General features: G+C 38.6%; 2 protein-coding genes and 1 non-coding gene across 24 annotated transcripts; 1 reads left to right on the top strand and 2 right to left on the bottom strand.

Moving 5' to 3' along the window:
- The first annotated feature begins 27,938 nt into the window (after positions 1-27,938).
- On the top strand, positions 27,939-28,045 carry LOC114675152 (U6 spliceosomal RNA). The gene has a single exon (XR_003726249.1). It is a non-coding gene; the product is annotated as a U6 spliceosomal RNA (small nuclear RNA).
- Positions 28,046-47,995: 19,950 nt separating this feature from the next.
- Positions 47,996-110,377, bottom strand: GPRASP1 (G protein-coupled receptor associated sorting protein 1). Of its 13 annotated transcripts, none has more exons than XM_077989232.1 (7): positions 54,879-55,098; positions 54,737-54,783; positions 54,202-54,292; positions 53,845-53,945; positions 53,566-53,633; positions 53,165-53,242; positions 47,996-52,890 (listed from the first exon to the last, which is right to left on the bottom strand). In XM_077989232.1, the coding sequence occupies exon 7, from the start codon at positions 52,554-52,556 to the stop codon at positions 48,369-48,371; it is 4,188 nt and encodes a 1,395-aa protein (XP_077845358.1). In that variant the 5' UTR covers positions 52,557-52,890; positions 53,165-53,242; positions 53,566-53,633; positions 53,845-53,945; positions 54,202-54,292; positions 54,737-54,783; positions 54,879-55,098; the 3' UTR covers positions 47,996-48,368. The 13 variants fall into 13 exon arrangements, with proteins under 13 accessions (XP_077845358.1, XP_077845357.1, XP_077845356.1 ...); XM_077989231.1 differs by having other exon boundaries at positions 53,845-53,908; XM_077989230.1 differs by lacking the exon at positions 53,845-53,945 and having other exon boundaries at positions 54,202-54,331.
- On the bottom strand, positions 108,095-112,733 carry ARMCX5 (armadillo repeat containing X-linked 5). Of its 10 annotated transcripts, none has more exons than XM_077987360.1 (5): positions 112,662-112,733; positions 112,401-112,542; positions 111,231-111,343; positions 110,748-110,793; positions 108,095-110,377 (listed from the first exon to the last, which is right to left on the bottom strand). In XM_077987360.1, the coding sequence occupies exon 5, from the start codon at positions 110,110-110,112 to the stop codon at positions 108,436-108,438; it is 1,677 nt and encodes a 558-aa protein (XP_077843486.1). In that variant the 5' UTR covers positions 110,113-110,377; positions 110,748-110,793; positions 111,231-111,343; positions 112,401-112,542; positions 112,662-112,733; the 3' UTR covers positions 108,095-108,435.
- Between the last annotated feature and the right edge of the window lie 24,212 nt (positions 112,734-136,945).

Below are 136,945 nucleotides of genomic sequence, written 5' to 3'. Positions count from 1 at the left end.
GGTCTGCACCAGACTCATTTCTTTTTGCCACACCGCTCTTTCTCATTTCAAATAGTGGCTCACGTTGGCATTGCACTGTCCCCACAGTTGCCCCCAAAAGAGGACCTCTCCCTGTCAGGACCCGCAGGAGGTCATAACAGTCCTCTCTCTTTGATGGCACCAGGTAGGGATGGTCCTGGCTCCTCTTCGGTTCCCTGTCAAGTCTTCTCTTGCCATGACATTTGACAGTGTGGAAATGTGGCTGGTATTCGCACCAGCTTGGATCTCAGCCACCTGCCACAACTACCTGCTGTTTCAGCAGTCATTCTCTGGAGAGGATCCCACCATGCACCCCCCTCCCCGAGACAAAGCAACCTGGCTCCTTTTGAATCGCCCCCACATTCATCCTTTAATCTTGAGCCCCTCCTTTCCCTGCTTCCTGCATAGGACAGACAATGTGGTTAAATACGAAGTTGATGTTGTTACTGCTGTCCATTTGAAAACTCATTTAGATGCTACCATCATTGTGTTTGGCAGGTAATGGTCCCCTAAAGATGTCCATGTCCTGTTCTCCAGAACCTGTACCATTTTATATTACCTGGCAAAGGATCATTAAGATTGCTAATCGGCTGAATTTAATTTAAGATTATGCTGGATTATCTTGGCCAATGTAATTGCAAGGGTACTTTAGATGTGGAAGAGGGAGGCAGGGACTCAATATCAGATTGAAGCACCATGAGAAAGTCTACACTGGCCATTGTTGGCTTTGAAGATGGAAGGAAGCCAAGAATCAAGAAATACAGGCTGTCTCCAGAACCTGGAAAAGACAAACAGATTCTTCCCTAGAAATCCCAGAGGGATAGCTGCTCTGGCAACATCTTGATTTTAGTGTGATGAAACCCTTTGCAGATTTCCAGCCTCCAGGACTGTAAGATAATAATAAATTTGTATTATTTTAAGCCTTTCTGTATGTGGTAACTAGTTAAAGCAGCAGTATGAACCTAATACATTCACCATCCTGACGAAGTCTATTCCCCTTGACTTTCTTTACCCGTGGATCAGTCTCTGGGAAGATCTACTTTGGAGCTCATGCCTCACCACTACAAACATCAATTCCCTCTTCTTTGCTTCCTAAAGGAGAGTGATTTTTTAAATGTCCCTTATAGGTAATCTTGGAGAAACTTCCGTTTTGCTGAAACCACTGATACTTCCCAGGTAGAAAAGGGAACCCTATTCTCCTCCTCCTCCTCCTCCTCCCTTCTTCCTTCTTCCTTCCTTTCTTTCTTTCTTCTTCTTCTTCCCCTTCTTCCCCTTCTTCTCCTTCTTCTCCTTCTGCTTCTTCTTCCTTTGTTGTTGTTGTTTTTGAGAGGGAGTATCACTCTTGTTGTCCAGGTGCTGGGATTACAGGTGTGAGCCACTGTGCCTGGCCTGATACAACTTATTACTACACTATTATCTAAATTATAAACTCTTCACACTCTGCTAGTTGGTTCCAAAAGTTCCTTCATAGTCATTTTCTTTCCTGGCACAGAATCAAATATGTGTGTACGCACTGAATGTGGTGTGTCTCTTTAGTTTACTTTAATTTGAAATAGTTTTTCAGCCTTTCTTTGCTGATTTCCCCCCAAGTTCTAGTTTATTTTATGTACACTCTCTTAGAAACCTTTGCCTACAGTCCCAGACATGAAGAAATTCTTTTTTTTTTTTTCTATAAGCTTTGTGGCTTAACTTCTATAGTTAAATCTATGATCTGTCTCAAATTTATTTTTTGTGTGTTGTGTGAGGCAGGAGTCAAGGTTCATTTTCTTCCATATATATATCCAGTAGTCCAAGCATCATTTGTTAAAAAGACTTTCCCCAGTTGGACTGCTTGGTTCCTTTGTAGAAAAATCTAAAAATTTTATAAGTGTTGGCCAATTCCTAGGCTATTCCATTGATCTATTTATTGACCCTTACGCCAGTGCCAAACATTCTTAATTTTTGTAGCTTCCTGGCAAGTATTGGAGTCAGGTAAATACATCCTCCAACAGTGTTCTTCCTTTTCAATATTTATTGAAGAAGTTCCCTTCTTTCATTTTTCTTTCTCCTTAGTTTTCTGACTTTTTTTTCCATAATGGATAGGTGCTGAAATTTGTCAAAATTTTTTGCATCTATTGAAATGATCATATCAGTTTTCTTCTTCATTCTGGTAATTACCTTGATTTTCAAATGTTAAGCCAACCCATAATCGTGCAACAAATCCCATTGTTCATAATCTATATTTTTATATTTTATTATATATTTTTGGATTCAAGTGTTTGATAGTCACTTGATGACTATTGTGGGTAGTGGGGCAATTCTGGACACCACAAATATAGAATATTTTCATCATCATAGAAAGTTCTATTGGACATCTCTACAGTGATCTATTTCTAAATAATTTCATATTATTCCTTCACATGTAAAATCCTTCATGAGTCATCAATATCTATAGGATATATGCGTTTTTGTCCAGCCTCAGTATACCTCTTGATCTCATTTTCTTATTATGTTCCCACACTTTCTTTCTTCTCTTGTCAATTTAGTTGCAGAATGCTTATGGTTTCATCGTGCTAGCTTTCATGTTAATCCTCTCTGGAATGCTGTAACACTTCTCACTTTTATTGTACACACAGTAGTTTGGTCTAGTCCTTTTTGGTTGTCATCAAGTCCTTTTTTTCTCTTACTCTCTTACCCCAATAGGTTAAGGAGTTAGCCAAAGTCTTGTTATAAAAAATGCACACACCATTTTCTAAGCAAAAGGCTTTCTGTGCGAGTGTAGTTTGACGATATAGAGTACAGTGAAGTTTTAGGCATAAACACATCAAAGCCTTCAGCAAGTTGAACTTTTGGATCTGAGATAGGTAATTCAAGAACAATGCTAAATCCTAGAATGTAGTTCTCCTTAGTGAAGGTGTGCTCGGCTGCTTGGAGAACAAACCGTTCAGAGGCCCCTCCTGACTTCTTCTCTATTTAAAACTCATGAGCTTCTGTTTCACAATGAGAGGTTCAATGGTCTTTGGGGGCACTTTTTTCATTTCTCATGCGTGAAATACTAGTTTGTTCAGAGCATATAAGGGCAATTTTGAAGGATTTTCTATGTAGACAATAATGTCATTTGTGGGCCAGGTGCGGTGGTAATCCCAGCACTTTGGGAGGTGGGAGGATCACTTGAGGCCAAGAAGTTCGAGACAAGCCTGGCCAATATGGTGAAACACCATCTCTACTAAAAATACAGAGCTAGACTCTGTCTCAAAATAATAATAATAATAATAATAATAATAATAATAATAATGTCATTTGTGAACAAAGATAAGTTTATTTCTTCCTTCCACATCTGTGTACCTTTTGAGTTCATTGTTTTACTGCATTAGCTAGGACTTCCAGTACAATGTTGAATAGGATTAGTGAGAAGGGACATCCTTGGTTTGTTCCTGATCTTTGCAGGGAAGCATCTAGTTTCTTACCCTTATGATGTTAGCTGTAAAGTTGTTGTAGATGTTCTTTATTAAGTATAAAGAGATCTCTCTGTCTTACTCAGTTCAGGTTGCTATAACAAAATGCCATATACTGAGTGGCTTAAATAATAGACATTCATTTCTCACAGCCGTGAAGGCTAGAAAGTCTAAGATGAAGGTGCCAGCAGATTTGGTTGCTGGTGAGGTCTCACTTCCTAGCTTGTTTTCCTAGCTTTTGTTTTCATTGAGTTTTTCCATTGATTTCCTATTCATTCGTTCATTCACCTTCTCATTGTGTTCTCACATGGTTATTCCTCAGTGTGTGCATGTGGGGGGGGTGTGGGGAGAGAGACAGAGAGATCAAGCTCTCTGGTGTCTCTTTATAAGAGCACTGATCCCATTTTGAGAGTTCCATCTTCATCAGATAATCTAAACCTGATTAACTGCAAAAGGTCCCACCTCCATATGCCATCACTTTGGTTGTTGGAACTTCAATATACACATTTGGTGTGGGACATACACATTTAGCCCATAGCACCTCTATCCCTAGTTTTCCCAGAGTTTCTCTTTTTAAAATCATGAATGGTTGTTAGATTTTGCCAAATACTTTTGCTGCTCTATTGATGTAATAATGTCATTTTTCCTCTTTAGCCTTTTGATGTGATGGATTATATTAATTGATTTTTGAATGTTGAAACATTCTTGCATACCTGGAATAAATTCTACTAGGTTGTGGCATATAATTCTTTTTATACATTGTTGGATTTGATGGGCTAATATTTGTGAAGAATTTTTACATTTATCTGTGTAAGGGATATTGGTCTGTTTTACTTTCTTGTAACTTTTTTACCTGGTCTTGGTATTAGGGTAATGCTGACATCATAGCATTTTTTAAGAAAGTATTCCCTTGGGTTCTATTTTCTATGAGAGACTGTATGGAATTACTATAATTTCTTCCTTATATGTTTGGTAGAATTCACCAGTGAACCCATCTGGGCCTGGTGCTTTCTCATTTGGAAGTGTATTATGCATTGATTGAGTTTCTTTTTTTTTAAATTAAATTTTATTTTAAGTTCCAGGATACATGTGTAGGATGTGCAAGATTTTAACATAGGTAAACTTGTGCCATGGTGGTTTGCCGTATCTATCAACCCATCACCTAAGTATTAAACCTCACATGCATTAGCTATTTATCCTCATGCTCTCCCTCCTCCCACCCCCTTCAACAGGCCCCAGTGTGTGTTGTTCTCCTTCCCGTGTTGATGTGTTCTCACTGTTCAGCTCCCACTTATAAGTGAGAACATGCAGCGTTTGGTTTTCTGTTCCTGTGTTAGTTTGCTGAGGATAATGGCTTCCACCTCCATCCATGTCCGTGCAAAGGACATGATCTCATTCCTTTTTATGGCTGCATAGTATTCCATGGTGTATATGTACCACATTTTCTTTATCCAGTTTATCACTGATGGGTTTTTGGGTTGATTACATGTCTTTGCTATGATACCATTTCTTTAATGGTTACAGGCTTAGGCAGATTATCTATTTCTCCCTGGATTTGTTTTGGTAGATTGTGTTTTTCAAGGCATAGTTCTATTCCAGCTAGGCTATCAAAGTTTTGGACAAAGTTGTTCATAATATTCTTTTATTATCTTTTTAATGTCAACAGGAGAGTAGTGATAGGCCTTCCTTTATTTCTGATATTAACAATTTGTGCCTTGTCTCTTTTTTTCTTAGTCTGGCTAGAGACTTATAAATGTTTTTAATCTTTTCAAAGAATCAGCTTTTGTTTTCATTGAGTTTTTCCATTGATTTCCTATTTTCAATATCATTGATTTCTGCCTAGATTTTATATTTTATTTTGATTACTTTGAATTTAATTTCCTCTTCTTTGTATAGTTTCCTAAGATAGAAGCTTAGATTACTGATTATAGATCTTTCTTCTTTTCTAATATATTCATTACATGCTATAAACTTCTTTTTACGCACTGTGTTGCTACATCCCACAACTTTGATAAGTTGTATTTTTTTTTTTTTTTTTTTTTTTTGAGACGGAGTCTTGCTCTGTCACCCAGGCTGGAGTGCAGTGGCCGGATCTCAGCTCACTGCAAGCTCCGCCTCCCGGGTTTACGCCGTTCTCCTGCCTCAGCCTCCCGAGTAGCTGGGACTACAGGCGCCCGCCACCTCGCCCGGCTAGTTTTTTTGTATTTTTTAGTAGAGACGGGGTTTCACCGTGTTAGCCGGGATCGTCTCTCGATCTCCTGGCCTCGTGATCCGCCCGTCTCGGCCTCCCAAAGTGCTGGGATTACAGGCTTGAGCCACCGCGCCCGGCCGATAAGTTGTATTTTTGTAATTATTTTAGGTTATTAAAAAATTTCCCTTGAGCAAAGTACTTTTATAACAGAGTATTTCTAATTCATTCCTCCAATCCTTTATACCATTGTTGTCATTCATTACACTAATCTGTAAGTTGTAATGATCACATACATTGTTGCTAACATTATTATTTTGGACAAACTGTTTTCTGTTAAATCAATTAATAAGAAAAATACAAGATTTAATTTTACCCTCACTTATTCCTTATCTAACATGCTTCCTTTCTTTACATAAATCTGAATTTCTGACCTGCATAATTTTCCTTCTCTCTGAAGATTGTCTACTGATATCTTTACAAGCCAGGTCTATTGGGAACAAATTTTCTCAATTTTTATTTGTCTGAGAATATCCAGAATGTCTTCTTTAGATGAGAAGGGTAATTTCATAGAATTCTGTGTTGTTGTTCTTTTCCTTCAACACTTTAAATATGTTACTCCACTCTCTTCTTGCTTCTATGGTTTCTGAAAAAAATCTGAATGCAATTTTTATCCCTGCTTCTTTGTAGGTAATTGTTTTCTCTGGCTTTTAAAATATCTTCTAGTTGTCTTTGATTTTCTGCAGATTGAATATAATATTACTGTAGATGTTCTGATTTTTATCCTGCTCCATGTTCTCTGAGTTTCCTAGATCTGTGGATTGGTATATTCTGAATTCTGAAAAATTCTTAGCCATTATGACATCAAATATCTCTGTTCCTTTCTCTTTTCTTTCTGTTATTCCTATCACATGTAAGTTACATGTTTTGTAATTGTCCCACAGTTCTTGTTCCATCTTTCTCCTGTTTTATCTCTTTGCATTCTGTTTTGGAAGTTTCAATTGGCATTTCTTCAAGCTCACTGATTCTATTCCCAGCCATGTCCAGTTTATTGAGAAATCCATGAAAGGCACTCTTCATTTCTCTTTCTTTATTTCTGGCAGTTTCCTTTTGTTTCTTTCTTAGACTTTCAATTTCTGTGCTTACAGTAACCATCTGTTCATGCATGTTGTCTGCATTTTCCATTAGGGCACTTAGCATATTAATCATAGTTGTTTTAAATTCCTAGTCAGATAATTCCAAAGTCTCTGCCATATCCCAAACTAATTCTGATGCTTACTCTAGCTCTTGATTCCTTGGTATTTTTCTGTTATACTTGTATTTTCTTGTTGAAAGATCAATATGATGTACTGGGTAAAAGAAAATGAGGTAAGTAGGCCTTTAGTCTGGCTAGTAGTTGGGCTGTGTTTATTGTTTGCTATAGCTTAATTTTCTTCTGATGTCCTTGCTTTAGTATCCCCTGCTATCTTTGGGTTTCTCTAGAGACTTCTTAAATACGGTCTCATAAATACAGTTTCTTCTGTCTTAATATCCTGCTATAATACAGTAGCCTTACCGATGTAGTAGAAATGGAGGTGGGCAGCAGGGGGAGAGAAGTATTTCCAGGTCCTATTATTAGGTTTCAGTGTTTTTGTGAGCTTTTGCCCATTTTGTGACATTCACAATGCTTCTCATTTTTTTTTTTTTAAACCTTAAGTGAGACAGGAAGTGTAGAAGGGGCTAGAATTTGATATTTTCCTTTGGCCTGTGACCTTATAAGTGTTTCTTAACTTTTTTCCTCCCAAAGTGAGACAAGAATGCTAGGTGGAGTTGGAATTGGTGAAATGCCTGAGCCCAGGTGGGAGAAGGCTCCAGTAGTTTGTCTCTCTTAAGAGTAGTCAGTTGTATGGAGAATGCTCTGGGTGTACTTCAATGGTTGTATTTCCTCTCCCTCTGCCAGATTCACAAGGGGATAATTCTTGGTTCTTCACCACAAGAACTGAGTTGAGTTTCCTGAAAGTTAAATCCATAAAAAGCCTCTATAAGACTATGACTCCCAGAATTTCTCACTCTCCTGCTGCTCCACAGTCAGTGTCAAGAAGTTCATCAACTTAACATTTAAGTATCCCTACCAGTTTATGGCTCTAGTAAATTCTATTCCATGTAAGCCAATTTCAGCTTTGACTCTGAATGTACTGTTTCTCCAGATTTTATGGTATTGGTTCGGCCTATGACCTTAGTTCTCTGAAAGGTCCAAAAAAAAAAAAAAAAAAAGCCATTTGTTTTCAGTTTATTCGGGTTTTTCTTATTTAAATTTGGGAGTGATGACTTCTAAGCTCTTTATATATTGCAGCTGACACTAAAATTTTTGACTTTTTAGCTATGCTACTTAAAGAAGTCTTGACAGTTATTTTTCACAAGTCTCTCAAGGCCATTTAAACTCTATTCCTCTTCGATGTTCAGGTACTTGAATTGATCACTGGATAAGCGTTTCTGTGCCACTACAGAGAAAGTGACAGAAGGTGATTGTAATTTTTTAAATACAACTAAGAGTTCTTTAACAGAGATTGTTTGAGCCAGGAATTCTAATTCTAGAATTTTTCCCTAAGGAAATACCTTAAGGATGTGCAAATCAATTTAGCTACAAGAATATTAATCCTATGCTATTCCTTCATCTATGGGCTAACTTTAGAAAAGAAAAACACCTTGGAGAGAGTGCGCTCAAAGTGTAGATAAAACAGAAAAACAGAATTGATCCGAGCATCAGCAAACACAAGCACCTATATAATCTTCAGATTTTCAATATCTTTTCTCAATATCCTAGAATTAACCCAGGTAATCTTACTGGGTGAAACAGGGCAAGAACTATAACTGGGCTGACACAAAAAATACACGAGTGAAATGTATCATTTAGTACTAGAAATTTCCCACAGAGACATTCCTTACAGAATTGTTTAAAATAGGGAAAAATAGATATAACCTAAATATATGAGTATAGGGGATTTGTTAATTTATGACAAACTCATGAGATGCAATAGATGTGTTAATTAGCTTGATTTAGTCACTCCACAATGTATCTATATATCAAAATGTCATGTTGGACATCATACATATGTACAATTTTAATTTCTCAATGAAAAAAAGAATATTTTTAAATGAAACTGTCTGTTTCAGAAACACCTTGTCAGCAGTGGGAATTATCCAACTTTTATTTTTGTTCTTATGAAAGGTAAAAAATGGAATACTATTATTTTAATGTGTTCTACAATTGTGAGGGAGTCTATCAATAATGATGTGCTACATTACATTGCCGTAACAGATGACCCCCAAATCTGGGCAACTTAAAATAACCAAAATACCCAGAACTTTGGGAGGCTGAGGTAGGCAAATAGCTTGAGGCCAGGAGTTTGAGACCAGCCTGGCCAAAATGGCTAAACCCCATCTCTACTAAAAATACAAAAATTTGCCAGGAATGGTTGTACACACATATAATCCCAGCTACTCGAGTGGCTGAGGCAAGAGAATCACTTGAACTCAGGATGTAGAGGTTGCAGTGAGCCAAGATTGTGCCACTGCATGCCAGCCTGGACAACAGAGTGAGACTCTGTCTCAAAAAAAAATCACAAAAATATATTTGTTGTTCATATTACATGTCTAACACCTCTGTTGGGAGCTTTACTCATGAGGATTAAATGGAACAGTTATGATCTGAAACATTGCTGGTTACCATGACATAGGAAGAGACCGATCATGACAAATCTCACAGCGGCTCTTAAAAGTTTCCTCCCAGAACTGACAAAAATCTTTTTGAATATTGCATTGACCAAAGCAAGTTACATGGCCATTGTTGTGTTCAAAAGGTGTGGGGAAGTGCAAGGCTAAGTGTCTGAAAATTGGACTGTGGGAAATCTTGGTTAGCAACAGTAATAATTAACAAAAGTCCCAAATCTATTTGCTGAGTACTACAGACCTTTTTTCTTTCCTGTGAACTACTTATTTAAAGCTTTCCATTGGGATATTCACTCCACTGATTTATAGTATGCTTTTGTTAACTCACAAAATGAGCCTGTAGATTGCCATATCTGCTGTAACTAGTGTTTCCAGTATATGCTGTTTTTTGACTTGTTTATATTATTATTATTATTATATATTTAGTTTTTTTGAGACGGAGTCTCGCTCTGCTGCCCAGGCTGGAGTGCAGTGGCACGATCTCGGCTCACTGCAAGTTCTGCCTCCTGGGTTCACGCCATTCTCCTGCCTCAGCCTCCCGAGTAGCTAGGACTACAGGCGTCCGCCACCACACCCAGCTAATTTTTTTGTATTTTTAGTAGAGACAGGGTTTCACCGTGTTAGCCAGGATGGTGTCGATCTCCTGACTTCATGATCCGCCAGCCTTGGCCTCCCAAAGTGCTGGGATTACAAGCGTGAGCTACTGCGCCCGGCCTGTTTATAATATTTTAAAACAGCTTTATTAAAATACAATTCATATACAATTCACCAATTCAAAATGTACAATTCAAAGACTTTAATACACTTAGAGTTGTGCATTCATCACCAAAATCAATTTTGTAACATCTTTAAGCCCAAGAAGATACTCTCTGTCCCTTAGTTGTCAGATTGCATTGCCCTAACCCCCAAACCAGAGGCAACAATTCATTTTTCTGTCTCTATAAATTTGTCTATTTTGGATTTTTCATATAAATGGAATCATTTAGTATGTAGTTGTTATTTGTATTATTATTATTTTTTCTAATTTGGTCTTGAGGTCTCTGTCTGGAGAGTGGCTATGAATTCTAGCCCTGTGCTGAATGGGGCTCTAAGGAAGGTGGTCTTCAATGTTGACAGTGTGCTTTTCAAGGGATACTTTGTCCTGGCAGACAGCCTAATGCCTAAGTGTCCAACCTGTGACCAGGTGTCCCTCTCATTGAAAACTTGTTTGTACTGGCAGATACCCTTGTGGCTCTTGTTTGACCTGTGTCCAGTTTATCCCTGCTAATATAGTCACTTGCAAGGAGAGCCCTGACCAGGATAGTTAGGTTTGGTTGTGTAAGTCAAATGAGGCACAGAGAAGACAGCACAACAAAACATATGAAATACAAAATATTTTTATTACTCAGATCTACAAGAGAAGAGGGTTGCCCACAAGGGCTGATGAGAAGTCTGCAGACAGCAGGATGCGCAACCAGTGGGTGTTGAGTGGTTCAGACCTGTAGGCTGGGCCTTTATTGTGATCAAAAGCATTACCCAAATATGTTTCCTATGAGGAGTTCAAACTGGCGAGTTTGAAGCAAGTAGGGATGAGTTCCAGGAGTTCACACCATCACTGAGAGGTGATCACTGTGGCATATTTGCATTGTCCATGTTGGGTGTGAGGGTCAGTGGGGCAAGTCAAGTAGGTTATATCTCTCCGTCCCAGAGGGTGGTGGATATCTGGTTGTGTAAGGCAGATATATGGATTGACCACATTGAGAAAGTGTGAGGAAGTGGAGAATTAGGTGATTAGGCCCTGCCTCTGGTATGAGAAAGTTAGAAAGTTAACTCTGTATCTAGGGTGGATGCCGGAGCAACATGAAATTATAGGAATTGACTACAATGGTTCTTTGTGATTTCTTTCACTTAGCATAAGGCTCTTCCCTGTTGTAGCATTTATTAGTACTTTATTGCTTCTTACTGTGGAAAATTATTCCATTGTATGAATATACCACATTTTATTTATCTATTTACCAGCTGATGGAAACTGGGGTTGTTGCTATGTATTGTCTATTATGAATAATGTTGCTATGAACATATGTGTACAACATTTTATGTGGACATATGTTTTCATTTCTCTTGGATATATGTCTAGGAGTGAAACTGCTAGAATATAAGGTCATTTTTTGAAAAACTGCCAGACTGCTTTCCAAAACAACTGCACAATTTTACATTCCCACCAGCAGTGTATGAGGATTCTCATATTGCCATATCCTTACCAACACATTTTATTACCTGTCTTTTAATTATTTTCATCTGAATGGGTATGGAAATGTTTGGGGGTTTTGATTTGCATTTCAGTGATAGCTCATGATGTTGAGCATTGTTTCATGTGCTTACTTGCAATTTTCATATTTTCTTTCTTTTTTTTTTACCAAAATATGTTTATTATTTTGGTGTACCTGAGAAACAGTTCCATTTAGAATTGCTTTGGTGTCTTCATGATGTTACAGCTTTTTAATGTATAAATATGCCAATACATTGTAATGTGTGTGTGTGTATTTGCCTGTATATTATATTTAACATATTTCTTATGAGTGAGCATTTAGGTTGCTTTTATTTATTTATTTATTTATTTTTATTTTTTTTTAATTTATTTTTTTATTATACTTTAAGTTCTAGGGTACATGTGGATAACGTGCAGGTTTGTTACATATGTATACCTGTGCCATGTTGGCGTGCTGCACCCATCAACTCGTCAGCACCCATCAACTCGTCATTTACATCAGGTATAACTCCCAATGCAATCCCTCCCCCCGCCTCCCTCCCCAATTTTTATATTTTCTTTGGAGAAATATTTATCCAGATCTTTTGACCATTTTTATATTGGGTTGTCTTTTTACTTTTGAGTTGAAACAGTTTTTATTCATTCTAGATTGAAGTTCTTTGCTAAGTATATGATTTGAAATATTGTCTCCCATTCTCTGGGTTGAGTTTTCACTTATGTCCTTTGAAGCACAAAAGTTTTTAATTTCGATGATGTACAGTTTGCCTATTTTTCCCTTTGTTCTTTGTGCTTTGGTGTCATATGTAAGACACCAAATGTTACAAAGGTCCATAGTCACAAAGATTTATACCATGTGTTTTCTTCTAAGGGTTTTATAGATTTAGCTCTTACATTTAGGTTTTTGAACAATTTCTAGTTCATTTTTTCTAGTTCAATTTCTAGTTCAATTTTCTAGTTCGTTTTTTCTAGTTCAATTTCTAGTTCAACTTGAACAATTTCTAGTTCATTTTTATATACGGTGTGAGGCAAGGATTAAAAGTCATTATTTTGCAGGTGCCTGTCCAATTGTCCCAACACCATTTGTTGAAAAGACAATTCTGACCCTATTGTATAGCTCTCATGCTCTTGTCAAACTCAATACATGTGAGGATTTATTTCTGGACTCTCAATACTTTTTCATTCATATTTATGTTTACCCTTATGTCAGTACCACATAGTCTGGATTACTGCAGTTTCATGGTAAGCATTGAAATAAAATAGTGTGAGTCCTTCAACTTTGTTCTTTTATTATTTTGGATACTGTGGATCACTTGCATATAAATTTTGAGAGCAGCTTCTGAATTTCTATAAAAAGGCAGCTAAATTTGGTAAGGATTACATTGAGTCTATAGATCAATTTAGCTGGTATCAATATTTTAATAATATTAAGTCTCACAATCCATAAACATGGGATGTCTTTCCATTTATTTAGGTCTTCAATTCTTTTCAACAATTTTTAGAGTTTTCACTGAACAAATATTACACTTTTTTGGTAAAACTCCTTAGTTTTAAAAATTATTTTGATGCACTTGCAGTTATAAAAATGTCATTTTTTGATCATTACTACTGTATAGAAATACAATATGTTTTTGCATATTGATATTTTATCATGCAACTCTACTGAAGTTCATTGAACAGGTTTTAGTGGATCTCCTAGGATTTTCTATATGCAAGATTAATTCATCTGTAAATGTTTATATTATGAATCATGTTAACATTATCAGTTAACTTTATCAATTTTTATGTCCCGCTTATTTCTATCTAACCTAGAATATAATAGGTTAGATAGAAGTATTAATTATTAATAAAACATAAATAAAAACCACAGTGAGATATCACTTCACACCTAATAGGATGCTAGAATATAAATTTAATTTATAAATATAAAATATATAATAAAATATACATAAATTTATTTTATATAAATATATAATAAAATATATAAAATAAAATGTAAAATATAAATTAATTTATATATGATTTTTTAAAGTCTCTAATATATTTTCTTAGTACTTTTATGATTTCGAGATTTGTGTTTAAATCTTTGAATCAATTGGAGTTGGTGAGGATGTGGAGAAATTTTGGAACCCCTGTGCATTGCTGATGACAATGTAAAATCAAGAAAGGATTCCAGCAAAACGGGTGGGGAAAATCATGACCTGGGTGGTCTCTCTTCTCAATTGTCGAGTTTAACATAGGTACTCTGGTTGATATACTGCTGTTAAATTGGAGTGTTTGTGAGAGGGGGAGGGCCTGAAGCTTCCTAGTCTGCCATCTTGCTAATGTCATTCCACTGTTGAGATTTTGTATCTTCTTTAGTCAGCTCCATCTCCTTTTCTGTTATTGTCACAAATTATAACTTTATACATTGCATGTCCAAAACATACATTAAATATTGATTTTTATGCATTTGTCTTTCAGGTCATACAAAAAATAAAAAAGTGGAGCTACAATCCAAAATTCTAACAGTACTGGCTTTTGTCATTACTTACATATTTATATTTGCTAGAGATCTTTATCTCTTCATATAGCTGTGAGTTATTGTCTAGTTTCTTTTTGTTTAAATCTACATGGCTCTCTTTAGAATTTCTTGCTTGGCATATCTAGTGAAAATGAACTCCCTCAGATTTTGTTTATCTGAGAATGTCTTAATTTATCCCCATTAAAAAATATTTTTTGGTGAACATGGAATTCTCAGTTGACTCTTCCCCCAGCACTTTGATGATATAAACCTGACACATTCTGGCCTCCAGGTTTCTGATACCAAATTGGCTGACAGTCTTAATCACTTGTATATGATCAGTCACTGCTGACAGGTCTTAATCGCTTGTATATGATCAGTCACTGCTCTCTTTCTGCTTTTAAGATTCACTCTTTGTCTTTCAATAATTTTATTATAATGTGTTTTAGCATATGTCACTTTGTTTTGTCCTGTTTGTAGTTAATTGAGCTTCTTGGATTTTTACATTCATCTGTTTTATCAAACTTGGAAAGTTGTTAGCCATTATTACTTTTTGAATGATCTCTCTGCCCCTTTCTCTCTGTCTTCTCTTCCTAATATTCCCATAATGTGTAAGTTGGCCTGTTGTTCTGCTGGATCATGTCCCACAGGTCCCTTAGGCTCTGTTCACTTTTCTTCATTTTTTTCCCTTTCTGTTCCTCAGACTCAATAATTTAAAGGGTTCTATCTTCTAGCTCTCTGAATCTTTATTCCACTTGCTGAAATCAGCTTTTGCCCTAATTTTGAGTTATTGTACCTTTCAACTCCAGAATTTCCTTTGGGGTCTTTATTCATAATTTCTGTATCTTTATTGGTACTGCCATTTTGTACATACACAATTTTCCTGTCTTTATTCATGTCTTCCTTTAGCTCTCTGAGCATATTTAAGACCATTGTTTTAACATCTCTGTCTAGTAAGTCTGGCATCTGTGCTTTCTCAGGCATTTTTTTTATTTATCATTTTGTTTCTTTTAATACGCTATACTTTTATGTTTCTTTTCATGCCTTGTGGCCTTTTGTTAAAGAGTGCACATTTGAATCTTATAATGTGGTAACTCTGGAAATTGAATTGTGTATCCCCTTCCCTAAGGTTTTCTGGGGTTTTAAAAATTGTTGTAACATGTCTCTATGCCAGAAATCAGCATGGGCTAGAAGCTTAAGGTCTTCTCAGGTCTTTTCTGGGACCGTATCTTTCCTTGGGTATACACAGTGCCTTTCTAAATTACCCTGTATATGCAGTTGTTTTTGAATGTCCAAAAAAAAAAAAAAAAAAAAAAAAAAGATGATGAGGCTCCCTTAAATCCTCTGGAAGCTACTTGAGCTGGTGAGGGGTAAAACAATGGTTGCCAGGTTTATTTACCTGCACATCAGTAATCAGAAGCAGTTATCCATAACAGAACACAAACCACTGATATTTGGAGGACAATACCCTTATTATGCACTGTGGCTCCAACAAGCCATGCCAGAGACACAGGTTGCAGTCCCTACACTGACACAGGGCTTGGAAGGGGGCTGGAGTAAGAGTAGCTCCTATTGCACTGACGGCTAAAAAGGACTGATAATAACTACAATTTACCAGCAAAGTTTTCCCCTTGGAAGCTAAAAGAGTTCAAGTAGAATCGAGATTTCCAAAACAGGCCGGGCGCGGTGGCTCAAGCCTGTAATCCCAGCACTTTGGGAGGCCGAGACGGGCGGATCACAAGGTCGGGAGATCGAGACCAGCCTGGCTAATACGGTGAAACCCCGTCTCTACTAAAAAAATACAAAAAACTAGCCGGGTGAGGTGGCGGGCGCCTGTAGTCCCAGCTACTCGGGAGGCTGAGGCAGGAGAATGGTGTAGACCCGGGAGGCGGAGCTTGCAGTGAGCTGAGATGCGGCCACTGCACTCCAGCCTGGGCGACAGAGCGAGACTCTGTCTCAAAAAAAAAAAAAAAAAAAAAAGATTTCCAAAACAGTCACGTCAGACAGTTTCTGGTTTCTAGAAGTACAATTGTTGTCTCTGTGGAGAGATGAATTCCTAACACTTCCTACTCCACCATTTTTCCTGTCATCACTCTCCAAATACCATTTTTTGAACAATCCATCTTTTGCCCACAGTTATGCCATCTTTATAATATATTAAATATCTCTATCTATTTTGGTGAGTTAATGTATTCTAGTCTGTTTCATTGTTCTATTTTTAATTCATCACCAAGTTAATTACTGTAGCTTCATGATAAACAGTTACATATTTAAAGTCTGATGTCATATTTTGATCTCTTTAAGGTAGTGCTACACTGGAAGAAGAATGAAACAATAAAAGACAGTAGTGAAATCCATGATCCCTTCTAATTTTCATGGCCACTACCAAATTGTGTCTGTGTATTTTATCACTTTAATCCAGTTGTCTAGCATGGTGCTGATCACATAATTACTACTCAGTAGGAAGATAAAGATTCCTGGGCTTTATCTTTCAAATAGCAGCTCTTCATGCATGAAGTGGTTTTATTTCAATCTCATTTTTTTCATTTTTTAAAAAATTATAAACATTTTAGACCATACATAAAATAGAAAGACTAACACCTATATACCCACCTGGATTCATTTGTTACTATTTTGAGATATATATATCTATATCTGTATCTTGCTATTCATCATTTTTATATTTTTTGTCTAAACACTTCAAAGTAAATTACATGTAAGCCCTAAATAATTTGTTTTGCATCTTCAAAATATAATAGTCTCTGAAATAACTAAATATCATTATAACCCCCTTAATAAGTTTAACTATAATTCCTTACATTTGGAATACACTCCATATTTAAGTTTTTCAAATTGCTCCAAAATGTGGCTCATAGCTCCTTTACAATGTTCCAATCACGGATAACACATTCTATTAGCTATTAGATATTGATATATTTCTTTCTTTAGCTGCCTGGATGAGTAGGAAGTTATTGATATATTTCTTAACTCTTAATCTACAACAGTTATTCCCTTCAACTTTTTTTTGTGACACTGACTTTTTAAAGTTACCAGGTGGATTGTTTTGTATAATGTCCCACACTCAGGATTTGTCTGATTGAATATTTATAATTTGTTTCACCTGTTACTCCTTGCTGTCTATTTCCTATTACCTAAGAGTTAGCTTTGAAGGCTAGATTCATGTTAACCATTTTCCCCCTCTTCTTCTCTGGAGGTAGGATTCTAGATTGACAGGTTTGTTTCTTTTATATTGAGTACTTAATTTGGTTGTTTTCTGGTTTTCACTACTACTATTGATTATCAGCTGCATGTAAAATTGGTATTACTTTGAAGGCAATTAATTTTTCTCTAACTCCTATTAATATCCTGTGTATGACTTTACTGTACACAATTTTACTATGATGTGTTAAGGGTATGTATCTTTTTATTAAGTTGCTTGAGATTCACTGGGGTTTTTGAATATGTGGTTCTTTCATCAGTTCTAAAAATCCTCAACCATTGTCTTTTCAAATGGTGCCTCTGCCTCATGCTCTCTTTCCCTTCTACTTGAAATATTTTGTACCTTAATGCTAACTGCAGAAAAAATTTCAATTCTAAATTCCACTTAAACTCCTCTTTATTTGGTTTTAATATTCTTTATGTTTCCCATTTCAATTAGTATATCATTTTTCTTTGCATAATGTTTATTTATATTTACTTTTCTAATATATTTGGAATTTTTGTTGGTACTTTGTTAATAATTTTAATGCTTTTTCACTTAGGAGCCTATTACAATATTTTATATTACATGTTATAAAAATTCCAAAATATGAGGTTCCTGGGAATTTTGATTCTTCAGGAACTTGTTCCTATAATTTAATTTACTCTAGTGTGTTTTGTGATTTTTAACTGTGAGGTACTTATTTTCCTTTAAATTTCAACTGTAGGAATTCTTTATGTCCTAAGGGGAAGCTAGGTAATTCCAGGGATTTGCTTGTTTCCGTAATGTACCTAGGCTCACTACTTGTTTGGGACCTTAAAATTATCTATTTAATATTCATTTGACCAGTCAATTAATGTGAAATAGAACTTCATCTCTGTGTGTGGGTAGGCTTATGTTTAAAATTTCTCAAGTGAGTGACATCATTGAAAACGGCAGAGGAGGAAACTCCAAAACTGCATTCATCCATTAAAGAAAAAATGGTCAGAATCAAATATTTTGGCAGATAAATTATAATTTAAGAATTATAACAATAAAGGGAACATTTAATTTTAAAAAGGTACTAAATTTCAGTGGGAGAGCATTATGGCATTTTAACTTATTGTCTACCATCCTACACTACCTAGCTGGTAGGCAGCCATAGGAGCAGCTGCTTGTGTTCCTGGTGTGGCTTGCTAGGAACCAGAGAGGCAATTTGGACGTTGCTCTCCATAAATGTGGTTTTGTGTTTTGATCTGTCTGAAAGCTCCCAGAGGGGTTAGCTCAGAGTTGTAGTTTTTTTTTTGTTTGTTTGTTTTGTTTTTTCTTGCCAGCCTTTTAACTTTTATTGAAAGCATTTAAAGGCAAACATACAGGCTGCAGCCTCCTAGGACAAGAAATAATAGAAAGAACAAGGCACAGACAGACCAAAAATCCTGGGGGAAAATGCTAGTGAAGGAGATATGTGGGGAGTAAGGGCTTTTAAAAGCCCCTGTATATAAAAAGGAAACAGAAAGCTATGCGAGAGATACATGCTCAGAAAACACTGGAGAAAATCCCGAAGATTTCGCTTCTACCTGACCTTTACTTTAGGCTCTAGCAAGCAGGAAGTGAAGGTCTATGCAGAGATGTAAATGGCCAAGCCGAAAGAGTGCACCAATACAGAGCCAATCTACAAAGATTGTAAGATAACTAAAAACATTTTTTTTAACTTTAGATATTTTAAAAAATATGTTTAATCACTAACTGACCACCGAGATAACAGAACAGAGATTTCAGGGACCAAAAATGACAAAGAATATAGTATTTAAAAATAGATCAGAAAAATCACTAAACAAACAAAAAATCACAACCTACAACAAATAGCAACAAAAAACCCCAAGGAGGAGAGATAACCTGATTTATAAAGTTACCACATTGTAATAATATAAATGTCCAGTTTTCAACAACAAATAAAGAGGCACAAAAAAAGTAAGAAAGTGTGGTTCATTCACAGAAAGAAAAAAAATTAATAGTTATAGTCCCTGAGTAAGCCTAGACAGGGAGCGGGTGAGTGAGTTCCTGTTCTACTAGATCCCAGGAGAACTGGTTGTTAAAAAGAGCCTGGAACCTCCCTTTCTCTCTTACTTCTTCTCTCACCATGTGATCTCTATACACCCTGGTTCCCCTTCACGTCTTCCATGAGTAGAAGCAGTCTGAGGCCATCACCAGAAGTAAATGCTGGTGCTGTGCTTTTTGTACAGCCTGCAGGACCATGAGTCAAATAAACCTCTTTCCTTTATAAATAACTCAGCCTTAAGCATTTCTTTGTCACAACATAAAATGGACTAGACAGATGAGAAAACATTTAGGGGAGCCCAGGAATCTGGCTGAAAGGTTGGAGCTCCCTGATGCAGAAAAACAAAACAAAACAAAACAAAACAAAACAAAAACAACCCAGGAATAGATGTATTGAAGGGGATAAGTAGGACAATTTCATATACCCATGTCACCCTCCACTGCCCACCTGCCCAGGGTGGCAGAGCTCAGGGCCAAAAGAGACCTTCTCAGAAACTGACAGTGGATCCTATGAACTGGCTTGTGTATTCCACCAAAAGTTCCACTCATGAACCTCATAGGATGTTTCACCTGTGGACCTCCCAACTAGCTGACATACACCCTTATTAGTCCACATGCTCCTTCCCCAAGAGCTGAGACCCTGCATTCACCCACAGATAGTGTGCATAAGCCTCAATAGACAGCACACAGATATGACCAGCCACTGCAACTCTGCTAGATTTGGAGAAAATGCTCAATCTTGACACTTCAAGGCACTGCCATAGAGAAAATAATCAGGAGGCTTTCAGCAGCTGGCATGACATTGTGAAATCAACAGAAGGTGCACAATTCCAAGACTTCACCCTCACAGGGAACAAGAAGACTGGAGCAAATAGATCGATACAAAATATCTGAGAGATCCCCCAAAATCTCGAATCAGACTCACTTGTGAAGATCTTTACTTCCAGGAGGTTACTGTTTCTTCAAATGTGAAGACAGAGACATAAGGCTTCAAGGAACATGAAGAATCAAGGACACATGAGACACCAAAGGAACAAAATAAAGCTCCAATGGTCGATGCCAAAGAAATGAAAATCAATGAACTTCTTGATAAGAATTCATAATAATTATCTTAGAAAAGTTCAGTGAGCTACAAGATAACACAGATAAACAACTAAATGAAATTTTAAAAACACATGAACAGAATGAGAAATTTAACAAAGAGATAGAAGCTATAAAAAAGAACCAACCAAATTCTGGAGCTGAACAATAACTGAACTGAACACTTCAACAGATAGCTCAACAACATGCTTAATCATGCAGGAAAAAAGTCAGTAAACTTAAAGACAGATCGTTTAAAATTATCCAGTACACAGAATGAAAAGAAAAAAGAATGGAAAAGTGTGAAGAATGCTTACAGGACTATGGAAGACCACCAAGTGAACCAATAGATGCATTATGAAAGTCCAAGGAGCAGAAAAAGAGAAAGGGAGAGAAATCCTATTTAAATAAATGATGACAGAAAACTTCTCAAATCTGGAGAGAGAAATTAATATCCAAATCCATGAAGCCCAAAGAACTCAAAACAGATTGAACATAAAAAGGTATTCACTGAGACACATTATGAAAAGTCAATAACAAGGAGAATTTTGTAAGCACCAAGAGAAAAGCAACTCACCACATAAAGGGAATCCCCATAATATTACAAGGGATTTCTTAGAAGAAACCCTGCAGACCAGGAGAGAGTGGGATAATACATTCAAAGTGTTGAAAGGAAAGAAAACCAAAACACTACCAACCAAGAATGTTTTGTCCAGCAAGTTGTCCTTCAGAAATGAAAATAAATAAATAAATAAATAAATAAATAAATAAAAATGTTCCCAGACAAAAAAAGCTGAGGGAGTTTATCACCAATAGGCCTTCCTTACCAAATGCTAAAGGGAATTCTTCAAGTTTACAAACAAAAGGATGATAAATAGCAACATTAAAACATATGAAAGTATAAAACTCACCAGTAAAAATAAGTATATAGTTGAATTCAGAATAGTATAATACTGTAATGACGTTATATAAATCACTTTCAACTCTAGTATAAAGTTAAAAGACAAAAGCATTAAAAATAACTCTAGCCATAATAATTTTTTAATGAACACACAATACAGAATGGTGTAAACTGTGACATCAATAACTTAAAATGTGGCAGTGCAGAAGTAAAATTGTAGTTATTGTCTCTGATTAAACTTAAGTTGTTATCAGCTAGAATCAATAATAATATTTATATCAGCAATATAAAACTAGAAATCAGTAATGGGGAATCTTGGAAAAGTCACAAATACATGGAAGTTAAACAGCATTCCCCTGAAAAACCAATAAATCAAAGATTAAATAAAAAAGGAAATGAAAATTATCTTGAGAGAAACAAAAATGAAAATATCATATACCAAACTTACAGTATACATCAAAAGCCATTATAACAGAGAAGTCTATAGCAATAAATGCCTACATTAAGAAAAACAAAAGATTTGAAATAAACAACCTAACTTTATAACTCACAGAGAAAAAGAAGAAAAAATTAAGCCTAAGGTGATTAGAAAAAAAGAAAATAATCAATATAAGAGCAGAAATAAATGAAATAGACACTAGAAAAACAATTGAAATGACCAAATAACTAAGAGTTGGTTTCTCAAAAAGATAAATCAAATTGACAAATGTTTAGCTAGACTAGAAAAAAAGAGAGTAGACTCAAAAAAATCAGAAATGAAGGAAAAGACATTACAGCTGATAGCACATAAATGCAATGGATCAGGACAGACTACTTTCAATAATTATATGACAACAAATCAGACAACCTAGAACAAATAAATAAATTCCTAAACATATATAACCTACAAAGACTGAAAAAATGCATATGCAGAAAACCTGAACAGACTAATAACAAGTAAGGATATTGAATTAGTAATCAAAAACCTCCTAACAAGGAAAAACCCAGGCCTTGATGGCTTCACTGGTGAATTATACCAGATATAAAGAAGCAATTATAACAATTGTATGAAACTTTTCCAAACAATTAAAGAAGCAATAATACCAATCATATGAAACTTTTTCAAACAATTAAAGAGAAGGGAACACTTCCAAACTCATTGCATGAGGCCAGCACTACCCTGATACCAATACAAGACAGAAGATTAGAAGTCAATATCCCTAATGTATACAGACATAAAAATCCTCAACAAAATATGAGTAAAACAAATTCAACAACACATTAAAAGGAGCATTTGCCATGATAAAATTGGATTTATCCCTGGGATACAAGGATAGTTTGCCATATGCAAATCAATAAATGTGATATACCACATTAACAAAATGACAGATAAAAATCATATGATCAGCTCAATAAATGCAGAAAATGCATCTGGAAAAATTTAACATTTTTTCATGATTAAAACTCTCATCAAATTAGGCATACATGCAAATTACCTCAATATATTGCAGACCATATATGACAAACCTGCAGCTAACATCATACCAAATGGTGAAATTTTCCTCTAAGATTAGGAATAAGACAAGGATATTTACTCTCACCACTTCTACTCAACATGGTATTGGAAGTCCTAGCAAGAACAATTAGGCAGAGAAAAAAAATGAAATACATCTAAATATGAAAGGAAGCAGTGAAATCATCTTTGTTTTCTGATGACATGATCATATATATATATATTTCCATAGATTCCACTAAAAAAATCTGTTAGAACCAGTAAATGAATTCAGTATAATTGCAGGATACAAAATCAAAATACAAACATCGGTTGCATTTCTACACCCTAACAATGACCTATCCTAAAAATAAATAAAACAATCATATTTACAATAGTATTAAAAAGAATAAAATACTTAGAAATAATTATAACCAAGCAAGTAAATTCTGTACACTGAACAGTATAAAACATTGTAAAAAGAAACTGAAAAAGACACAAATAAATGGTAAGATATCTCATGTTAATAAATTTGGAAAATTAATGTTATTAAAAATGTCCTTATTATCCAAAGTGATCTATAGATTGACAACAATCTACCAAAATTCCAATGGTATTTTTCCCCACAGAAATAGAAAAACAATCCTAAAATTCATATGGGACCCCCAGAAGATTCTAAATAGCTAAAGCAGTCTTGAGGAAGAAGAATGAAGTTAGAGGCATAGGATTTCCTGATTTCAAATTACATTGAAAAACTGTAGTAATCCAAATAGTATGTTATTGCATAAAAACAGACATACAGACCAATGTAACAGAATAAACAGCCTGGAAATCAATCCAAGCATTTAAGTCAACTAGTTTTTGATAAATGTGCCAAGAATATGTAATGGAGAAAAGATGTCTCTTCAATAAACAGGGCTGAGAAAACTGAGTATCTACATGTAAAAGAATGAAATTGGACCCATATATTGCACTCTACATAAAAATCAAGTAAAATCGGATTAAAGACTTAAATGTAAGACCTGACACTATAAAACTCCTAAAAGAAAGCATAAGGAAAAAGCTCCTTGACATTGTTCTTGGCAATAGTTTCTTTTGGATTTGATTCCAAAGGCACAGGCAACAAAAGTAAAAATAAAATTTAAAAAAAGTGTGATTTCATCAAACTAAAAAGCTCCTAAACAGCAAAAGAAACAATCAACAAAATGAAAAGGCGACCTACAAGATGAGAGAAAATCTTAGCAAACTATATATCTAATAAAGGGTTAATCTCCAAAATATACAAGAAACTCCTCTAACTCAATGACAAAACAACCCCAAATATTAAAATTGGCAAAGGACCTGAATAGAGTTTTCTCCAAGGAAAACATACAAATGGCCAACAGGTATATGAAAAGGTGCTCAGTATCACCAATCATAAGATAAATGCAAATCAAAACCACAGTTAGATACAACCTCACACCTGGTAGGATGACTATTATTTTAAAAGCCAAATGATAATAAGTCCTGGCAAGGATGTGAAAAAAAGGGTACCCTTGTACACTATTGGTGGAAATGTAAATTGGCATAGCCATTATGGAAAGCAGCATGGAAGTTCCTTCAAAAATTGAAACAGAACTATCATATGACCTAGTTACCCTATACCTGGTTATTTTTCTAAAGGAATTGAAATCAGGATCTTGAAGAGATACCTTCAGTTTCGTGTTCATTGCCAAGACACAGAAACAATCTAAATGTCTGTCAGTGGATGAATGGATAAAGAAAATGTGGCCGGGTGCGGTGGCTCATGCCTGTAATCCCAGCACTTTGGGAGGCTGAGGCGGGCAGATCACGAGGTCAGGAGATCCAGACCATCCTGGCTAACACGGTGAAACCCCGTCTCTACTAAAAATACAAAAAATTAGCCGGGCATGGTGGCGGGTGCCTGTAGTCCCAGCTACTCGGGAGGCTGAGGCAGGAGAATGGCGTGAACTTGGGAGGCAGAGCTTGCAGTGAGCCGAGATTGCACCACTGCACTCCAGCCTGGGAGACACAGCGAGACTCCGTCTCAAAAAAAAACAAAAAAACAAAAAAAAAACCAAAAAAGAAAAGAAAAGAAAATGTCACACACACACACACACACACACACACACACACACACACAGAGGAATATTATTTAGCCTAAAAAAAGAGAAAAATCCTATCGGTCGTGACAACATGAATGGACCTGTAGTGAAATAAGCCAGACACAAAAAGACAAATATCGTATGATCTCACTTATATGAGGAATCTAAAATAGTCAACCTCATAGATGTGGAGAGTAAAATGATGGTTGATGGGGTCTGGGGGAGGAAAAAATGGGAAGGTGATGGTCAAAGGGCACAAAGTTTCAGTATACAATATAAATAAATTCTGGAGACTTACTTATGATATTATGATATAAGCAATATATATTTGGTCTCTACCTCAGGTTCTTGGCACAGAGCTCCTAAAACCCTTGTAATTTCCTGAGAAGCAGCAGGCTAGGTGTATCTTTTGATCTAATATTTGGTCTTTGACCCCAATTCCTGACATGGAGTTCCTAATCCCTTGGAATTTCCTGGGTGATAGGAGTGTCTTTTATTCTAATGAAGCAACTCTTTGTGGGCTCCTGGATGGGGGCTGGTCAGCAGAAAGATCAAGCTGTGATTAGAAGCTTGGAACTTTCAGCTCTACTCCTCTCCATCCTCTGGGAAGTGGAAAGGGGCTGGAGATTGAGTTAATAATCATGTGTGCCTGTGTGATGAAGCCTCCATAAAAATCCCTGAACTACAGAGTTAGGAGAGCTTCTGGGCTGGTGAACACATCCACATGTCAGGAAGGTGGCACACCCCAACTACATGGGGACAGAAACTCCTTCACTCAGGAACCTTCCAGTCCACACCCTATGTATGTCTTCATCTTGATATTCAACTATACCCTTTGTCATATCCTTTATTAATATAATAAACCAGTAAATGTAAGTGTTTTCTTAAATTCTGTGAGCCACGCTAACAAATTAATGGTACTTGAGGATGGGGTCATGAAAAACCCTGATTATTAGCTGGTAGGTCAGAAGCACTTGTAAAACAATCTGGAGCTTTCAACTGGCATTAGAAGTGGGGGGCCATCTTGTGGGACTGAGCCCTTAACCTGTAGGATTTGACTCTAATTCCAGGTAGAGAGTGTCATAATTGAATTGAATTATAAGACACTCTGTTGGTGTCTGTTGCAGAAAAGTTTGGTGTTTAGGGAAAAAAGCCACACATTTTGGCCACAAAAGTGTTCTGTGTTGTGTTGAGTGGAGCATGTGAGAGAAGGAAGAACATCTTGTTTTTTTTTTTTCCTACCAAATATACTAATAAACAGCATAATATTGATAGGTAACAATAATGTATTATATGCCTAAACTTTGCTAAGACAGTAGATATGTTAAGTGTTCTTAACACACACACACACACACACACACACACACAATGATAATAAAGGGGATGGGAGGACTCTTTGGAAAGTGATGGATATATTTATGCCCTTATCATTAACATTAAATGTACAGAGCTTTTTTATATGTGAATCATATATCAATTAAATAGTTTTAAAATGAAATAAAATGTGGGGACATTACTAGCGACCTTACAGAAATATGAAGTAGTATAAAACATATGATGGACAATTGTCTACCGCATATTAGATAACCTAGATAAAATGGACAACTTCCTAGAAACACAAAAACTGCCCAAATGACTCAAGAAGTACAAAATCTGATGAGATATAGGTAAAGAGAATGAATCAGTAACCAAAATCCTCCTAGCAAAGAAAAGTCCAGGATCAAATGGCTTTGGTAGTGAATTGTACCAAACATTTAAAAGTAATTAACACAAAGCCGGGTGCAGTGGCTCACGCCTGTAATCCCAACACTTTGGGAGGCTGAGGTGAGCGGGATCACCTGAGGTCAGGAGTTCGAGATCAGCCCGGCCAACATGGTGAAACCCCATCTCTACTAAAGATACAAAAATTGCCAGGCATGGTGGTGCATGCCTGTAATCCCGGCTACTTGGGAGGCTGAGGCAGGAGAATAGCTTGAACCCGGGAGGCAGAGGTTGCAATGAGCTGAGATTGCGCCACTGCACTCCAGCCTGGGTGACAGAGCGAGACTCTGTCTCAAAATAAATAAATAAATAAATAAATAAATAAATAAATAACACAAATACATCTTGAAGTATTCCAAAAATGAGAAGATGATGCGACATTTCCTAACTCATTCTATGAAGACATCCTTAAACTGATATCACAGCCAGACAAAAATATCACAAGAAAACTATAGATCAACATCACTTATGAATATAGATGTAAAAATTCTCAAAAATATCAACAACTATCAAACTGAATCTAACAGCATATTAAAATATTATACTCCATGACCAAGTGGAATTTATTCCAGGAATACATATTTAGTTCATTATATGAAAATCAACATAATACATCACATTAAGAGAATGAAGGAAAAACATCACGTTCTTACAAATTGATACAGAAAAGGCCTTTGACAAATTCCAATTCCCTACCATGATAAAAACACTCACCAAACCAAGAATAAAGGAGAACTTCCTTCACATGATAAAAGGCATTTACAAAAAATTTATAGCTAGCATCATACTTAAGGATGAAAGACTTTCTCCTATAATCAAAAACAAGACAAGGATGCCTACTTTTACTGCATCAATTCAACATGGTACTGGAAGTCTAGCCAGATAATTAGGCAAGCCAAAAGAATAAAGGCATATAAATTGGAAAGGAAAAAGTGAAACTCTCTCTCATCATTAATGACACGATGCTAGACATAGAAAATCCCAAGATCCACAAGAAACTTACTAGAACTAATAAACCAGTTCAACCACCTGTGGCAAACTGCTTATTACCATTCCACAAAGACATAAGAAGCTTGCATCATAATGTCAATGTGCTCGCTGCTACTTTCATTAAAAAAACCTGCTATGAAAACAATATGTAATTTGTTGTCAATTTAAATAAATTCTGGCATAGATTCCTTTTCTTTTAACTTCAGATTAGCACTTTGAGTAGCATCATTCAGGATTGATCATATGCTCCAACTTTATAACTAAATTTTACACATTTAAATTAATATGAAAAATGATTGTGCTCACTTTGGCAGCACATATACTAAAATTGGAACGATATAGAGAAGATTAGCATGGCCCCTGTGGAAAGATAACATACAAATTCATGAAGCATTCTGTATTTTTAATTAAAAGACACAGAATGTCAAGGTGGATAAACAGTCAAGACCCATCTCACATGCAAAGACACACATAGGCTCATGAAAGCAGAAAGAAGGCAGGGTTGCAATCCTAGCTTCTGACAAAACAGACTTTAAACCAACAAAGATCAAAAAAGACAAAGAAGGCATTACACAATAGTAAAAGGTTCAATTCAACAAGGAGAGCTAACTGTCCTAAATATATATGCACTGAATACAGGAGCACCCAGATTCATAAAAAGAAGTTCTTAGAGATCTACAAAGAGACTTAGACCCCCACACAATAACAGTAGAAGACTGTAACACCCCACTATCAATATTAGACAGATTGTCAAGACAGAAAACTAACAAGGATATTCAGGACTTGAACTCAGCTCTGGACCAAATGGACCTGACACATATCTACAGAGCACTCCATGCAAAAACAACAGAATATACATTTTTCTTGGTACCACGTAGCACTTACTCTAAAATCGATCACGTAATTGGAAGTAAAACACTCCCCAACAAATTGCAAAAGAACTGAAATCATAACAGTCTCTCAGACCACAGTACAATCAAATTAGAACTCAAGATTAAGAAACTCACTCAAAACCACACAACTACATGGAAGCTGAACAACCTACTCCTGAATGACTCCTGGGTAAATAACGAAATTAAGGCAGAAATCAAGAAGTTCTTTGAAACTAATGAGAGCAAAAAGGCAAAGTACCAGAATCTCTGGGACGCAGCAAAAGCAGCGTTAAAAGGGAAATTTATAGCACTAAATGTGCACATCGAAGAGCTACAAATATCTCAAATTAACACCCTAACAACACAACTAAAAGAACTAGAGAACCAAGAGCAAAAAAAACCCCAGAGCTGGCAGAAGACAAGAAATAACCAAGATCAGAGTTGAACTGAAGGAGATACAGACATGAAAAACCCTTCAAAAAGTCCATGAATCCAGGAGCTGGTTTTCTGAAAATAATAATAATAATAATAATAATAATAATAATAACAACAACAAAATACATAGACCACTAACTAGACTAATAAAGAAGAAAATACAGAATAATCAAATAGACACAATAAAAAATGATAGAGAATATCACCAATGACCCCACAGAAATACAAAAAACTACCAGAGGATACTATAAACACCTCGATCCAAATGAACTAGAAAATCTAGAAGAAATGGATAAATTCCTGGACACATAGACCCTCAAGACTGAAACAGGAAGAAGTTGAATCCCTGAATAGACCAATAACAAGTTCTGAAATTGAGGCAGGAATAAATAGCCTACCAACCAAAAAAAGCCCAGGACTCGACAAATTTACAACTGAATTCACCCAGAGGTACAAAGAGGAGCTGGGACCACTTCTTCTGAAACTATTCCAAACAATTGAAAAGAAGGGACTCCTCCCTAACCCACTTTATGAGGCCAGCATCATCCTGATACCCAAAACCTGGCAGAGATACAACAAAAACAAAAAAACTTCAGGCCAATATCCCTGATGAACATCGATGCAAAAATCCTCAGTAAAATACTGGCAAACAGAATCTAGCAGCACATCAAAAAGCTTATCCACCACGATCAAGTTGGCTTCATCCCTGGGATGCAAGTCTGGTTCAGCATATGAAATCAAATTAACGTATTTTATCACATAAACAGAACCAATGACAAAAACCACAAGATTATCTCAATAGATGCAGAAAAGGCCTCCGATAAAATTCAACATCCCTTCGAGTTAAAAACTCTCAACAGACTAGATATTGAAGGAATATACCTCAAAATAATAAGAGCCACTTACGGCCGGGCGTGGTTGCTCACAACTGTAATCCCAGCACTTTGGAAGGCTGAGGCAGGTGGATCACCGGAGGTCAGGAGTTCGAAACCAGCCTGGCCAACATGGCAAAATTCCATCACTACTAAAAATACAAAAATTGGCCTGGCATGGTGGCAGGTGCCTGTAGTCCCAGCTACTTGGGAGGCTGAGGGAAGAGAATCGCTTGAACCTTGCAGGCAGAGGTTGCAGAGAGCCAAGACTGTGCCACTGCACTCCAGCCTGGGTGATAAAACAAGACTCCATCTCAAAAAAAAAAAAAAAAAAAAAAAAAAAAAAAGGGGAAAAAAGAAAGAAGAGCCATTTATGACAAACTCATAGCCAATATCATACTGAATGGGCAAAAGCTGGGAGCATTTCCCTGAAAACCAGCACAAGACAAGAATACACTCTCTCTCCCCTTCCATTTAACATAGTATTAGAAGTTCTGGTCAGGGTAATTGGTCAAGAGAAAGAAGTAAAGGGTATTCAAATAGGAGGAGAGGAAGTCAAATTGTCTCTGTTTGCAGATGACATGATCGTATATCCAGAAAACCTAGATATAGGTTTTTCATGTTTGTTGGCTGCATAAATGTCTTCTTTTGAGAAGTGTCTGTTCATGTCCTTTGCCCACTTTTTAATGGGGTTGTTTGGGGTTTTTTGCTAAATTTGTTTAAGTTCCTTGCAGATTCTGGATATTAGACTTTTGTCAGATGAATAGATTTCAAAAAATTTCTCCCATCCTGTACGTTGTCTGTTGACTCTGATTATAGTTTCTTCTGCTGTGCAGAAACTCTTTAGTTTAATTAGATCCCATTTGTCAATTTTTGCTTTTGTTGCAATAACTTTTGACATTTTTGTCATGAAATCTTTGCCTGTCCCTACGTTTTGAGTGGTATTACCCAGATTTTCTTCTGGGTTTTTATGGTTTGGGGTTTTACCTTTAAGTCTTTAATCCATCTTAAGTTAATTTTTGTATATGATGTAAGGAAGGGGTCCAATTTCAGTTTTCTGCATATGACTAGACAGTTTTTACAGCACCATTTATTAAATAGGCAATCCTTTCCCTGTTGCTTGCTTTTGTCAGATTTGTCGAAGATCAGATGGTTGTAGATGTGCAGTCTGATTTGTGATATCTCTATTCTGTTCCATTGATCTATGAGTCTGTGTTTGTACCGGTACCATGCTGTTTTGATTACCGCAGCCTTGTAGTATAGTTTGAAGTAGTGTGATGACTCCACCTTTTTTCTTTTTGCTTAGGATTGTCTTGGCTATACTGGCTCTTTTTGGTTCCATATGAATTCTAATGTAGTTTTTGCTAATTCTGTGAAGAATATCAATGGTAGTTTAATAGGAATAGCATTGAATCTATAAATTGCTTTGGGCAGTGTGGCCATTTTCATGATATTAATTCTTCCTATCCATGAGCATGGGATGTTTTTCTATTTATTTGTGTCCTCTCTTGACTTTTTTGAGCAGTGGTTTGTAGTTTTCCTTGAAGAGGTCCTTCATTTCCCTTGTTAGCTGTATTCCTAGGTATTTTATTCTCTTTGTAGCCATTGTGAATGGCAACTCATTCATGATTTGGCTTTCTGCTTGTCTGTTGTTGATGTATAGGAATGCTTGTGATTTTTGCACATTGATTTTGTATCCTGACTTTGCTGAAGTTGCTTCCCAGCTTAAGAAGATTTTGGGATGAGGTGATGGGGTTTTCTAGATATAGGATCATGTCATCTGCAAACAGAGACAATTTGACTTCCTCTCCTCCTATTTGAATACCCTTTATTTCTTTCTCTTGACCAATTACCCTGACCAGAACTTCTAATACTATGTTAAATAGAAGGGGAGAGAAAGTGTATTCTTGTCTTGTGCTGGTTTTCAAGGGAAATGCTCCCAGCTTTTGCCCATTCAGTATGATATTGGCTATGAGTTTGTCATAAATGGCTCTTCTTTCTTTTTTTTGTCTTTCTTTTTTTTTTTTTTGAGATGGAGTCTTGTTCTGTCACCCAGGCTGGAGTGCAGTGACACAGTCTCGGCTTACTGCAACCTCTGCCTCCAAGGTTCAAGCGATTATCTTCCCTCAGCCTCCCAAATAGCTAGGACTACAGGCACCTGCCACCATGCCAGGCCATTTTTTGTATTTTTAGTAGCAATGGAATTTTGCCATGTTGGGCAGGCTGGTTTTGAACTCCTGACCTCACGTGATCATTACAGAAATGCAAATCAAAACCACATTAAGATACATCTGATACCAATCAGAATAGTGATTATTAAAGAGTCAAGAAACAACAGATGCTGACGAGGCTGTGGAGAAATAGGAACACTTTTACACTGTTGGTGGGAATGCAAATTAGTTCAATCATTGTGAAAGACAGTGTGGCAATTCCTCAATGACCTAGAACCAGAAATACCATTTGACTCAGCAATCCCATTACTGGGTATATACCCAAAGGAATATAAATCATTCTATTATAAAGATACATGTACATGTATGTTCATTGCAGCACTATTCACAATAGCAAAGATGTGGAATCAACCCAAATGCCCATCAATGATAGACTGGATAAAGAAAACGTGGTACCATATATACCATGGAATACTATGCAACCATAAAAAGGAATGAGATCATGTCCTTTCAGGGACATGGATGGAGCTGGAAGTCATTATCTTCAGCAAACTAATGCAGGAACAGAAAACTCAACACTGCATGTTCTCACTTATAAGTGGGAGCTGAACAATGAGAACACATGGACAGAGGGAGGGGAACAACATACACTGGGGCCTGTCGGGGGAGGGCAGGGGAGGCAAGAGCATTAGGGAGAAGAGCTATTGCATGCCAGGCTTAATACCTAGGTGATGAGTTGACAGGTGTGGCAAATCGCCATGGCACACATTTACCTATATAAAAAAACTTTACGTTATGTACATGTATCCTGGAACTTAAAATTAAATTTAAAAATTTATTAACTTCTCAATAAAAATGAATTACTTGCTCTTGTGATTTTAATTTTAGTTTTCTCTAGGTCTGTATAAAGTGAGTGAATCCACTAAATGCTAGTATTCTAGTTCCTGTGCTGTTACTGTTTCTCCTTATAATTTAATAAACTGATATTTTGAATCCTGTAAACCTTGTAAACTTCCTAAACATGAGCTTTTCCCACACAGATGGATTTTATTTTTCTGTTAATAAGGTTATTGAGCTTCTGAACTGGTATGATCTATGGCCAGATATTGTGTACTTCTTTTAATGCCATCAAGGTACTGAGTGTTATTATGGATGGCTTCTTGACGACATCCAGTAGACCTTACAACAGAGAGACACATCTGTTGGCCTGACCAACAGCCTTTTCCGTTTTGAAACTCCAAGAAAATTTCAAGGGAATTTTAGAAGAATATTAGTGTCCTTCACCACTAATCAATCTTATTGAAGGAATATGAAAATAAAATTAATTGGAGATGAAATTAACTAGAGAGCCTAACCATGTATGTGAGTTATGGATATAACATCTCACATAAGCCTCAATGCTTATTATAAACTGCAGTAAGTGAACTGTTATGTTTCTAACACCAGAGAGCAGTTACCTCAGAAACACATATGAAAATGACATCATCAATATCAAAAGAGACATGAGAAATTGTTGGAGTAGGGGCATATTATTGAATAAACGATACTGGTATTATGTAGAAAAAAATCCATTTCTATTTTACTCTTCCATTTTCCATTTACCAGCCAAAATTCATTCTAGGTAAATAAGTATTTATTTCTCCTTCCACTCCATTTAAAACACTCACTAAGGCATCTAATCTTCCTGGGATTTGTTCATGTGTATTGGAATTTAACTTGTTTTCCCAAACGACTAGCTAATTATTCCAACACCATTCACTAAACATGCAAAAAAAAAAAAAAAAAAAAAAAAAAGTTAACATAACAGGCCTGAGATTGCTCTCCTTAGAAACTCCTGCTTGCCAGGATGGCCCTGGAGTGTGGGAACTAGGACTAAGGGAGAATTCCCATCATTCCTAGAGCTGATAAGAATGGCTCACTGTACATAAACTTTTTGTGCAAACAATGTGGTTCATGCAAAATACTTTCTTTCCTTCTTGGATTCTGGAATTTCGGTCTGTGCTGGGCAAAGGGCAGACACATGAAAAGCCCCCAATAAAAATCTTGGGCATTGAGTCTCTAATGTTGTGTTTGGTAGACAAAACATTTCATACATGTTGTCACAATTAATTGTTGGAGGAATTGAGCATATCCCGTGTGACCATACACAGCAAGAGGACTCTTGGAAGCTTGAGCCTATTTTCTTCTAGATTTTGCTCCATGCTTTTTCCCCCTTTGCTGGTTTGGTTTTGTATCCTTTCACTGTAATAAATCACAGCTGTGAGTACAACTATATACCAAGTCCTGTGTGTCCTGCTAGCAAATCATAGAACATGTGGATGGTTGTGAGGACCAACAGCAGACAGAATATTTCACTTTTTTCCATGAATCTGAACTGTCGTCTTAGTATAAAAGTCTATATATGGGCTCTCTGTGTCCCATTTATCTTTTCCTGAGTCAGTTCTACTATTTTAATAACCGTAGGTTAACTAAAAAAATTTTAGATTCCTGCCCAACCTCCAAATTACTTTTCTTTCAAAATTCCTGGACTGTTCATAGGTTTGTATGTGCACAGAAATTTATAAGGATTTGTTGAACCTCTGAAAACCTCTAAACCAAGGACCTCTAAAGGCAAATGGGGAAAACCTAAAAATACTCCACTCATAAGAAAGAAAATAAAACTAGCTAATAAACATCTGAAAATATGTTTAACCTCTTTACTAACATCAAAACAACAGTGCAATACTACATTATCTAATTCCATTAGTAAATGACTTAAAAATTAAAAATATATGCCACTAAGGTCATAAACACATAAAAACAGTATGTTCTAAGCTTACCATCTCTTTCTAAGACAAACTGTCTAGTGTACAGTCCCATCTCAAAGGAAGTATTTACTTGATTCTGAAGCAAGGTGTTTCCACTAACCTGAACCAGCATTCAACACTTGGGCCAGGGATAAACAAAGATACACAGAGAAGGAAGGATCAGGAATGTTAGTGGCAGAATATGAAGATTATCTGAATGGCTGTCCAATCAAACAGTACAAGTTAACCACTGGAGTGAAGGTATAAACACATTAGGTTAGGAAGTGGGCTCAAAAGAAGGTAAAAGTTCACGGAGTTGGTGAGAGGGATCAGGAGTGTCACCATGAAGGGGGTGGATGGCCTTCTAGAAAATATTTGAAGGATGGACAGGCTTTTGATGGACAGACATTATAGGGGGCTGAGGATAACTGGAGGGAAGGGACAAAGTAAGAAAGGTAGCTTCTCCAGGTACAACAAACTGTGTGAATAAGCTACAGTGCAGATAATGAGTGTGAAGAGCTTATTTTAATCTGTAAAGAATATATGATGTATGTGCCACCCTAAAAGGCATTGGGTACAAATGTTTCAGAGATAAGTTTTAAGGTGTCTTTAAGGTACAGACAATCTCTATCTTATACAAACAGTTCCTGAGACTAGAAAAGGAACAAAAGCTATCTAAACTGATTTATTGAGTTCAACATAACAAAACCATAATGAGAAAACTAAAGAATAAAAATAAAATTATAAGGCAATTTCAATCATAAACAATAACGAAAAATTGTCAAGGTGAACCCCACAGTATATTAACAAACAATGATAATAACAAAAATATTGTGATAGAACTCCAATGAGATAGGCATATCCACAATTGTAAATAGGAATATGCATACTTACAGTCAAAGATTTCAGCAACACTGTTTCAATAACAAAAAATAGAGACAACATAAGTAAAGATGTACAATAGAAGACATAAAATTATTAACTGGAGAAGGGCCCAAGATGGCCGAGTATAAACAGCTCTGGTCGGCAGCTCCCACTGAGACAAACACAAAAGGCAGGTGATTTCTGCATTTCCATCTGAGGTACACAGATTTTCTCTGGGTCATTGGGACTGACTAGGTGGATGGCATCACCTATGGAGAACAAAGAAATGCACGGTGGGGCGACAGTTCACCTGGGAGCTCCTTCCCTCAGCCAAGGGAGGTGGTGAGGGACTGTGCTACCTGCCCAGGGTTCTACACTTTTCCCACGGATTTTTGCAATCTGTAGATCAGAAGATTCCTTTGTGTGCTTACACCACCAGGGCCTTGGGTCCCAAGCACAAAACTGGGCAGACCTACGGCAGCTGCACTAGTCAGCAGCGGTTGGGGCAGGCACTGAGCTGTAGGAGTTTTTACATACTCTGGTGGCTCCCAGAACTCCACGGTGGCAGGAGAGCCATCCACTCCCATGGAAAGGGGGCTGAAGTCAGGGAGCCAAGTAGTCTTGCTCAGTAGGTCCCACAAACACAGAATCCCATAAGCTAAGACCCACTGGCTTGGAATCCCCGCTGGACAGCACAACAGCCTGGAGTCTGTGAAAGATGACTGAGTTCCCGGGGGGATGGGCAACCACCATTACTGTGGCTCTAGTTGGCAGTTTTCCACTGCCAGTGCTAGAGAAGCTGGGTGGTTTGGACTGGGTGATATTCCCCACAACACAGCACAGCAGCTATGGAAGATCTTGGCCAGACTGCTTCTTTAAGTGGCACCTGTATCCATCCCTCCTCATTCGGCAAGGCCTACCTACAGGAATTCCTGCAACTCTAACCAAGGTCTTACAGACAGGACTCTCATCTCCCTGGGAAAGAGCACCTTCAGAGAGGGGTGGCCATGGTCTCAGGTTCAGCAGACTTAATCTTTCCTGCCTGCTGGCTCTGAAGAGTCCAGGTGATGTGGACAAGGGGGATTCCCCAAGCACAGCACGCCAGCTCCACTAAGGGGCAGCCAGACTGCTTCCCCCTGATCCCATGCCTCCTGACTGGGTGAGACCTCCCAACAGGGGTAGCCAGACACCTCATACAGGAGAGTTCTGGCTGGCATCAGGTCGGTATCCCTCTGGGACAAAACTTCCAGAGGAAGGGGCAGGCAGCAATCTCTGCTGTTCTGCATGCTCCACTGGTGATACCCAGGCGAACAAGGTCTGGAGTGGACCCTCAGCAAACTGCAGTAGACCTGCAGAAGAGGGACCTGATTGCTGGAAGAAAAACAAACAAACAGAAGGCAACAACAACAAAAACATCAACAAAAAAAGACCCCACAAAAACCCCACACAAAGGTCAACAGCTTCAAAGAGCAAAGGTAGATAAATCCATGAAGATGAGGAAAAACCAATGCAAAATGCTGAAAATTCCAAAAGGTAGAATGCCTCTTCTCCTCCAAATGATTGCAACACCTCTCTAGCAAGTGCACAGAACTGGGCTGAAGCTGAGATGGATGAACTGACAGAAGTAGGCTTCAGAATGTGGGTAATAACAAACTTCATTGAGCTAAAGGATTATGTTCTAACCCAATTCAAAGAAGCTAAGAACAATGATAAAAGATTACAGGAGCTGTTAACTAGAATAATCAGTTTAGAGAGAAACATAAATGACCTAATGAAGTTGAGAAACACAGCATGAGAACTTCAAGCAACACACAAGCATCAAACGCCAAACTGATCAAGTGGAAGAAAGAATATCAGAGCTTGAAGACTATCTTGCTGAAATGAGACAGACAGACAAGATTAGAGAAAACAGTAGGAAAAGGAACAAACAAAACCTCCGAGAACTATGGGATTATGTAAAAAGACCAAACCTATAACTGATTGGAGTACCTGAAAGAGACAGAGAGAATAGAATCAAGTTGGAAAACACACTTCAGGATAACATTCAGGAGAACTTCCCCAAACTAGCAAGACAGGCCAACATTCAAATTCAGAAAATCCAGAGAACCCCAATAAGATACTCCACAAGAAGATCAACCCCAAGACACATAGTCATCAGATTCTTCAAGGTCAAAATGAAAGAAAAATGTTAAGGGCAGCCAGAGAGAAAGACCAGGCTACCTACAAAGGGAAGCTCATCAGACCAACAGCAGATATCAGTGGAAAACCTACAAGCCAGAAGACATTGGGGGCCAATAGTCAACATTCTTAAAGAAAAAAATTTTCCAACCCAGAATTTTATATCCAGTCAAATTAAGCTACATAAGCGAAGGAAAATAAAATCCTTTTCAGACAAGCAAATGCTGAGGGATTTTGTCACCACCAGGCCTGCCTTGAAAGAGCTCCTGAAGGAATCACTAAACTTGGAAAGGAAAAACCATTACCAGCCACTACAGAAACACACTGAAGTACCAACGACACTATGAAGCAACTACAGTAACACGTCTGCAAAATTAATCAACCAGCATCATAACAGGATCAAATTCATACATAATATTACCCTTAAATGTAAATGGGGTAAACGCCCCAATTAAAAGACACAGAACGGCAAGCTGGATAAAAAGAGAAGATGCATCAGTATGCTGTATTCAAGAGAAACATCTCATGTGCAAAGACACACAGGCTCGAAATAATGGGATGGAGGAAATTATACCAAACAAATGGAAAGCAGTAAAAAGCAGGGGTGGGAACCCTAGTTTCTGACAAAATAGACTTTAAACCAACAAAGGTCAACAATGACAAAGAAGGGTATTACATAATAGTAAATGGTTCAATTCAACAAGAAGAGCTAGCTATCCTAAATATATATGAACCCAATACAGGAGCACCCAGATTCATAAAACAAGTTCTTAAAGACCCGCAAAGAGACTTAGACCCCCACGAAATAACAGTGGAAGACTGTAATACCCTGCTGTCAGTATAAGACAGATCATTGAGACAGAAAATTAACAAAGATATTCAGGACTTAGACTTAGTTCTGGACCAAGTGGACCTGATAGGTATCTACAGAACTCTCCACCCAAAAACAACAGAAAATACATTTTTTTAGCAGCACACGGCACTTACTCTAAAATTGATCACATGATTGGAAGTACACTTCTCAGCAAATGCAAAACAACTGAAATCATAACAGTCTCTCAGAGCACTCAAGATTAAGAGTTGAGTGAATTGAAACCCACTCAAAACCACACAACTACATGGAAACTGAACAACCTGCTCCTGAAAGACTCCTGGGTAAATAATGAAATTAAGGCAGAAATCAAGAAGTTCTTTGAAACTAATGAGAACAAAGGGACAATGTACCAGAATCTGAGATGCAGTGTTAAGAGGAAAATGTATAACACTGAATGCCCACATCAAAAAGCTAGAAAGATTTCAAATCGACACCCTAACATCACAACAAAAAGGCTAGAGAATCAAGAGTCAACAAACCTCAGAGCTAGCAGAAGACAGGAAATAACCAAGATGAGAGCAAAACTGAAGGAGATAGAGACATGAAAATCCCTTCAAAAATTCAATGAATCTGGGCGCAGTGGCTCACACCTGTAATCCCAGCACTTTGGGAGGCCGAGGCAGGTGGATCACGAGGTCAGGAGATCGAGATCATCCTGGCTAACTCGGTGAAACTCCGTGTCTACTAAAAAAATACAAAAAATTAGCCGGGCGTGGTGGTGGGCACCTGTAGTCCCAGTTACTCGGGAGGCTGAGGCAGGAGGATGGAATGAACCCAGGAGGCGGAGCTTGCAGTGAGCCGAGAGCTCACCAGGGCACTCCAGCCTGGGCAACAGAGCGAGATTCTGTCTCAAAAAAAAAAAAAAAATCAATGAATCCAGGAGTTGGTTTTTAATATATATATATTTAAAAGTCAATAAAATAGACCACTAGCTAGACTAATAAAGAAAAGAGAAAAGATTCAAATAAACACAATCAGAAATGATAAGGGGGATACCACCACTGACCCCACAGAAATACAAACAAAAAACAAAAAACAAAAAAAAACCCACCAGAGAATACTATAAACACCTCTATGCAAATAAACCAGAAAATCTAGAAGAAATGGATAAATTCCTGGAGATATATACCCTCCCAAGACTGAACCAGCAAGAGGTTGAATCCCTGAGCAGACCAATAACAATTTCTGAAATTGAGGTAGTAATAAACAGCCTACCAACCAAAAAAATTTCAGGACCAGATGGATTTATAGCTGAATTCTACCAGAGGTACAAAGGGGAGCTGGTACTATTTCTTCCGAAACTATTCCAAACAATTGAAAAGGAGGGACTCCTCCCTAATTCATGTTATGAGGCCAGCATCATCCTGATACCAAAACCTGGCAGAGATGCAACAAGAAAAGAAAACTTTAGGCCAATATTCCCGATGAACATAGATGCAAAAATCCTCAATAAAATACTAGCAAACCGAATCCATACACAAATCAATAAATGTAATTCATCACATAAACAGAACTAAAGGGAAAAAAAGCACATGATTATCTCAATAGATGCAGAAAAGGCCTTCGATAAAATTCAACACCCCTTCATGTTAAAAACTCTCAACAAACTAGGTATTGAAGGAACACACCTCAAAATAATAAGAGCCATTTATGACAAACACATAGCCAATATCATACTGAATGGACAAAAGCTGGAAGCATTTCTCTTGAAAACCAGAACAAGACAAGAATACCCTCACTCACCACTTCCATTCCACATAGTATTAGAAGTTCTGGCCAGGGCAATCAGGCAAGAGAAAGTAATAAAGCGTATTCAAATAGGAAGAGAGGAAGTCGAATTGTCCTTGTATGCAGATAACATGATCCTATACCTAGAAAACCCCATCAATACAGCCCAAAATCTTCTTAAGCTGATAAGCACCTTCAGAAAGTCTCAGGATAAAAAATCAATGTGCAGAAATCACAAGCATTCATATATACCAACAACAAACAAGCAGAGAGCCAAATCATGAATGAATTCCCATTTTCAATTGCCACAAAGAGAAGAAAATACTTAGGAATACAGCTAACAAGGGAAGTGAAGGACCTCTTTGAGGAGAACTACAAACTACTGCTCAAGGAAATCAGAGAGGAAATGAGTAGATGGAAAAACATTCTATGCTCAAGGATAGGAAGAATCAATATTGTGAAAATGGCCATACTGCCCAAAGCAATTTATAGATTCAGTGCTATTCCCATTAAACTACCATTGACATTCTTCACAGAATTAGGAGAAATAATTTTAAAATTCATATGGAACTGAAAAAGAGCTTGTATAGCTGGGAAAGTCCTAAGTAAAAAGAACAAAGCCAGAGGCATCATGCTACCTGACTTCAAACTATACTATAAGGCTACAGTAACCAAAACAGCATGATACTGGCACAAAAACAGGCACATAGACCAATAGAACAGAATACAGAACTCAGAAATAAAACTGCACATCTACAACCATCTGATCTTTGACAAACCTGACAAAAACAAGCAATGGGGAAAGGATTCCCCATTTAACAAATGGTGCTGGCAGAACTGGCTAGCCATATGCCAAAAATTGAAAATGGACCCCTTCCTTACACCATATACAAAAATTAACTCAAAATGGATTAAATACTTAAATGTAAAACCCAAAACTATAAAAACCCTAGAAGAAGAAAATCTGGGCAATACCATTCAGGACATAGGGACGGGCAAAGATTTCATGACAAAAATGTCAAAAGCAACTGCAACAAAAGCAAAAGTTGACAAATGGGATCTAATAAAACTAAAGAGCTTCTGCACAGCAAAATAAACTATCATCAGAATGAACAGACAACCTACAGAATGGGAGGAAATTTTTGCAGTCCATTCATCTGACAAAGGTCTAATATCCAGAATCGATAAGAAACTAAAATTTACAAGAAAAAACTAAACAACCCCATTAAAAAGTGGGCAAAGGAAATGAACAGACAATTTTCAAAAGAAGACACAAATGTGGCCAAAAAACATATGAAAAAAAAGCTCAACATCACTGATCATTAGAGAAATGCAAATCAAAATCACAATGAGATACCATCTTACACCAGTCAGATTGACTATTATTAACAAGTCAAGAAACAACAGATCCTGGTGAGACTGCAGAAGAATAGGAATGCTTTTACATTGTTGTTGGGAATGTAAATTCATTCAAGCATTGTGGAAGATAGGGTGGCGATTCCCCAAATACCTAGAATCAGAAATACCATTTGACCCAACGATCCCATTATTAGGTGTATACCCAAAGGAATATAAATCATTCTATTATAAAGATGCATGCACACATATGTTCACTGCAGCAATATTCACAATAGCAAAGATGTGGAATCAACCCAAATGCCCATCAGTGATGGACTGGGTAAAGAAAATTTGGTACATGTACACCATGGAATACTATGCAGCCATAAAAAAGGAATGAGATCATGTCCTTTGCAGGGACATGGATGAAGCAGGAAGCCATTATCCTCAGGAAACTAATGCAGAGAGATAAAACCCAACACTGCATGTTCTCACTTATAAGTAGGAGCTGAACAATGAGAACACATGGACACAGAGGGGGGAACAACACACACTGGGGCCTTTTGGGGGAGGGCAGCAAGCAGGCAGACCATTAGAAAAATGAGTTAATGCATGCCAGGCTTAATGGCTAGGTGATGGGTTGATAGATGCAGCAAACCACCATGGCACACATTTACCTATGTAACAAACCTGCACATCCTGCACATGAACCCTGGAACTTAAAAAATAAAATAAAATAAAATAATTCTGAACCAACTGGGCCTTACTGACATTTATAGAACAATTCACACAATAACAGAAGAATACACATTCTCTTCAAGTACACATAGAATATTTATCAAGATAGACCATATTCTGGACCATAAATGAAGTCTCAATAAATTAAAAGGATTCAAGTTACAAGAAGTATATTCTCTGGTTACAATGTAATTAAATTAGAAATCAATAACTGGAAAATCCCCAAATACTTGAGAACTACACAGCATACATCTAAATAACTAACTCTTGGATCAAAGAACAAACTCAAAGAGAAATCAGTAAGTAATTTCAAACTGAAGAAAAATGAAAACGCAACACATCAAAATTGTGAGATATAGCTAAAGTAGTATTAGAGGGGAATTTACAGTACTAAAATGCCTATATTAGAAGAGAAGAAAGGTCTCAAATCAATGGCCTCAGTTTCTACTTTAAGTGACCAGAAAAAGTAGAGTGGCTTAAACACCAAGTAAACAAAAGAAATAATAAATATAAAGAGAGAAACAAAGGAAATAGAAAACGGTGAAACAATAAAGAAAATCATAAGACTAAATGCTAGTTCATTGAGATGGTCAATAAAATTGATAACCCTCTAGGCAGAAAAATTTTTAAAAAGAGAGAGGAGTAGACACAATTGGTAACATCAGGAATGAGAGAGGTTAAGTCATCAGATACTCTACAAATGTCAAAAGAATAATAAGAAACTGATTAACATGGCTGCGGTAAACCAGTTACTCACATATATTGCTGGTGGCAGTAAATACTTACAGTACCCCTTTGGAGGGAAATTTGAGAATACCTAATGAAACTACACACATGCACTTACTATTTGACCTACCAGCACCAGACCTAGGAATCTGTGAAGATACACATCCAAACATACACAAATACTGTATATTTTCACAAGGTTATTCCTTCTAGTATTATTTGTAACAGCTTAATATTAGAAACAAATGTCCACTCATAGGAAAGTGAGTAAATAAATTATGGTAGTGACACGATAAAGCACAATGCAGCTGTAAAAAATAATGTGGAAGACATTTATGACTTGGCTTCAAATCTGTAAAATGCAAAAAATATAGAGGTTAATAGGACTAATATAATTTATTTTTTCTAATATATTGTCCTAAAAGATTTTGGTATCATGTGGTTATCTCATAGATCTGAGCTATGACCAAAAGGGTTCAACACCAACTAGGAGGTGTCACCAAGAATAGGTGCAAATTACCAAGTCTAAAGCATTGGCCATAAAACTGAAACAAGGAAGAGAGCAAAGGGTCTACAGAGGGGAATCTGTAAGACAGTCTCTGTAGGTGGTTCTCAGAAAGACCCTTTCCCTGACTTTAGGAGGAGAGGGCATCAGATGGAGCAGCAACCCTTGTCATTAGATGAAAGGGAACTGTTGGCCGGGCGTGGTGGCTCAAGCCTGTAATCCTAGCACTTTGGGAGGCCGAGACGGGCGGATCACGAGGTCAGGAGATCGAGACCATCCTGGCTAAAACGGTGAAACCCCGTCTCTACTAAAAAATACAAAAAACTAGCCGGGTGAGGCGGCGGGCGCCTGTAGTCCCAGCTACTCGGGAGGCTGAGGCAGGAGAATGGCCTGAACCCGGGAGGCGGAGCTTGCAGTGAGCTGAGATCCGGCCACTGCGCTCCAGCCTGGGGGACAGAGCAAGACTCCGTCTCAAAAAAAAAAAAAAAAAAAAAAAGAAAGGGAACTGTTGAGAGCACAGTTTGAGACTGGCTCCTTTCAGGACCTCATATCCAGGGCAGATCCTCAGGATGCTGCTGCCTGAGGTTGAGATCCAGAAATTGACCTGGGGTTTGAGGATGCTGCTACCTGAGGTTGAGATCCAGAAGTTGACTTGGAGGTTCAGAAACATAGAGTATCCCAACGAAAATTCCTACATGAAGAACCGAAAGCATTTAGGTTACCTCCTCTTGAGTCTCTGTTTCCTCCTTTCTTCCCTAGAGCTGAAAATTGAGGTTCATTCCTCCCTTGGATTCCCAGCCACCTAGAGCCTTGGAGTTTCAAAAGGCGGATGTCCATGTTCCCCCTCCCCACCTAAGACATGATTAGAGGGTTGGAACTTTCAGCCTCACCCCTTGACCTCCAAGGAGAGGATAGGGGCTGAAGATTGAGCTAATCACCAACGGTCAGTGATTTCATCAATCATATCTATGTAATGAAACCTCTACAAAAACCCTAACTGTCTGAGATTTTCCAGGTTGGTGAACTCATTCATATTCTGGGAAGGTGGTGTACACCAAATCCACATGGATGGCAGCTTCTGCATTTGGGACCCTTCTGGACCTTGCCATAATGTACCTCTTCATCTGACTTTTAATTTATATTCTTTATAATGAACCAATAATAGGAAGTAGTGTGTCCCTGAGTTCAGTGGGCCCCAATAGCAAATTATTGAACCTGAGGAGGGGGTTGTGGGAACTCCCAACTGGGAGCTAAGTCAGACAGAAGTGTGGGTAACGTGGAGATCCATTACTTGTGATTGCTGTCTGAAGTGGGGGAGGGCAGTCTTATGGGAATAAGCCCTTAACCAGAGAAGTCTGCACTAACTCTGGGTAGTGTCAGAATTGAATTAAACTGTAGGATACCTAACTGGTGTCCTCAAAGAATAGGAGAATTGCTTGGTGTGAAAAATCCACATATTCTGTGCCAGAAGTATTGTGGGTAGAGGAACCACTTTCTTTCACTTGGTACCCAGTGGATGCATGGGGCAGGAGGAAAGGAGGATACTCAATGTGAAAGAGGACAAGGACTTACCATGGGGTTGCTACCTGTGATGGGACCAAAGAAACACATCCTAAGGAATGAGCAGAGATCACAACACAAGAGGGCAAAGGGTATGCAGAGGGGAACTTAGGAGACTATCCATGAAGCAGTTTCTGTAGGTGCTCCCCAGAAAGACCCTCCTCTGAGGCCCAACACAGCAGGGAGAGAGAGTGTCACATGGAGCAGCAACCCACTTTGTGTCCCTCAATGGGAATGAGATTCTGCTGCATGGGGCTGAGATCCAGGAATCCCGTTGGGGGTCGAGAAGCTTGGAGTATCCTAATGAGAAATCCTAGGTGAAGGGCCCACAGCATCTAGGTTTCCTCTCCTCGAGTCTATGCCTTCTCCTCCTTTTCCTAGAACTGCCAGGATTGAGGTTCATTCCTCTCTTGCATCCCCAGTCAGCTGGAGCCTTGCAGTAAAAGGCAGATGTATGTGTTCCCTTCTCCTGCCCTCCTCCACCCTCTGCCAGTTTTAAGCTGGTATTAGCCATCCCCACTGCCTGAATACTGCCAGTAAGCAGACAGACAGACAGACAGACAGACAGAGAGCAGAGTGCCTACTTGGTGGGAGGAAGACGGCAGTAGCAAAGCCGATGGTTCCCATCCCCACCCTTACCTTTCCTGATCCAGTACCACAGGTGTTCACGAATTGTCACTTCACCATTTCCCCTCTCTGGGCTCCCCTGAAGCCAACTCCATCCGTATGCCCACCTCCCCCACCCGCACATAGAAACACCGGGCGCTGGGCTGGGAGCCCTGGGATGTTCAAAAGGCAGGAGGTAGCCGGCAGATCCGAGGCATTACCTGCACCCGCATCTAGTCTCAGTCACCGCCTCTCAGGGATGGCATGTGCCGTCCTTGCACCCACCTCCTCCAATAGCAACAGCTGCTTCTCTTCACGAACGCCTTGGGCAGGTAGAGTCTCTGTTTCTTGAGCTCCTGGACAAAAGACAGACTGTCTAAGACGCTCGCGGTTGGCCGAGGGATAGTTTCCTCTACCAAAAAATACTGTAATTCTGGTCGCCTGAGAAATTAGTTTTCAGGCCGATGAAGCATGGCGAGACACCTACCTACCTTAACATCCCGCCGTTCCCCCCAGCCTTCCGCTCTGCGGAGCACAAGTGTCGTCCGCCTTTCCTGTACTTTCTGGGTGTAAGAAAACACTCTTCTAGGCCAGCCCAACCCAGAGCCTGGTCACATGACCCACCGTCAGCCCCTCCCCCCCGACCCCCCGCCCGCCGCCCCACCCCTCCACGTGACTGCGTAGTCAGCTAGTTCGCCACAGCCCTGGATGACAGTCAGAAGACAGCCTCCGGGGTGCTTGCTAGAAGACCCTGAAGCTCCTGGCCCAGACAGCTGGAAGGAAGGCCGGGCTTTGCTCTGGAGGACTAGCGAGGAACATTCGATGAAGATTTGGGAGATGAAGTGATTTGTAATATTTTGTATACGACTCGAGCGACATACTAAAACACACGCAAGATCTGTCTTGAAAAACGCTAGTAAGCAAAGCAAACATTCAAACTCCAATTTGCACCACCAGGATGATCCCTGTTAAAACTTTTGATTTGTGAAGGGAGGCAAAACTGCCACTTTGCCCTACTTTTGTAAACCTTAGCAAACTAACATCATATTGAAATTTAATTTATATCATTTATAATGAACCAGAAATAGTAATAAGAAATGAGATCAGGTGGTAAAAAGCACTTTGCATCCTGAGGCAAACCAAATGTAAAAAGGTCACTGTATCTAGTTTTTTGGGTTTTTTTTTCCTGAGAAAATAAAACTTTGCATATTTCCTGTTATCCTAGACTCTCTCCCCAAACCGACTTTATTCCTGTCTCTTGCTACTGTCTGAAGATACATGTTCCAACCTTTTTAAATGTAAAAATATATGTGGGATGAACTCAGGAACTTTGGTAATTTTACAATTTGGTCCTTTAAATAATTTTTATTTTTTGACAAGCCAGTTCTTCTGAAATTGTAGTCTCTCTTCTTCATTCCTTTGATACATTTTATATCATTGTAGAATTCTATTATTAAATAATATTCACTTCACATGAGTTTGGTCAGTTCACATTTATTTTTCAAATGGGATCATACTTTCCATGTATGACACCAGTGTTCTCTATTATATGAAATATCAAAAGTGTCAGGGCTTTTGCTAATTTAAAACCCTATACATAATCATGTTTACTGGCTGTATGATGTTGCCTTAGCACTTACCATGGTACCATCATGATTAAATCGTCTTCCTGACTCAATCAAATCCCTATGCTTTCCTGTCTTACTATTTTGCCCTTTAGGTAGTATGGAAGCAGCAGCTGTGCTCTGAGCTGTAAAATGCAAATTCTCAGCTCTTTAAAACTTATGTCATCCTCTACGTTGTTTAATATATTCCCCTCACTCACTCTAGGCAAACAGGATACCTCACTCCCATAGGAAAATTTTTCCCAACTCCATGCTTTTTTTTTTTTTACACCACCAACCTCTTTCCCAAACTTCAGAGTCCAACCGAAGTAGCTACTTTTTCTCTGAAGTATGCCCTACATAGCAGTCCCTGGTAATTTTTGTGTTGAAATCTGAGAAAAAACTTTTGAAAGGAACATATTATTCATATATTAATTATCTCTATGTGTATTCATGTGTTATCATTGGGTCGGTATTTAAGTTCGAGAAGAAGGGTGATTTCTGCCAACTTTAACATATAACTTTATTGAAACACAAACAACACTCAAATATATATATACATACACACACACACACATACAGTAGAACGACAATCAGAAGGGTGGCTTATTTATGATGGCTCAGTTCACTATAAGCTCAAATACCGAACATCACAATCTGGACAAGACAAATATCAACAAAATGTGTTTTCAGCTCTAATATTCAGTTGGCATCAGAAAAATGCTCCAGCTTACAGACAGAGTTGGACAAAGTTAGTGTCAGCACTAAAGATATATGTTGCAACACAGAACCAACTGTTAAAGCCAAAGCATTACTCAAAGATCATAACTCAGGAACATAAGGACAATCTGAGGTCAGTAATTAAACATTACTAATTTTCTTGGTCCCCTTCAGGGTCATTTTGATTGTCTGTTTTGCCTTGCAGTTCCTTAGCAAATTTCTCAACTTTGTGGAATGCAGAAATAAGCGGCTCAAGATTGAAATCATCATCAGTGAACACTGTTTCTTTTTTGATATTGTTACCAATATTCTCAAATATTGCAAGAACAATTTGAATATTGTCATTTGTCTCTTCCCTGTTAAAAAGACCCATAAATTCTGACACTGCTTCAGCACTGAGTAGTTCTTTTGTCATTAAAAGATTTTCAGACAAATTCAGTAGCATTTTCAAAATATGAAACCTTGTTTTGGTATTGCCTGTAGCTAATAAGGAGAGAAACCCAGACATATAATTGGCAACCAGTGTGTGATAGTCAGTAGTAATAGTAAGATGTCTAATCATCCTTATTCCAGACAGCTGTTCTGGGGAATCCAAGCTATAAGCAAGGGTTTCCTCACACACTTTACATATGTATGTCTGAATCATGTTTAGATTCGGATAAGGTGGGGCCATGCGAATCATATTTTCCAAAAACCTTGTTCTAACTCGGGAGGATGGATAATTAAGCAAGGTTTCAATAAGTGAGACAACACCTGAATCTCGAATGAAATCTCGGGTAAATTGAGAAGCACTTCTTATACCCATTGCAATTTTAGATATTTCATGAATAAAAGGATCCCGAATTTTTTCCATTAATAAAAGAAGTTCTTCAAACTCTTCAGAACCAATTTTCAGCTCACATTGTATGCAGCTACAGGACCAACTCTCAGGCTCTGCACTCTCTTTGGCCCTAAGATGCTCTCGAATTTCCTGGACTGACCGGTAGGAAGGATCATACTGAAATGGGAACTCAGGATCAGGCTGATCAGGCTGAAGCAAAGATTCCTGATCTTCCCCTTCTGGGCTAAGTACCACGTTCCTGGGTTTGCCCCCAAACATTTCACAGAATAAAGATGCTGCCTCTTTTGGAAATCTAAAGGGGCTTATAGATGGGAAGCCGACCCTACCCCATGGACCAGGCTTGAACTGAACAGTAACCTCCTCCCAACTCTGAGGCCTGCGTGAAGGATCAGGCTCCTGTTCAACCGAACACGTAGACCTGCAAATGGCCCTGAACACGGGGCTAGGATTTGATCCAAAATGGGCCTCATCTCCTGCCCAGAACCAGGACCCCACTATGGCCTCATCTTCATCAGCTAATGTCCTGGACTCACAGTTGCTTCCATTGTCAGTCCTGTTATCCACCTCATCTTCAGCCTCAAACCAAGACCCAACAATGGCCCCTTCCTCATTTTCTGGCTTAGATTCACAGGTGGCCACAGTTCCAGTTTCCTTAGTGGCTTTGTCTCCAGACCAGAACCAGGACTCAATAATCATCTCTTCATCATCCTCTGACTTGGATACACAGCATGGTCCTGCTTCTTCACTGACTTCTTTTCCAGCCCAGAACCAGGACCCAAAAATGGTTTCCTCTTCAGTCTCTGACTCCATCTCCTCTACTGCCTGAGATCCAGCCTCTATACTGGTTTCTTCTTCAGGCCAGAACCAGGACCCAACAGTGATTTCTTCCTTCTCAGTCCCTGGCTTTGACTCAAAGCCGACTCCTGCCACTGCCTCCAGACTGGCCTCTTCTTCCCAGAACCAGGACCCAATAATGACTTCTTCCTCTTCAGCTTTAGGACTGGATTTGCTGCAAGACCCAGCCTCTCTTCTAATGGTCTCTTCTCTGGCCCCAAACCAGGAACCAACAATACCTTCTTTCTCAGCTACTAGCCTGTCCTCTTCTCTAACCTCAGCAGCTGGCTCTAGTCTGTCCTCTTCTCCAGCCCAGAACCAAGAACCAATAATGTCCCCCTCCTCAGCTTCTGGCCTGGACTCTTCTCTGTCAGTAGCCTCTGAAATGGCTTCATCTTTCCAGAACCAGGAATTGATCATGGTCTCCTCTTCAGTCAATAACTTGGCCTCTTCTCCAGTTCCATCTATATTACTCTCTTCTGTAGCCCATAACCAGGACCCTATAATGGCCTCTGGCTTTGTGTATTTTCTGGACCAGAACCATGAATTGACAATGTCCTCTTCCTCCTCTGGCCTAGTCTTCCAAATTCCTCCACAGGTAGGATACATACAGGGTTCTTTTTCTGCCCAGAAGCAAGACCTATTATTGGTCTCCTCAGCCCCTGCCATAAATCTGCATCTGACATCAGTCCCATGCTTCATACTGACCTTTTCTTTGGCCCCAAAACATGGTATCATGGCCTCTTCCTTGTCTTCCAGGCTAGACTTGCTGTTGACATCACCCTCCACACAAGCTTCTACTCTGGTCCAAAACCAGGACCCAATAATGGGCCCCTCCTCCTCAGCCCCTTGCATGGTGCCACAGCTAGCTTCAGCCCTACAATCCATATAGGTGTGGTTTTCAGCCCAAAACCAGGACCCGAATATTGTCTCTTCTTCAGCTCCTGGCCTGGCCTCTTCTCCAATCCCAGCCTCTATATCAACTTGTTCTCCAGACCAAAACCAGGGACCAATGACCTCTTCTTCCTCAGACCTTGACCTGGACTCACAGCTGACCCCAAAACCAGATTCCACACTGGCTGCATCAGTGACCCAGAACCAAGACCCAAAAATGGTCTCTTCCTCAGCCTCTTGGTTGACCTCTTCACCAGCCCAGAACCAGGAACCAATAATGACCTGTTCATCATCAGCTGCTAGTATACATTCAGAGGTGGCCTCAGCCCCAGTTTTCATACTGGTCTTTTCCCCAGTCCCAAATAAGGAATCACCAATAGGCTCTCCATCAGTCCTCGGTCTGGATTTACTGCTAGCCCCAGTCCCCATACTGGCCTCTTCTTCAGTCCAGAACCAACTCCCAATTATGGACTCATCCTCTACTTGTAGACTGGACTCGATGCTGGCTTCATCTGCCATGCTGGACTCATCTGTAGCCCAGAACCAGGTCCCAATGAGGGCTTCCTCCTCTGACCTGGCTTCTTGCTTGGCCCTGGCTCGGGCCTTCGTTTTAGCCTCTTCCTTTGCCATTGCTCTGGCCCTAGCCTCTTTCTTGATCATGGGCCTTGAAAAGGTATTAGCATTTTCTTCAGGCCAGAAACAGGACTCTCTTTTAATTACATCTATAGACCCAGGCATGAAATCAATGCAAGCTTCTCGTTTGGCCCTATGCCTGGCCCTGTTATTGGTCTCCTTCCCGGCTCTCATTTTGCACCTGAATTTGGCCTCCTCTCCAGCCCCAAACCAAGATTCCAAATGGTCTTCATGCTCAGACCCAGAACTGGATTCAACATAGACTTCTTTCTTAGCCCTAAACCTGGACCTGCTATTGGGATCTTCCCTGGGCCCAGACCAGGTGTTGGTTTTATCTCTGGCCCAGAACCAGGGTGTCTTTACAGACTCATCCTCAGAACCAGAACTAGATGAAATATAGAGCTCCTGGTTAGTTTGGGACCTAGACATGGTATTAGCCTCTTGATTGGCCATGTGCCTGGATCTGGCACTGTCTTTTACCCTATTCCCAGGATGAAATTTTGCAGTGACCTCATCTCCACTCCAGAACAAGGAACTCACAGAAGATTTGTCTACCCATTTGAAATCAGAATTAGGAGAGACTTCTTGTTTGGAGGTAGGCCTAGGACAGCACCAGGACCCCATATTGGTCTCCTCCTTTGACCTAAAGAAAGGTTGGAATCCTGCTTGGTAATGGGCCTTCCTTCCAGGAAAGCTCTCAGTGTCTGTATTAACCAGTTCTCTATCCTCAGACAGGTACTTTGTTTTAGCAACCAACACAGAATCAGTACTGACAAGTGGACAGGCTATGATATTGGTCTGGGAGTTTCTCTCTGTCTTAGACAATCTTTCAGGACCAAACCTGGGCTGAGCCCACATCTGGGCTTCTTCCTTAAATCGTGAAACAGGTATTGCCTTGGCCTTACTCTTAGGACGTGCCCCACCCACTGCACTTGTCTCAACTTTGGTGCTTGCTCCAGGTATAACCTTGGACTTATCCTTGGGCCTTGCCCCAGGCATTATCTGGGCCTGGGTCCTAACCTTGGGTCTGACAACCAGAGGGACATCATTTTCTATCTCAGCCCCACCTACAACCTCTTCCCCAGGCTTCTTTTCAGGCTTGACCTGGGCACCAGACTCAATCTCTGCCCCAGTCATGGTACAAGTTACAAAGAAAGTCCAGTAATATACTCCTCCCCCAGTCTAAACTTCAACCACAGATCTGTCACAGGTTTGTTTCTTCACACTCTGATCTTTAGGTGATTGAGGATATAAGCTTGGAAACAAGAGTTACAGTCAATATCCAGTCCAGTAGTCACTCAGCCTCCTTCCCAAACACAGTCTCAGTCAATAATTCAATAATACAGATAGTGTGTAGAACAGGCACAACCAAGCTTGAGGAAGACAGATATTTCCTGGATGGGTGCAGACCCGTTGAGGGTGGTTGTCAGCAGCAACTGCACCACCAGCAGAGCAGCCACTGGAGGTGGATCTAGGGAGAGAGAATGAAATGGGGCTTTGAGTCTCTTCCAATTGTGTCACCCCATGTGCAGTGAGACTGATGTTGAATGCTAGGTGGGACAGCTGGGCTTTGAGAAAGTCTCTCTGGACCAGCTGCCTGCTACAAAACAGGTCCAACAACGGTGGGAAAGTGTGTTGGCAATGGGAGGGGCTGAGAAGCCCCCAGATTGGACCCTAATCACTCCTGGACCCATGCTGGTCTCCACCACCCCCCCCCCCAAAAGTATACCCGCTCTCATACCAACCTTCACTGATGTGGTGCAGTTTCCCCCTCCTTTTCTTGTTCAAGTGGTGTCAAGCCCCACAGCTGACAGAAGGGGGTCCTACAGACAAGTAAACATACAGGAGAGAATGGAGAATGGTAGATAGGCAGGCACTCTGGCCCCTGTGAAAAATATCTCTCTTCCCATTCAAGGGTTCAATGTATCTATTGTTTCCTGAGTCCTGGTCCCTGCTCTCAGGTCTTTTCTGAGTCACAACCCAACCTACACCTATCTCGTGTCTCCTGCAAGAAATAAAAAGGATGCTGACGCTGTGCAAATCCAGCAGAGTAGAAGTGAGTCTGCACCCACTGGGCTCAAAGCCACCTGCCATGCTCTCTTTCTCCAACTGTCCCCTGAACTGACCCCTCCCCCTTCTCACCAACCTCCAGAGCTGTGAGCCAGTCTCCTCCTCCTTGCCTTTCTTGCAGAACTGGCCAGCCTTAAAGCAGGCCTATGGACAAACAGATGAAAAAGGAAGACAGTCAGGAAATGAGGGGTGGCAGTAGAGCCCTTGGTAGAGAAACCAACGCCAAGGATAAGAATCCCCATATTATTGATATCTGTCTTTCAACATTCGGGGTTTTGCTGGTGGAATATTCTCATTTTGTTTAGGCCCTGCTTCAAGGTTCTAGAGATAAGAACTCCTTCTCCTGACGTCATACTCTTCTCATTACTTCCTTCTCCAATTCTGAGGATTCACCACTAGGTGCGCCATATCCCCTTGCTCTGCGCAGCATAAAATGGGGGAAGGGCGCCGCATATTCTAGAAAACAGGTTGTGAATTGGTACTTGTCAGTATGTCTCCCTCATCATCCCTACCTCCAAAGCTCACCCTTCAAGTCCCCAGTTTAGGACTGTGGGGGAGGCAGGCAGGAATGAAAGGTGGGGGAAGCGCCTGGAACACCATCAGAGAGGGGAAGATTAGGAGGTGCTCCTGGATGCCTGACCTGCTCTGGTCGCAGTCCCCGACCCCGATTCGGTTCTCCAGTGTTTGGCGCCCACCCCACATCCCCACACACCTCCAGAAATCCAGGCAATACTCGTGCTCCTCCTTTATCTCAAGCCTCTCCTTTACAGATGCTCACTGTGTCCTGTCAGAATACGCCAGACCTACCGCGCAGACAGAAGACTTTGACCTCAACCTGGAGCCTGTGGGAAGGGACAGCACCCAGGATACGCGGCCCCACAGGCCCCTTTCCCGAATCAGGGCCTGGAGCAGCGAACGCGGCCCACCTCCCGTAGGCTGGGCACAGAGCTGGGACGCCGGCCACGAGGGCCTCCCCAGGCGCCCCCACAATTGCCTCCCCGGGCGTCCCCCACAACGGCTCCCGTTTGGCCATTTCTCCCGAAGGAGCCTCCCCCACAGCCCTCTCTAGGTATAGAAACCGTCGAGGGCGGCGCGCGGGCGCCTGCAAAGCTGGCCGGGAAGCGGTCAGCGCGGTTCTCCTCCAGACGATCTGACAGCTCCTCTGGAGCCAGCCCCTCAGCCCTTGGCCCGGCCTGGCCCGCACCAGTCAGGGCCTCCCCATAGCAGGGATCTCGAGCACTGCGCACCTCTCTCCGGCGCCCGGCTCCGACTGGATCGTCTCCTCCTTGCCAGGCTGTCAGGGTCGGGGGCGGGGGCAGGTTGCCAGCCTATCCACCCTGGCGGACCACCCCCACACCACGGCCCCCCACCTCACGCACCCCAACTTGCCTTCAGAGGCCCAGAGCCCAGGTCGTCGGCCTCCCCCTCCTCTCTTCAGCTCTCCTCTGGCGGCTCCTCAGCTGGATTCCCACCGCTTTCCCAGCGATCCGAATGGCAAAAACGAGTCCCGCCCCCCACGCCTCTGCACCAAACTGGGCAGGGGCTGCGCAGGATGCGGCAAGAACCGCTCGCCGCAAGGGTGTCGGGAAGGGGGGCGGAAGGATACGGCGCGAAAGTGCTCGACGCCCCCTCACAGAACCACCTTAGTTCCAACCCAGAGGTGGGCGGGGCCACGACGAGCCCCAGCCTGGCCCTGCGGATTGGCACCAGGGTGCCTCAGGAGGCCCCCGCGGACCCTAACGTGGCGACCACCACCACATTTCTGGCGCTGCTATAATATATGGCACGGGCGGGCGGCTGCGGGCCCGGGCAGGGGACAGGATCGCGAGGTCGGGAAGAGCTGCGCTGGAGGGAGCAGCGGATGGATACCAAACCGCTCCTTGGTGTGTCTGCACCCCCGCCCCAACCGCCCTCCTACAAGGACTGCTGGGTGTTTGCCCTCTCCCTAGTCTGCTCACCCTCCTTCCTGGATGCTAATGGGAGAGGGGGTGTCAGTACTGCAGTGTGGGAGGGGAGAGGCGATTTCAGGCCAGACAGACCCGGGGCTCTAGGGTGGTCGTTCTGTGCGTTTCTTTCTCAGCTTCATGGAGTCACGCAGGGGAGGAAGGTACACCTGCTCTTAAGTGAACTCCGGGGCAGGGGGCTCCCATCAAGGCCTCACCACTGCCTCTCTTCTAAAAGAAGGTAGACCTAGACCTCTGACCCTAGGAAACCAACCACTCGTCTGCACCAGACTCATTTCTTTCTGCCACATCGCTTTTTCTCATTTCAAATGGTGGCTCACGTTGGCATTGCACTGTCTCCACAGTTGCCCCCGAAAGAGGGCCTTTCCCTGTCAGGACCCGCAGGAGGTCATAACAGTCCTTTCTCTTTGATGGCACCAGGTAGGGATGGTCCTGGCTCCTCTTCGGTTCCCTGTCAAGTCTTCTCTTGCCATGATACTTGGCACTGTGGAAACGTGGCTGGTATTCGAACCAGCTTGGATCTCAGCCACCTTCCACAACTACCTATTGTTTAAGCAGTCATTCTCAGGAGAGGATCTCACTGTGCACCCCCCTCCCTGAGACAAAGCAACCTGGCTCCTTTTAAATCCTCTTCTTTCACCCCCACATCCGTCCTCTACTCTTGAGCCCCTCCTTTCCCTGCTTCCTGCATGGGACAGACAGAGCAATGTGGTTAAACACCAAGTCGATGTTGTTACTGCTGTCCATTTGAAAACTCATTTAGACGCTACCCTCATTGTGTTTGGCAGGTAATGGTCCCCTAAAGATGTCCACGTCCTGTTCTCCAGAACATGTACCATTTTCTATTACCTGACCGAGGATCATTAAGATTGCTATTCAGCTGAGTTTAATTTAAGATTATGCTGGATTGGCCAATGTAATTGAAAGGGTACTTTAGATGTGGAAGGCAGGGACTCCATGTTAGATTGAAGCAGCATGAGAAAGTCTACACTAGTCATTGTTGGCTTTGAAGATGGAAGGAAGCCAAGATCCAAGAAATACAGGCTGTCTCCAGAACCTGGAAAAGACAAAGAAACAGATTCTTCCCTAGAAATCCCAGAGCGATAGCTCCTCTGGCAACATCCTGATTTTAATGTGCTGAAGCCCTTTGCAGATTTCCAACCTCCAGGACTATAAGACAATAATAAATTGGTATTATTTTAAGCCATTCCATGTATGGTAACTGGTTACAGGGTAGCAGCCCAAGACCTATCTAGTTTAACTTTTATATAACAAAGTTGTGCATTGTCTTTCAGTTGCCAGGGACCCTCAGATCATGTTAGGTGAGCATCCCCAGATGAACCAAGCATGCAATCAGAGGGAGAATGTTAGTGTTTGGAATTAGGAGCAGGGCTGAATTAAGAAATGGACACTGCATGGCAGGAACCAGTCAGATCATGCCTCTCAGCATCACCTCATTGTAAGATCAAAAGCCACCAGGATATACCCTTAATACCCTATGTTTATGAAAACCTTTAAGGCCGGGCACTATGGCTCACGCCTGTAATCTCAGCACTTTGGGAGGCCGAGGTGGACGGATCACAAGATCAGGAGATTGAGATCACGGTGAAACCCCGTCTCGACTAAAAAATACAAAAAAATTAGCCGGGTGCAGTGGTGGACGCCTATAGTCCCAGCTACTCGGGAGGCTGAGGCAGAAGAATAGCGTGAACCTGGGAGGCGGAGCTTGCAGTGAGCCGAGATCGAGATCATGCCACTGCACTCCAGCCTGGGCGACAGAGGGAGGCTTCCTCTCACAAAAAAAAAAAAAAAAAGAAAGAAAGAAAGAGAGAGAGAGAGAGAGAGAGAGAGAAAGAAAGAAAGAAAGAGAAAGAAAGAAAGAAAGAAAGAAAGAAAGAAAGAAAGAAAGAAAGAAAGAGAGAGAGAGAGAGAGAGAAAGAAAGAAAGAAAGAAAACCTGACCCAGCCCCCATCTCAGGGAGACACTGTTTTGGGAAGTATCCCTAGTGTTCTCATTACTTTGTTACAAGTAATAAATCCCCTTACTAAATCCTTGCTGTGGTCATGGGGTTGATGTCAAATGACTGAACCTACCCACTGTGTTGGTTGGTAACAACAGCAGGAGTAGGAACAGAATACACTCACCATCCTGATGAATTCTATTCCCATTGCCTTTCTTTACCTGTGCTTCAGTCTCTGAGAAATACTTTAGAGCTCATCTCACCAATACAGCCACCAATCCCCTTCACTGTTTTATAAGTATGTACAAAATCACACTTGTGCAAGCTTCTGTGGTAATTCTGGAGGTGCTAGGATCTTTATTCCAAGATATTTACTGACAGATGAATGGTTCTACCAAAAGCTGACAAATTTTACTGTGTGAAACTTTAAAATGTGTGTTGGACAATTTGTTGTCAGTACTCTTAGAAAACATCGTCTTGTATTGGTTAGTATGTATTGAAGTGATAAAGGCCCTACTTTAAGCTTTTCATGTGTTAGCTTTGTATGGGTATGTATCAAATAGATTATTATTTTTAAAACCTTTGAGCAAATAAAAGATTGAAATAAGATATTCTGACTGCTAAGCACTATTTATTTCCTTCTATAATTGATTCCAGTTCAATAAATTCCAACAGTCATCTTTCTACTCCTCAGTGCCTACACTAGCACCTGTGTAACCCTGACTTACCTCTGAAATCTAAATGTCAGAGCCAAATAATCTATAAGCATTAAGTCCATGATACAGATGCAGCTGTGCTCACTCATCATACTCACTGTTTTCTTCCAAATCCCACCCACCACCCTCACGCATGCTCATGAACTTGCACACCAGCCTATTACTTGCCTGTTCTCCTCTTGTCTGTCTCAATCACCATGGTCACGGACTTGTTTTTGCCTATTTAGTTTTACTTGCCTCTATACCATCCTTTATGGGCCTCAAGCAAAGCTTCCTTCTGAGACTTCTCTTTTGGCCAAGGCTGAGCCAAACCCTGTGTTTTCTTATAATGTATCTCCTTCTATCCCAAAGTTTCAAAGGTTGTACACAGAAATTAAAGTCCCCTGTAGTCAGGAATAACTAGGCTGAGGTGGGTCTGGTGAACTATATGGTGAAATTGGCCCAACAGATGTCTATTTTCAGTGTAGCCTGAAAATGCTATGGGAAAGATCTCAGCCTGCCTCTACTACCTGAGACAGGGTACATTTGCAGAACTGGTGGGGAGGCCTGACCGAAGAATATTTTCAGGTCATATTTGGGATGGGGTCTACTTCAAGAGAATTAATCTTGAAGAAAAACCAAGTCAGGCACAAGGACCCTAGCCCATGAACAATGCCTTGCCATTAGGGAAGTATAGCTATTCTAATAGCAACGCTGAAATTATTATAGAACTCCTATTTGTGCCTGTTCCAACAGAAACCCTCAACTGTATATCTATCATAGCAAAGGCAGGTTTATACATATCCGGGAAATAACTGTCTTTTAGTAAACTCTATAACGCTCCAGTGTGCAGATCCCATTAATAAAGCATAAACTAAAGAGAGGAAAATATCCTCCCAACATGGATTTAAACTTTTGACTACTACTCAGCTCTGATATCATGAAAAACCTGTGTATAGGCGGAGTTAGGAAAATTAGAACAGTTAGAGGACCTTAAGTGCCTGGCAATACAGCTTAGAATGGCAGCAACAACTGGAAGAATCACAGGAAAACCCCAAAAATTCAGGACATGGGAAATACCCCTTGAGGATTTTTAGAACTATAGGAGCTGGCAAGGAGAGCTAATTAGCTTTACAAGGAGAAGAAAACCTGAATTTCCACAATGCCAATAAATATTAGAAATTAATGGAATGTCAAGTTGCTTTCTATAATAGAAAAAATAATGAGAAATCTACACTACCTTTTGTTGTTGTTTCTCATTAACTAACCATCACTTCCTGCCTCATCATGATAAGGCCTCATCACAGCCTGCATCTAGCCAGCAAATGAGAAAAAGGAGAATAGAAGTAGTTCATTTCCTTCTTAAAATCCATGGTGAAGAAATGCTCACATCATTTCCACTCACATTCCATTGATGGGACTTGATATGGTTTGACTGTGTCCCCACCCAAATCTCCACTCGAATTGTACCTCCCAGAATTCCCACGTGTTGTGGAAGGGACCTAGTGGGAGGTAATTGAATCATGGGGGCTGGTCTCTCCCATGCTATTCTCATGATAGTGAATAAGTCTCACAAAATCTGATGGGTTTATCAGGGGTTTCTATTTGTGCTTCTTCCTTATTTTTATATTGTCACTGCCATGTTAGAAGTGCCTTTTACCTCCTGCCATGATTCTGAGGCCTCCCCAGTCATGTGGAACTGTAAGTCCAATTAAACCTCTTTTTCTTCCCAGTCTCGGATATGCATTTATCAGCAGCGCGAAAACAAACTAATACAGTAAATTGGTACCAGTAGAGTGGAGTGTTGCTCAAAAGACACCCCAAAATGTCAAACTGACTTTGAAACTGGGTAACAGGCAGAGGTTGGAACAGGGCTCAGAAGAAGACAGGAAAATGTGGGAAAGTTTGGAACTTCCTAGAGACTTGTTGAATGGCTTTGCCCAAAACGTTGATAGCGATATGGACAATAAAATTCAGGCAGAGATGGTCTCAGATGGAGATGAGGGACTTGTTGGGAACTGGAGCAAAGGTGACTCTTGTTATGTTTTGGCAAAGAGACTGGCAGCATTTTGCCCCTGCCATAGAGATCTGTGGAACTTTGAACTTCAGAGAGATAATTTAAGGTATCTGGTGGATTAAATTTCTAAGCAGCAAAGCATTCAAGAGGTAACTTGGGTGCTGTTAAAGGCATTCAGTTTTATAAGAGAAGCAGAGCATAAAAGTTTGGAAAGTTTGCAGCCTGACTATGTAATAAGAAATAAAAACCCATTTTCTGGGGAGAAATTCAAGCCGGCTGCAGAAATCTGCATAAGTAGCAAGGAGCCTAATGTTAATCCCCAAGACCAAGGGGAAAATGTCTCCAGGCCATGTCAGAGAACTTCCCGGCAGTCCCTCCAATCACAGGCCCGGAGGCCCAGGAGGAAAAAACTGTTCTTGTGGGCTGGGCACAGGGTTCCCATGCTGTATACAGCCTGGGCACTTGGTGCCCTGTGTCCCAGCTGCTCCAGCTGTGGTCAAAAGGGGCCAACATACAGCTTGGGCTGTGGCTTCAGAGGGTGGAAGCCCCAAGCCTTGGCAGTTTCCACATGGTGTTGAGCATGCAGGTGTACAGAAGTCAAGAACTGAGGTTTGGGAATCTCTGCCTAGATTTCAGAATGTAAGAAATGCCTGGATGCCCAGGTAAAAGTTTGCTACAGGGGTGGGGCCCTTATTGAGAACCTCTGCTAGGGCAGTGCAGAAGGGAAATGTGGGGTCAGAACACTCACACAGAGTCCCTACTTAGGCACCACCTAGTGGAGCTGTGAGAAGACGCCACCATCCTCCAGACCCCAGAATGGTAGATCCACTGACAGCTTGCACCGTGTACATGGAAAAGCCACAAACAATGCCAACCCATGAAAGCAGCTAGGAGGGAGGCTGTACCCTGCAAAGCCACAGGGCAGAGCTGCCCAAGACTGTGGGAACCCACTTCTTGCATCAGCATGACCTGGATGTGAGACCTAGAGTTGAAGGAGATCATTTTGAAGCTTTAAAATTTGACTGCCCCACTGGATTTCGGACTTGCATGGGCCCTGTAACCCCTTCTTTTTGGCCAATTTCTCCCATTTGGAATGGTTGTACTTACCCCACTACCTGCACCCCCATTGTATCCAGGAAGAAACTAGACTGGTTTTGATTTTACAAGCTCATAGGCAGAAAGGACTCGCCTTGTCTCACGAGACTTTGGACTGTGGACTTTTGGGCTGATGCTGAAATGAGTTAAGACTTTGGGGGATTGTTGGGAAGCCATAATTGGTTTTAAAATGTGAGGACATGAGATTTGGAGGGGCCAGGGGCAGAATGATATGTTTTGGCCTTGTCCCCACCAAAATCTCAACTCAAATTGTATCTCCCAGAATTCCCATGTGTTGTGGTTAGGACCCAGGAGGAGGTAATTGAATCAGGGGGGTGGTCTCTCCTGTGCTAGTCTTGTGATAGTGAATAAGACTCATGAAATCTTACGGGCTTATCAGGGGTTTCTGATGATTTTGTTTCTTCCTCATTTTTCTCTTGCTGCCGCCATGTAAGAAGTGCCTTTTACCTCCTGCCATAATTCTGAGGCCTCCCGAGCCATGTGGAACTGTAAGTCCAATTAAACCTCTTTTTGTTCCCAGTTTTGGATACATCTTTATCAGCAGCGTGAAAACAAACTAATAAGGGACTCAATCACCATTTATTAAAAATCTTGTCCTTTTTCTACATGTGGTGATGGTAATGAGAGAACTGGATATCCACAGATAAAAGAATAAAGTTGTTTCAGCAAACTAAAAATAGAGGAGAACTTCCTCAACTTGATACAGGACATTTACCAAAAACCTACAGCTAATATCATACTTAATGGTGAGAAACTTGGTTTATCAGTAAGATCAGGAATGAGGCAGATATTTTCCCTTTCACCACTGCTTTTCTACGTCATAATGGAAATCCTAGCTAATGCAGTAAAGACAAGAAAAAGAAATTAAAGTTATACTGACTGGAAGAAAGAAAACTGTTTTCATGTGCAGGTGAAATGATTGTGTATGTACGAAATATGAAAGAAGTGACAACAACAAAAAAACTTCTGGAACTGATAAGTAATTATGGCAAGGTTGCAGGATACAAGATTAATATATTTTTAAAATGACTTTCCTAAATACAAGCAATGAAAAGGTAGAATTTGTAATTTAAAAATGATAACATTTACATTAGCACCTAAAAATGAAACACTTAGGTATAAATCTAGCAGAATATGCACAATATCTATAGGAGTGAAACTATGAAACACTGATGAAGGAAATAAAATAACTAAATAAATGCAGAGATATTCCATGTACATGGATAGGAGAATTCAATATTGTCAAGATATTAATTCTTCCAAATTTGATCTAGAAATTCAGTGCAATCCCAACCAAAATTGCAGCAAGTTATTTTGTAGCTACCGACAAACTGATTCTAAAGTTTATATGGAGAGGCAAAAGGCCCATAATAGCTGACACACTCTTGGAGAAGAACAAAGTTGGACCAACACTACTCAACTTTAAAAATTACTATAAAGCTATAGTAATCAAAACAGTGTGTTATCAACAAAAGGACAGGCAAATAAATGCAACAGAACAGAGAGCCCAGAAATAGACCCATGTAAATATGGCCAACTGATCTTTAACAAAGGAGCAAAGGCAATACAATAGAGAAAAGAGAGTCTTTTCAATAAATTATGCTGAAACAACTGAACACCCACGTGCAAAAAAAATCTAGACACAGACTACACATTTCACAAAAATTAACTCAAAATGGATAACAGAACTAAAAGTAAAATGCAAAATACAGCTCCTAGATGGTTACATTTTCTAAAAGTCTAGATTACCTTGTATATGGTGATAATTCTCTAAATATAATACCAAAGGTATGATTCATGAAATAAGGTATTGGTTAGCGGGACTTCATTAAAAGTAAAAACTTCTACTCTGAGAAAGACACTGTTAAGGTAATGAGAAGATAAGCCACAAACCAGGACAAAATATTTGCAAAAGACATATGTGATAAACAACTGTTATCTATAATATACGAAGAACTCCTAAAACCAAACAATAAGAAAACTAACAACAAGATTAAAAAATGGGCTAATGACCTTAACAGACACCTCACCTAAGAAGATATACAGATGGCAAATAAACATATGAAAAGATGCTCCACATTATACATCATCGGGAAAATGCAAATTAAAACAACTGTGAGATACCATTATACACTTAATACAATAGTCAACACGTAGGACACCGACACCACTAAGTGCTGGAAAGGAGGTAGAGCAACAGAAACTTATTTAGTGCTGGTAGGAATGCAACATGATATAGCCACTTCAGAAGATGGTCATGGTTTCTTAGAAAACTAAATATATTCTTAGCAAATAATACAGAAATGGAACTCCTTGGTATTCACGCAAGTGAGCTGAAAATGTATGTCCACACAAAAACTTGCACATGGATGTTTCTAGCGGCTTTATTTATAATTGCCAATAATTGGAAGTAACCAAGATGTCCTCTACTAGATTAATAGATAAACTGCGGTATATCCAGACAATTGAATATCATCCACCACTAAAAATAAATGAGCTATCAAGCCATGAAAAGATCTGGATGAAACTTAAATTCATACTACTAAGTAAAAAAAAAAACCTTTGTAAGAAGGCTACATACTGTTCATCTTGCAGTTCCAGTGGATACAATATTTTTCTTCCTATCTATTTTGGGGACTTGGTTAGTCTATTCAGGTATCATACCATGGAAGGGAGAAGATTTTACTGCATATAACTTACATGATTATGTAATATGATGAATATTTGGCTGAAATAAAAAATATGAAGCTAGACTCCTTTTCATACTGTATGTAATATTTAATTCCAAATAGATTAAAGACAAAATATAAGAGCTAAAATTATCACACTCTTAGAATAGTGATATGGTTTGGCTGTGTCCCCACCCAAAATCTCATCGTGAATTGTAAGCTGTGTAATCCCCATAATCCTCATGTGTCAAGGGCAGGACCAGGTGGTGGTAATTAGATCACGAGGGCAGCTTCCCCCATGCTGTTCTCGTGATAATGAGTGAGCCTCACAAGATCTGGTGGTTTTATAAGTGTCTGGCATTTACCCTGCTTGCACTAACTCCGTACTGCCACCCTGTGAAGAAGATGCCTGCTTCTCCTTTGCCTTCTGCCATGATTGTAAGTTTCCTGAGGCCTCCTCAGCAGCGGGAAACTGTAAGTCAATTAAACCTCTTTCCTTTATAAATTAACCAGTCTTGGGTGTTTCTTCATAGCAGTGTGAGAGCGGACTAATTCAAATACATAGGGGTAAACCTTCATGACCTTAGATTTGGCAATGGTTTCTTGGATATAATATCAAAAGCAAGATTAAGAAAAGAAAGAAAAAAAACAGATTAAATGGACTTCATCAAAAAATTTCACCCATGGCTAAAACACCAAAATCAACAGCAACAAAAGCCAAAATTGACAAATGGGATCTAATTAAACCAAAGAGCTTCTGCACAGCAAAAGAAACTACCATCAGAGTGAACAGGCAGCCTACAGAATGGGAGAAAATTTTTGCAATCTATCCATCTGAAAAAGGGCTAATATCCAGAACCTACAAAGAACTTAAACAAACTTACAAGAACAAAAACAACCCCATCAAAAAGTGGGCGAAGGATATGAACAGACACTTCTCAAAAGAAGACATTTATGTGGCCAACAAACATAAGAAAGCATGAAAAAAAAGCTCATCATCACTGGTCATTAGAGATATGCAAATCAAAACCACAATGAGATACCATCTCACGCCAGTTACAATGGCAATCATTAAAAAGTCAGGAAACAACAGATGCTGGAAAGGATGTGGAGAAATAGGAACGCTTTTACACTGCTGGTGGGAGTGTAAATTAGTTCAACCATTGTGGAAGATAGTGTGGCGATTCCTCAAGGATCTAGAACTAGAAATACCATTTGACCCAGCAATCCCATTACTGAGTATATACCCAAAGGATTATAAATAATTCTACTATAAAGACACATGCACACGTATGTTTATTGTGGCACCATTCACAATAGCAAAGACTTGTAACCAACCCAAATGCCCATCAATGATTGACTGGATAAAGAAAATTTGGCACATATACACCATGGAATACTATGCAGCCATAAAAAAGGATGAGTTCATGTCCTTTCCAGGGACATGGATGAAGCTGGAAACCATCATTCTCAGCAAACTAACACAGGAACAGAAAACCAAACACTGCATGTTCTCACTCAAGTGGGAGTTGAACAATGGGAACACATGGACACAGGGAGGGGAACGTCACACACTGGGGCCTGTCAGGGGGTGCGGGGCTAGGGGAGGGATAGCATTAGGAGAAATGCCTAATGTAGATGACAGGTTGATGGGTGCAGCAAACCACCATGGCACGTGTATACCTATGTAACAAACCTGAATGCTCTGCACATGTATCCCAGAACTTAAAGTATAATAATAATAAAAATAAGAAAATGGAAATTGATTTTAAAAAACATTTACAATGTGCATCAAAAGACAACAGTAAGAAAATTAACAGAATGGGAGAAAACATTTGCAAATAATTTATCTGATGAGGGTTTAATATTCAGAAAATATAAAGAACTCCTACAACTCAACAGCAAAAAGAGACAACCCAACCTAAAATGGGCAAAAACTTGAATAAATATTTTCCCAAAATGACATAAAAATGGTCAATATGCACGTGAAAGGATTCTCAACATCATTAATCATTAGGGAAATGCAAATCAAAACCAAACTGAAACACTGCTTTACACCTCCTATGATTAGTATAATTTTAAAAAACAGAAAAACAAGCATTGGTGAGAATATGGAGAAACTGGAACTCTACTGGAAATGTATAACTGTGCAGTCATTGTGGAAAAGGTTTGGCAGTTCCTCAAAAAGCTAAATAGAATTACCATATGATCTTGCCATTCTTCACCTAGATAATATATCCAAGAAAAAAGAAAAGAGGTATTTAAACAAAAACTTGTACTCAAGTGTTCATAATATTAATAGCCCTATTCACAAAAGACAAATGACTTAAATCTATCCAAATATCCATCAAGTGATGAACAGACACACAAAATGTGATACATACACATAATAACATTTTCAGCCAGAAAAAGAATGAAGTTCAGATACATGCTACAACATGAATGAACCTTGAAAACATTATGCAAAGTAAAAGAAACCAGACACAAAAAGACAACTATTGTATTATTTCACTCATTTGATATAGCTAGAATAGGCAAATTAATAGAGATAGAAAGTAGAAGTTACCAAGTGCTCCGAGGAGAGGAAAATACTTAATTATTAAAAAGTTTCTATTTAGAATGATGTATTCATTTCCTTGGGCTGCTGTAACACAAACTGAATGGCTTAAACAACAGACATTTATTTTTGCACAGTTCCATAGGGTAGAAGTCTGAGATCAAGGTGTCTGCAGGCCCACGCTCCCTCTGAAGGCACATGAGAAGGATTTGTGTCAGGCCTTTCTCCTAGCTTCTGGTGGTTTGTTTGCAATCTTTAGTGTTCTTTGACTTCTTTGTATCACTCTGATCTTTTTCTTCATCTTCACTTGGCACTCTCCCTGTGTGCTTGCCTCTGTGTCCAAATTTCCCCTTTTTATAAGGCCACTAACCATATTGGATTAGGATTCCAGCCTAATTATCTCATGTTAATTTGAATACTTTTATAAAGATCCTATATCCAAATAAGGTCACATTAATATTAAGGGATAGGATTCCAACATATCTTTTGTAGGGGCACAACTCAAACTATAAGAGGTGATAAAAAGTTTTAGAAGAAGATAGTGGTGACAGATGTACAACAGTGTGAATGTAATTAATGACACTCAATTGTCCACTTAAAATGGTTAAAATGGCAAATTTTGTGTTATATTTTACCCTAATTAACAAAAGATACCACACATTCTCCTCTCTCCTCAAACAATAATCACCTCCTACATATTACTCGCTTTGAGTTGATGACTTTGGTACTTATTTCATTGAAAAAAATAGCAATTAGAAGGTAACTTTTATAAACTCCTATCACTATATCTATTATACCACTTGCATCTATGCACATAAATTCTGCCTTTTCTGCTATTCTATGAATGAATTGCCCAGGCTCTTATCTAAAGCCAGCTTCTCTATTTGCTTACCAGATGATATCCCATCTCCTCTATTCAAGGTCATTGTTCCAGCAATTTTCTTCTCTCTTCTGTCATAAAAATTTCCCTCTCAATTTCTGTTGTCCAGTTCTACATGAAGCTTGGAAGTCACCACTCTATCCTAACAAGTAAAAAGTTGAACAAACTGAAAAATCAACCATTATTCCTAGATCTGTAAGAGAAGTGAGAACACAAGGCAAACCTCTGTCCCAAAAATTGGAAGAGAAAGTCATAGATGGAGAGAATCACAACATACTTTAACAGAAACCTCTTTGGGAACCAGTGCTAGGGTAGGAAAATCTGAACTGTAATTCACAAATTGCTGAAGGCTAGGTGTGTACAAATCTGAGAGTTAAAAATTCCAGGAAGATCCACCAATGGGGGATCCCATGCTTTTGTGACTTCAAGACTAACTGCAAAGCTATAGTAATCAAAGACAGTATGGTACCAGTGAAAGGAAGGACAACAGATAGAGAGCAATGCAACAGAACAGAGAGCCCAGAAATAGATCCATATAAATATAGTCAACTGATCTTTGACAAAGGAGCAAAGGCAATACAATGGAGAAAGGACATCTTTCTGATAAATTATGCTGGAACAACTGGACATACACATGCAAAAAAATTAATCTAGATACATACCTTATACCTTTCAAAAATTAACTAAAAACAGATCACAGTCTTAAATATAAAGTATATCTCCTAGAAAATCACATAAGAAAATATCTGGATGACCCTGGTTTGGTGATGACATAGACACACTACTAAAGGCAATGATCCATGAAAAAAGATGGGTGTATGAAGGGTGAAGAAGAGAGGTTATTTAATGGGTACAAACATACAGTTAGATAGAAGGAATAAGTTCTAATGTTCAATAGCATAATAGGGTGACTATAGTTAACAACTATATATTATATATGTCAAAAAAGCTAGAAAAGAGAACTTGAAATGTTTCCAATGCATAGAAATGACAAATACTAGAGGCGATGGATACCCTAAATACCTTGACTTGATAATTACACATTCTATGCATGTAACAAAACATTACATGTACCCCATAATATGTAAAAATACTATGTATTACTAAAAAACATAAAAAGCAAGGTTTTTTTTTTAAATAAAGAATTAATAAGCTGTACTTCATTACAATTAAACATTTCTGGTCTGCAAAACATGCTGTCAAGAGGCTGAGGCCACAGACTGGAGAAAATGCTTACAAAAGACATATCTGGTTAAAGTATTGTTAACCAAAACATACAAATAACTCTTAAAATCAACAATAAGAAAACAAACACCACAATTTAAAAACAGGCCAGCTATCTTAACAGATATACCTTAACAGATATATCCTCACCTAAGAAGATAAACAGATGGCATATGAACATATGAAAAGACATTCCACATCATATATCATTAGGTAAATGCTAATTATAAAAACAATGAGATACCAATACACAACTATTAGGATGGCCAAAATCCAAACACTTACGGTGCCAAATACTGGTGAGGATATGAGGCAACAGGAAGTGTCATTCATTGCTGGTGGAATACAAAATTGTAGAGCTAATTTGGAGGGCAATTTAGCAGTTTCTTACAAAATTAAATGTACTTAGCATACAATTCAGTAATTGCTCTCCTTGGTATTTACCCAGATAAATTGAAAACACATCCACACCAAAACCTGCACGTTGATGTGTCTAGCAGCTTTATTCATAATTGTCAAACATGGAGACATCAAAGATGTCCTTCAGTAGGTGAATGGATAAATATACTGCGGTACATCCAGACAATGGAATATTATGCAGCACTCAAAAGAAATGAGCAACCAAGCCATGAAAACACATGGAAGAAATTTTGATGCATATTAGTAAGTGAAATAAACCAGTCTAAAAAGGCTACATACTGTTTTATTCCAACTATATGATGTAAAAGCAAAACTATGGAAAGAGTAAAAGGATCAGTGGTTGCCAAGATTAGTGGGGAGGGAGGAATGAATAGGCTGAGCACAGAGGATTTTTGGGCTAGTGAAAATACTCTGTATTATAATATAATGATAGATACATGACATTATATATTTTTCCAAATCCATAGAACATACAACACCAAGAGCGAACCCTAATGTGAACAGTGGAGTTTGGGTGATAATGATGTGTCAATGTAGGTTCATCAATTTTAGCACATGGAACCACTGCTGTGGGGAATGTTGGCAATGGGTGAGACTATGCATGGTTGGGGGCAGGAAATACATGGGATAGCTTTGTTCCTTCCTCCCATTTTTTTTGTGAACCTTAAACTGCTCTTTAAAAACAGTCTACACAAATTTTCCTCTCTCCTGGAATATTCTCATCAGCATGAAAATATGCTGTACTATTCCCTATCTTGAAAAACAAGATTCTCCCTGTACCTATATCATTCCAGAGCTAATGCCCCAATTCTCTGATATGTTTTGCTGTAGAACCCCTCAAAATAGTTGTCAATTGTTACCAGACACTGTCTCCTCTTTTTCCCTTCAAACCACTGCAGTCTTTTATCCTACAATCCAATGAAGTTGGATTCATTGGATTCATTTTATCCTACAATCCAGTGAAGTTGAATGCTCCACTGAAACTGCTTTCCTCAAGACTTCCAATGATCTCCATGTTGCCAAATCCAATACTCAATTCTCAATCCTCTTGTGGACCTATCATGGTAGTGAGCATATAATTTATCATCCAAATCAGGGCACTTCTAAGAGTAAAAAAGAGTCTTATTAACAATTATTCCTGTAAAACAGGCATAAACCAGGACTGTCCTGGGAAACTAAAGGACATTTGGTCATTTGCCTACCAGTAGTGTTAGACAGGGTTGATCACTCCCTCCTCTGTGAAACATCTTCTTGACTTGGCTTCCAACATACTATATGTTCCTGGTTTTTCTCCTACCTTACTGGCTACTCCTTGACTGCACCTTATTAACTTTTGTTTTTGATGATTTATTATAATCTCCTGTATCTCAACTTTGAAATGCTGCAAAGCCTAATCTTTTATTAACTTTTAGGTTCGGCGGCACATGTGAAGATTTGTTATGTTACATAGGTAAACTCATGTCAGGGGAGTTTGTTGTAGAGATTATTTCATCACCCAGGTATTAAGCCCAGTACCTATTAATTACTTTTCCTGATCCTCTCTTTCCTCCCACCCTCAATTCTCAAGTAGACCCCAGTGTCTGTTGTTTCCTTCTTTGTGTTCATAAGTTCTTATCATTTAGCTCCCATTTATAAGTGAGAACATGCAGTATTTGGTTTTCTGTCCTTGTATGAGTATGCTAAGGATGATAGCCTCCGGTTCCATCCATGTTCCTACAAAAGACATGATCTAATTCTTTTAGTGGCCGCATAGTTTTCCATTGTGTATGTGTACCACATTTTCTTTATCCGGTCTCTCATTGATGGGCATTTAGGTTGATTCCATGTCTCTGCCACTGTGAATAGTGCTGCAATGAACATTCGCGTCCATGTGACTTCAGAGTAGAATGATTTATACTCCTCTGGGTATATACCCAGTGATGGGATTGCTGGGTCAAATGGTAGTTCTGCTTTTTTTTGAGGAATTGCCACACTGCTTTCCACAATGGTTCCACAAACAGTGTATACATGTTCCTTTTCTTCCACAATCTTGCCAGCATGTTATTTTTTGACTTTTTAATAAGAGCCATTCTGACTGGCCTGAGATGGTATCTCATTGTGGTTTTGATTTGCATTTCTCTAATAATCAGTGATACCAATCCTTTTTTCATATGCTTGTTGGTCGCATGTATGTCTTCTTTTAAAAACTGTCTGTTCAAGTCTTTTGCCCAATTTTGAATAGGGTTGTTTTCCTCTTGTAAATTTGTTTAAGTTCCTCACAGATACTAGATATTAGACCTTTGTCAGATGAATACTTTGCAAATATTTTCTCCCATTCTATAGTTTGTCTGTTTACTCCATTGACAGTTACTTTCTCTGTGCAGAAGCTCTTAAGTTTAATTAAATTCCACTTGTCAATTTTTGCTTTTGCAGCAATTGCTTTTGACCTCTTCATCATGAAATCTTTGCCTGTTCCTATGTCCAGATTGGTATTACCTAGGTTGTCTTCCAGGGTTTTTATAGTTTTGGGTTTTACATTTAAGTCTTCTATCCATCTTGAGTTGATTTTTGTATATGATGTAAGTAAGGGGTCCAGCTTAAATTTTCTGCATATGGCTAGCCAGTTATCCCACCACCACTTATTGACTAGGGAGTCTTTTCCCCATTGCTTGTTTTTGTCAGGTTTGTCGAAAATCAGATGGCCGTAGGTGTACAGTCTTATTTCTGGGCTCTCTACTTTGTTCCACTGCTCTATGTGTCTGTTCTTGTACCAGTACCGTGCTGTTTTGGTTACTGTAGCCTGTATAGTTTGAAGTCAGGTAGTGTGATGCCTCCAGCTTTATTCGTCTTGCTTAGGATTGCCTTTGCTATTCGGACTCTTCTTTGGTTTCATATGAATTTTAAAATAGTTCTTTTCTAGTTCTGCAAAACATGCCATTGGTAGTTTCATAGGAATAACACTGAATCTGTAAATTGCCTTGGGCAAAATAGCCATTTTAATGATACTGACTCTTCCTATCCATGAGCATGGAATGTTTTTCCATTTGTTTGTGTCATCTCTGATTTCTTTGAGCAGTGTTCTCATTGTAGAGATCTTTCACTTCTCTGGTTAGCTATATTCTTACATATTTTGTTCTTTTTGTGGCAATTCTAAATGAGATTGCCTTCCTGATTTGGCTCTCGGTTTGGCTGTTGTTGTTGTATAGGAATGCTAGTGATTTTTGTACATTGATTTTGTATCCTGAAATTTGCTGAAGTTGTTTATTAGCTAAAGGAAATTTGGGGCCAAGACTATGGGGTTTTCTAGATATAGAATCATGTCGTCTGCAAAAAGAGATAGTTTGACTTTCTCTCTTCCTATTTTGGATGCCCTTTATTTCTGTCTCTTGCCTGATCGCTCTGGATAGGACTTCTAATACTATGTTGAATTGGAGTGGTGAGAGAGGGCATCCTTGCCAAAGCTCAATCTTTGGACTTCCTCTCTTACTACTCACACTATCTACATCTTTTAGTCATCTCATCCAGCCTCTTGGCTTTACATACCACCTATACCTTCACGTTTCTCAAATTTCTACCTCCAGTCTGGACCTATCTCCAAATTCCCAAACTTATATCTCCAACTGCTTACTTTCCATCTCTACATGGATGTCTAAAAGGCATCTGAAATGCAGTAAGTGATATCTTTATTCACTGAGCTGCTCAGCATCAGAATCAATTCCTCTTTTTCTCTTACTCTATATTTGATTCATCTACAACATCCACTGAATCTACCCACTAAATATATTTCAAAGATGGACACTTACTACCATTTCCACAGCTGAGATCTTATTCCAAATCATTATCATCTGTTACCTGGACCACTGCAATTGTTTTATAGGTACTAGTTATCCTTCTTGCCTCAATTCTTGTTTCTCTGGAGTCCATTTTCTACACAGTAGGCAGGATTACTATTTAAAAATATAAGTCATAGCCAGGCATGGTGGCTCACACCTGTAATCCTAGCACTTTGAGAAGCTGAGGCAGGTGGATCACTTGAAGCTAGCAGTTTGAGATCAACCTGGGAGACACAGTGAGACCTCGTCTCTATTAAAAACACAAACATTAGCTGTGTGTGGTAGTGCATGCCTGTAGCCCCAGTTACTTGGGAGGCTGAGGCACGAGTATTGCCTGAACCTGGGAGGCAGAGGTTGCACTTAGCCGTGACCATGCCACTGTGCTCTAGCCTGGGTGACAGAGCAAGACTGTCTCTCTCTATCTATATCTATATCTATATCTATATCTATATCTATATCTATATCTATATCTATCTATATATACACACACACACACACACATATACTGTCTGATATATGTGTGTGTGTATATATATATATATCTCACAGCTCTCCAGCTCCCCTTGTCAAAACCTTCTAGTGGCTTTCTGTAAGACTTAGAATCCAAACTTCTTTCCATGGCCTACAATATGTTACATGATCTGGCCCCCTGGCTACCATTTTAAAATCGTCTCTGATCATTCTCCCCTTGCTTCCTCCATTTTAGCCACACTAGCCTTCTTGCTGCTTTTTGAGCAAGTCAAACACATTCCTACCTAAGGACCACTGCATTTGTTGTTCCCAAAGCCTAGAATATTTATCTGTTAGATAACCTCATGACTTGCTCCGTCACTTCATTCAGGTACTTGCTCAGAATGAACTTCTCTGACTATCCCATCTAAAATAGTATCCCTCCTTCCAACACCCTCATACCCTGTTTTATTTTTCTCTGTAGCATTCACAACTACTTAAAATTACATATTTATATATTTAATTTCTTATTATCTGTTTCCCTCATCCCTAAATGTAAGCTCCATGAGGATGATGTTTTGTTTTATTCTATGTTGTATTCCTAGAACCTAGAAACAGTGCTTGGGACAAAACAGATTGTTCAATTTGTTGAAAATATAAAGACCCCTGGAACACACAGTTTTTTGTTGATTATATAAATCATATCAGTTTACACTATACTTTAAAATCTGGGAAAAGACATTATGCTTTTATAAGCATCTATCACTGACCAATCAAACAAAGAAGCACCCCCATAAAAATACTTAGAAAAATTATTTTGTTGGAGACAATATTTTCGGCTGGCAAGTGTCTCACCCAGTAGGTTTTTTAAAGTTTTAATTCAAATTGGTTTACAGCTACCTTCCCACTCTTCCCTAAATTACTGACTATAATTTAATTAAAATAGGAATGAGGGGAGAAAGAGAGAGGTGGAGATTTTTGTTTGTAGTAAGTTCAGTTCATTCTAGGTTTACTTTGAATGCACATTTCAAATTTAATTTTGGTTTTGTTTGTTTTTATTTTGGTAATTCACAAAAATTGTATACATTTATGATATACAACATGTTGTTTTGAAATACGTATGCATGATGGAACAAATTTAGCTAATTAATATAGCCATCACCTCACATACCATTTTTGGTGAGAAGATTCGAAATGTACTCTCTCAACAATTTTGAAATATGCAATTCATAATTAACTATAATTGTAATACTGTGCAATAGATGTCAAAAACTTACTCCTCCTGTCAGTCTGAAACTTTGTACCCTTTGACCAACACATCCCCATTCCTGTTCTCACTCCCATCCTCTGGTAACCACCATTCTACTTTCTACTGCTATGAGTTCAACTTTTTCAGATTCTATATATAAGTGAGATCATGGAGTATTTGTCTTTCTGTGCCTGGCTATTTTCACCAAACATAATGTCTTCCAAGTTAATCCATATTGTCACAAGTGACAGAATTTCCTTCTTTTAAAGGCTAAGTGGTATTCCATTGTGTATATATACCATAATTTCATTATCCATTCATCTACTGATGGACACTTAGGATGATTCCACATTGTGGCTATTGAGGAAAATACTGCAATGAATACAGAGTACAGATATATATACAGTACATACTGATTTCAGTTGTTCTGTACATATACCAACAAGTGGAATTGCTGGATCACATGGTAGTTCTAAGTTTTTTTTTAGGAATCTCCATACAGTTTTCCAATGACGGCTGTACTAGTTTATATTTCTAGAGTGTACAACAGTTCTCTTTTCTCCACATCCTCATCGACACTTGTTATCTTTCATCTTTTCAATAATCGCCATTCTAACAGTTTTGAGTGATATTGCACTGTGATTTTAACTTGCATTTCCCTGATGATTAGTGATGTAGAGCATTTTTTCAGATATCTGTTGGCCATTTGTATGTCTTCTTTTGAGAAATGTCTATTCAGGTCCTTTGCCATTTTAAAAATCAGGTTATTGTTTTCTTGCTATTGAGTTGAGCTCCTTATGTATTTTTGCTATTAACCCCTTATCAAATACATGGTTTGCAAGTATTCTCTCCCATTCTGTAGACTGTCTCTTCACTCTGTTAATTGTTTCCTTAGCTGTGCAGAAGCTTTCTAGTTTGAAGTAATCCCACTTGTTTATTTTTGCTTTTGTTCCCTGTGCTTTTGGGTTCATAACCAAAAAATAAATGCCCAGACCTATATCATGGAGTTTTCCTCTTATTTTTTGTTCTAGTAGTTTTACAGTGTCAGGTCTAATGTTTAAGTCTTCAATCCATTTTGATTTGATTTTTATATATGTTGTAAGATAAGGGTCTAATTTCATTCTTCTACATGTGGATATCCAGTTTTTCCAACACTATTTATTAAAAAGATTGTTCTTCCCTCATTGTGTATTCTTGGAACCTTTGTCAAAAATCAACAAAGTATAAATGTGTAAATTTATTTCTGGGTACTCTCTATATTTAATTTTCTATTTTGCCATCTAAAGCAGGTAGTAAGCTAATATACACACTGCCACACTGGAAGTGAACATAATACTGGAAAAGTGTTCTAGCTTTGATAGGATTTATAAAGTGTGAAAGTCTAAAGAAACTTCTATGAAACGCTATACCTTTACCATAAACACAAAGTTTCCCTTTTTTTCAATCTGATGTAAAATGCTAAACAAATACATAAACGTTTGAGGATGTTTTAGCTTGTTAGTGCTGCCACAACAAAATACCACGGGCTGGGTGACTTAAATGACATACATTTATTTTCCCATAGTTTTGGAGACTGGAAATCCAAGATCAAGATTTTGGCAGGTTTAATTTGTCCTGAGGCCTCCTTTCCCTGGTTTACAAATGACCACCATCTTGCTGTGTCCTCACATGCTGTTTCCTCTGTGCATGTGCACCTCCGGTATTTCTCTGTGTGTCCAAATTTTCAGTTCTTATAAAGACACCAATCAGATTGAATTAGAACCCACCCTAATGGTGTCATTTTAACTTAATTGCCCCTTTAAAGGCCCTATCTCCAAACATAGTCACATTCGGAAGTACTTGAGATTAGTGCTTAAACATGAGAATTTTGGGGTGGACACGATTCAGCCCATAACAGAAGACTAACATGGTAAAGAGAGTATTCAAACGAACTCCTATCATATTTATAGGAACTCTACCACAAGACAGGTTACCAAGTTATTTTTTAATTCACTTGTTAGGTAAAATTTACAGAACTGTCAAATTTCACAACTCCCTTTTGGTAAGGAAATCTGGAGTGTTTGACACTCACCAATTTTCCCCTTATTATGATATACCCATGTGAATTCATAGATGGTAAAATGCCAATAACTAGAAGCAAGCGTGTTAAAGATATCTATATAATGCCCAAAACTCAACGAATAGCCTATTTTACCACATTTATTTACCTATCTATAACTTGCTTGATTCTGTGACCACTGCCTTTACTGTAAGTTGTATAATAGACTAAATAATGTATCCCTCTCCCCAATATTCCACTTTCTAATCCATGGAACATGCCAATATGTTACCTTACATGGCAAAAAGGGACTAGGCTCATAAAATTAAGTTAAGGATCTTGAGATGGGAAGGCCATCTTCGATTATGCAGTTAGTCCTAATATAAGCAGAGTCGTTAAAAGAGGGAGGCAAGAAGGTCAAAGACAAAAAGAGATGGGACAATAAAATTAAAGGCTGAAATGATGTGAGAAAGAGATTATAAGTCAAGGAACACAGGCAGAAGCTGAAAAAAGGCAAGAAAACGGATTCTCCTGTCACAGCCTCCAGAAGGAACCAGCCCTGCCAACACCTTCACTTTAGCCCAGCAAGACTAAATTTGAACTTCTGGCATCTAGAATGGTAACATAATAAATATATGTTGTTTTAGGCAATCAAATTTATGGTAATTTGTTACAACAACAGGAAAATAGGAAAAGCAGTCTGATTTTTAGGAGTAGGAAAGTTCACTAGAACTCTTCTTTAGGGAATTACTTGGGAAATTGCTGGATATATTGATACTGAGCATATCACAAATTCAGTCCATACTCACTCAGCCCTAAACTCGCTGCTGTGTGTCCCAAATCCTAAGGCTATAAGACAACAGCTGGCAAGATCTTGTTGAAGAACAAGGAGATTACTTCAAATTTAGAGAACAGTACCAAGGCCAATTTTCAAGGCTTAGATACCTTAAGCTTGTTTATTGCTCAGAAAGGAAAGGTGAACTCATAAGTATTATTTTGTGATAAAACTGGCATACAGAAACAAAATGGGTAGAAAAAAAACTTAACAAGCTTTCTAGAAATATACTGACTGCTTAAATATGTTCCCTAATGTCTACTGAGTCCTTTGGAAAGTAGCAATAGCCCCCTCTTTTCCTGTGTCCTTCCTAGACCCTTTATTCTAGGAAAATGCTATTTGTAATTTTTAAGTAGGTATGGGAAAATAAATATATTATTATCAGTGTTTTGTAAGAGATGTTATAACTGCTAGTATTCTTTGTACAGCAAACTATAATAGCATTTCCCAAACATCTAATTAACAGAATTTCTCCCCGTGAGGATTAATAATGATGAATTATTTCCAACTAACATATATGGTGGTTGCGAATCACTGATACACAGAGTCTATGAAAGCAGTAAAATTTTAAGTCTCTACCTTGTGTTTATCACCAGAATTTCAGCTTCTGCAAAATATGGATAGCCTATTTTACCACATTTATTTACCCATATATAACTTGCTTGATTCTATGACCACTGCCTTTACGGTAAGTAGTACAGTGGACTAAATAATGTATCAGCCCCCACAACATGTCAATTTCCTAATCCCTGGAATCTGTCAATATGTTACCTTACATGGCAAAAGGGGACTTTGCTTATGAAGTTACATCATTCACAATGTAACCTGCTAAATTTAAAAAAGCCTCACAATCAAACTGAACAGAGGTTATACAGTTCTTGCTTAAAACTTTAAGGACAAGTGTAATCACTATCAAAATTACAAAGCCCCGTTTTGCAGAAATGGAAAAGCAGATATTAAAATTCACATGGAATTGCAAGGGGCTTCAAATAGCCAAAACAATCTTGAAAAAAAAAAGTTGGAGAACTCACAATTCCCAATTTTAAAGCATACTACAAAGCTACAATAAACAAAACAGGGAGGTACAGACATAAGGACAGATATGTAGATTAATAGAATGGAAGTGACTGGCCAGAAATAAACACATCTATGGACAACTGAAGTTCAACAATGGTGCCAAGATTATAAAATGTGAAAGAATATCTTCAAAAAATATGGCTGGAACAACTAGAAAGCTACATGCCAAAGAATGAACTTGGACTCCTACCTTATGCCATATATAAAAATTAACTCCAAATATATGAAAGGCATAAATATAAGAGCTAAAATTATATTAGGCAGTGCTTCTGTTGTACCTTTCATTGATAAGGAATACAAAGAAAGAAAGCTGTTCTCAAACTTGTTTTTTCTAAGGATGACATTATGGCTCCTACATGGCACTACGATTAAGGAACTTATAAGCAAGATTACCTCTAACAAGACATGTTCAGTAGCATAAATGAAAACTCAAAAAAATCAATAAAACAGAGACTTCTGATTTCCAGTCTGAAATGTAAAGTGATTGGAAGTCATTACTCTCATTGTTAGTGTAAGAAAAAAGCTGAACAAACTGAAAATTAACAGCTCTTCTTAGATCCACCAGAGAACTGAGGTCACAGGACAAGCCACTGCCCCCAAAATTGAGAAAAAATGTGGTTCCTGAAAACCACAGCTTACTGAGATCAGAATCTCAGGAGCAGAAGCCCACTGCTAGACCCAGTAGTAGAAGGCTCAATGTGGACTAGCTTTACAGTTAAAACCTCTGGGGGTTCCTCTCAGAGAGGCTCTGAAATCCTTGTGAGTTTTGTCTCCAGGAGCCCTGACAGGTTCTCAATATAAAGGCTGGTAAAAAATGATAATAAAAATTAAAATAAATAAAATCCCCTCATGTTTCGAGTAAGAAGACAGGGGTTGGCAGTGGGGGCGGGGGTGAGGGGGGGAGTAACCATTTGAAATATGCCCAGAGTATTCCGTTCTCCTTAACAATTCCTGCTTCCCTAAAGGGAAACTATTTTACCAGAACCCAACTGAATTGGGTTTTATCAATGCCTATCTGACTGTAAAGAAGGGAAATACCCAGCTCCAGTACCCATTAGCCTGATGCAGGGTAAGGAAAATAACCAATTCAGCCCCTCTAGGATTCCTGAAACACCTAGTGGGAAGAAAAAACTGAGAAAAACTTGTGAAGGTCACAGCACAGGGTCACTAAAAGACTAAGACCTAATCACAAGATAATAGAATATATCCCCCTTGTACCCACTGCTTACCACTACATCAGTCAGGCTAATGTCTAATAACAGGGAATTACAGCTGGAACAACTGTTAAGTATCAGACCCTATATAAAAAGTAATCTCCCGGGAACCCAAAGACAAAAGAATAGGAAAAAGCAGGGATAGCAGAAGAAATTTTAGAGTTTGACATCTATAGCTACAACAAATATTGAATATAGCCTGATTCTTAGACGATAAACATAAAGCCTCACACTTAAGGCCTATTTTTCTGAGTTCTGCTGCCTAATATATCATGTCTAGCTTTGAACAAAAAATTAGAAGGCATGTTAAATCGCAAAATACAGTCTCAAGAGTCAAAGTAAGCATCAGAACCTGACAGATATGGCAGAAATTTTTGGAACTATCAGACTAGTATGATAAGGGCTCTAGTGGAAAAAAAAAAAAAAAGGACAACATTTAAGAACAAATAAGTAATATGAACAGAGAGGTCTGAAAACCCTATGAAGAATGAGGGGGAAGGACAAGATGGTTGACTAGAAGTAGCTAGTGTATGCCACACTCACAAAGAAAAGAAACAGTAGCAATTAAACACTACATCTTCAACTGAAACATGCAGGTGAACATATTGGAATTATGTTCACCTGCATGTTTCAGTTGAAGATGTAGTGTTTAAGGAAACAACCCACAAAGAATAGAGAGGAGTAAGACAGGACCTCTGTCCATGTGGGAGGTTCACCCTCCATGGGAAATGGTGAGTGAGTGAGAAACCTTAGGAATCCACACTTCTTCCACGGATCATTGGACCTCTAGGATCAGGAGACCCCCCTGTGAGCCCACTCCACCAGGGCCTCTGGACTGACACACAGAGCTATGAGGAGACTGGGCAGACCCACACTCACATACATGCAGAGTCCCAGGAGCCTTGAATCCCCAGGCATCCTGGTATTAGCAGCTGCAGCTCTGGTAAAGGGGGAGGTAAGCCAGGCACGGTGGCTCATGCCTGTAATCCCAGCACTTTGGGAGGCTGAGGTGGGCGGATCACGAGGTCAGGAGATCAAGACCATCCTGGCTAACACGGTGAAACCCCGTCTCTACTAAAAATACAAAAAATTAGCCCGGCGTGGTGGCGGGCGCCTGTAGTCCCAGCTACTCGGGAGGCTGAGGCAGAAGAATAGCATGAACTCGGGAGGTGGAGCTTGCAGTGAGCCGAGACTGCACCACTGCACTCCAGCCTGGGGGACAGAGCTAGACTCTGTCTCAAAAAAAAAAAAGTGGGGGGAGGTAAGGCTCTCTTATACACCTCGAAGAAAGGTGCTGAATCCAGGGCACTGAACAATGAACGTCTGCAAGCCTCACAGGCTAAGACACACTGGTCTGGGACTTTAGTCACCCCCTACTAGGGCTCTTGAGCCTGTAACAGCTCCTCACCTCCCAGGGATAGAGCTGCCAGAGGGAAGGGTGGGCTGCCATCTTTGCAATCTCGCAGCCTTCAGGCTCTGGAGAGTCCCAGGCAACTAGGGTGTGGCACAGACTCCCAGCACAGTGTGGCCGCCCTACAAAAAGCAGCCACACTGTTTTCTATGTGGGTCTCCAATCCCGTTTCTTCCCACTAGGCAGGACCTCCCAACCTGGGACTCCAGCCACCCCCTCGCTGGGGTTCTCATGCTGGTGGCAGCTCTGCAGATCCCTGGGACAGAGCTCAAAGAAGGAGGAGCAAGCCAACATGTTTGCTCTCTTGCAGCCCTTGCCTTTGCTACCTTCAAGCTCTCACGAGTCCACAGTAACTAGGGACTGGGGCAGACCCTCAGCACAGTGCAGCTACCCCATGGAAAAGTGGCTACATTGTTCCCCATGCAGGTATCTGTCCTCACTTCTCACTGGGCAAGGCCTCCCGACCTGGGACTCCAGCAGAACTACCCTGCACCCACCTGAACACTTCAATTAGAGATGGCTCAGCATTTCTCCAAGTAGGAAATCCCAGAGTCAATTCAAAACGCTTCCACCACTGCAGCTGCAGTGGTACTGCCCTAACTATCCTTAGACTGGGGAAGGAACAAAGGGCCTAGTTGTTGTGTTGGCACCTCCAGCACACTGCAGCCACCATATGGAAGGGAGTCCAGTTCCTCTTCCTTGGGCGTCTTCATCCCCCTCTCTTCACCAGGCAGGGCCCCAGGCTCACAACTCCAGAACAGCTGCCCTACTCACTGCTGATCATACCCACTGGTAGTGGCTCTGAGTTTTCCTTGGAAGAGGTTCCTGGAGGCAACCAACAGCCCCTCTGCCACTGCCACAGTAGCAGTTCTGCCCCTGCTACCCTTAGTCAGGGAAAGAAACAAAGAACTCGAGGGCTTCACGCAAGCTTACAGCACACCACAGTCACCACACGGAGAGGAGCCCAGTCTCTCCTCCCTGTGAGCCCACAATACCCTGCTCCCCTGCAAGTAGAGCCCCTACCTCAGGACAGCAGTGCAGCTGATCTAGCCCCTGGCTGAACACTCCCAGTGGCAGCAGTTCTGTGTTTCTTGGAGGTAGAACTCCTAGGGGCAACCAAAAGCCCCTCTGCCACTGCCTCTGCAGTGGAACTGCTCTTACTGCCCTCAAACTGGGGAAGGAGTAAAGACCCTGAGTGCTTTATCCACACCTCCAGCAAGCTGCAGTTGCTTTAAAGAGAGGAGGCCAGTCTGTCTCCCACAGGTCCCACCCACCCCTCTTGCTCATCATCAGGCAGGGCCCCTCCAGGTTGGACCCACGTAAGTACAGCCTCCCCATCCCGGGCCAATCACATTGATTGATCACGGCTCTACATGTCTCTGGGGTAACACCCCAGGAGACAAGTGAAAGACCCTAGGCCACAACCACAGCTAAGGTCCCTCCTTCTGCCGTCTCCAAACTGGGGAGGGAACATGAAGCCTGAGATTACCCCAGAGGCACAGTGTACAGCTTGGGAGTGCCAAGTTGAGATCTGCAGCCAGCACTCAAGTGGGAGAGGAGCCAATATTTTCAGAGCATTGAGAGGGACACAGCTGCAACCATAGAGAAATACATAGGAGCCACATGACTAAGCAAGAGCCTACCTACTGACCATTATGCATAAGTGCCACATACTAGATCATACCCCAAAACTTCAACACCAAAAATACTTTGCGAACATACTCCCCTGCGAAACCAAAGACAAGAATTCAGTTACAAATAAAGTCCTTGCATAAAGCCACAGCCCTCTGAAAACATCCAGAAAAGAAGTCTACTGACTGTACTCAATTTACACCACAGTTAAAGGAACACCCACACCCACAGATGAGAAAAAAAACAGTGCAAGAACTCAGGTAACTCAAAAGGCCAAAGTGTCTTCTTTCCTCCAAATGACTGCCCACACTAGTTCTCCAGCAAGGGTTCTTAACTGAGAGAGAGCTGAAAAAACAGAAATAGAATTCAGAATATGAATAGGAATGAAGAACATCAAGATTTAGGATAACACTGAAACCCAATCCAAGGAAGCAAAGCATCACAAGAAAGGATATACAAGTGCTTATAGACAAAATAGTCAGTATATAAAAGAACCAAACTGACCTGATAAGAGCTGAGAAACACACTACAAGAATTTCATAATGCAGTCAAATCACAAGTATTAACAGTAGAACAGAACAAGGTGAGGAAAGAATCTCAGAGCTTGAAGACTGGCTCCCCGAAATAAGACAATCAAACAAAAATAAAGACAAAAGAATTGAAAGGAAAACATAAAATCTGCAAGAAATACAAGATTATGTAAAGAGACCAAATCTAGGGAGATCACTGACATCCCTGAAAGAGATGGGGAAAAAGCAAGCAACCTAGAAAACATATTTCAGCATATCATCCATGAAAACTTCCCCAAACTCGCTAAAGAGACCAGTATTCAAATTTAGGAAATGCAGAGAACCCTTGCAAGACTCTACACAAGAAGATCATCCCCAAGACAGATAATCATCAGATTCTCCAAGATTGAAATGAAATAAAAAATGTTAAAGGCAGCTAGTGAGAAAGAGCAGGTCACCTAAAAAGGGAACCACATCAGGCTAAGAGTGAACCTCTTAACAGAAACCCTTCATACCAGAAGAGATTGAGAACTATATTCAACATTCTCAAAGAAAAGAAATTCCAACCCAGAATTTTATATCTGGCCAAACTAAGCTTACTAGGTGAAGGAGAAATAAGATCCTTTTCAGACAAGTAAGGGCTGAGAGAATTCATTACCACCAGACCTGCCTTACAAGAGCTCCTGAAAAGAGCACTAACTATGAAAAGGAAAGGCCATTACCAGCCACTGCAAAAATACTTTTTTTATTTTATTTATTTATTTTTTTTTTTTTGAGACGGAGTCTCACGCTGTTGCCCAGGCTGGAGTGCAGTGGCGCGATCTCGGCTCACTGCAAGCTCCGCCTCCCGGGTTTCCGCCATTCTCCTGCCTCAGCCTCCTGAGTAGCTGGGACTACAGGCGCCCGCCACCGCGCCCGGCTAATTTTTTGTATTTTTAGTAGAGACGGGGTTTCACTGTGGTCTCGATCTCCTGACCTTGTGATCCGCCCGCCTCGGCCTCCCAAAGTGCTGGGATTACAGGCTTGAGCCACCGCGCCCGGCCGGCAAAAATACTTTTAAGGACACAGACCAGTGACACTATAAAGCAATCACACAAACAAGTCTGCATAATAACCAGCTAACATCATAATGACAGGATCAAATCCACACATATCAGTATTAAACTTGAATGTAAACAGGCTAAATGCCCTCAATTAAAAGGCACAGAGTGGCAAGTTGGATAAAGAAGCAAGACCCAATGGTATGCTGACTTCAAAAGACCCACCGCACATGTAATGACACGCATAAGCTCAAAACAAAGGAATGGAGAAAAATCTACTAAGCAAATGGAGAACAGAAAAAAGCAGGAGTTACAATCCTAATTTCAGACAAAACAAACATTAAATCAACAAAAACAAAAAAGACAAAGTCTTTTTTGGAACCCATAATGGTAAAGGGTTCAATTCAACATGAAGACCTAACCATCCTAAATATATGCAACACAGGAGCACCCAGATGCATTAAAACAGTTCTTAGAGACCTACAAAGAGACTTAGATTCCCACACAATAATAGTGGGAGACTTCAACACCCTACTGACAGTATCAGATCATCAAGGCAGACAATTAACAAAGGTATTCAGGACCTGCACTTAGCACTTGACCAAATGGACCTAATAGACATCTGCAGAACTCTCCATCCAAAAACAGCAGAATATACATTATTCTTATTGCCACATGCCAAATGCTTTCAATTTGACCACACAATTGAACATAAAACAATCCTTAGCAAATTGAAAAAACCTGAAATCATATCAACCATACTTACAGACCACAGCAAAATTAAAATAGTCTTCAATACAAAGAAAATTGCTCAAAACCATTCATTTACGTGGATATTAAACCACCTGCTTCTGAATGACTTTTGGGTAAATAATGACTTCTGGGTAAAGAAGTTCCTTGAAACTAATGAGAACAATGATACAATACACCAGAATCTTTGAGACACAGCTAAGGCAGTGTTAAGAGGGAAATTTATAGCACAAAATGCCCACATCAAAAACTTAGGAAAATCTCAAGTTAACAACCTAAGATCATAACTAGAAGAAATAGAGAAGCAAGAGCAAACCAACCACAAAACTAGCAGAAGATAAGGAATAGCCAAAATGAGAGGTGAACTGAAGCAGACTGAGACATGAAGAATCATAAAAAATAACTAATGAATCTGGGAGTTGCTTCTTTCAAAAAATCAGTAAGACAGATAGACTGCTAGCTAGACTCATAAAGAAGAAAAGAGAGATGATTCAAACAATTAGAGATGACAAAGGAGATGTTACTGCTAACCCCAAAGAAATACAAATAACCATCAGAGACTATCATGAACACCTCTATGCACAAAAAACTAGAAAATCCAGAGGAAATGGGTAAAGTCTTGAACACATACATTTTTGAAGGACTGAACCAGGAAGAAACTGAATCCCTGAACAGACCAATGATGAGCTCTGAAACTGAATCAGTAATAAATAGCCTACCAACCAACAAAAGCCTGGGACCAGACTGATTCACAGCCAAATTCTATCAGATGTACAAAGAGCTGGTACCATTCCTACTGAAACTATTCCAAAACAACTGAGAAGGAGAGACTCCTTCCCAACTCATTCTATGAGACCAGCATCATCCTGATACAAAAAAGTGGCAGAGACACAACAAAAAAGAGAAAACTTCAGGTCAATATCCCCGATGAACACAGCTGCAAAAATCCTCAACAAAATACTAGCAAACATCAGCACATAAAAAACCTAATCCATCATAATCCAGTAGGCTTTATTCCTGGGATGCAAGGTTGGTTCAACATATGCTAATCAACAAATGCGATTCATCACATAGACAAAACTAAAGACAAAAACCACATGATTTTATCAATAGATGCAGAAAAGGTTTTTGATAAAATTCAACACCTCTTCATGTTAGAAACCTTCAACTAATAGGCATTGAAGAACCAAACTGCAAAATGATAAAAGCCATCTGTGACAAACCCACAGCCAACATTACAGTGAATGGGCAAAAGCTGAAAGCATTCCCCTTGAAAATCGGCACAAGGTAAGGATGCCCTCTCTCAACACTCTTATTCAATATGGTATTAGAAGTTCTGGCCAAAGCAATCAGACAAGAGTAAGAAATAAAAGGCATCCAAATAGGACGAGAGGAAGTCAAACTACCCCTTTTTGCAGACAACATAATTCTGTATCTAGAAAACCTTATCATCTCAGACCAAAAGCTCCTTGAGTTGATAAAACAACTTTAGCAGTTTCAGGATACAAAATCAACATAGGAAAACCAGTAGCATTCCTGTGTACCAACAACATCCAAGCTCAGAGCCAAACCAGGAATGTAATTCCACTCACAATGACCACAAAAAGAATAAAATACCTGAGAATACACCTAACCAGAGAGGTGAAAGATCTCTACAATGAGAATTACAAAACACTACTCAATGAAATCAGAGATGCCACAAACAAATGGCAAAAAACTCCATGCTCATAGATAGAATCAATATTGTTAAAATGGCCATAAGGCCCAAAGCAATTTACAGATTCAATGCTATTACTATTTAACTACCATTGAGATTCTTCCCAGAACTAGACAAAAACTATTTTAAAATTCATATGGAACCAAAAAAGAGCTTGAATAGCAAAGGCAATCCTAAGAAAAAAGAATACGGCTGAAGGCATCAAGTTATCCAACTTCAAACTATACTACAGGGCTACAATAACCAAAACAGCATGGTACTGGTACAAAGACAGAAAGCCCAATGAAATAGAATAGAGAGCCCAGAAATAATGCCACACACCTACAATTATCTGATCTTCAACAAAACTGACAAAAACATGCAATGGAAAAAGGACTTCCTATTCAATAAATGGTGCTAAGATAACTGGCTAGCCATATGCAGAAAGTTGAAACTGGACCCCTCCCTTACATCATATACAAAAATCAACTCAAGGTTGATTGAAGACTTAAATGTAAGACCTAAAACTATAAAAATCCTGGAAGATAACCTAGGCAATACCATTCTGGACACAGAAACGGGCAAAGATTTCATGACAAAGACGCCAAGAGCAATTGCAACAAAAGCAAAAATTGATAAATGAGAACTAAGTTAACTAAAGAGCTTCTGCAAGCAAAAGAAACTATCAGCAGAGTAAACAGACAACCTATAAAATGGGAGAAAATATCAGCAAACTATGCATCTGACAATGGTCTAATATCCAGCATCTATAAGGAACTTAAACAAATTTACAAGCAAAAAACAAACTACCCCATTAAAAAGTGGGCAAAGGACATGAACAGACACTTTTCAAAAGACAACATACATGTGGCCAACAAGCACATGAAAAAATGCTCAACATCATGAATCACTAGAGAAATGCAAATCAAAACCACAATGAGATACCATCTCACAACAGTCAGAATGGCTATTATTTAAAAATCAATATATAACATGCTGGCAAGGCTGCACAGAAAAGGGAACACTTATACACTGCTGGTGGGAGTGTAAATCAGTTCAGCCATTGTGGAAAGCACTGTGGTGATTCCTCAAAGAACTAAAAACAGAATGACCATTCGACCCAACAATCCCATTACTGAGTATATACCCAAAGGAATATAAATTGTTCTACCATAAAGACACATGCACGCATTTATTCGTTGCAGCACTATTCACAATAAGCAAAGACATGGAGTCAATCTAAATGCCCATCAATGGTATACTGGATAAAGAAAATGTGGTAAATACATACCAGGGAATACTATGCAGCCATAGGAATGAATGAGATTGTGTCCTCTGCAGCAAATTGATGGAGCTACAGACTATTATCCTTAGCAAACTAATGCAGGAACAGAAAATCAAATATCGCATGTTCTAACTTATAAGAGGGAGCTAAATGACAAGAACACATAAACACAAAGCAGGGAACAACAGACACGGGGCCCTACTTGAGGGTTGAGGGTAAGAAGGGGGAGATAATTAAAAAATTATCTACTGGGTTCTATGCTTAGTGCATGGGTGACAAAATTATCTGTACACCAAACCCCTGTGGTGCAGGTGTACAGATAATACACCTATACAATAAACCTATATAATAAACCTGTACTTGTACCACTGAACCTAAAAGTTAGACAAAAAACAAAGAAAAGAAAATTCTATGAAATACTCAAAAGTAAATGCTAGAAATTTAAAGCACTGTAACTGAAACGAAGAATACCTCTAAAGGATTCTTTCATCAGTGGATTGGACAGTCAAGGGAAGAATTGATGAACTTCAAAGTATATCAATAGAAAGTCCTCAAACTGACAAGAACAAAAAGGAAGGAATAAATAAAATAAATAGACAAATAAAAAGGAAAAACACAGAAAAGAATATTCAAGAATTATGGAACAATTACAAAAGTTGTAACACACAGATAATGGTGATACCAGAAGGGGAAGAAAGAAAGAAACAACCACTTGAAGTAATAATGGCTGAAACTTTTGCAAACTGAATGACAGATGCTGTCTTGGTCTGTTTTCTGCTGCTATAACAGACTACCACAGACTGAGTAATTTGTTTTTTTTTTTTTTTTTTTTGAAGGACTTTTATGCATTTAATAATTTGATAAGATGAGACTATGATTTACTTGGTAAAAAAAATTATAGCCCACGAATCATTGGGTTACCATTCACAAGTTATTATTGACTGTGTTAGGATAGTATTTCACAGAAGAAAAATATCATGACTTTCACAGTAAAGTAAGCATTACAGTAAGAATGACAATTTGTTCATGAAAACTAGTAGCAGAATTGAAAAGGGCCTCTGGGGCAATTGAGTTTCTCCCCAAATTTGTTGACTGAACAGCTGCCATTATTCTTCAGGGCTTTCTCAACAGGTGGCTGTCAGATCTAGGTCTGCATGCTATTTCTTTTATTTTTTTTTTTTTAATTTATTTATTATTATTATACTTTAAGTTGTAGGGTACATGTGCATAACGTGCAGGTTTGTTACATATGTATACTTGTGCCATGTTGGTGTGCTGCACCCATCAACTCGTCAGCACCCATCAACTCGTCATTTACATCAGGTATAACTCCCAATGCAATCCCTCCCCCCTCCCCCCTCCCCATGATAGGCCCCGGTGTGTGATGTTCCCCTTCCCGAGTCCAAGTGATCTCATTGTTCAGTTCCCACCTATGAGTGAGAACATGCGGTGTTTGGTTTTCTGTTCTTGTGATAGTTTGCTAAGAATGATGGTTTCCAGCTGCATCCATGTCCCTACAAAGGACACAAACTCATCCTTTTTTATGGCTGCATAGTATTCCATGGTGTATATGTGCCACATTTTCTTAATCCAATCTGTCACTGATGGACATTTGGGTTGATTCCAAGTCTTTGCTATTGTGAATAGTGCCACAATAAACATACGTGTGCATGTGTCTTTATAGCAGCATAATTTATTATACTACTCATCTGACAAAGGGCTAATATCCAGAACCTACAAAGAACTCAAACAAATTTACAAGAAAAAAACAAACAACCCCATCAAAAAGTGGGCAAAGGATATGAACAGACATTTCTCAAAAGAAGACATTCATACAGCCAACAGACACATGAAAAAATGCTCATCATCACTGGCCATCAGAGAAATGCAAATCAAAACCACAATGAGATACCATCTCACACCAGTTAGAATGGCAATCATTAAAAAGTCAGGAAACAACAGGTGCTGGAGAGGATGTGGAGAAATAGGAACACTTTTACACTGTTGGTGGGATTGTAAACTAGTTCAACCATTATGGAAAACAGTATGGCGATTCCTCAAGGATCTAGAACTAGATGTACCATGACCCAGCCATCCCATTACTGGATATATACCCAAAGACTGAGTAATTTGTAAAGAAAAGGGATTTATTTGGCTCATGGTTCTGCAGGCTGAGAAGTCCAAGATAAAAAGGCTGAATCTGGTGAAGGTCTTCTTGCTGCATCATAACATTATGGAAGGGCAAGTCAGCACATGAGACAAAGAAAAAAAGAGGGCCTAACTCCTGCAATAACTAACCCACACCCTCCATAATGGCATTAATCCACTCATGATGGTGAAGACCTCACAACTACCTCTTAAAGGTCCCAATTCCCAACAGTATTACATTTGCAATAAAATTTCAACATGAATTTTGGAGGGAACATTCAAACCATAGCAGATGCCAAACTACAAATCCAAGAAGCTCAGAGAACACTAAGCAGAATTTAACCAAAAAATCTACACATAGACATATCATACTCAAGCTGCAGAAAATGAAAGACAAAGATAAAATCTTCAAAGAAGCCAAAAGAAAAAAAATTCCTTACTTATAGAAGAGCAAGGCTAAGAATTAGGTTGAACTTATCTTCAGAAACCATGCCATCGGGAAGAGAGTGGAGAGAAATATCTAAAATGTTATAGTAAAAAAACACACCAATCTGATACACTGTATGCAACAAAATAATCCTTCTAAAGTGTAGAAAAATAAAGATCCTCAGACAAACAAAAATTGAGACCAAATCTGCGTTTTTTTCTTTGGATAATCTGAAATGGCCCACATCAAGGAGACTACACACAAGTCTACTGGCGGTAAACTGCCATGTAAACATCTGGCCACCAAGGTAGCCTGCAAGAGTGCTCCAGCACTAGAAGCATAAATAAGCCCTACAGCTACCAGCTTGGCACAGTGGCCCTGCGTAAGATCCGCTGCTACCAGAAGTCAACTAAGCTGCTGATCCGCAAGCTGCCATTCCAGGATCTCGTGCACAAGATCGCACAGAACTTCAAGACCAACCTGCACTTCCAAAGCTCAGCAGCTGCAGGAACTGTGAGAGGCCTACCTCGTGGTGCTCTTTGAGAACATCAATCTGTGTGTCATCCACTCTGAGTGACTATCATGCCCAAGAACATCGAGCTTACACGCCACATTTGTAGAGAGAGAGCATAAAGCTTTCTCAGCAATAATTCTACCCAACTCAAAGTCACTTTTAAGAGCCACCCACTTTATCTGAAAATATGATTATGATTAACTTCCATGATTAACTACTTCAATAAGTTCTATGTAAAAAATTTTAACTCTGGTTGTGATAGTCTTTGTATTTAAAGATCATTTGATTTGGGACATTCAAATGAGGATTTGATTTCATAAATGAAACAATAAACCTGCTGGATTTGTTTCCTGGCAGTCTCCTAGAAGTGCTTTAAAAAGAAGGGATAAATGAAATTTACAAATATTTTACAGTTGACCCTTGAACAACACAGGGGTTAGGGGTGCTGACCCCACTGCACAGTCAAAAATCCATACATAATTTTTAACTTCCCAAAAACTTGACTATTAATAGCCTACTGTTGATTAGAAATCTTACTGATAAACAGTTTATTAACACATATTTGTATCTTATATGTATTATATATTATATTCTTACAACAAAGTAAGCTAGAGAAAAGAAAATGCTATTAAGAAAATCACAAGGAAGAGAAAGTATATTTACTATTCTTTAAGTGGAGGTGGACCATCATAAAGTTCTTCATCCTTATCATCTACACATTCAGTAGGCCAAGAAGGAGGAAGAGGGCTGGTCTTGCTGTCTTGGGGTGGCAGAGCAGAAGAAAATCTGCATATAAGTGGACCTGTGCAGTTCAAACCTGTGTTGTTCAATGGTCAACCATATTTTTCTTATTTCTTTTTTATTTATTTTTTTTTTGAGACGGAGTCTCGCTCTTTCACCTAGGCTGGAGTGCAGTGGTGCAATCTCAGCTCACTGAAAGCTCTGACTCCTGGGTTCACGCCATTCTCCTGCCTCAGCATCCTGAGTAGCTGGGACTACAGGCGCCCGCCACCAAGCCCAGCTAATTTTTTGTATTTTTAGTAGAAATGGGGTTTCACCGTGTTAGCCAGGATGGTCTCGATCTCCTGACCTCGTGATCCACCCGCCTCGGCCTCCCAAAGTGCTGGGATTACAGGCGTGAGCCACCGTGCCCGGCCGATTTTTCTTATTTCTAATTGATCTAATAGACAATAATTTGTTCAAAATAGCAATAGAAACAATGTATTCAGTGATTACGGCTTATGGATATTTGAAATAATGACAACAACGTTAGAAAGGATGAGAGAGAAGAATTGGTAACACCTTGTCATGAGGTATGTGAACTACCCATGAACCAGTATAGTGTTAAGTGAAACTGGATTTAAAGTAGTTGCTAATATATATGACAAACCCTAGAGCAATCACTAAGAAAATTGTGAAAAGAAATACAGGTTGAGTATCTCTTCTCCGAAATGCTTGGGGCCAGAAAAGTTTAAGATTCCAGCTTTTGTTTTTTTCTTTCAGATTTTGGAATATCTGCATTATACTTATTGTATTAGTTCGGCATCCCTAATCCAAAAAATTTGAGATCCAAAATCCAATGAGTATTTTCTTTTAAAGTCCCATTGGTGATCAAAAAGTTTGAGTTTGGAGCATTTTAGATTTTGAATTTTCAAAACAGGGATACTCAGCTTGTAAAATAAATGCACTAAGAGAAAAGAATAAATGGAATAAATTTTTTAAATGCTCAATTAAAACCAGAGAAGGCAGAAACAAAGTGGAATACAAAATACAACACTAAGAACATGGCAACAGACATAAAATAGTTACAAATGTGTTGAACATTTATCCAAATATGTCAATAATCACTTTAAATATGAATTGTCTGAATATTCCTATGAAAAGACAGACTTTAGGGGTGAATGTAAAAAAATCAAGACCCAACTATATGTTGTCAATAACAATCCACTATATAAAGACACAGATAGCTTGAAAGTAAAGGAGACTAAGACATAAGATGCAAACACTAATCAAAAGAAAAAAGCAGACTTCAATAATAATGAATGGGTCAAACATCAAAGACATAACAGCTCTTACTATATATGTTCCTAAAGACAGAGTATCAAAATATTGGAGGCAAAATGTGATAGCGTAACAAAAAAAAATGGCAAATCCACTATGATAATTCGAGATTTCAACACTATCAGTAACTGAAAGATCCACTAGGCAGAAAAGCAGTAAGGACACAGCTGTACTGAATAGCACCAACAATTAACTGGTTCTAATTGACATCTGTAGAATATTTCATCTATAACCAGAATTTACATTCTTCTAAAGATCACATGGAACAGACACCAAGATGGACCATACTGTGAGCCACAAAAAATACCTTAACAAATTTAAAAGAGCAGATTAGTCAGTGTATGTTCTTGGACCATAATGGAATTAAACAAGAAAATAATAGAAATGTAGCTGGCAAATCCAAAATATTTGAACATTAAACAACACATTTCTGAATAACAAATAAATCAAAGAAGAACTACCAAGAGAAAATTTTCAAAGTAGTTTACATCAAAATGAAAATATAACATCAAAATTTGCAGCATGCAAATAAAGCAGTGCTTAACAATAAATTTATATGATTGAATAGATATATCAGAAAAAAGAAGTATCAATAACATTATCTAGCATGCCATCTTTAAAAACCAAAACAAGAAGAGAATATTAAATCCAAATTGAGCAGAACAAAGAAATCATAAAAGAGCAGAACTCAGTGAAATTGAAGGCAATAAGGAGATAATAAGCATTAGGGTAAAAAGATAAGAAAATTTCAGGCTGGGCAAGGTGACTTAGGCCTGTAATCCCAGCACTTTGGGGGGCCGAGGTAGGCAGATCATTTGAGGTCAGGAGTTTGAGACCAGCCTGGCCAACATGGTGGAACACCGTCTCTACTAAAAATACAAAAATTAGCCTGGTGTGGTGATGCATGCCCATGCCTGTAGTCCCAGCAACTTGGGAGGCTGAGGCAGGAGAATAGCTTAAACCCAGGAGATGGAGGTTGCAGTGAGCCGAGATTGTGCCACTGCACTCCAGCCTGGGCGGCAGAACAAGACTCCATCAAAAAAAAAAAAAAAAGAAGAAAACTTCAAATCAACAACTATACACCTTAAGGAATCAGAAAGAGAATGACAAACTAGGCCTAGAGCCAGCAGAAAGAAGATAATAAACACTAGAATGGACATAAATATGGAGTAGAAAACAACAAGGAAAATTAGTAAGATCAAAAGTCAGCACTCGAAAATATTTTTTAATGACAAACCTTTAGCTAGATTGACTTTAAATGATGGAAAACTCAAATTAATAAAACCAGAAATGAAAGCAGAAATAGTATTACCACTTTATAGAAACAAAAAAAGAGTATGAGTACTATGAACAACAGCATGCCAAAACACTGGATAACCTAGATGAAATGGATGCATTCCTAGAAACATACAATTTACCAAAACTGAATAATTAAGTAATAGAAAATCTGAATAGATCTATAACTAGTGAGGATATCAAATCAGTAATCAAAAAACCTCCCAACAAAGAAAACACTGGACCCGATCATTTCACTAGTAAATTTTGCTAAATATTTAAAGGAGAATTAACAGGAATCTTTTTCAAGCTCTTTAAAAAATAAGGAAAGAGGAGGGGCTACTTCCTATTAGCTTGATACCAAAGTCAAAGGTACTATAAGAAAAAAAAAAAACATAAACCAATATCCATTATGAATATTTATGCAAAATTCTCAAGAAAATACTAGCAAACCAAATTCAGCAGCATATTTAAAAAATTATACTCCATGGCTGCATTAGTCTGTTCTCACACTGCTATAAAGATACTACCTGAGACTGGGTAATTTATAAAGGAAAGAGGTTTAATTGACTCACAGCTCTGCACGGCTGGGGAGGCCTTAGGAAACTTACAATCATAGTGGTAGGGGAAGCAAGCACATCTCACATGGCTGCAGGTGAGAGGGAGTGTGCAGGAAAAACCACCATTTATAAAACCATCAAATCTTGTGAGAATTCACTCACTGTCATGCCAACAGCATGGGGGAAACCACCCCCATAATCTAATCACTTCCCTCCTTCAACAGGTGGGGATTACAGGTCCCTCCCTCAACACGTGGGGATTACAATTTGAGATGAGATTTGGGTGGGGACACAGAGCCAAACCATATCATTCCATCCCAACCCCTCCCAAATCTCATGACTTTTCACACTTCAAAACACAATCATGTCTTCACAACAGTCTCCCAAAGTCTTAACTCATTTAGGCATTAACTCAGAAGTCCACAGTCCAAAGTCTCATTTGAGACAAGGCAAGGCCCTTTTGTCAACAAGCCTTTAAAATCAAAAGTAAGTTAGTTACTTCCTAGATACAATGGAGGTATAGGCATTGGGTAAATGCTCCTATTCCAAAGAGGAGAAATTGGCCAAAATGAAGGGGCTATGGGCCCCATCCAAGTCCGAAATCCAGCAGGGCAGTCATTAAATCTTAAAGCTCCAAAATGATCTCTTTTGACTTAATGTCTCACATCCGGGTTATGCTGATGCAAGAGGTGGGCTCCAATGGCTCTGGGCAGCTCTGACCCTGTGGCTTTGCAGGGTACAGCCCCACTCATGGCTGCTTTCACAGGCTGGTGTTGACTGTGACTTTTCCAGGTGCACAGTGCAAGGTGTCAGTGGATCTATCATTCTGGGGTCTGGAGGATGGTGGCCCTCTCCTCACACCTCCATAAGGCAGTAGTACCCCAGTGGGGACTCTGTGTGTGGGCTCCAACCCCACATTTCCCTTCCACACTGCCCTAGCAGAGGTTCTCCATGAGGGTTCCACCCCTCCAGCAGACTTCTGCTTAGACATCCAGGCATTTCCATACATCCTCTGAAACCTAGGCAGAGGTTCCCAAACTGCAATTCTTGCCTTCTGTGAACCCACAGGCCCAACACCATGTGGAGGCCACCAAAACTTGGGGCTTGCACCCTCTGAAGCAACAGCCTGAGCTGTACCTTGGCCCCTTTTAGCCACAGCTGGAGTTGAAGCAGCTAGGACACAGGGCATCAAGTTCTGAGGCTGCACAGAGCAGGGGTGCCCTGAGCCCAGCCCATTTTTCCCTCCTAGGCCTCCAGGCCTGTGATGGGAGGGACTGATACCAAGATCTCTTACATGCTCTGGAGATATTTTCCCAATTGTTTTGGTGATTACCATTTGGCTCCTCCTTACTTACGCAAATTCCCACAGCCAGCTTGAATTTCTTCTGAGAAAATGGGTTTTCTTTTCTATTGCATCATCAGGCTGCAAATTTTCCAAACTTTTGTGCTCTACTTCCCTTTTAAACATAAATTCCAATTTCAGATCATCTCCCTAAAGTTCAAAGTTCTACAGATCTCTAGGTCAAGAGCAAAATGCTGCCAGTCTCTTTGCTAAAGCATAACAAGATCGATCTTTGCTCCGGCTCCCAAGAATTTTCTCATCTTCATCTGACACGACTTCAGCCTGGACTTCATTGTCCATATCAGTATCAGCATTTGGGTCAAAACCATTCAACAGGTCTCTAGGAAGTTCCAAACTTTCCTACATCTTTCTGTTGTCTTCTGAGTCCTCCAAACTGTTCCAACCTATGCCCATTACCCAGTTCCAAAGTTGCCTCCGCATTTTCAAGTATCTTTATAGCAGTGCCCCACTCTCTATGGTGCCCCACACTCTAATTCCAATTTACTGTATTAGTCCATTCTCACACTGCTATAAATACACTACCTGAGACTAGGTAATTTATAAAAGAAAAATTTCATTGACTCACAGTTCTGCATGCTTGGGGAGGCCTCAGGAAACTTTCAATCATGGCAGTAGGAGAGGCAGGCATATCTTACATGGCAGCAGGTGAGAGAGTGTGCAGGGAAAACTATCATTTATAAAACCATTAGATCTTGTGAGAATTAATTCACTATCATGAGAACCACATGGGGGAAACCACCCCCATAATCCAATCACTTCCCTCCCTCAACAGGTGAGGATTACAGGTCCCTCCCTCCACACATGGTGATTACAATTCGAGATGAGATTTGGGTGAGGACACAGAGCCAAACCATATCAAGGACCAAGAGGGACTTATGCCTGGAATGTAAGGATGGTTCAGCATACAAAAATCAAATGATATACTATACCCTATTAACAGAATTAAGAGAAAAAAAAACCACATCATCATCTCAATTCATGTAGAAATAGCATTTTAGAAAAATTCAACAATCCTTCATGAAAAAAATAACACTCAACAACCTAGAAATAAAAGGAAACCTCCTCAACTCCTCAACAAAACAAAGGACATACATGAAAAGCCCAGAGCTAACAACATATCCAATGGTGAAAGACTGAAAGCTTTTCCCATAATATCAGCAACAAGACAAGAAGTGCGTTTTTCCACTTCTATTCAACATAGTATTTAAAGTTCTAGCCAAAGCAATTAGTCCAAGAAAAAAAAAAAGAGAGAAATAAATAAAAGGCATATAAGTTGGAATGGAAAAAAAATAAAATATCTATGTTTACAGATGGCATGATTATATACATAGAAAACCCCAAAGATTTCCCCCAGAAATGGTTAAAGCTAATAAACAATTTCAGCAAAAGTGCAGGATACAAAATCAACAAACAAAAATGTGGTGTATTTTGTATACTAACAATGTACAATCTGATAGGGAAATTTAAAAAAAACTATTTCATTTACTATAGAATCAAAAAAATAAAATACTTAAAAATATGCCTAACTAAGGAAGCCAAAGACTTATACACTGAACACCAGAAAAGATATACTATTTAATCAATCAGAAGACTTAATGTTGTTTTCAATACAATCCAAAGCAATCTATAAGCTTCCATGTAATCCCTATCAGAATCCCAATGATGTGTTTTGCACAAATAGAAAAAACTATCCTAAAATTCATATGGAATCTCAAAGGACAATGAATAGATAAAACAGCCTTGGAAAAGAAGAACAAAGTCAGAGGACTACTGCCTCCTGGTTTCAAAACTTACTATATATAACTAAAGTAATCTAAATAGTATGGTACTTGAATAAAGACAGACATATAAACCAATGGAATAGAGAGCCCAGAAATAAACCCTCAAGAATATGTTCAAATGATTTTTGACAAAGCTACCAAGACTATTTACTTGGAGAAGGACAGTGTTTTCAAAAAATGGTGCTGGGACAACTGGATAACCATACACAAACACAAAAAAAGTTGGACCTTACCTTACTCAATATACAAAAATGAACTCAAAGTGCATGAAAGACTTAGTAGAGAAAGAAAGTAGGATAGTGCTTCCCAGGGGCTGATGGGAGGGAATAACAAGGAGTTATTTTTTAACATGTATAATTTTAATTTGGAATGATGCAAAACTTCTGGAGATCAATAGTGGTGATAGTTGCACAGCAATGTGAATGCACTTAACTCCACCAAATTGGACAGTTAAAAGTGGTTAAAATGGCAAATTTCATGTCATGCGTATTTTACTATAATGGTTTTAAAAAAATGAAATGTACAACTTATGGACAGACCTTAAAATATACTAGGGACTTTAGTTAATAATAATGTAGCAGTATTCATTTATCGATTATAAAAAAAAGTACCATGCTAATACAAGATGCTAATAATATGGGAACCTGTGGGCACTGGGTGGCAGAGATGGGGTATGGGAGAAAAGTAATATATGGGAGCTTTCTGTATGTACTTTCTGCTCAATTTTTCTGTAAACCTAAAACTACTGTAAAATACAAGGTCAGTTTTTCAAAAAGCCAGTATTATTGCATTTTTGGTGTTTTACTTCTGTTTTTTTTCCCCTGTATGTTTTAAAAGCCAAATGCATAAAACTATAACTATAAATCTGTTAATAGACACACAGTATATAAAGATTGAATTTGTGACAATAACATGGGAGATGCAATTATAAAGGAGCAGAATTTTCTATATCACTGAAACTAAGTTGGTACTAATTTAAACTTGGGTATTGTATAGTTAAGATATTAATTGTAACACCCAGAGTAACCACTGAGGAAAAAAAAAACCTGGAAAAAAATACAAAAAAAAAAAAAAAAGGAAACGAGAAGTGAATGAAAGTGATACACTTGAAAAACTATCAAATTATTTTCCACAGTGGCTTTACCATTTTATATTCCCACAAGCAATGTACAAGAGTTCCAATTTCTCCACATCCTTGCCAATACTTAGGTTCCATTAAAAAAGTATAGACATACTAGTGAGTGTGGAGTGGTGTAGCTATGGTTTTGATTTGCATTTCTTTAAAGACCAAATTTTAAAGACCAAATTTCTTTGAGCATCTTTTCATGTGCTTATTAGTCATTTGTATATCTTCTTTGGATATATGTCAATTAAAGTCCTTTGCCTAGTTTTTAATTGTGTTACTGGTCTTTTTATTGATTGGTAAAGTTATTTAAACATTAAATACCATAATTTTTGGTATACTAGAAAAATCACATTAACAGGAGTCTTAAAAAGGGAAAACCTTTGAGCCATTTTCTCTTGCTTCTTATTCACTTGGGATTTACATACCAAGGGGTAATATTCACTTAAGTTTCTGTTTAACCAAAACTTTTTACTCAAAATAAATTATTATCTGTTTAAGGAATTGAAAGATGATAAGAGAGCCCTGCTCTAGAAGCACAACCTTTTTGTGTACTTAGTCATTGTCTCACTGAGGGATGAATCTTCAGCTCTGGGCTAGGGTTTATCATCTAAGGTGCTTTGAAGAGCATAAAATTACTTCAATTATGTTATCTCAATGAAATAAATCCCCACCAGAGAACAAACAATATTGACATAGAATTCTTAATTAAACATATATATATAAATATATATACTGCTTAGGGTCACTTTAGTGCAATCAGATTATGGGATTTGCTGTAGCACAGAATGGAGTTCTAACACAGGAGATCAGATCATATGTTTGCATACACAACCATTTTCTCACTTTTCATTTTGGATCATATATTTCAGTGTGTCTAACTTTCTTCTCTGGTAAATAAATCAATTCCCCCAAAAACATTAACACCAGTGAGATCTAGACATGTTTGAAAATCCTATAAATATCATGTTAGAGAGAAAAAAGATTTCTTAGCTAAGAAAATAGAATTTCATACTTTATAGAGCCTGTTCCCACAACTTCAGGTATTCAACTAGGTCAGTAATAAGAAGACACTGCCAGGCGTGGTGGCTCATGCCTGTAATCCCAGCATTTTGGGAAGCTGAGGTAGGTGGATCACAAGGTCAGGAGTTCAAGACCAGCCTGACCAATATGGTGAGACCCCATCTCTACGAAAAATACAAAAATTAGCCGGGCATGGTGGTGCATGTCTGTAGTCCCAGCTACTCTGGAGGTTGAGGCAGGAAAATCGCTTGAACCCAGGAGGCAGAGACTGCAGTGAGCCAAGATCACACCACTGTTACTCCAGCCTGGGTGACAGAGCAAGACTCCGTGAGAAAAAAAACAAAAACAAAAAACATCATTAGTTGTGAATGAACATTAACAAAAATGTGTTAACTATATTTTACAAAATAAACTGTCAGATTTTATTTTACATAGTACAAAGATGATTGTCTAAACTGTTCTTACCACCACCAAGATGATTTAAGCTTTTACACATTTTGAATAGAAACTTCCTTCAAGAAGAGCTTAGTAATCTTAGTGTTGAAGTTTTGAATCATCGTTTATTATCATGCTAATTATCAATAACTTATAATTATCTGAAGTGTCTCAACATATTTGAAACAGCTAAAAGAATAAAAGTTCTTATAATAGTAAACTCAAGTTTGTTAGTGCTATGAGATGACTTCTATTTGCATATCAGGAATTTTGAATATTAAGTTCAGGCAAAGAAAAAATGCTTTTCTCTTCAGACAATTCTTCAGTCTCCAAAATCTTTCTAATAAGCATTTTGCTGCTTACAAATTGATTTGTATTTGTATTTGATTTTAATTTGTATTTCCAATTTGATTCTTTTCTGTGAGTTTAGAGAGCTTATTTATTGTCTTCAACATTAGTAAAAACATAAAACAAAGAGATACCATTTTCATTATCAGATTGGTAGATATGTTTAAATATGCAGGTAGTACTGCTGGTGAGTATGTGGGGAATGAGGGACTCTGATATACTGAGGAAGCATCAGATGATATAATCCCTTTGTAAGGAGATTTCTAGTGTCCACTAAAACAAAAAAAATTGCCTATGGCCCAAGACACAGCAAAGAGGGACACAGTCCTCTGCGGAACAAGAAAGGGAAGAGAAAAGGGTAAGAGTAAGGGTGGGGACACAGAAAAGTCAGAGATGTTATTCTAATAAAGATTCCACTACATGTAAGGATACATCAAAAGTGGGGGAAAAACATTATTATTCCATAACAGCACGTATACATAAAATTTTTTAAAAATTAAATTGCTTTGTTTAGGGAATATGGAGGCTTTGGTGACACTGTGGCAGAGTGTTAGTCGAGTAGTGGAGAAAGAAACTAGATTGCAATTGTGTGAGGACTGGGTAGGAGATAAGAAAGCAGAAACAACAAATGCGGAAAACTTGATTATTCTGAAAGGGTAGAGAGAAAGATAACTGGAAAAGTGTAAGTTTAGTGTTGGGAAAAGGATATTTTTCCTCCCGAGGTAAAAATGAGTATATGTTCCATGCAGATATGGAGAAACCTATAAAAATAGTGGGGTTAAAATACAGGAGAATGTAAATAAGCAGGAAAGCGAAAGTCCCTAAGAAGAAGCAAACACTGACAGAAATGAAGAGAAAAAAAATACAGTTTTATAATAATAGTAGGAAACTTCAAACCCCACACTTAAAAATGAACAGAGCATCTAGACTCGAGATCAATAAAGAGATACAGAACTTGAACAGTGGTACACATCAACTAGGCCTAACAGACATATATAGAACTCTGAACCAAACAATAGCAAAAACACATTCTTCTAAAATAAGTCTCAATGAACTTTATAAGACTGATATCATGTGAAATATCTTCACTGACAATGGATGAAGCTAGGAATCAACGCCAGAAAGAAAAATAAAAAATTCACATATATATGGAGATTAAACACCACACTTTTAAATAACCAATGGGTCAAAGAAGAAATCACAAGGAAAATCAGAAAATACTCAGAAATGAATAAAAACAAAAACAGCATAACTAAACTTATGGGATGCAGCAAAAGCAGTAGTCAGAGAGAAGTTTATACTATAAACACCTACATTAAAAAATAAGAAAGATCTCAAATCAATTACCTAACTTTACACCTTGAGGAACTAGAAAAAGAAGAGCAAACGAAACCCATAGCTAACTGAAGGAAGGAAATAATAAAGATTTGAGTAGAAATAAACAAAATAGAGAATGGAAAAACAGTAAAAAGAATCAATGAAACCAAAAGTTGGTTCTTCAAAAAGATAAAGAAAATTGACAATCTTTTAGCTAGAGACAAAAAAGAAGACACAAATATCTAAAACCAGAAAGGGGGAACATTATTACCAGCCACACAGAAATTTTAAAAGGTTAAAAGTACACAATGAACATTTATACACCAACAAATTAGATAACTTAGATGAAATCAACAAATTCTTAAAAACACATGTAAATTATATAAACTGACTCCAAATCTGAATAGAAAAGACACTGAACTGAATAGAAAATCTCAACTGACCCATAAATAGTGAGGAAACTGGACCAGTAATCAAAAACTTCCCCAAAAAGAGAATTCCAGGACCAGATGGTTTCACTAGACAATTCCAACAAACATAAAGACTTTGAGTCAACAACAATCCTTCTCAAGCTCTTCCAAAAAGTAGAAGGGGGAACATCTTCTAACTAATTCTATGGAGCCAGCATTACTCTGATACCAAAACCAGATGAAGACATCACAAGGAAACATTACATACCAATATCCCTTATGAATATAGATGCAAAAATTATCAACAAAATCCCAGCACAACAAATCCAACAGCATATTAAAAAGATTATATACCATGATCAAGTGGGATTTATCCTAGAAATGCAAGGGTGGTCAACATAAGAGAGTCAAACAACGTAACATACCACTTGAATAGAACAAAAAAGTCTGCACATGATCACCTCTGTTGATACAAAAAAGATATCTGATAAAACCTGATACCCTTTTACGATACCCTCGTAAAATTAGGCAGAGAAAGGAACTTCCTTACCACGATAAAAGACATTTACAAAAATCCCACAGCTAATATCATATTCAATAGTAAGGAAAGATCAGGAACAAGACACGCATGCCCATTTTCAGCACTGTTATTCAAGTTACAGCCAGAGCAATTAGACTAGAAAAAGAAATACATGGTAACCACATAAGAGAAAAGAAGATAAAGTATTTCTATTTGTGGAAGACATGACCCTATAGAGAGAAATTTCAAAAGAATCCACAAAAAAGCTACTAGAGTGAATAAATTCAGCAAAGTTGCAGGTGACAAAATCAACACACACACATATCAGTTATGTTTCTATACACCAGCAATGAACAATCTGAAAAAGAAAGAAAATAATTCCATTTACAATAGCATACAAAAGAATAAAATACCTAGGAATAAATTTAAGGAGGTGAACAACTTACATACCTAAAACTATAAACTATTGCTAAAAGAAGTCAAAGACCAAAATAAATGGAAAGGCATTATGTGTTTATAGATTGGAAACTAAATATTATAAAGAGGGCAATACCTCCAAGCAAAATTTCAATCTGAAAATTCCAAAGACTTTTTTGTATCAGTGGAAAAGCTGACTCTAAAATTGACATGGAATGGAAACGGACTCAGAAAAACAAAAACAATCTTGAAGCAGAAGAACAAAGTTGGAGCACATACGTTTCCTGATTTCAAAATGTACTACAAAACTACTGTAATCAAAATTCTGCAGTACTTGATGAGATACAGAGGTCTAGTTTCATTCTTCCGTATATGGATATCTAGGTTTCCTAGCACAACTCAAAATGGATTATACACCTAAATCTAACTATGAAACTACTAGAAAAAGAAAATATAGGAGAAATGCTTCAGGACATTGGTCTGGGCAAAGATTTTATGGATAAGACCTCAAAAGCACAGGCAAAATAGCAAAAATAGACAAATGGGATTATATCAAACTAAAAAGCTTCTGCACAGCAAAAGAAACAGAGAGTGAAGAGACAATCTACAGAATGGGAGAAAATATTTGCAAACTATTCATCTGACAAGGGACTAATATCCAGAATATATAGTCATGTATTGCTTAACCATGGGGATAAATTCTAAGAAATGTGTCCTTAGGCATTTTCATCATCATGAGACTATTATAGATGCAGATTTTCTTAAGCTCTTCTAAAAGTGGAAGAACAAGAAAGCTCTTCTACTTAGAAGAAGAAAAGTACTACTTACAAATACCTAGATGGTATAGCCTACTACATACCTATGCTGCATAGTGTAGCCTATTGCTCCTAGGCTGCACACCTATATAGAATGTTATTGTATGGAATAATGCAGGCAACTGTAAGACAGTGGTAAATATTCACGTATCTAATCATATAAAAGGTACAGCAAAAATTTGGTATTATATTCTTATGGGACCACTGTCATACATGCAGTCCATCATTGACTGAAACATTGTATAGAACATGACTACACAAGGAACTCAAACAACTAAACAACAAAAACACAAATAATTCAATTTAAAAATTGGTAAATGATCTGAATAGGCATTTCTCAAAAGAAGACATACCAGTGGCCAAAAATTATATGAAAAAACACTCAACATCACTAATCATCAGGGAAATGCAAATCAAAACCACAATGAGATATCTCACCCCAGATGGCTATTGTCAAAAAGACAAAAAAAAAAAAAAAAAAAAATAACAAATGCTGGTATGGATGTAGAGAAAATGGAACTCTTATACATTGTTGGTGGGAATGTAAATTAGTAAAGCCATTATGGAAAACAGCATGGAGATTTCTCAATAAACTAAAAATAGAACTACCATATGATCCAGCAATCTTACTGCTGGGTATGTATCAAAAAGAAAGGATATCAGTATATCAAAGAGATATCTGCACTCTCATGTTTATTGCAGCACTATTCACAATAGCCAAGATATGGAATCAACATAAGTACCCATAAACAGATGCAAGGATAAAAAAATATATACACAACAGACCACCATTCAGCCATAACAATGAAATAAATCCTGTCATTGGTGAAAACATGGATGAACCTGGAGGACACTATGTGAAATAAGCCAGGCACAGAAAGATAAATACCACATATTATCATTCACATGTGGAAGCTAAAAAAGCTCATCTCATAGAAGTAGAGTATAGAATAGTGGTTACTATTAGGATGGTGCAAAAGTAACTGTGTTTTTTTTTTTTTTTTCCGATTAAAAGTTAAGAGAATATAGGGAAAGGAATGGGGAGGGAAAGGTTGGCTAACAGATACAAAATTGCAGCAAGATAGGAGGAATAAGTTCTAATGATCTATAGCAACGTAGGGTGACATAATTAACAATAAATAATTGTATATTTTCAAATAGCGAGAAAAGATTTTGAATGCTCCCAAAATAAAGAAATGATCAATGTTTGAGGTGATAGACACACGAATTACTCTGATGTTTAAAACTATAAAACTTTTAGAAGAAAACACAGGGGTCTCTTTGTGACCTTGAATTTGGCGATGAATTCTTAGATATGACACCAAAAGCATCAGCAACAAAAGAAAAAATAGATAAACTGGGCTTCATTGAAATTAAAAACTTTTGCACATCAAATGACACCATCAAAAGTGAAAAAATCTACAGAACAGGAGAAAATATTTGCAAATCATATAGCTAATAAGGGGTATGTATCCAGAACACATATATTTTAAAACTCCTATAATGCAACAATAACCAAAAACACAATTAAAAATGAGCAAAGAACTTAAACATACATTACTTCAAAAAATATACACAAATGGCCAATAAGCACATGAAAAGATGCTCAACATCATTAAGACTTTTGGAAATGCAAATTAAAACCACAATGATATACCACTTCACACCTACTAAGATGGCTATTTAAAAAATAATGGAAAATAACAAGTGTCAGCAAGAATGTGGATAAATTGGAACCCTTGCATATTGCTGATGGGAATGTAAAATGGTACAGGCACTGTGGAAAACAGCTTGGCAATTCCTCAAAAAGCTAAACATATCATACAACCCAGCAATTCCACATCTAGGTATATACCCAAAAGAATTTAAATCAGGGACTCAAACAGATACTTGTACTCCAATGTTCACTGCAGCAATATCCATAACAGCCAAAAGATGGAAACAACCTAAGTGTCCATCAACAGATGACACCTCAAGAACAATCTAGGAGATGACTTCGCATCCCACAATTCCCATCCAAGGAGAGACCATCAACTTTGTGCTTTGACGCAAATACATACACACCCCACACTCACCCTTCTCTTTAGCTGATGTTGGAAAATTCCATAGCCATCAACTGATTAAGTGTGTGCTCCACAGGGCATTTGAGACACAGAATTATTTCCAAAGGGTCTGGTCCAATTGTATTTTGATGATCTCCAACACTGAGAGTAGTACCCACAGCTGGTATTACAGGCTACAGGAGTTCTGTGGATTAAAAGATGTTATAAAGAACTTCAAAAATCATCTAAATTGAAGTTTCACATTGCAAAAAAACTACCTTGCTTGTTCTCTTAATGCACAAGTGTAGCTAATTGTGCTTCATTTAAACTTTTAGACGTACGGCAATAGATTCACACTTGATCCTAGTAGAAATTAAACCAGAGATAGCTATTAAAAGTAGGGATCTATTACACCATATTGAGATTTTCCACTTCAGACCTTCCCTTAAATGCATAAAAAGTTAGGAGAGGAAGGTCAACAGAAAGACCACCATTTGTATATTGATCCTAATATTTATATTTCCCAATTCTGGGCAGTAAATTAACAGTAAAAGAGGCAGGGGGTAAAAGAGGCAGAGGTGACCCCAAAATCCTAAACTATACATTGTCATTCTATTCCACAAACCCTTGCAGAGAACCTAGCTTTTGTTAAGAATAAACAGGACAAGCTTAGTATAGACAACATGGCTTCAGTTCTATAAACTATGCAAATACACAGAACAGTGGGTTTTATGAGAATTAATTTCTCCCTAACTACTCATTTCTACAGGAATTCGGTATCCTGTGGCTATACCACACATAGAGCTGAGCTCTGACCAAAAAGAATCAGCACAAACAAGGGGCTGCTACCAACTGTGATACAAATCACCAAGTCCAAACATTGGCCAGAAAACAAAGGCAAGGAGTAAACAGTCACCAGGATGAGACAGACGAGATTATCTATGAAGCAGTTTCAGTGGGTAATCCCCAGAAAGACTCTCCTCTGAGGCCCAGGACTTCAAGGGGAGAGAATCACAGACGAAGCAGTAAATCTGATACCCCTGGATAGGGAGGGAGCTGTTGAAGGCACAGTGGGGCTGGGTCCCTTCAGAACCACACTTCCTGTGCAGCTGTCCATGGCTTACTGAATAGGGGTGAGAACCAGGAATCCTCTTGGGGTTAAAAAGCTTCAAGGCATCCTGATGAGACATTTTATGTGAAAACCTGAGCACAAGTTCTGGAACTGAGACTACAGTGAAAGCATCTGTGGTTCCTCCTTACTCCCTTCCCCAGAGTTGCCCAGATAGGGCTTCATTCCTCATCTGAAGCCCTATCAGTAGGAGCCTACAGACAGCTAATAGCACAGTCCTGTCTTCATGCATAGAGTGATTCTACTCCTTGAGTATGTTGAAACTAAATAATCTGTCAATGTGAACTTGTTTTGTTTGTGCCCCACTACAGACACACAGGCAGTGTTCTTCATCATCTTTATGCTCTCTGTGCTTTATCCCCCAAGACTAGATTTCAACTGAAGAACTAGGACAATATTTTCACCAGTTTCAGCATGCAACTTTATTAATAACATGTAAATAAAATCTCAAAAGAATACACTTATATCAATATAAAGCACAGACGTATAGCTTACTCAGGATGAATAGATTCATTATCAGGTCACGTTGCAGAAATACTAAAAATATCTCAATTTATATTATATAGCACAATAAAAATCAGCACATGTTCAGGATCTCAAGATTAATTGGTATCCATAAAATTGCCTCCCTCAATCAACATGGAAAACATGAGTATTGAATTTATAATTATAATATGCATTGGTTTCATATTGCAACTCCAAAAAACTGTTTGAGGCTTTATGAGAACAGAGGGGTATTCAGAGTTTGAGTATTAATCTTATGACTTTATCTCTCACTTCAGGATCACTGTGCTCTGCTAAGTCTTGGAGTTTCCGACCAAACTGTTTTGCTTCCTGGAATATTGAAATAAGCTCAGATTTAGTGAACTTTTCCTTGGTAAACAGCTTCACCTTTGTTTTGAACTGAAAATTTATATTCTCAAATATTTCAATAATATTAAGAATATTGGCCTTTGACTCATGCTTGTTAAAGGGTGCAACCAATGATGACAGTACTTTGGCACTGATCAATTCTCTTGTATTGGCACAATTTTTAGACAAACACGAAAACACTTTTAAAACATAAAACTTGGTTTTGACACTTCCCTTGTTTAACAAGGTGAGAAAATCTGGAATATAACTGGTAATCACATAGTGATCGTCAAATTTTACACTCAAGTGCCCTAGTAATTTCAGTCCAGCCAGCTGCACAGGGGAGTTCAAAGGGCAAGAGACTATGTCTTTACAAACTTGATGTATATAGGATTCCCCTGATTTTGGTTCTTCAGAAGACTCAGAGCTGTCATCCACTATACTTAAAGCTCTAGGGTGTTCTTTAACATTGGCATTATTGACCAAGTTTTCAATCATAACAGTAATACCTACATCATGAATTATATCTTGAGTAAATGGATAAGCAGGACTGATGCCCATTATCATTGTAGCTATTTCATGAATGAAAGGATCCTTGGTTAACTTAAGGAGGGCAACAAGTTTATCAAACTCTTTAGGCTCTAAACTAAAGCCACGTGATTTGCAGTGGCAGGCCTTCGGATTAGGCCCATACTTTTCCCTTTGCCTAATCTCTTTTTTTATCTCAGTTAAGGTCTGGTAATAAGGCCCATGATAAGGTGGGATCTTGGTCAAAGGTCGAATCCCCAGAGGAGTTTCAATCAAAGTCTCAACCAGGGTCCAGTTTCCTTCTGGAGGCAAGGATTGCTCCCCTCCCTCAATTGGAACTAGGACAATATACCTGGCCCTTGACCATGCTATTGCCTTTTGTTTTATAGTAAGTGTGGGTTTGTGTGCGGGCTTGGGCTTTTCCTGGATCTTAGGTAGGGGCTTATAAACTTGAAGAGAGGTCTCTTCTTCAGGCCAGAACCAAGAACCTACACTAGACTCTTCTCCAGTCCAGAACCAGGAGCATATATTTTCTTCATCCTCATCACTGGATTTCATCCCAATGCTGGCCTCTTCCCTTCTGTCAGGTCTGGACCCAGTATTGGCCTTATCATGTGACTTGGCATAGGACCTAATATTTGCCTCAATGACAGCAACAACCTTGACTTCAGATTTGGTTACAGCACTGACCCCAGACATAGGCATGGCCTTTGACTTAGTTTGTGGCACTATACTGCGTTCTGCCAGGGGTTTTGTCTTAGTCTCAACCATGACTCTACTCTTAGTTGTATCTTCCATCTTGCTCACCTCCCTTGTCACAGCCATAGCCTCCCTGTAGGTCACTTTATGCATCCTGGTCATTGCTCCATCACCAGCTTTGGCCTGGGTCACTGATTCTGTTTTCAGTTCTGCCTCAGCCACTGCCTTGGCCTGGGTTTTACCATTCACTCTAGCAGTGGCAGGACCACTGATTCCATCTTGCAGGCCAGCCTCAGCCTTTCCTCTAGCCCTTGCTTCTGTCCCAGAGTCAACCATGTTCCAAGTTTAAGGTAAGGACAAGTTATATACCCCCAACCCCTGTCTCAGCCTTGACTGAAGGTCTGTCCCGGTTGGTGTTTTCATACAAAGTCCAGTAGTCACTCTGTCCCCTTTCCAACTACAGGCTCTGCCAGTGATATAGAAAACATGCAGAGGAAGCTCACTCAAGGTAGGGAAGGATGGCTGTGCATGGGCCCAGCCCTGTAGAGGGTGGTGGTCTTCAGCCACTCCAAGGCCACCAGATCTGCCACTGAAGTAGGACCTAGGGGTGGAGGAAGGAAATTGGGCTTTGAGTCTCTTTCAATTTTTTTCTCCTCATGCTGATTAGCACAGGGAGACAGGAGAATATGGAGATTCAGTGCTTGGTGGGAGAGGTAGGTAATTAGCGAACTCTCTCTCCCTTCATTTCACCCACTCCCTACACTTCCAAGTGCTATCAACCTTCTTTCCAGTCACCAAACAGGAGCATAAGGAGTAGGAAAACTGGAGGAGAAGGTGAGGAATCCCTTTAGTGGTTCTTGACCCCTGCTAGAGCCAAGCAGCTCTCCACCACTCCATCCTACAGGTCTACCCAGGCAATCCCCATACTCATACCAACCTGCACTGATCTGGAGTAACTTTCTCCTCCTTACCTTGCTTCCAATGGTGACAAGCCCTACAGCAGATCTACAGGCAGACCTATGGACAAATAAACAAACAGGAGAATGTGGAAACTGATCTCCTGGTGACAGACCTTGGTCCCTGGCCCCGATTCTTGCCTTTCCAGATACATTTTGTCTAGTGTTTCCCTCCTCCTAGTCCCCTCTCCCCCACTGCTTTGTTTCAGGGCTACTTCTCCTTCTCCTCCCTATTGCCCACCATCTTCCTCTTCAGTGATTGCCCTAGAATGTCCCTCATTCAGATTAGACTAGGCTTAAGCACGAGAGCAGGACAAGCAAGTGGAGAGTGAGAAAGGCAGGTCTTAGTATTCTGTATCCCCACAACTTACCAAGACTCCCAACTAAATCAGCAGCAGCAGGGGGTGGGGCGGATGGGCATAACTAGTAAAATGACAAAACAGAAGAGATGGAACTCTCTAGTCAAAGTTGCTCCCGTCCCTGTACCTTTACACCAACCTTAACAGATACAGGGCAATTTTCTCTTCTTTGTAATTTCCTAGTTTTAAGTTGGGTGACCATTTAACAAAACTTCACAACTGACAGTTCCACAGACCGGTGGACAGATCTACCTACAGGGATGCACAAAAACAGAGACCAATAAATGAAGACACAGGAGACAGTTGAGGTTGTCTTTGGTAGAGACCAGCACCCAGGGCACAGATTCTTTCTGGATACAGATACCTGTTCGGCAAACATTTTCTATCTCCCCTTTTTCTCCCACTCCTAAATCTTCAAGCCCCTCTGCTCTATTCTCAAAGTCTGACAATTCCTATACAGAGACAACTCAAACATCCCTACAGGGTAGTAGTAGTGGTGTCAACAGGGATGAAATGCCTAGACAAACCACGGAGGCTGGGAAAAAAATGAAAAGTATTTATTTCCATATTTTATCTGGGTTCCTATGTTTCCTTCCTCTCTCCCAAAGCCTATCATTTTCTGCAACATAATGCGGGTAAGGGAGGACATGTTAGGAAAGCTGGCAGAGAGTTCTGGAGGCTCCCTTACACTCCTGCCTACTGTAATCTTAGCCATCTACAACCTCCAAGTACTGCCTCCAAGTACTGCCCACTCTGTAAAAACCATGCCAATTTTCTTTTCCTTCTCCTCTCCCCTTGTGGTCTGCTGTCCCCTACAGATCTGTACAGAAACATGGAGTGCTGCAAACTTAGGAACAGATCTACACATACACACCCAAAGAACAAATGAAAGACAGAGAGAGACAGACGTGGTTATTAACGGTCAGACCAGTAACCAAGACATGAGGCCCTTTTCGAATACAGAGCCTTGATTATCAAACATTTACAACCTCTTTTTACATTCTCTCTCTCTCAGGGCTCCCCAGACAACTGTCCTCGCCTATGGAAGCAGCCCTCTCTTCCTCTTATCTAGTCTGCCTTTTCCCTGCTAGAAGCTGCAACCTTTTTCTTCCCAAACATGGTCTGAGGTGACCGAGTGTATGGAAATCAAGCTAGCAAAAGGCAGATCATTTTTTTTTTCTTGTTGTGTGCCATTCCTATTACCCGTCTCTCTCTCCTCACCGCCCGCCCCCCATGACCAGGTCGCGTAACCAGTGTTCACCTCCGATAGCCACATCCACCCCCAAGCAATGCCCACTTTCTCACCGACCTTCTCTGCTTGGATCAGAGGTAGTTTTCTTGTTTCCTTGCCTCGAGGTGCTGTGTCATACAGCAGCAGGAACAGACAGTCAGACACAAGGACTCGAGGCAATGGCGGCGGCTGTGTATGGGTACTGACCCGGCACCTGGGACTCAAGACGAGATAACCGCTTTATCAGATTAAAGACTGCGATTGGCAAACTGTTGTCAATTTTGGTATTCTTTTCTCCTTCCTGTTCCCAGGGCTCCTCAGAACCTCGAGCGTAGTTACCATTTAACATCTACCTTGTCCTCCGCAGACGAGGTTCTTCCTCGTCCGGGTTACCCACATCGGCAGTGGGAGGAGCTACAGCGTAGTTTATGGGGATCCGGCTTATGGAAGCGGAGTGATATCAGGCTTTGTCTAGCGCCGCGACTCTTTCTGTAGGCGGGCTCCGGGCCCTGTACCCTGTGGCCGCTTCAGGTATTGGAATGCGCAGGGGCGAGTTCCGGATATAGGGAAAACGGCGCTGGAACAAGAGAGGCATACAAATACCAGAGTGTTTCTGTATTAGTTTCCCTTTTGCGGGAGCTCCCCGCAGCAAGCCTACCGTTCTTTCCTGAACTGAAATGCACACTGGTTTTCAGCTGTGGTGTCAGGAAATCTCTTCTGGCCGACAGGAGGAAGTGTTCCAGTCTTTAGAAGTTCATCTCTCCAAACACAGAGGCCCACTGAAATGGGCGGTCTCGGGGTGGGGCCCAAGGTAGGGAAGTCGGCAAAGAGAGTCAAGACTAAGATAGGAGAATACGTACTAATCGATTCCGCAAACTTTGTGTTCCTTCGAGTCCCCCCTCCCAGCCCTTAATTTTCGTTTTCTTTTCTTTTCTTTTTTTTTTTTTAAGTTCTGGGATACATGTGCAGGATGTGCACGTTTGTTAAATAGGCAAACGTGTGCCATAGTGGCTTGCTGCACCAATCAACCTATGACCTAGGTATTAAGCCTGGCATGCATTAGCTATTTTTCCTAAGGCTTTCCCTCCCCCCACCCCACCCCCTGACAGGTCCCAGTGTGTGTTGTTCCCCTCCCTGTGTCCATGTGTTCTCATTGTTCAGCTTCCACTTATAAGTGAGAACATGCAGTATTTGTTTTTCTGTAGCTGCATTAGTTTGCTGAGGATAATGGCTTCCAGCTCCATCCATGTCCCTACAGAGGACATGATCTCATCCTTTATTATGGCTGCATGATATTTCATCGTGTATATGTACCACATTTTCTTAATCCTATCATTGATGGGCATTTGGGTTGATTCCACGTCTTTGCTATTGTGAATAGTGTAGCAATGAATATAGGTGTGCATGTATCTTTGTAATAGAATGATTTATATTCCTTTGGTATATGCCCAGTAATGGGATTGCTGGGTCAAATGGTATTTCTGGTTCTAGATCTTTGAGGAATTGCCACACCGTCTTCCACAATGGTTGAACTCATTCACATTCCCACCAACAGTGTAAAAGTGTTCCCATTTCTACGCAACGTTGCCAGCATCTCTTGTTTCTTAACTTTTTAATAATTGCCATTCTGACCGGTGTGAGATGGTATCTCATTGTGATTTTGATTTGCATTTCTCTAATGATCAGTGATGTTGAGCTTTTTTCCATGTGTTTGTTGGCCGCATAAATGTCTTCTTTTGAGAAGTGTCTGTTCATGTCCTTTGCCCACTTTTTAATGGTGGTGTTTTGTTCTTGTAAATTTAAGTTCCTTGTAGATTCTGGATATTAGACCTTTGTCAGATAGATAGACTGCAAAAATTTTCTCTTCTGTAGGTTACCTGTTCACTCTGATGATAGTTTTTCTGTGCAGAAGCTCTTTAGTTTAATTAGATCCCATTTGTCAAATTTTGCTTTTGTTGCAATTGCTTTTGGCAATTTCGTCATGAAATCTTTGCCCGTGCCTATGTCCTGAATGGTATTGCCTAAATTTTCTTCCAGAGTTTTTAGTTTTGGGTTTTACATTTAAGTCTTTAATCCATCTTGAGTTAAATTTTGTATAAGGTGTAAGCAAGGGGTCAAGTTTCAGTTTTCTACATATGGCTAGCCAGTTTTCCCAACACCATTTATTAAATAGGTAATCCTTTCTGCATTGCTTGTTTTTATCAGGTTTATCGAAGATCAGATAGCTGTATATGTGCAGTCTTATTTCTGAGTTCTCTATTCTGTTCGACTGGTCTGTGTGTCTGTTTTTGTACCAGAACCATGCAGTTTTGGTCACTGTAGCCTTGTAGTATAGTTTGAAGTCAGGTAGTGTGATGCCTCCAGGTTTGTTCTTTTTACTAGGATTGTCTTGGCTATATGAACTCTTTTTTGGTTCTGCATGAATTTTAAAAGTTTCTTCTAATTCTGTGAGAAATGTCAATGGTAGTTTGATGGTAGTAGCACTGAATCTATAAATTACTTTGGGCAGTATGACCATTTTCATGATATTGATTCTTCCTATCCATGAGCATGGAATGTTTTTCTATCTGCTTGTTTCCTCTCTGATTTCCTTGAGCAGTGGTTTGTAGTTCTCCTTGAAGGGGTCCTTTATTTCCCTTGTTAGCTGTATTCCTAGTTATTTGATTTTCTCTGTACCAATTGTGAATGGGAATTCATTCATGATATGGCTCTCTGCTTGTCTGTTGTTGGTGTATAGGAATGTATGTGACTTTGGCACACTGACTTTGTATTCTGAGACTCTGCTGAAGTTGCTTATCAGCTTAAGGAGCTTTTGGGTGGAGACAGTGGGGTTTTCTAGATATAGGATCATGTCATCTGCAAACACAGACAATTTGACTTCTCTCTTCCTATTTGAATATCCTTTATTTATTTCTCTTACCTGATTTCCCTAGCCAGAACTTCCAATACTATGTTGAGTAGGAGTGATGGGAGAGGGCATCATTGTCTTGTGCCGGTTTTCAAGGGGAATGCTTCCAGCTTTTGCCCATTCAGTGTGATGTTGGCTGTAGGTTTATCATAAATGGTTCTTATTATTTTGAGATATGTTCCTTCAATACCTGGTTTATTTCTTTCTCTTGCCTGATTGCCCTGGCCAGAACCTCCAATTAGACAGATCAGCGAGACAGAAATTAACAAGGATATTTAGGACTTGAACTTAGCTCTGGATCAAGTGGAACTGACAGACATCTTCAGAACTCTCCACCCCAAAACAACAGAATATACATTCTTCTCGGTGCCATGTGGCACTTACTCTAAAATTGATCACATGGAAGTACACATTGGAAGTAAAATACTCCTCTTCAAATGCAAAGGAACTGAAATCATAACAGTCTCTCAGACCACAGTGCAATCAAATTCAAACTCAAGATTAAGAAATTCCCTCAAAACCACACAACTACATGGAAATCGAACAACCTGCTCCCGAATGACTCCTGGGTAAATAATTGAATTAAGGGAGAAATCAAGTTCTTTGAAACTAATCAGAACAAAGAGACAACATACTAGAATCTTGGATGCAGCTAAAGCATTGTTAGGAGGGAAATTTACAGCCCTTAATTTTCTACACGAAATGGTCAAGGTCCTGATGAGGCCGCTGGAAAGCTGATGCAGCCTGACTTGCAGATCAGTATCAAACATCCTTTCATCTTTTTTCTGTTCCTCTTACCTGAGTCTTTTCACCATTATTGCCCAGCATATGTCTTGCACTGAAATAGTCAAAGATAAAGTGGGATGGGGATGTAGGGAAAGCAGAGAGATGACATTAATACCAAACTACCCCAGTGTGTATGCGTTCCATTCTCACAGTATTTTCCCCACCTAAATATTCAGGGCCTGAGCATAGGCTTGAGAAAAACAACTCTGTACTCATGGAATAGGATTAACACCAAAATACCTTGTACTGGTGAGCCAACTCCCTCCTCATTTTGTGGGCTCCTTCGAGGCGTTACTGACCACATTTTCTGCCCCTAAAAGCCCAGTGAAGTAGAAGGAGCATCGGGACTGTGGGCTAGGGAGGAGAGGCAATTTCAGGCCAGACAGGCCCGGGGCTCTAGGGTGGTCCTCCTGTGCATTTCCTTCCCTGCTTCATGGAGCCATGCCAGGGAAGAAGGAACACCTGCTCTTAAGTGAACTCTGGGGCAAGGGCTTTCATCATGGCCTCACCGCTGCCCCTCTTCTAAAAGAAGGTAGACATAGACCTCTAATCCTAGGAAACTAATCACTGGTCTGCACCAGACTCATTCTTTCTGCCACACCGCTTTTTCTCCTTTCAAATGGTGGCTCACATTGGCATTGTGCCATCCCCACAGTTGCCCCCAAAAGAGGGCTTTTCCCTGTAAGGATCCACAGGAGGTCATAACAGTCCTCCCTCTCTGATGGCACCAGGTAGGGATGGTCTTAGCACCTCTTCCACTTTTCTGTCAGGAGAGGGGACCGCTGTTGGTGCCCTTCCTCAAGGCAGATCCCAGATCCCAGGTGCTCTCCTCAACTGCACCTTTTCTCTGAGCCCTGCACCCTTCCTAATGAATGCATGTGCTCTTTTCCTCTGAGTATATAAAACATTTTACTCTCCCTTTGAAGCGGTGGGGAGTTTGGGTTGTTAAACTGGAAGTTGCCTGAATGAAGGGCCCCTTTTTTTTCCCGTCTTGTTCAGCAATGTATCTTCAGCACATAGTAAACAATACAGTCAGTCAAGGGTTGAAGGAGGTGAGGGGCTACTGAGTCATGAGAATTCCACCGGTACCTTCCGTTTTTTGCAGATCAATGCTAATTCACAGGTGTGTCTTTGTCTCTGCTGCCTGTAACCCCAGGGCTTAGATCAGAGTCAGCCATACAGTAGCAGCTCTGATTTTAATGGAGGAAGGGAATAAGGATGTTTTAAAATATATTTTTGAAAGAAGCCTGGGATATCTTATTATCTCATATTTGTAATGAAAATTTTGGGGGATATATTTAATTTTGATTGATATTAGTGGTTTCTTTTTCTTTTTCTGTCTTCTATTCATATTCACAACTATGCATTATTAAGTTCTTCAATATATTAGCAAACACCTATGAATTCATAAAGACCAATGAACAATGATCCAGTGGAATAATATGCAAGTATATGAACAGACTCTTCACAAAAAGACACATCAGTATGTTTTAAACATTTGAGAAAATGTTTAATCTCACTAATAATAGCAAATGCAAAATATAATTACAATGGTATATTATTTCTCATCTATCAGATTAACAACAAAACTTTTGACAAATTTTATTGGAGAAAGGGTTGGAAAACTGGCACTACTGTATGTTGTTAGTGGAAATGCAAATTGTTATACCGTCTGTGATGATTATTTGGCAATTATCAATACACAAATGCACGTAGCCATAGACCAGAAATTGCACTTTAAGAATCTACCCTGGGCCGGGCGTGGTGGCTCAAGCCTGTAATCCCAGCACTTTGGGAGGCCGAGATGGGCGGATCACGAGGTCAGGAGATCGAGACCATCCTGGCTGACACGGTGAAACCCCGTCTCTACTAAAAAATACAAAAAAACTAGCCGGGCGAGGTGGCGGGCGCCTGTAGTCCCAGCTACTCGGGAGGCTGAGGCAGGAGAATGGCGTGAACCCGGGAGGCGGAGCTTGCAGTGAGCCGAGATCGCGCCACTGCACTCCAGCCTGGGCGGCAGAGCGAGACTCTGTCTCAAAAAAAAAAAAAAAAAAGAGTCTACCCTGAAGTAATATTTGCACATTGCAAAATACGGTGGATACAAGAATATTCACTGAAGATTTCTTTTAAATAATAAAAGACTGAAAATAATCGAAATATTTATCAATCTAAATATTGATCAGATTAAATAAATTATGGCATAGCTTCATGCCGTGGTGTGTTCTGTGACAGGCTTATTGATGATTGCGTTTTCCTGTTTCATTGATGACTGCCTTTTTTGCTGTAACCTCACATGGTGGAAGGGGCAAGGGGTTTCTTTGGGGCCTCTCTTATGAAGGCACTAATCCCAGTTATGAGTCTCATCACCTCCCGAAGGCCCCACCTCCTAATACCATCACTTAGGTGTACAGTTCTGTGGGTTTGTACAAACGTATGCCTAGTATAACTTCACCACCACAATCAACATACAGAACATTTCCATCACCCACCTCCCCCCACCAAATTTCCTCATGTCTCTTAGAAGTCAATCCTTCTCCCCATTCTCTATAGGCTATCTCCAATCTGTTTCTGTGCCTGTTGTTTTCCCTTTTGCAGAAATAATTATCAATAGTCCAGGGCATCTTCAACAGCCCAGTTGTCTTATAAATAGTGTGCTGTATTATAATTATCACTGCTTTTAAAATTAAAATGCTCACTGATGTAAGGTATGGAGGGCTTTGCTCAACTTCAAACCTCATGGACTGATGTTATTAAACAAATGACATTTTCTTAACAGACTGATTGCCTTCAAATTTCAGTACCATCTACTCACTAGTTGGCTGCCATTGAGTCACTTACTTCATGTCAATTTCATTTTGTGTAAAATTTGGAAGAGAAAAAAATAAAACAAAAAAGTACATTGTCCTTTGGGAGCTTAAAAAATAAACTATCTGGAGTCAGTGTATTTTAAAACTTCTTCAGCTGTTACGAGAGGAATGGTGTTAGGTGCTTTGGCCAGGTTACTTAACCTTTGTGTGCCTGGATTTCCACTTGTGTAGAATGAGGAAAATAAGTATATCTCCTTTATAGGGTTGTTGTTGTAAAGATTAAATAAAACACAACCCAGACAAAGTCCTTGAACACTGCTAGGCTCTTGTAAACACTAAAAAATGTGACCTATCATAATTACAATTTGAATTTATATAGCCTGAACTTAGTACACGTTTAAGAAGACTTAATGATCTTACTGCCGAAGTATGTCTATCAATGGATATAATTTAAAAATCATCATTCATTTTCACAATAACTGCTGTTTTATGACTTACATAATTATCTTAGGAACACTTCAGACATTTGAAAAATCCAAAGGAGAAAAGGTATCTTATATACACCTTAAAAAATGAGGATATCAGAGAATAACCTAAGTATTTTATTAGCACCAGGCTTCGTTTATCTTTTTTGGGTGGCACGCGCTATGAACAGTAAGTTGAAGCAGGGAGATTAAAAAAAAAAATGCCCTAGCTCCAAGGTTTTTACTTGGCCTTCAGCTTTTAGCCGGAAAGCCCATTGGAGATTCAAGTTGATTTTTATTGTTAAAGGAATACTCATACTTCTAATCTTACATTCTACCAATAAGAAAAGTGACTGAATGCTTTCTCTAAATACACCTCACAGCATTGCTTGAGAGCTGAAAGATCCAACACGTATTAGCAATTTTTAGTAGTAATTTTAGGTACTTCATTATCCATTCAATATTAATCACTTGGTGCATATTCTTCAGATTGTTTCTCTTTCTGTAATGTATTCTCATATATCAAAACACTCCAATGTATATACACATAAAATACATTTCTTTGCAAAATTGTGATTACCCTGTATGTAATATATTACCTTACCTGTTTTCCTTATTATGATATCTCTGGATTTTTATTTGCCATTTCATTTGGTTGAGCACATTTTCAAATGTTTATTGTATATTTACATAGTTCTTTGTGCTTTCTGTTGTTCCTATTTGCCAATTTCTCTATTTGTTAAGAGATCTTTATATGCCAAGCATATGAACCCCATGTCTTCAATATAGGTCATAAATAATTTCCTACACCTCTTTTTGTGTGTGTATGTATGTATATATGTGTGTGTGTGTGTCTATATATATGCACTTATAAATAATGTATATGCTATTTATGCACAATTTGTATATGCTATATATAGAGAAAGCTATACCAAAGACATTAATCTGTAGTTATATGTATATAAAGCCATATGTATATGTACATGTATCACTATACACAAAACATTTCAAATTTTATAGTTTTTTAATTTTAAAATGTAGTATAGTTCACTATTTAAGAGAAAATACAAACAATATACTTGAGGACATTGAAAGTCTATCCACATGATAGGATAGAAAAATACTGGGATGTTTAGTATTTCCAGGACTTGAGTCCCTGAAAAGTAATTCACGTTATTTTTTCTCTGAGGAAAGTCACTTCTAACACTTGATATGAGTCATGGTAATAAAAATGGTAGGATCAAGGGAGATAAAAAATGTATAATACCTGGAATATAGTATTTCTAAAAGTTTTAATACCCTACCCCTTACTTCAGTTTTTCTATGTCAACAAACTGTTTCTGCCTGAATGACACAGCACCTCAGGGACTAGTCATTACCCATGACCCCCAACACCTAGGCCTCTTGGTACAGGGAGCAGGATTTCACCTACACCATCATTATTTTCATCATCAATAGAGTTGTTAAGTTAGTGAGGGCCACATCTTGGATTTGAACATGATGACATGAACAGTATGACATGGCTTTAGGGCCGGTACTCTTAACCACTGCACCACAGAACCTCTGTCCCAGAGATATTATGATCGCCAGAATCAATGATTCTGACTCATAAATGAGCATTTATGTGGTCACTCAACATCCTTTGTGGCCTATGTGCTGTGAAATATCAAGATAACCACTGAACAAGGTCTAGGTCTGTGTGGAAGTTATGATGACCTCTGTAAAACTACATTAATGTATAAAGGAGAAGGGAAGCCTCACTGGAGATGTCAGAGTCTCCTTGAAGAGGAGCTGTACCCAGAACAATGGACAGGACTTATGGAGGCTGGATGGGTGGAAGGGAGAGGGAATCTAGTATGACTGGAGTGAAGACTGGGGTCCTCTCAGGTGAATAGACAGGGCTCAGAGATAACTGATTGGACACTACAGGGGTCTGAGGTCATCCTGGTGTAGGACCAATTGAAGAAGGAACACACTGGTTTCTACAGGATGCTACATAGTTCCTTTACACAATGAATTGGCACAAATGTTAGAAGAAATGTGCCCACGTATCTGCCAGTCATTCATGGCGGCAGAGAAGAACCAGGAGCACTGAGAGTAGTAAAGATAAGTTGATGTTCAGTTTCCTAAACCTTCATTAGTAGGATTTCAAAGGAAATTGTTTACAATTAATTGAACCTGTCCCTCTGAAAATTATATACTCCCTTTAAATTTTCTCTGACTCTAAAGTCTCATGGACTCCTATCTACCAGCGAGTTTTTGCCTGCATTCTGGAGTCATGTTCTCAACCAGAGCACTCTCCTCGTGTGTTAATACTTGCTCTTTACTTTCATTGTTTTATCTCTGTATCCTACCAGAGATTATTCAGAGGCTTTTCCCCTCCTTTGTAGCCTCAACTCCTTTCATCAGCTCAGTGAGTTGTATCACAACACAGACTGCTTTGACAAGCTTAGGCAAAATTTAATACTCACTATCAATATCTTTTACATAATTTCTTTTTTGCATGTATTATTTCTGCAGAGTTTAGATCTGACTATCAGATAGAACTGTGGCTGCTGGCCAAAGACATTGTGGAGATAATTCCCTGATGCCATAGACACATATCCGTGAATGAGGGTTTTGCTACTTTTTCTAGGTATTCATTTTGCTATTATCCAGAATTCTTGACCAAGCTCAATCTTGTTCTAGTCACACAGAATTTGCTATTCAGATGCTAACAAGCCATTTAGAAATGACGTTTTCAAACTGGGATGCCTGGGATAATATCTATCCATTCATTCATTTATCCCTGTGAAAAAATTATGATTGTTTGACTGTTTTCATTGACAAGGCTATCAAGTTCTACTGGTGATTGTGAATCACTCCAAGAACTTGCCTCCTCTTGAAGACAGGAATCATTATCCTCTCACAAAACAAGAGAAGAGGTTCAAGACACCAAAACATTGAATAATTCTGTTTTTCTTCTTTTTTTTTTTTTAAAAAGAAAAACTGTGGCTTTACAAAAAATGTCTCAAAAATTCCCATGGTGTGGAAAATGTATGTATGTGGTGGGACAAAATTAATATAGGACTGTCATAAAGAGCAATATTATTTCAAGTAATATGGGAAGAAAAAGTATTATGTTACTTTCTCCTTCCATGCTTTTCGAGGTCATTTATTTTGCCCAAAATACATTATACATAGTTCTTTGGAATCTCTGCTTCAATGTGTAATCACACACGTGGCTGTGTACATAAATTATGTTTATATTCTCTGAGGGTAAGTTAATATTGGGGATCTTGGGTGATGTATTAGACCCAGGGAAAGGAGTGTGCAGAGAGTATGGAAGAGAGGATCATACAAAGAAGCTGAGGAGAAGTTTTGGCCAGCCATTATGGGGATGTGACACTGGGAAGTATCCTCTCTGAGGGGCCCTCTCTACAGTTTGAACTTATCAACAGATCTTGATGAGCAGAGATGGAAGCAGGTCATCCAGTATTGGTGTGGCCCCAATGGGGCAGCTTTCCTAGGAAGGAAATCTCTGTGGCTGGAGTAAGTCCTCTTCACAACCCTTTAAATATGAGACAGAGAAATAGGGGCTGGCTGAGCCTTAGAGCTAATGTAGGCATTGTCCTGCTGCCTGGCACACAGCATGGCACATTCTTGTCTTTCAGCATGTGGTTATGAATGAATGAAGGTGACTGCTCGGTTTAGTCTGTGAGTGAGTACCCACATCCTCATGGGATGTGGGCAACTGCAAGTAAGCAGGGTCTGAGTACTTCTGTTCTCTGGGCACTGGAAGCCATACACTCAAGAGGTAAACATCAGTATCATTCAAGAGATTTCAGCCATTCCTTCCCCATTGGAATCCATAAACAGGCCCCATAGGGTGATTCGAACTATTAGAACTAATAAACAAGTTCAACAGGGTGGTAATATACAAGATAAATATGCAAACATAAATTCATTTCTATACACTTGTGATGAACACTCTGAAAATACAATTTATAAAACAATTCCATTTATAATACCATGAAGAATAAAACATTTGGAGATAAATTTAACCAATAATAGATAACTTGTATACTTAAAACTACAAAATATCATTGCAAGAAATAAAATGAAATCTAAACAAATGAGAGAAAATTTCCTGTTCATGGATCCGAAGACAGAATATTATTAAGATGTCATTATGCCCCAATTTTATCTGCAGATTCCGCACAACCCGTATCAAAATACCACTTCACTTCTTTTCTGAAAACGACAAGTTCATTCTAAAATCCAAATAAAATGCATGGATTCAGAATAGCCAAAACAATCATGGAAAATAAAAAGTTGGAGAAATTCAATTTCCCAATTTTAAAACTTACTACAAAGCTACATGTATCACGATGGTGATATTGGTAAAAAGATAGACATATAAATGTCTGTTGGAGTACAATTGAGAATCCAGAAATAAACCTATGTATTTATGGTTCTCTGATATGAGAAAAGAGTGCCAATACCATTTAGTGGAGGAAATTGGTGTGTTGTCTTCAAATGGTGTAGGGATAACTGACTGTCCACATGCAAATATACAAAAATTGGCCGAGTGCAGTAGCTCACACCTGTAATCCCAGCACATTGGGAGGCCGAGATGGGTGGATTATCTGAGGTCAGGAGTTGGAGACCACCCTGGCCAACATGGCGAAACCCCATCTGCACTAAAAATACAAAAATTAATGGGGCGTGGTGGTGCGTGCCTGTAATCCCAGCTAGTTGGGAGGCTGAGGCAGGAGAATTGCTTGAACCCGGGAGGTGGAGGTTGCAGTGAGCCCAGATTGTGCCACTGCACTCCAGCCTGGGCCACAGAGCAAGGCTCTGTCTCAAATATATATACATATATATAAATTAATTCAAAATGATCAAAGATCTAAAAGTAAGAGATAAACTCTAAAAGTCTTAGAAGGAAACAAAAGTCATCTTTGTGGCTTTGAATTAAGAAATGGTTTGTTTTTTATGACAACAAAAATATAAGTAACAAAATAAAAGGTACATAAATTGCATTCATCAGAATAAAAGCTTTATGCTTCAAAGGATACCATCAAGGTGAAAAGGCAACCCACAGAATTGGAGACTATTTTGGCAAATCATATGTATTAAAAGGAAATTGTATATGGAATATATAAATAAACTCTTACAACTCAAAAGTTATAAGACAACTGATTCAAAATGGACAAAGGAACTGGATAGACATTTTTCCAAAGAAGATATACAAATGGCCAATAAGCAGATGAAAAGATACTCAATATCATTAGCCATTAGGGAAATACAAATCAATACCACAATAAGATACAACTTCATACCCACTAGGATGTCTATAATAAAAATAGTAAGTGTTGGCAAGGATGTGGAGAAACTGCAAACTTCATACTTTGCTGGTGGGGATATAAAATGGTACAGCCAAGTTTGAAAATGGTCTAGCAGGTATTCAAATTGTTAAACATAGCGTTATCATATAATCCAGCAATTCCACTTCTAATCATGTACACAGAAGTGAAAACATATCCACACAAAAACTTGTGCATGAATTTTCATAGCAACATTATTCATAATAGCCAAAAATTTAAAACAAGTTGAATATCCACCAACTTATGAATGGATAAAGGTGGTATATTCATACAATGGACTATCATTCAGCAATAAATGAAGTACTGATACATGCTCCAACATGGATGAATCTTGAAAACATGCTAACTTTAAGAACCCAGTCACAAATAACCATATATTTTATATAATTTCACTTATGTGAAATGTCCATAATAGGCAAATCTATACAGACAAAATGTATATTAGTGATTGCCTAGAGCTTAAAGGTATGGGGAGATTGGGGTGACAGTTAAGAGGAGTATGGTTTCTTTTAGAGGTGACTAAAATATTGTAGAATTGGTTGTGGTGATTGATGCATAATTCTTTGAAGATACTAAAATCTATTGCATTATACATTTTAAATGGATGAGTTGTATGGTATGTGAGTTATATTGAAATGAATCTGTTAAAGCATATTTGAAGAAATGATTTCCCCAAACATCTCAAATTGGATGAAAAATGCTAATCTAAATATCTAAGAATCTCAACTAACTGTAAATAGAATAAAGAGTATAGAATAAAGAGTAAGAGATGTTAGCACATCACAAACTGTTGAAAACCAAAGACAGCAAACCTGCAAGGCAGTGAGACAAAATGGAATCATCAAATACAAGAAAGTCACAATAATATTATAGCTGATTTGTCATCAGAAATAATGGAGGCCAGAAAACAAAGGTATGACTGTCAAGGCGCAGAAAGAAAGAAAAAAAAGTCAAGCCAAAATTGCATATCTATTAGGCTGGTGCAAAAGTAATTGCGTTTTTTGCCATTAAAAGTAATGAATATTAAAAGTAAAAAACTGCAAATACTTTTGCACCAACCTAATAGTAAAACCAAACTTCAAAAGTGAGAGTGTGAAAAAAGATATTCCCAGGTAAACAAAGACTGAAAGAATTCATTGCTAGTAGCCCTGTCTTTACAAGAAAGACTAAGGAAATTTTTGCAGGCTAAAATGAAGTAACACCAAATGCTAATATGAACCTATACAATGAAATAATGAGCACTGGTAAAGATAATTACATAGGTAAATGTAACGGTATATATATGTATTATTTCTCTCTTCTTAAAAAATTTTTCATTGATGCTAATAGATACACATAGTTTGAAGGTACATGTGATAGCAATACATTCATATAATTTGCAAAGATCAAATCAGTGTACTTGGGATATCCATCACCTTAAATATTTGTCTTTTCTTTACATTAAAAACATTTTAATTACTTTCTTCTAACTATTTTGGAATGTACAATAGGTTATTGTAAACTATAGTTACCCTACTGATCAAACCCTAGGTCTTATTACATGTATCAAATCATGTATCTGCATCCATTGATCAACTTCTCTTCATCTCCCTTCCTTCCTATCCTTCCCTGTCTCTGGTAACCACCAATCTACTCTCTATCTTCATGAGATCATTTTTTAGCTTCCACATATAAGTGAGAACAATCAATGTGTTTTTCTGTGCTTGGCTTGTTTCACTTAGCATAATGACCTCCAGTTCCATCCATGTTTCTGGAAATGACAGTATTTCATTCTTTTTTTATGACTGAAGAATATTCCATTGGCTATACAAACCACATGTTTTAACCCATTCTTCCTTTGATTGGTACAAATGGCCAACAGGTATATAAAATGCTCAACATCTCTAATCATCAGAGAAATTAAAATAAAAACTACAATGAGATATCTCACTCTAGTTAAAATGTATTTTATCAAAAAAATAGATAATAACAGGTGCTGGTGATGATGTGGAGAAAGGAGAACCCTCACACATTGTTGGTGGGAATGTAAATTAGTGTAGCTACTATGGAGAAGAGTAAAGAAGTTCCTCAAATAACTAAAAATGAAAATTCCATATGATCCAGCAATCCCACTGCTTGATATATCCAAAAGAAAGGAAATCAATATATCAAAAAGGTATCTGCATTCCCATGTTTATTGCAGCACTATTCACAAGAGCCAAAATCTGGATTCAGCCTATTTCTTTCCTTTTAAATGACTTAACACACAATTGCATAAAATAATAATTATAAAGCTGTATTGATAGCTTTATAACATGAAAGACGTTATATTTATTACAATGATAACACAAAGGAAGGGGAAGTAATGGCACTATATTGGAAAAAAGAAGTGACAACAGATGGTAATTAGGATCTACAGGAAGAAATGAAGAGTAATGAAAAGAGTAAATGTGTAGGTTAATGTAAAAAAAAGATAAAGATAGTTTTACTCTCAACTTCTCTTCTTTACAGATGCAAGATTATATAGGGCAATCATTATAACACTATATTTTGGGGGCTTATAGTACACATCAATGTAATATATATGATAATAATAACACAAAGGAGGGGCAGAAGAATGGATATATATTGAAGCAAAGTTTTTATATTTTCCTGGAACTAAGTTAGTGTTAATTTAGACTTCTGTTTTCTGGTCTGACAGATAAAGAGCTTGAAGGTCATCACTCTTGTCCTTATAACAAGGAAAAGGGGTGAAAAAAAATGAAAAATCAACAACTTTGCTCATATCCATCAGAGAATTTAGGTCACAGGACAAATGCTTGGCCCCAAAACTGGAGAGACAGGTGAATACAGACAGCTCATGCTCATGAATCAAAAGACATGGCAATATTCCCCAAATTGATTTACAGATCAAATACAATCCCTATCAAAATTTCAGCAGGTGTTTCTGGAAAAAAAAAAAAGAAAAGAAAATCTGACAAGCTGATACTAAAATTTATATGGCAGGGCAAAGGTCCCAAAATAGCCAAAACAATCTTGAAAAAGAAGAGCAAAGTTGAAGGACTTACACTTCCTTATTTCAAAACTTATTATAATGCTATAGTTATGTCAGTATGGTACTGGCATAAGCACAGATATGTATATCAATGGGTCAGAATTGAAAGTTCACAAATAAACTTCTGCACTTATGGTCAATTAATTTTAATAATAGTGCCAGGACATTTAAAAATTATATATATTTTAAATAAATGATGCCAGCATAATAGAAATTCCACATGTAAAAAGATAAACTTACACCCTTCCCTTGCAAATTATGCACAATAATGACCTCAAAATGGATCATAGACCTAAATGTGCAAGCTAAAAGTATAAGACTTTTAGAATAAAATATAGGAGAAAATCTTAACCTCGAGTTAAGCAAAGATTTCTTAGGAATAACAGCAAAAGCATAATCCATTTAAAAATATGATAAATTGTACTTCATCAAAATAAAAAAATTTTACACTTCAAAAATACTATTAAGGAAATGAAAGACATATCCCACATTGGGATAAAATGTTTGCAAATCATATATCTAATGAAATATTGATAATATTAAAAGATTGTCTACAGCTGAATAACATGAAGGCAAATAATAAAAATTAAAAGGGCAAAAGATTTGAATAAGCATTTAATGAAAGAAGATATGGTTAAAAGATATTCAACATCATTAAACATTAGGGAAATGCAAATTAAAACAAAAATGAGATTTAACTCCCCGCCCACTAAAATGGCTATAACCTAAAGACAGACAATAACAAATATGAGGTTATGGAGAAACTAGAAACTTTATATATTACTGGATGGAATACAAATTTGTGCAGCCACTTTGGAAAACAGTTTAAGAAGTAAAATGTAAAAAAAATTATTTGAAGAGACTTATCATATTCAAATATTAAAATACATAATTATTCCATAAATGATTCTGGGCAATTATTTTTAGGACGTGAGGACTTCTGTTTGTAACCCTTGGCTTATGACATTTCACTAAACACATAGCAATTAAATTTAAGAGTTAAAATTTTATAATGTAATTGATAAATGTCTATGATTAAATAGCAGTGAATATTATCAAACGTTTACAGGAACAAAAAATTAATAAGATAAAAAGTGAAAAAAATCCACAAAAATAAATATTCTCATTTCTTTAAAATTATTGTCTAATGTCATAAATAGAAGCAAATTTAAGAGGCAAAAAACTGAGAAAAACAATAAAAATGATCAGCATAAACAGCTAATATAGATTGATAATTAAAATATGAAGTCTGCAGTAGAGAAAGGATGTGAAAAAACAATTTACTAAAGATAAATTAGAACACGTTAACAAATGTGAATAACCTTAACTTCATTGGAAAGTTCTAAAAAATCCAAAGATAACTAGATACTAGTTTTATTATGAAGTTTTTTATACTTAAAAATAGAAATTTTGAAAATATAAAAGTTAAATATAAATTTATTATATGTTCCAACAATACCACTATTAGGAATCTACCCAAGAAAAATGAAAACTTATGTCCACTCAAAGACTCTTACATGAATGTTTACAACAGCATAATTATGCTTCCACATTGGAAACAATCCAAATATCTATTAACTGGTAAATGAATAAGCAAATGCGGTATGTCACATAATGAAATGCTATTCAGTGGTTAAAAATATGTATACATGCTACAACATGGATGAACCTGAAGAACATGGTAAGTGAAACTAATCCAATCTTAAACTAGGAGATGAAGAGAATGCAGAAAAATGAAACTAATAAAAAATGCCTCGGTTATCTATATATCTATATCTATATATACATTTTTTTTGAGATAGTCTCACTCTGTTGCTCAGGCTGGAGTGCAGTGGCACGATCTCTGCTCACTGCAACCTCCACCTCCTGGGTTCCAGCAATTCTCCTGCCTTGGCCTCCCGAGTAGCTGGGATTACAGGCATGCACCACCATGCCCAGTTAATTTTTGTATTTTTAGTAGAAACGGGGTTTCCCCATGTTGGCCAGACTGGTCTCGAACTCCTGGATTCAAGTGATCCACTCGCCTTGGCCTCCCATACTGCTGGGATTACAGACTTGAGCCACCACGCCCAGCCAATCTCCTTATTTATGATTCGAGATGGTCAGGCAGAGGTCAATACTCTCCAGTACAGGGGTCGATTGTTTCGCAATGAGCCATATAATGTTCCTAATTAGAAAGCGAAAGGAAAGCTTAGGAAGAGCTTCTGTGTGGGAAACAAGTCGATATATAGGGAACATTGGCAGATTATATTTATAATGTATACTATAGGTATGTGGCTAATATATTACCTTTAATGGCAAAAACCACAATTACTTTTGTACCAACCTAATACTTGTATTCATAATTTCAATGGAGAGAATAAAAGATCATATGTATACTACTTACAAAAGAACCTTAAATTATAATCAAACATATGAAAATATATCCAAATGTCCTAGTGATTAAAGAAATGCAAATGAGAAAAATGACAGAATTGAAAATATCAAGATACACAGTAGTATGTGAATATACTTACATATGCATTATATATTTATCTATAATAGATATAGACGTAGCTATAGATATGAATAAAATATAGATTTATAGATTTGTCATGAGCATACACATCAAACTGTTAATATTGGATATCTTGTGGTTGAATAGAGAGAAGAAAATGCAATATAGTTTCTTAAAAAATATTTATTTTGGAAGGTATTTTATAGAACAGATATAAATATTTTGTAATCATGGGAAGCAACCGAGACAGAATTTTGAAAGCATTATACGTGCCTGATACAGGTAAAGTCTCTGGCATATAATGTTGGTTTTCAATGTAAATTTGAATAATCACTTTTCATTATGACCTGATCAATTTTCAAACGTAAAATTGGTTGACTGTGTGTGTGTGTGTGTGCACATGCACACACACATGAATGTGCAATTCTTTCTGCTTTGTGTACTTCATGGCTGCGCTCTTGTACTTTTTCCCTTGTTTGCTAAATCCAGGTCCTTGTCAATAAACATAAGCTTCTGTATAGGAGAAATCATACTTCCATAGCAGTTTTGAATTCCAGAACCTTTATGTCAAGACCTCCAATAAAAGTAAAACAGTCCTACTCAACATTGACAGATATTCCTGGGACTGTCTGGAACACCTGGCAAAGGATATCTGTGGTGTATAGATTAACTCAAGAATAAAGGGAAAGGCTCTTCTGCTTTCTCCATTTCTCTTGGCTCCTGCTGCAGTGACCAGGATTGAGCTTAAACAACACAAACAAACAAAAATATTTTCTTTCACCTATTTCAACATTCTACTTAATGACCCAAATATATGCATGGGTAATCTCATCTCCTTGGTCTAAACAAAATGGTCCATATCTACAAACAGTTATTAATTGTTAAAACACTTGAAGAATGATTTGATTGTAAACATCTTAGGGGAAGGTGTGAGGAAGAACATCTTAAATTTACCTTAAACCGCATGGAGTGACTTTTTTATTTACATGTTCTGCTTCCTAAAAGAAGTCCTATCAGTGTCTTGTGTCTCCATTGACCAGTCTAATCACATTCCCCACGTGGAGTTAGGCAGATATCACAGATATGTTCTGGTCACATTGCTCTCATTTTCTGGGGATGTGACTGAGTAAAGTTCCCATAGGTCTTTCATAGATTCAAGGCATGCAGGTGCTTTTTGGTCTTTGAATCATTTTGTCAAAACAGAAATCTTCTGAGACATCTCAAATCCCCCTTGTTCCTTGGTCTTATGTCTACACAGGCAGCCCTGTGCATATTGAAATGAATTGTTTCCAATAGACTGTCCTTTAGTACAGAGTTCAGCCACAGTCTTTGTCTCAGGCTTCCTCTGATTACCTAGTAGGCTGTCCGTTACAGGCCTCTGTTTATACCCAAGGATGGTCTCTATAAATTGAAACCTTGTGCCTTCTCACCATTTTTTTCCAGCTTCAGTACACTCATGGTGGTGCTAGACACCTTTTATTACAAGGAAAGTTATGACAATTTTAAAAGGCCAATTTAATACAGATTTATGCCAATGCCACTTCAGAATCCCAAGGTAAGCTATAAACTGACTGTTCTGTTTTATCATTTAATAGACACATGCAACAGTTTTGCCAATAACTTACTATCGGCAAACTATTAACCAATAACTTACTATTTCTTGTACGCAATGGTGCAGACATTTTGACTGAATTTTGCATATTCAGGGATTGTGAACCGTTATTTTTCAACCTCGATGGAAATGTGCACTTCTGATGTTAAATATAAAGACAGAATAATAGATGGGAATGTTTATGAAATAATAAAAATAAATGGTCCAAATATCCATCCCTCTTCTCACCTCCATCAGGTAACATATCATAGCACTCCAAAAGAGCACCAAAACTCATACAATATATAATAGTATGTACACTTCACTTTTTGTGTTTACATTTCCCTGTGGTCCCTGAGTGTTATGCTATTTATGTGAACATCACCTCATTTTCAGAGGAGAGGAGTAAAAAAACTAACATGTATTGAAGGCCTACTATGTGTCAAAACAAACTTTCTCTATTTTCTCCTTACTGTAATTCTGATAGATATTATTCTTAATCTTTCTAGTGAGAGATAACTCATTTCTTTTTATATATGTGTATATATGTGTGTACATATATATGTGTGTATATATATATGTAATCATTCACTAAGAACCTACTACAATACTGTACTGATGTAAGAGTCCTGGGTCCGGGGAAAAGAGGCTGCAGTTGTTAGAGTCTTAAGGCCAGAGGTGAATAGTCTGGTCAACAGGCACAAGCAGTTACCTGCACAGAAAACAAAAACAAAAACAAGACCAGTTGTACCTCAGTAGTCACCAGTTCAGAGAGATGTCTAGAGCGTTAATCTTCCATCAGGAACCAGTGAATATCCAGAGGAAACCATATTGATCCAGAGGAAACCACAGACACTAGACTGTGGTAGTGAGTTAAGGCTGAAGACAGGGTTGCTGTAAGTGAGGCTTGGCTCTTTGCACTTGTGTAAAGCACTATTACACATGCCTGGGATTTCTACAGGAGAATCTTGTCATGAATGACGTTTTCTAAAGTAAATTTCCACGTGGAAGCATATAATAGTCTAACTCTTTTTTAAAATATTTGCTGACAGCTTTTAAGCCTCAGTCATGCATCTTTCCCTTCTGCCCCACACCAGGTAAGCTTATAAGAAAGTCTAGGTGCTCTGTCCTTCAGCACCAGTAAGAGATTCAAACCATGCAAGCACCTGATTGTGCACAGGAACTCTCACCCTGGCCCTACCCCTTAAACAACACACAAATCTCAAGTCAGTCTCCTATTCTTGGTCTCTCAAGCTGTTTTTAGACCAGTTTGGGAGGCCCACCGTGCCCTCCTGAGAAGGCTCATTATGTTAGTAATAAATCTTCTCATACCCTCTTGCTGTGTGTGTGGCATTATCAGTCTTGACATCTGAATCTGATTTTAGGTGGATTTCTATCCTGTTACTTCAGGTGGCTACAAGAAAAGGGCATACTGGGAAGAGTATGATGTACTCATATATTTAGCACTAAGTTGAGGATAAGGAGAAAAATTTATGGCCTTATCTGAGCGGTGCCTCAAATTTGCTCAACATGTATTCCAGTGTGCAAAAAATATGTAGGGCCATTGTCTCTTTAACTGGTTTGATCATCTTAATTGGCTCCACCTACATCTGGCTTTGCTTAGTTCAGCATTCTATGTCTGTCCTGTTGAGAATACTCACAGTATCTTAGGTTAACCTTCCCCTTCACCGAACCATTCTCTATCATGATGCTTTGGGTACATGGGTAGTTGTATTGTGGAGGCGGGGAGGAAAGGGGCAATGGCGCTGGAGAAAACAAAGGCTTCTAAAATTCAGGGTTTTTTCTCTGTATCTTCATTTGCTTCTTGCTAGAAGGTAAATACTCTAGACTGATCTCTAGATTGGTGAAGGATGATGTACAGCTAGTCCTGGTGGCTTTAGGAGGGTGACTGCCTCACATCCATAGCTTGGTCGTGTGGGCCATGCCCTTGTAGCCACTGGCCTTGTGGTCACTCATGACCGTGACCTCTTTGCTCTGACCTTTGTCATAGCAGGTAAGCAGTAAATGGGAACTTTATTAGGAGAGTGGATAGATAGATAGATAAGTAGATAGATAGTTAGACAGAGATACATAGATACAGAAACATATATGTACATATATTTGTAAAATGATATTGCAATTCAAAAACATGGTAAGTACAAAGGATGGGTTTATTGTCAGTGAGGGGTGATTACGGACATTACCTAACTAGGATTATTGTAAGGAGAAAATGAGGTCGTCTAAGTGTTATGTATTCAACCTTCTTAACATTAACCTTCTATAATGTTATGGGTATTATGGATTTATATGGGATTATACACAATGAGCTATATACATAATTCATAAACACAGATACATAGTCTGAAAAGCTTTTTGCAATCTTCTTTTTAAATTAAAAAATATATGATTAACATTACTTTAGGGATGTGATTTGCAAGCAGGGGTATCCAGTGTTATCAAAATATAATGTTACTTTTGCAGATTTCAAAATTCATTATTTATTCTAAATATAACCCCTAATACAATAGACATGTATTTATAGAAGAAAATTACCATGTTATCTCCTTCCCATCCCATTCCCACAAGATGTCTATGCTTTTTTTAAAAAACTGCAAACATGTTTATTTCCCCTTCATTTTTTTAATTAAGCATTTTATTTTGAGATAATTGTAGATTCTGCAGTTGTAATCAATAATGCAGAGCAATCTCTTATGGTATTTATATAGGTTCCCTCAAAGTTAATATCTTGCAAAACTTTAATACATATTACAAGCAATGTATTGATATTGATAAAGATACAGAAGTTTCATCACTACAAGGGTCCCTTGTGTTGCCAAGATGTCCACTCTTGAAAACTAAGTTTATATTTCCCATATATATTTGTGTATAATATATGTATTTTTATTTGAAAGATTTATCTATTAAAATATTGATAATAAAGTGTTCCATTTTAGTTTAGAACATACAAATACAAGTTGTTCCTAATATTTTTTTCTCTATTTCTTGTGATTGATGCTTTTGATACCTTATTTAACAGGAAAATACTTTCTAATAGAGGAAAGTAAGAGGTATCACCGAAGAGTTGTAGAAACCATGAACAAAGCACTAGAAGTAAATATCTATTATTACTATGATTTTCAAACAATGAAATTCATATATGTATGTTAATATGTAAATATGTATTCTTTTTAATCAGTTGGATTTTATTATATGTATATTCTGAAATTTGCTTTTTCATGTATTTATTTCTTGCTTTTTATATATACTTTAAAATGTGTATATATTTGAATTCGTTTAATATTTCTTTGAAATATATAATAGCTGGCCATAGACATCACTCTTTCAGCTAAGTCAGATTTATTTATATGTCCAGTATATTAATCTTCTCTCACTAAAATATGTTACAAATACTTTTCCAATTTTTCACTTGCCATTAATTTTTGGTTGTTTTGCAAAGGGGGTAGAATATATCTTTTGAACTTTAATAGTTCCAATTCAATGGAAAGCAGTTAACTATAGAAATACTGTCCCTGGCACCAGTGTGCATTTACCAATTTCTGATTCCCAGGCTATTATCATGAATAAAATTTAGTGACCCTGCTGACACTGCAAGGAAGTTGAGGATTTTGCCTCAATTGTGCATGAAATTATGGAGCCTGCAATCAAGTTTGGAAGGGAAAGAAAGTGCTAGAAGGTCTGAAAGTGGGAGAAAATTAGAGAGATCAAGGAACGGGAGGTTAGTGAGAGAGACAGAGAGCATTAATACTTAAATAAAATGTGAAAAACCATAGGAACATAATTAATCTTGTAAATTAATATATGTCCCCCTGGAAACCTTCATTTCATTCTATGTTCTTTCTTGTCTCTGCTGCTTCACCCTATAGTTGAACATCAAATCCACAGTTTTCTTATTGTGTCTAAAAATGGCGAGAGTGTACACACGAACTAAAGATTGGAGTAAGAAAAGGGGTGTTCCAAGAGCACATCTATCCATGACCGGAGGAAAATGGTTGAGTCATTTCCCTTGTGCTGACTTCTTCAGGTCTAACTATATTTTTACATTGAGTATGAATCTATGTTAGAGTTGAGGGTCGCCCAGGTGAGTGACTGCATACCAAAATCTTGAGTTGTATTAACTATGTTACTCCTCTGGGCCTAATTTTTATCTTCTTTTAAATGAGAATAGCACTAATGCTCATGCAACATGATGTTTTGGAGATTAAAATAAAAGACTGGTGGTTAAATGAGTGTGCAGCTATTCCATACTCAAGACTTTGAGGCCCCACTGTCTAGTTTCACATCTCAATTTTGCTACTTAGAAACTGTGACTTTGGGTATACAGTTGTATGTGATGAAGAAGACTTTAGGGTTAGCATTTGCTCAGGAGCATGAGACCACAAGGAATTGTGGGAACTGGCAGGAGGATGAGAGACTGGAAGACCACAGGGTCTGAGCTGGCTAGAAAAGGAGGTCAAGGCTGTGGAAGCCTGATGGTGTACAGAGAGGAAGTAGAGGGGCCATGTGATGGGTTCCATGATTCCTGCACACAAAGGAACCCAGGCAGCTCTGAGTTCTGAGTGCCTGAACAGACACTGTGGTTGATAAGTAACATGTGAGACCATCTGTAGTCCCCACGATGAGGCTGAGAAGTGCACAGTGTGGTCTCTGCTCCCTAGGTGAGAGGACCAAGGCTTAGAGAGGTACAGGAGCTTGTCTTTGACTATTGAGGCACTACAGGGAAGAACAAAGTTGGCATTATTCTTTATGTGATTGCAACTATCCCCTTAGTTCCTAGTTTTAAGAGATTAACACTCCAACATATGGCTCCTGAATGTACATGTACATAAAGAATTGAAAAGTGGCAAGTGGTAGGAAAGTGGCAACTGATAGGAAATAACATATGCCAAACACAAAAGTGGAGGCATAATTTGTAAACTGGTGGTACCTCTCCTATGTAATAATCTATAGGATTGTGACTTGAAAACGTCGTACCACTATTATTTTAATTTCGAAAAGTGTACCTGCTGATTGTCTAATGTGCAAGTATTACAGAAGTGTGGAAAATAAATTGTGCAAATGTCCCATTCAACTCTTGCCTGCAATTCGGAACTGCTAAATGCCAGTTGTTGAGAAAGTTCCTACCGAAATGACCGTAACCTGAGATTCT

This window comes from Macaca mulatta, chromosome X, assembly GCF_049350105.2.
Source record: "Macaca mulatta isolate MMU2019108-1 chromosome X, T2T-MMU8v2.0, whole genome shotgun sequence".
Classification (NCBI taxonomy): Eukaryota; Metazoa; Chordata; class Mammalia; order Primates; family Cercopithecidae; genus Macaca; species Macaca mulatta.
Note: the sequence above shows the minus strand (reverse complement) of the source record. Positions and strands in the feature narration are given on the sequence as shown.

Excerpts from the sequence above, each read along its gene's own strand:
- GPRASP1 (XM_077989234.1), bottom strand. The coding sequence starts at position 52,556 with ATGACTGGGGCAGAGATTGAGTCTGGTGCCCAGGTCAAGCCTGAAAAG.
- ARMCX5 (XM_077987356.1), bottom strand. The coding sequence starts at position 110,112 with ATGGTTGACTCTGGGACAGAAGCAAGGGCTAGAGGAAAGGCTGAGGCT.